Source organism: Manis pentadactyla, chromosome 5 (assembly GCF_030020395.1).
Source record: "Manis pentadactyla isolate mManPen7 chromosome 5, mManPen7.hap1, whole genome shotgun sequence".
Taxonomy (NCBI): domain Eukaryota; kingdom Metazoa; phylum Chordata; class Mammalia; order Pholidota; family Manidae; genus Manis; species Manis pentadactyla.
In genome coordinates this window covers 84,464,496-84,608,674 of record NC_080023.1, presented here as the reverse complement: position 1 = coordinate 84,608,674, position 144,179 = coordinate 84,464,496, and the positions used below count along the sequence as shown (strand labels likewise).

At 36.8% G+C, this 144,179-nt stretch overlaps 1 protein-coding gene, 1 non-coding gene and 1 pseudogene across 3 annotated transcripts; 2 read left to right on the top strand and 1 right to left on the bottom strand.

Moving 5' to 3' along the window:
• The first annotated feature begins 22,744 nt into the window (after positions 1-22,744).
• EMCN (endomucin) lies at positions 22,745-127,036 on the top strand. 2 transcript variants are annotated; one of them, XM_036886902.2, is made up of 12 exons: positions 22,745-22,884; positions 60,303-60,419; positions 73,014-73,088; positions 76,354-76,464; positions 92,923-92,961; positions 102,549-102,641; positions 103,199-103,252; positions 104,800-104,895; positions 111,050-111,074; positions 112,182-112,243; positions 117,107-117,180; positions 121,916-127,036. In XM_036886902.2, exons 1-11 carry the CDS (start codon positions 22,821-22,823, stop codon positions 117,139-117,141), a joined length of 771 nt encoding a protein of 256 aa, XP_036742797.1. In that variant the 5' UTR covers positions 22,745-22,820; the 3' UTR covers positions 117,142-117,180; positions 121,916-127,036. The 2 variants fall into 2 exon arrangements, with proteins under 2 accessions (XP_036742797.1, XP_036742798.1); XM_036886903.2 differs by lacking the exons at positions 102,549-102,641; positions 103,199-103,252.
• On the top strand, positions 126,316-129,634 carry LOC118913137 (NADH dehydrogenase [ubiquinone] 1 beta subcomplex subunit 11, mitochondrial-like; annotated as a pseudogene).
• A 10,268-nt stretch (positions 129,635-139,902) lies between these two features.
• On the bottom strand, positions 139,903-140,009 carry LOC118913206 (U6 spliceosomal RNA). The gene has a single exon (XR_005025123.1). It is a non-coding gene; the product is annotated as a U6 spliceosomal RNA (small nuclear RNA).
• Between the last annotated feature and the right edge of the window lie 4,170 nt (positions 140,010-144,179).

Here is a 144,179-nt window from a genome sequence, read left to right as displayed (position 1 = left end):
TTCACTATGAACTCCGAGGCATGAAACAGGCTGTCCAACACACAGGACCGCTTAACACTTATGCTACCTCCATATGGGCCTCAGGAAGCAAAGGTGCTCCTAGTGGCCCTAGAGAGAAAGAAATATAAGGGAGTTCACTTAGCTAACTCCCTTCTATCTCTTGTTTTACACTGGGCAATCTGTGGCCCTTAAGAGGTTAACTTCTCTGATTTTTTTACTCTTATGGTCTGGTTCTCTTGGGTGGCAGATTCCACACTGGACTCTGTTAGTGTGGCTGTGATTCATTCAAGTTCAAAAATGACAGGAGAAGCCAGAAAACTCGGCAGTGCAATTGGGCAGCTTGTATTGAAAATATGACCTTATCATTGGTTTTCTCTCACAGGCTTTTCCAATTTATTTGTCACACTGCAGTAGATGTGATCTTTTCAAACACATTTCCTGGCTGCCACATGCACCTCCCACTAATTACTTCTCTCTCCTCTCTTCCCAGCTGAACAGAAAGATTTCTTATATGTCCTTGCAATCTACATTTCCTGTTTCCCATCTCCTAATCACAACTGGGCCATCACCAAGAGTTTTCATTTCTCAGTAATTCCTTTTCCCTTCTCCTGTTCTTCCCAGTTAAATTTCTCAAGAAGTTTCTCTTGTATTTGCAATCTACTTTTCCTCAGGATAGTGTCCAATCTTCTAATCGTTCATCAATCCGTTCAAGGTGGCTTCTAACCACATTACCTGTTAAGATGTTGCTAAGTTCAAAGGGCATTTGAAAGGCCTCATCTGACTTAACCTTGTAGCAGCACTCAATAGCACGGCTCTCTTCACTCTTCCTGAGATACTGCCCCTGTCTCTGTCAAGAGGTTTTGATTTTATCTTTTAGAAGTTACTTTTCTCTTTGTAGATTTCTCTTCCTTCATCCAACGATTAAATTGAGACTTACTGTAGGCCCTTCCTACCTTGGCAATTTTATCCATTATTATTACTTTAAAATATATATATATATATATGTAAATATACTTTTAAAATATGTATAACATACAGTAAATTCGTATCTCCAGCTCATGCTTTTCCTTTTTAGATAAATATATGCCTGTGACTACTTGCATCTCCTCTCAAATATCTCAAAAGAACCTGAAACTCAACACCTTCAAAACCAGACTTATGAGCTCCTTCTTGAAACCTTGTTGTTTTTCTCTATCCCTGTAAATTTCACCACTATTCTTTGAATTTTGCAAGTCAGAAATTTAGCATCAGTTGACTCTCCTTCAATTGTTAATTCAGTCTTTCCTCAAGTTCTCTCAATATGACCTTCTAAATATCTCCCTGAACAGTGTTTGCTCTCTCACAGCCTCAGCAACTCCCTCGCCTGCCTGGAATAATTCCCTACAAGCTTTTGGCCCTGAAGATAGAATTCATTACCCTTATCATGGTCTACAAGGTAGACTTTTCCATGACCTGGCTCCTCCTCGCCTTTCCAATCGCATATTGTGCTACCTCCCTCTTGCCCGCTTCTCTGTAGCCACGATGACCTTTTCTCCACTGGCTGGAATGCAGTGAGGTTTTTCTGTTTCTGTGCCTTCCCAGCACTCTCTCTCTTTGCCTATCTAACACTCACTCATCCTCTGGTTCTTGATTTAATATCTATTCCTCAGAGAATTCTAAATCATATTCTAATCTGGAATCAAATTCCTCTGTTATATATTCATTGTATAATTTATTTATCTCTTTTAATTCTCATCACTATAATTAAATAATTTTAATAATTAAATATTTATAATTATGTTTCCATGTTTTTAGCTAAATAAGTACTATTGACTGGGTGTTGTCCTCCCAGAATTCATATGTGGAAGTTCTAAGCCCTAATGTAATGGCATTTGGATATGGGGATTTGGGGAAATAATTAGGTTTAAATAAGGTCACAAGGTTGGTTCCTTATGATTAGATTGTTGCCTGAAGAAGAAGAGATGCCAACAAGCTCACTCTCTCTCTTCCGCCCTGTGAGGACAGGGTGAGAAGAACGCCCTCGGCAAGCTAGGTCCTCATTAGGAACCTAATCAGCTGGCACCTTGATCTTGGACTTCCAACCTCCAGAACTGTGAGAAATAGATTTCTATTGTTTACACCACCAGTCTGTGGTATATTGTTATGGCAGCTGAAGCAAACTAATATAATAAGTAGTTGAATATTATTAATTAAATACTTTTAGAATAATTAAGGTTTACCTTCACGCCATGGGCAACATGAAGGCAGGTACTATATTTGTCCTGTTCTTTGTTTTATACTTAGTTCCTACATCAGGGATGACTCATTAATAGGTACCTAATAGATAATTACTGAACAAATGATGATTTAATCTTTATAAATTGTTGCATTTTATTTGTTTAACTCCATTTTTCTGAGAACTCCCAAACTGTCCACATGTCTGAACTCCATCTTGTTTTTAAGCCCTGGGTTTATTTTGTGATGCTGGACCTTAACACATTGTTATTACAGTCCTTACTCTTGTTAGACTTCTGGACAGGGTATAGGAGTGTAATGAGAAAGGCACTGGGCCAAGAGAAGGAGACTGGTTCAGTCCTGAGACTCACCTCCTCAGCCTCGGAGATGCTGGTATGAGGGTTAGACTAACTGAGGGTTTTTCATGTTTCTTTTAGTGTAAATTCATCTAGCTGAATGATTTTCCTTTATTTCAAAGTCTGTATTAAAAAAATATCCAGCCATTAATTTTATAGATTTAGTTCTATGATCTATTCATCTGATCCAGGGGTATCTTCCTTGTGGTTTTCCCAGAGTGAACAGAACCTTTCTTCTGCATGGTTTTGAGTTGTATTCCTAGTCAGCATCTGCAGCACAAATAATCAGACAACTGCTCTGAAACATAAGAGGTGTTTAAAGAATGCTTTCAGAAACACAGAGACGATAAACATCATTTAGAGATATACAAGCTTGAGAAAAGTGAAATTTTCAAGTATCTTGGAGTCAATAAAGGGGAAGTATTATTTGGCCTTTTGTGGAGACAAGAAAACAAAGTTACTATAGAACTCCCTCAGTGGGGCTTAGTGATTTATGCAAATTACAACATTGACTATAGAGAATGTCTGTTCTGTTCTCTGAAGTTCAGAAGTCTAGACAGCCTCTGTGTGTGTGTGTGTGTGTAAGAGAGAGAGAGAGAAAAAAAATTGAGACTGAAAGATGGAGACCTGGTATAGTTTCATGCTACCTTATCCAGTTTCGCAGACATTTTGTTCAGAACAACATCATTTTTTAGTTGAACATTTTAGACATTCTGATATCCTCCAATTAGCTCCCCTAGGAAGGACAAGAAAAATATTTTGTGATGCCTGAAGTTTATAAAATGTGATAATCATTTTTATGGAAAAGATATAAGGTGTGAACTATTCATTTACAATGGGAGAAAAAAGCACATCAAATTATGCATTTTAAAAGACAACAAACGTAACAAAAAACATGCATCTACAATACGTTTCCAACATGTTTTGGCTTTTTATTGCTATATTTTATCGCTATGTAATATTTAATGGTATAAGAAAAATTTTGTAAAACCATGTTTTTACAGGGAGAAGAAAAAGATAGTCTTTCTCTAGCTGGGTTGAACAAAATTTGTTTCAGGTTGCGTAAAGTTGAGGTGCCTAAACATGTGACTGCACATATATATACTTGCTTTTTGTAGTAGTAGTCCAAGAAACATGGGCAAGCTAATAAATTCTAAATTCCATGATCCCTATTAAAAAAGAAATTATATTGCATTTACACTTGAAAATATGGCATTTATTAAGTATTTCCAGACAGTAGAGAACAAAGGGAACCACATGCTCAGCATAAGACTTGATACATTTAATGAAAAAAGAATTATCCACAAACAAGCATCAGACTCCTTACATTTCAAACATTGTTTTGCTTCCACAATCCACAAAACTCCAGTACCAGGAGCCATAAACACCTGCAAATCATAATCAGACAATGGGCCTTGTCCATTCTTATATAATACAAGGGCAATCAGTTCAGTGACCAGTAAAGACATTCCTGTTTAGTACCCTAAACAGTCATAATTTAGCACACCTTAAAAATGACTATAAATCACAAAATATATATACTACCACACTTAACAAATTTCCAACTCAATTTTCCCTTGAGCCATATTCCCATATCATCCATTCCAGTGTTATCCAGCAGGAGAGGAAGGGAGGCATGGAAAAAGAAACAATAATCTCAACTGATTTCAGTTAATCTTCCTTTTGCAAATTTTATAGCAAAAAACATAACAATACGAAAACATTGCTAGTTCCCAACCAGGTGACCTTGAAATTAGCATATGCAGGTGAAGAACTGAATTGTAAATTTCATTAGCTTTGTGGTAAATCTGCCTCTGCCCCCAGATCTACAAATCTGGCAGAATTCTCATCCACCAAACTATGGTTTTTCTTGCAGAATAAAGACTGGGGGAGTAAGACAGTGGGTGGAGAGGAAGTCTCCCCCCTTGTACAGTAGAGGCTCTGCATGACTTCTTTAAGAGCCATTAGTCCTCAGCCTCATACTTTGTCTTCTATATCTTTTGTCTCCTGGAACATCAAAATGAAAATGAATTTATATTGTAAAGCAAGTGTTTCTATTTTTAATCATTTTCATCATGAAGAAAATAAACAGAACAACCTCTGCTATTCCCTTTTGGAGATTTAGTTTGTTTTCTGTGCACAAAATGATAGCTACCATAGTAAGACCATGACTGAAAAAATAGAATACAGGAAATTTCAGTATTCTGTGAGTTCTTCTCACATCTCCAATAATATCATCCTAATGTTAATGTTTCTGCTCAGTGTGAAGTCCATGTCTTCCTAAAGTGCCAGATTATTGTAATCATCAAGCAAATAACAAATTTTCCAAAAAATGTGCTTTACTATACTACAGGTATGCCTTAACAAAATGTCTGAGTATATAGTTAATAAGGCTTTGTTTTCTCTATCAAATAAAATCATTAAACAGCATTTAAGTAAACAAAGTACTGTAGGACAGAGACATGGGACAAGCATCATGACTAACTTTTCATGCTTATGATGAAAAATGCTGAGACATAAACAGTATAGTAAGAACAGGAGGGACCCCATCTTAAGGCTAAGATACCATTTTAAAAGCAGAGTTGAGAAGTTAGATTCCTAGCATATTCTTTGGTAATCAGCCATCAACCTATCTTAAAGCAGGGCAAGCAGTCTTATCTGATATGTTCCTAGTGCTTGAGAGAGCCCACTATCTTGGAGAGGACCTGACTCAATAAATTCCTTGTGTTAAGTTTATCTTATAGAGTATCTAGAGGACTTACGTGGATAGTAATGTAATGTCTCTCACCAGAGAGAGACATCATGAGACCACATGTCAAGCCTATGCCCAACAACCCCCACTACCCTCCTTAGCCCCATTCTTGAAAACCTTAAAAGACAGAATCCTAAGCCCTTACGTACACCTCCTCTCTAAGGCTGCCCGCACTCCTGTTTCTTTGAGTGTGTACTTTTTGCCTTAAATAAAAATTTCTCAATGCTTAGCTTACTGTGTTTTGTCTCTATGCTCTTTCAGAGGTAAGCGTCTTTGTTAACTTTGTTATTTCATTCTGTTTTTCTAGACTTTAGCACAAGTTCTCACTCTCTCTCCTACTTCAGCTTCCTTGCTCTCTGCTGCCTGCAAGGCAGCTGCCATTCCCTGCTACTCCTGTTTTAATGAGTTCCTTCCTTACTCACACTCTTCCGATCTGCTTGAGAATTCTTTCTCATTCAGAGTCAAGAACCCTCCCCGTCCAGGTTGAGGTTTCACATCAGTGAATTCCTGATGCACAGGGAGAGACCTCTCCAGACACAGCTGCCTGGCAACAGAAGCATTCCCTTTCCTTCACTCTTCACTATCATTTCTACACTTACTAATGAGCTAGAATGGATGTGTGTGGGTAGGGAGTCCCAGGTATTGAAGGACCCTAATTTTGGACCTGATATAGAATGTCCAATATGGAAATATTTAGTAAACCCTATGGAAAACAAACAAAAATGAACATATACAAGAAAACTATAGTCATGCTCCCAAAACTTATGCTGGCATAAGAATTACCTAGGTAAGCCTTTCAGTAATACATTTTTTTAGTCCTATCCTTAAAGACTTTGTGTATGTAGTCCAGACAAATGTATGCTTTTTATTTTTTAACAAGCACCAGGTGATTTTTTGCTTGCCACCATCACCTTAGAGAAGTATTGTGCTATGGTTTTTCCAAACTCAGGTTGACAAACCAGGACTCTTGATGGCTATTACTTGGGTCAAAATCACAATGGGTTGAACCCAATAGGCAATCCTAATGTATAAGCATTAAGTATTTTCTCTTTTTTGTCTTTCTACATCTAAACATACTTTCTAGTTTTTGGAGGGTTTTTTGTTTAATTTTTTGTTCTTATAATCCGTTTAGGTATTTAAACATACCAAATTAAGGTATTATTTTAGAAGTTGACATTGGGCATTGGAATAAGGAATTGTTGTGGATAAAACTTATTATTTTTAATGACTGTCAGATATCCTTCAAATATCACTCCCTTATAATTTTCCCATTTTCTTGGCTTCTTCTCAATATGCAACAAATGTCTTCCAAAAAATTACACTCAAAAGAAAGCAGTCTGGATATCCAGTGAGACAAAGTAGCCACTAAGATCAATTGTGTCTTGCCTACTGTGGAAATTTGGCATAAGTTATAAAAAAGAAACATCAGATCAGTTTTGGAAATTCAAGTCTGCTCTGTTCAAGACCTGTAGAAGCTATGGAGTTTCGAGGGCCTTCTTGTTCTTAAAGTGCAGAAGGAAGAGGCTACAAAGAGAAACATCTGAATAAAGCACCAGATTGTAATGCAGGAAGTGCTTATCCACTGCAGAGGGCTGCTTGTCATGAGAATGGTGTGCTTGCTATTTAGCTTTCTTCACAAAATGCAACAAGGTTCCACCAAATGTATTTGTAGATGTTAACAAAAGCATAAAACAAAAACCATCTTTCTTTAGTGATGAATGATTTAACAAATCAGTTTTAATGAAATGGTTCTTAAGTAAACCAAATAAACTACCATCAGAGTAGTACAAACAGGAAAGCAATTTTAAAGTAAACTGTGAAATTTTCATTACATTCCAGAATTCCAGCTTAGAGAGCTATCCTTCAAATGTAAAATAATTACTTGGGAAAAATGAAGACAAGAAAGCAATATGTTTATATAGTACAGTGGATAATGAAATTCAGGAATTCATTGATGTGACAGGAGCAACAACAATAATAAAAATATAGATGTCATATAATAACCCTCAGGCAGGGCTTGCATAGAGGTGTGACATGGTTGGGTTGTAAATGAAACAGCACTTAGCTTGCAGTTCCATAGACCTAGAAACTTTAATCTGTAGAAAACAAAACACAAATGCTAATTTATCAATTTAAACAGAAACAATTACTGCTAAGTCACTGAGATACTTGCCTAATGGGTCAGTGTTTTTTTTCCAAGAGGAGAACTCTGCTTAAAATTACTCAGTTATTTTAACTTATAATTTTAACAATTTTGTTAAATTGGAAGCATTTCTACATCAAAACATTGGAAGATTATTGGAATCTTATTGGATTCCAATAATTGGAAGATTATTGGAACAGCAAGAAGATTGTTGGGGCAGAATGCCACTCTCATGGACTCACACCTTGGTCACCATCTCTCAAATCTGAATATACACCAAAACACCTCAGCCAAATAGAAAGGAAAAAAAATATCCAAAGCCCCCTAAAATATGATCATTACTTCAAGAGTTGGAGATATTTTATTCTTGTTCTATAAACCAAGATGCAAAAACAATGAGATTCAAAAGGGGATTCATAAATGATTATTCAAAGCAGTTTGGATTGTTTGGGATTAAGGACCCCAAATCATAAAACCAATTATGTTTGTCCATAAACTTGACTTACTGCCACTTGAAAAGAGCAGGCCAGGTTCATTTAGCTGTAAGTCTGATAATATAAATTGAATTTATACTTTAATTTAAAGCAGTAAAAATTCTGTAATAGTGGTTTCTGAAATTTTGTTGCTCTTTTTAAGATTTCATTGTACTGATGTTGAAAAGGCTACATAGGAGTCAATTAAAAACACTTATAGAATCCTAAAGTGAAGACTTTTGAAGTGGATTCAGACTAAGGACCAAGAAATGCAGCTACTTCCTTTTAAATAGTAGCAAGCACACGTTTTTTAAAAAGTCTTTTTTATAATGATCTAAATCAGTAATTTTAACTGACGGTGACCATCAGAATGACTGGTATATATATTTTTTCTCAGATACATGCCTGGTGCCCCATCCTGGCCTTCCCAAATAGAAATTTTATGGGTGAGATCTAAACATAAATGTTTCTGAAACACTCCATAGAGTGATTCTGATATTAAGATTCGTGGATAAAAATGGGCAAAACTGTGTCAGGCCAGCCCAGGTTACCAGAAAACCATACCTCCTGACACAGGAATTCTATGGTTGGAAATGTGCTCAGACACAGCACTTTTCTGCTTGTGAAAGCCATTACTATGTCATTTCTCTGACCAAAGTCTGGATTTGGTAGGATGGATTGAATTTGGTCCCAGCTTTGTTGTTCATCCAAGATATTTTTATGTTTAGTATGCAGGATGGGAAAATACTGAGGCAGTGCTAGTTTAATGAAGTTGAAAGCATTTATAGACAATTCTATTTGGTGATGAAATGGAAATGATTTATTTGGAGAAGGTTGGTGCAAAAACCATTAGCATTTTGCTAAAACTGTTTACTTTGTGGGAAGGCAAGGCATTTAATAATGGCCATGTTCTTAATTATTAATACCCTATTCTTAAAATATTTGTATTACTTTATGAAACCTTTTCTTAATCTTCAGAAAACTTAAAAATCTTTTTTTATATAGAAACTAATTTAGAATGCTTTCATTAAATCATATTTAAATTTTGAAACAGTATTATCAGCTAGATAGTTTCAGAACTCAGAGCCGTCATTGCCATTTTATAGATGAATAAACTAAGACTCAAAGAAAAAGCTATTTCTATCCTAGTGTCTTGTAACTGGACTAGAATGTGAAGAGTACCAACTGCTGTAGGTAATTTATGTACATGATTCTCATGTATTATTTCAACAACCTCATGAGAAGTTATTTTTTTCTCCATTTTGCAGATGAGAATTGAGGATTAGTAGACTTTATTAATTTGCCCATAGTCATATAGCAAAAATGACAGAGCTAAGACTGCTCCCAAAGTCCATACTCTCATGAGATACTAATAAACTAAGGAAACCTACATGATCTTGAGGAACCTGTTTGGACATCCTCCCTCCCCCACCCATCCACCTCCTTGGGCCAGTCAATGAGCCTTCAATTGTATCAATAAGGCTTCCATTTCATTTTTATTGCTGAAGGAAAAATGGAGCAGGTTAATGTGGCGAGGAAATAGGACTCAGTATAAAACCTTCGTAAGAGGTTAGGATCAGACTAGAGAGATCAATCTACCTGATATATAAATGTAATTATTTTGTGTCAGGCACTAAACAAAGCTGTACCACGGAGATAGATAGGGCCAAGAAAAAAGCTTTGCCGCTGAGGAGTTAACATATGCAGTGTGAAAGGCTGATGATGTATAAAAAGTGTGACCAATTTGGTCTTAATTCTATCAAATTAAGAGGTTCAAGAGAAGGTAATAAATAGGATCTTCTCCTAGTCAGGCTTCAGTAACAAAATAAACTTGAAATCTCAGTGGCTTAATACAATAAATGTTTATGTGTTGCTCAAGCAGATTCAGAACAGATCTGTAGTGCTGAAGGTGGAAGATTCTGTTCCACAAAGTCACTCAGGAACCTAGGCTGCACCATCAGGAATATATGGTCTCAAGTTTGCCATGGAAGGAAATAGAACACATAGAGAACTCATACCTGCATCTATGCGTTGTCCTGGAAGTGACACATGTTACATGTTTAAAGCCTCTGGCCAGAACCAGCCACATGAACCTGCCTAATACATGGAATTGAACTTTCAGTAAGCAGTAAAAGTTTTGGCTACAGATCTCATCTGGCTTCAACAAGATCCAGGGTGGAGGGTAGAGAATATCATCATCTAGGAAATCTCCGCAGATTAGTAGAATGTTCATTTGACTTACAGCATCCACGGGAAAGCCAAACTAAAACATCAGTAGGTATAGGCCATTCTGAGGGGATAGACTAGTCTGCAAGTCAAAATCCTGGGAGGGAATGGCCAGAGAAGATTGGGGGTGAAGTACAGACAAAGAGCAAGCAGCAGTTTCTGGAATCCCTGGGGAATAGCCCAGGAGCCATTAACAAGGTAACTTTTGCACTGAGTTACATGTAGAGAGTGCCTTTTTAAGAGGAATGCACCAGTACAGACACTCCATTTCTAACTTTAACTTTATATGTTTCTATGAAGACTAGAAATCTGTGCCTGAAGTTTGCTTTCTTTATTTGGAAAAAAGGAGAAAAACAACACAGTTCTTAGAGAATTAGAGTCAACCTCAATTTGGGAGTTTGGAAGGGAGAAGTAAATATATCACTTCATCACGCTTTTAAATTGGTTCAGGTCTGATCCTATGAAAGATTCCTCTGAGTATTATGAAATGGCTACAGAGATGGACAATGCAAAAAGGGATTTGGGAAACAAGAAGAAGTGAAATGGGTGAAAAGAATGGAGTAAAATGTGAATAGGTAAATTAGTAAAGCTGAATGGAGACTATATAGAGTGTAAAGTGAAGGGGCTTAGTTACCATTCACTTTTTTTTTAATTTTTAGAGATTTTATTTGTTTTTAAGCAGTTTTAGGTTTACAAGAGAATTGAGAGGAAGGTACAGAGATTTCCCATACAGCCCCTGCCATACACATGCACAGCCTCCCCCACTGCCAACATCTCACCAGACTTCTATGTTTTTACTGAAGATGAACCTACACTGACATCATAATCATCCAAAGTCCATATTTTACTGTGCAGTTTGCTCTCAGTTTACATCAGTCCATCTGATGAGGTCTTTTTTAGTGTTTACTTTATATTTCTTTTCTTTTTCTTTTTTTTTGTTTTGGTATCATTAATCAACAATTACACGAAGAACATTATGTTTAGTAGGCTCCCCCCTTCACCAAGTCGCCCCCACAAACCCCGTTACAGTCACTGTCTATCAGTGTAGTAAGATGCTATAGAATCACTACTTTGTCTTCTCTGGGTTGCACATCCCTCCCTATGCCCCTCCCCACATTATACATGCTAATCGTATGGCCCCCTTTCTTTTTCCCCGCCCTTATCCCTCCCTTCTCACCCATCATCCCCAGTCCCTTTCCCTTTGGTAACTGTTAGTCCATTCTTGGGTTCTGTGAGTCTGCTGCTGTTTTGTTCCTTCAGTTTTCCTTTGTTCTTATACTCCACATATGAGTAAAATCATTTGGTACTTGTCTTTCTCCACTTGGCTTATTTCACTGAACATAATACCCTCTAGCTCCAGCCATGTTCTTGCGAATGGTAGGATTTGTTTTCTTCTTATGGCTGAATAATATTCCATTGTGTATATGTACCACATCTTCTTTATCCATTCATCTACTGATGGACACTTAGGTTGCTTTCATTTCTTGGTTATTGTAAATAGTGCTGTGATAAACATAGGGGTGCATCTGTCTTTTTCAAACTGGAATGCTGCATTCTTAGGGTAAATTCCTAGAAGTGGAATTCCTGGGTCAAATGGTATTTCTATTTTGAGTATTTTGAGGAACCTCCATACTGCTTTCCACAATGGTTGAACTAATTTACATTCCCACCAGCAGTGTAGGAGGGTTCCCCTTTCTCCACACCCTCGCCAACATTTGTTGTAGTTTGTCTTTTCGATGATGGCGATCCTTACTGGTGTGATGTGATAGCTCATTGTGGTTTTAATTTGCGTTTCTCTGATGATTAGCGATGTGGAGCATCTATCTGGATTTCTTCTTTAGAGAACTGTCTATTCAGCTCCTCTGACCATTTCTTAATTGGATTATTTGCTTTTTGTTTGTTAAGGTGCGTGAGCTCTTTATATATTTTGGATGTCAATCCTTTATTGGATCTGTCATTTAAGAATATGTTCTCCCATACTGTAGGATACTTTTTTGTTCATTGATGGTGTCATTTGCTGTACAGAAGCTTTTTAGCTTGATATAGTCCCACTTGTTCATTTTTGCCTTCGTGTCCCTTGGCCACAGAGATATGTTCATGAAGAAGTCACTCATGTTTATGTCCATGAGATTTTTGCCTATGTTTTTTTCTAAGAGTTTTATGGTTTCATGACTTACATTCAGGTCTTTGATCCATTTGGAGTTTACTTTTGTGTATGGGTTAGACAGTGATCCAGCATGTAGCTGTCCAGTTTTGCCAGCACCATCTGTTGAAGAGACTGTCATTTCCCCATTGTATGTCCATGGCTCCTTTATCATATATTAATTGGCCGTATATGTTGGGGTTAATGTCTGGAGTCTCTATTCTGTTCCACTGGTCTGTGGCTCTGTTCTTGTACCATTACCAAATTGTCTTGATTACTGTGGCTTTGCAGAAGAGCTTGAAGTTGGGGAGAGAGATACCCCCAGTTTATTCTTCCTTCTCAGGATTTTTTTGGCTATTCGGGGTCTTTGACAGTTCCATATGAATTTTTGAACTACTTGTTCCAGTTCATTGAAGAATGCTGTTGGTAATTTGATAGGGATTGTATCGAATCTGTACATTGGGCAGGATGGCCAATTACTGTGGCTTTGCAGAAGAGCTTGAAGTTGGGGAGAGAGATACCCCCACTTTATTCTTCCTTCTCAGGATTTTTTTGGCTATTCGGGGTCTTTGACGGTTCCATATGAATTTTTGAACTACTTGTTCCAGTTCATTGAAGAATGCTTTTGGTAATTTGATAGGGATTGTATCGAATCTGGCTTTGGGCAGGATGGCCATTTTGATGATATTAATTCTTCCTAGCCAGGAGAATGGGATGAGTTTCCATTTGTTAGTGACCTCTTTAATTTCTCTTATGAGTGTCTTGTAGTTTTCAGGGTATAGGTCTTTCACTTCCTTGGTTAGGTTTATTCCTAGGTATTTTATTTTTTTTGATGCTATTGTGAATGGAATTGTTTCCTGATTTCTCTTTCTATTAGTTCACTGTTAGTGTATAGGAAAGCCACAGATTTCTGTGTGTTAATTTTGTATCCTATAACTTTCCTGAATTCTGATATTAGTTCTAGTAGTTTTGCAGTGGAGTCTTTAGGGTTTTTTATGTACAATATCATGTCATCTGCAAATAGTGACAGTTTGACTTCTTCTTTACCAGTCTGGATTCTTTGTATTTCTTTGTTTTGTCTGATTGCCTTGGCTAGGACCTCCAGTAACACGTTGAATAACACTGGGGAGAATGGGCATCCTTGTCTTGTTCCCGATCTCAGAGGAAAAGCTTTCAGCCTCTTGCTGTTCAGTATGATGTTACCTGTGGGTTCATCATATATGGCCTTTATTATGTTGATGTACTTGCCCTCTATGCCCATTTTGTTGAGAGTTTTTATCATGAATGGCTGTTGAATTTTTTTCAAATGCTTTTTTAGCATCTATGGAGATGATCATGTGGTTTTTGTCCTTCTTTTTGTTGATGTGGTGGATAACGTTGATGGATTTTCTAATGTTGTACCATCCTTGAATCCCTGGGATGAATCCCACTTGGTCATAGTGTATGATCCTCTTGATGTATTTTTGAATTCAGTTTGCTAATATTTTGTCGCATCTACATTCATCAGGGATTTTGGTCTGTAGTTTTCTTTTTTGGTGGGGTCTTTGCCTGGTTTTGGTATTAGGGTGATGTTGGCTTCATAGAATGAGTTTGGGAGTATTCTCTCCTCTTCTATTTTTTGGAAAACTTTAAGGAGAATGGATGTTATGTCTTCTCTGTATGTCTGATAAAATTCCGAGGTAAATCCATCTGGCCCGGAGGTTTTGCTCTTGGGTAGTTTTTTGATTACCGCTTCAATTTCGTTACTGGTAATTAGTCTGTTTAGATTTTCTTTTTCTTTCTGGGTCAGTCTTGGAAGGTTGTATTTTTCTAAGAAGTTGTCCATTTCTCCTAGGTTTTCCAGCTTGTTAGCATATAGGTTTTCATAGTATTCTCTAATAATTCTTTGTATATCTGTGGGGTCTGTCATGATTTTTCCTTTCTCATTTCTGATTCTGTTGATGTGTGTTGACTCTCTTTTTCTCTTAGTAAGTCTGGCTAGAGGATTATCTATTTTGTTTATTTTCTCGAAGAACCAGCTCTTGGTTTCATTGATTCTTTCTATTGTTTTATTCTCCTCAATTTTATTTATTTCTTCTCTGATCGTTATTATGTCCCTCCGTCTGCTGACCTTAGGCCTCATTTGTTCTTCTTTTTCCAATTTTGTTAATTGTGGCATTAGACTATTCTTTTGGGATTGTTCTTCCTTCTTTAAATATGCCTGGATTGTTATATACTTTCCTCTTAAGACTGCTTTTGCTGCATCCCACAGAAGTTGGGGCTTTGTGTTGTTGTTGTCATTTGTTTCCGTATATTCCTTGATCTCTATTTTAATTTGTTCATTGATTCATTGATTATTTAGGAGCATGTTGTTAAGCCTCCATGTGTTTGTGAGCCTTTTTGTTTTCTTTGTTTCCATTTTTTTTCTAGTTTTATACCTTTGTGGTCTGAAAAGTTGATTGGTAGAATTTCAATCTTTTGGAATTTACTGAGGCTCTTTTGTGACCTAGCATGTGGTCTATTCTGGAGAATGTTCCATGTGCACTTGAAAAGAATGTGTATCCCATTGCTTTTGGATGTAGAGTTCTGTAGATGTCTATTAGGTCCATCTATTCTAGCATGTTGTTCAGTGCCTCCGTGTCCTTACATATTTTCTGTCCAGTGGATCAATCCTTTGGGGTGAGTGGCATGTTGAAGTCTCCTAAAATGAATGCACTGCATTCTATTTCCTCCTTTAGTTCTGTAAGTATTTGTTTCACATATATTGGTGCCCCTGTATTGGGTGCATATATGTTTATAATGGTTATATTCTCTTGTTGGACTGAGCCCTTTATCATTATGTAATGTCCTTCTCTATCTCTTGTTACTTTCTTTATTTTGAAGTCTATTTTGTCTGATACTAGTATTGCAACACCTGCTTTTTTCTCTCTGTTTTTTGCATGAAATATCTTTCTCCATCCCTTGACTTTTAATCTGTGCATGTCTTTGGGTTTGAGGTGAGTCTCTTGTAAGCAGCATATGGATGGGTCTTGCTTTTTTATCCATTCTATTCCTCTGTGTCTTTTGATTGGTGCATTCAGTCCATTTACATTTAGGGTGATTATTGAAAGATATGTACTTATTGCCATTGCAGGCTTTAGATTCGTGGTTACCAAAGGTTCAAGTTTAGCTTGTTTGCTACCTTACTGTCTGACTTAACTTGCTTATTGAGCTGTTATAAACACAGTCTGATGATTATTTCTTTCCCTTCTTTTTCCACCTCCTCCATTCTTCATATGTTCGGTGTTTTGTTCTGTGCTCTTTTTAGGAGTGCTCCCATCTAGAGCAGTCCCTCTAAGATACCCTGTAGAGGTGGTTTGTGGGAGGCAAATTCCCTCAACTTTTGCTTGTCTGGGAATTGGTTAATCCTTCCTTCATATTTAAATGATAATCATGCTGGATACAGTATCCTTGGTTCAAGGCTCTTCTGTTTCATTGCATTATATCATGCCATTCTCTTCTGGCCTGTAAAGTTTCTTTTGAGAAGTTTGATGATAGCCTGATGGGTTTTCCTTTGTAAGTGACCTTTTTTCTCTCTCTGGCTGCCTTTAGTACTCTGTCCTTGTCCTTGATCTTTGCCATTTTAACTATGATGTGTCTTGGTGTTGTCCTCTTTGGGTCCCATCTCTTGAGAGTTCTGTGTGCCTCCGTAGTCTGAGCAACTATTTCCTCCCCCGGTTTGGGGAAGTTCTCAGCAATTATTTCTTGAAAGACACTTTCTATCCTTTTTTCTCTCTCTTCCTCTGGTACCCTTATAATGCGGATATTGTTCCTTTTGGATTGGTCACACGGTTCTCTTAATATTGTTTCATTCCTGGAGATCCTTTTATCTCTCTCTGCATCAGCTTCTATGCATTCCTGTTCTCTGGTTTCTATTCCATCAATGGCCTCTTGCTTCTCATCCATTCTGCTTATAAATACTTCCAGAGTTTGTTTCACTTCTGTAATCTCCCTCCGGACATCTGTAATCTCTCTGCAGACTTCATCCCTTAGCTCTTGCATATTTCTCTGCAGCTCTGTCAGCATGTTTATGGTTTTTATTTTGAATTCTTTTTCAGGGAGACTGGTTAGGTGTGCCTCTGCAGATTCTTTCTCAGGTGTTGTTTGAACTATCTTGGACTGGACTAAATTTTTTTGCCTTTTCATGGTGATAGCAGTGGCTGTAGGCAGGTTGCGGGTGTGTCAGCTGGGAGAAGAAAGTCCTTTCCTGTTTGCTGGATGCCTTGCCCTTCTCTGCTGCCTGTGATGGTTACTCGCACTCCTGGAGCAGCCACTGGGTCATTCCTCTAAGCTGCTGTGGACAGGGTCTCCATCAGAACAGCACGGAGCCCTACAGGGAGTGGCAGGCATGCCAGGTGCACTCCTCCATGCTAGCAGTGCCCCTGCCAGGCAGCTCTGTGCCAGCAGTGGCCTTTGGGTCTGGCCCAGGCAGCTGTGCCTTGGGATTCCAGTTGGCTGCTTGGAGTGCACCTGCTCCCTCTTGCTCCACTGCAGGTGTGAGCAGGCCTCTACTGGGCTCCTCTGGCTCCACTGCCTCCGGTAAGCACGAGCCACACCCGGGCTTTTCAGTTGTGCCTCTGTGGGCTCGCACAAGCCTGTCCTGGTCTCTGGTGCTGTTGGTGCATGTATCTACCTCTGGTCCCTTCCAGCACCGCTGTCCCCGGCACGACCTGCCACTCTCCCATTACTGGGCTGGTGTGTCGGGGTCTGTGCCAGTTGGAGGAACTACTGGCAGGCTGCTTAGTGCTGTGAGGGGCTTCAGAGCTGCACTACCTCCCTGGGGTTTAGGGCGCCTAAGTTTCCCTGGTATTCCCAGCTGCCGGGACAACTTCATCCAGCTATGGGGTCCTTGTCTCTTTAAGACTTGCAGAAAGCACTCGCTTTTCTTTTCTCAGGGGTGCCGGTTGTGGGGAACTGCCCACAGGTTTTGCTTTTCCATTTCTCTAATATCCAGCACCCCGTGCACCTTGTGTCTGCATTCTGGGTGCAGATTTCTAGAGCTGGTTGTTTAGCAGTCCTGGGCTTTCACTCCCTCCCCGTTCCAACTCCTTTCTTCCTGCCGGGTTTTGGGATGGGGGAGTGTTTGTGTCCTGCCTGGCCACAGCTTGTATCTTACCCCCTTCGTGTGATGCTGAGTTCTCACAGATGTAGATGTATCCTGGCTGCTGTACTGCATCCACTGGTGTGTCTTTTAGGAATAGTTGTATTTATTGTATTTTCATAAACATATATTTTTGGGGAGGAGATTTCCTCTGAAGTACTCACACTGCCATCTTCCTGTGATCTACCATTCCCTTTTTTCACACTTTTGAACAGACATATCTTTTTAAAACCCTGGCATGTGTTACACACTAATAATGTTTAATAGGTGTCATTTGACATGAGAAGAGAATATTTCCCTAAGATACTCTATGTCTGGCCCACTAAAACTGAGACATCTGAGCAGAAATCCTGGACATGGGGTATATGGCAACAGCCGAGCTGAATGAAAAGTTGTGTAAAGTGTGGAAGAGCTTTATACCTGCCTGCTTATTTCTGAGTTCATTCACATATTTCAGAATCCCAAGAAAATAATCATACCCTGCTTCATTAGATCTAATTCAATGAATTATATTCTATCCTATTCCCCAAAACTTCCTGTGAATTTTTCATTCCTTTTTTATTAATATGATCTACATAACTAATGGAAAAAATACTCTTCATCTCAGTTTTGCACATGAAAATTCAAATTATGACAGTGATTTCCAGAGATTTTTAAGTCAGATAAGGGTGAAGAAATGGTGATTGAACTTCTTAACAGAGTGGTGCAACTGGAGAATGGACTGCCCTCCAATCATTTCAACAGTGGCACGCAGGCTCATTCATCATTTGTCAACAGGATTCCTGACAAATGATGAAGCTAGAATTTATACTAAATTTAGTGTTACAATTTATACTAAATATAAGAATTTATTCTAAAGGACCTTCTGGTATATTTCATTTCTGAGCTATTGTGCTTTTATGATTCTCCCATATTCATGCCCTTATGTATCAAGAGACTGGAGAGATTAATCCCTATCAAGTTAGGGAGGTGGTTGTGAGGTGAGAGGACCATATTCATGTGTTGAGGAGTTAAACTGCAATGGACCTTTGAGGCATCTGAAAGATGAGCTCTCTGGAAGCTTCAAGAATAACGTTGCCATGTCTTTTCATCTGAACAATAATGAAATGGCACTGGCCCTGGGCCTTTGGAAGTTGATTAATAGAAATATAATGGGGGAGATATTTTACTGGCCTAAATTTGGCCAGTGGTTGGGTCCACCCACTACTGATGTTCATTATCCATTTTGGCTCTGCAGGAGGGGGACTTAATATCTCTAGTACCACAGGCTCTAAAAACAGATGTTTTTCTTCAGCTCTGCTCCCAATATTTTCAGGAGATTCCCAGATTTCTATTTCAGAGAGACAAGTAACAAAAATAAACTGTTAGGTTCTATCTCCACTGAAAAAATTACCTGGTATTTAAAGTACCTCAAAGTGGAAGATGGAATAAACTCCTGAAAATAAGAGTTGGGGGTCTGTTTACTCTGTTCTCAAGAGTATTTTGGAACTCTTACCATCTGAATATTTCTTAGGAAATTGGTTAATCACTCTGGAATGAGATGGTTTATATAAAATCCTAACAAATAACCCAAAAATATACCACTGAACTAAGACAGTTTCTTTTGGCCTAAAGATTCTGAAAGTTTAGAATTAGTTATTGTTTGTTTTAATATAGACTTTTAGAAGATTTTCTGGAATCTCATTTAATTCTTTAAACAGCAACTGAAGTTGCTATGGTGATTTTTCCATTCTTCATGGGGAAACGAAGGCATAAAGAGGCCAACTAACTCAGTCCAGTTACACAGAAATAAGGGAGGGAGTTAGGATCTGAACCCAGAACTCATGCTCTTTGCCAGTTATTGAGATCTCCTTTTTGGCATTCCATTCATTTTAGATGACTTTATTCAATGACAAGCTGGCAGAGAAAAAGGCAAGTGGAAAGAAAGTTTAATTTGGTGTCTTAATAATGGTGCCAGCCTAATAAATCTCAGCACCACATGAGTTAACATACTGATCAGTATTGGAGTCTTCACTATATAATTTCTTCAGTAACAAAGATGTTGATTACAAACTTTGGTATGTGCTTGGAAAGAATTCTGAGACTGTGTATGCATACCTCACAACAGCTTATCTTTCAGATTAGACTAGGAATACAGAAGACAAAAGGTGGAAAAACAAAAGCAAAACATCATTTCACCTCATATGTCAGAGTGGTTAGTTCTCTTCTCATGTTTTCTTCCTTTAAAATGCTCTTAAATCACACACTTCCTAATCATCAAACATTCCAGTAGGTTAGAATGCAAATTGTTTTTATAACCATTTCTTCAAAATATTATATTCAATAAAAATATATCAGGTCAAATGAAAGCTTTGTTTCTTCTTTTTAAGATAGAAATAGTACGTGTTTACTCTGGAAATCTTCTTAATAAATATATACAAATACAATATTAAAACCATCCATAATTCACTGCTGGGAGAAAAGCGCTGTTAACCATCTCTATTTCTCTCTCTCTCCCCATATGTATATATGTACATGTACATACACATATATGTATATACTCATATATATATTATATGAATAGGTACACATAAAACATATGTACATGCAGCAAAATATCATGAATATATTTCCAAATCTATAAAAATTTCTCTAATGCCATTTCGAGGCAGAATAATATTCCATCTTATTCCTCAGTAATTAATGTTATAAAAAAAGTTTGTAATAACATGAACTTTATTGAGTATCTTTAATTTGAAAATAAATACCTAAACATATAAATACAAGTTCAAAGACTATGATTCTTTAAGAGCTTTGATGTAGATTGCCAAGTCACACTCCAGAAAGGTCATACCCAGAGAATAAGAGCAACTTTCCTTAAGCATTCATTAAAAGTGGGTATTATCAGAAAATATACTTAATTATATTTGAAAAGCAAAAAAATGTAATCTAAATTCTTGAATATTCATACCTTTGTTTTCTAGTGAAGTGAATATATTTTTCTATTTTGCTGGTTTTGTGTTTCTTCTTTGTGGCATTGTTTTGACCTTTTTTCAGTTAGAGTCATTTAATGGTTGATTATTCAGCTTTTAGAAATTAAGGATATTAAATCTTTATTATAGATTATTTTTTGCAAGTTTTTTGTCTTTTTTATCTTACAGGGTGTTGAGCCAAAAATCTTTTAATTTTTATGTAAGGTATAGATCGAGAGAACAGATTTCTCTTATGTGCTTTACTTTTCATGTCATGCATAAAATGTCCTCTCCATCTCAGTTATATGCAAATAGTTGACCCATATTCTCTCTTAGAATTTTGTGATTTTGCTTCCTATGTTTAAATCTTAAATACATAAGAAATTAATTTTGGTGTTTAAAGCAAAATAAAGACTTCAATTTTTTCAAGATGGTTAACAACTTGTCAAAAATCATTTATTAAATAATATATCCTACTCATTATATTTACTATATGTTAAATGTGCCTATGTCTAATTTCTTTCTATACACATATATGCACATGTACACATCTGCAAATATATCTGTGGATATATACATACAAAATATATATATTAGATATTATATATATATATTTTTTGTACTTTCTTTTTTATGTCACTGATCTGTCTGTCTCTTCTGACAATCACCACTCTATTGATGAATTATTTTATCTTAAAAATACATTCTGATCTATTAAGACAAAGTTGACCCACCATATTACTCCTATTTTTCCCATTTTTTTTTTGCATAGTCATTTATAAATGCATTTTCTTAGTTTTACTTTTAGCTTAGTTTTTTATTTTCATCTACAGGTTCTGTTTTTTAAATGGAGATAGTATGTTATTGCAAACCATTCTTGGAACAGGTATCTAATCTTTTTCATGGAAATGCCTTTGCAGTCCAGATTAAGAATCAAAACGCAACTGGATCACTGTAGCTATGATTGTGACCAACAACAGTCATGCACTTGTACGCTGGAAACTCCAGAGTCAGAACCAAGTATGGACCAGGAAGTGAAGCAATGTGAGTGTTTGACTGCGAGTTCACGGCCACACCCAATTTATTTCAGGAAAGTGCACATGACAGCTATACACTTACATTGCTATCTTTATACTCCCAGGATATGCTAAATAAAGTAACAACTCCAAAGGAGGTCTCTTTTAGAAAATTAATTAGAAGAGAGGATAAAGCTAAGACTTGCTTATGCACAGAATAGAAACTTGGAGGCTCTTCTGAGACTTGGTACAATTTAGGATGAAACAAGCTAGTGTTTGGGGGTGTTGTGATCAGGTAACTTTCTCTAACCACTCATGTAATGAGTTTTTCCCAGCACACTGTACCAGTGAAATGTGTCCTCCTTATAAAAAGGTAAAAGTGTAATTTCAGAATAGTTTTCTCAGTGGAGCAGATGAATCCATACTGATCCATAGACACTCTTTTGCATAAGAGGCTTCAAGCCTAAAAGTATACATAAAGACAATTGGGTAAGATTAGAGGTACAGCCTCTGGCTGAGGAAAAGCATAGAATTACTTGGTACACACACGGACTGTAGCTTGGGCTATGGCTGTGTGTCACCATGTTTTGATCAATTGCTACTAAACTCAGAGACCCTAATATACAGTCTTCCCTGGTTGGCCTCTGGTATGAAGAATCCATCTTCTCCCAGCCTCACTGACTTGTTGCAAAACCATTGTGATTTTTTCCTTATTCACCATCAAATTCCACCAATGATAACCAGGAACAAACAGTGAACAATCACAGGCCTTTGTTTAAATCTACTAGAAATATCCTGAGAAAACTCCCTGGACATCTCTAAAAAGTCTCTCAGTTACCCAAGAGCAGAACATGACTTATTTAATAAGGTTTTGCACTTCTCTGCAGAAGATGGTCTTTGCTAATCTGGCTTTCAAGTGGGAAAGAGAGAAGGAAAGTTTATTTCTTGTGGATTTTGCTCTAAAAATTAACCTTCAGGCAGTTGAAACCTCTTTTTCCAAACTGAGTCGCTTTTAATGAGGCCGTTTATAACTACTCCAAAATGCACTTTCAAAACAAAAGTTAGAAAACTGTATGATCCTTCTCAAGAAAAATCTGTTTCTGTTCAAACCCCACCCTGACCTTTTGGTTGAAGAAGAACAAAATAATGTAGTAACAAAAACATAAGTGGCTGCCAAAGGAAGAGAGAAAAAAAAAAGTTCCTGTAAGGGACTGAAACAATAAATCTCCTCTCTGCTGAACTCCCAAAGGGAGTGTGTGCATTTCCTCCTGTTCTTTATCAGAGCCCCTGAAATAAGTAGGAATGGGCAGTGGCTGTTCACGGTCAGCACACCTTTTCCATTTGCTAACAAGGCCCTGTCAGGCTGGGAGGGAGCTATCCCTGCCTGACTCTGGAGAGAGCAGCCACTGAGGCGACCCACAGCCACCATGAAATTGCTTCAAGTAACCATCCTTTGTCTTCTGTCCTGTCTTTATAGCAGTGACGGCACAGGTACCATTTTCTCTTATTCCTCTGGTGGTGTGGATCAGAAATATCTAGTAGAGGGCTCTTAACAGCAGTTTATCTTCAGGAAGCTTCCCCTGTAACTAAGATTCAGCAAATTAATTTGCTGAGTTGAGTGTGTGGAGTAGACTGGGAGTGCACGGAGAAGGCTCCATGAAAGGATATTTGCGTTCACTGATGGGAAATGTCTGCTGGCAGAGCGGCCTTGAAGTGTGCTTAATGGAATCATCAGAGTACTGGGAATATACAATGCCTTTGTTGAGAGTAAAAATCTGGGAATAAAATGCTGCTTAAATTGTACTATTTCTAAAAATACATGCTCTTTTCAGCTATATGTCTAGAAATAACAAGATTGTCATGTAGGGTGAAAGGCTATAATAAAAATACTGTGTTGTAGATGTTGCCCTGTATTTGTCCCATCTTCCTGCTCTAATAAATTGAGAGGTTGAATAAAGCTGCCTAGGGAAGTGAATCTTCATATCTTGAGGGCTAGGGTGGGTAAAGAGGAGAGACACTAGATTAAAGTTTATAGATGTTTGCTACAGAAATAAGCACATGTCTACACATACACACACCATATTTTGTATAACATGTTGGGGAACTTCTAGACATAAAAACCCTGCCAACTGCAGTTTCAGAAATTCAGATAAAGGACATATATGTACTTACCTAAGCCCTGACTATATTAATGATCAGTTGCAAGAAATGACTGTTTGATCTTTAACCCTTCCTGAGGGATTCACCATAAACAATTACATTCAATCAATATTTATTAGGCTTCTACCATGTGCTTAGCAGTGCAAGAAACACAAAAGTAACTGAGACATTGTCCTTCCCCACTGTGGTAAATGTACTATTGGGAGAAATAAACATATAACTCTAATACAAGGCAGATTTAATAAGTGTGAAAACCAAAGTACAAACTAGCATAAAAGAACATGGTTAGGAAACATTAATTCTGACTTGGGAGCCCTAAAAAAAAATTTAGTTCTAATTTTATTTTGCACATGCTTTTTTCAAAAGTTTGCTGCCTACAAAAGTTTGATATCACTACAATTTGCCATGATAATGTAGGAAAAAGCTCACTTCTTCTTGAACAATATGATTAATTTTTCAAAATATGTATATAAATTTAAACAAATTTCCAAACACTTTAAAACAACATATGATTACTTACCATGCATCTTGGAGTTTTCCAGAGCAAATTGCAATGGTTACTAAGGCCAGAAAAATTAACTTGCAAGAGTTACTAAGAAACTGATTTTTTTTAAATAAAGAGGTGCCACAAAAATCAGTGCACTAGCTTGTAAGTGACTGTTCAATATGCTCGGGAAAGATTGATGGGACGCTTGATGCCATGAAAATCACTGCCAACAAACACACGTCAGGTCAATATAAATTCTCAGAGTCTGACTTGGGCTGCTCACCCTTCCAAGTCCACAAGCATCAGTGAGGGTACTATTTCCTAGGCATCATTAAACTCTGAATGGTTTATATGTCCTCCTGAAAGCAAAGTAGAATAGGATCAATAGAAGCAGCCTGCAAAACCTGGCTGGAAGAAAGATGGAGAGGTGAAGGACAACCCAGAGATGACCTGGCAGATTTTTCAATTATGACCATTTGAAAAAAATACTAAGTTCCTTTAGCTCACTGTTAACCTAACCTCTCTGTCAACAGTGTCCTTTTTCTAATGAACTATTAAGCCATGTAATATAATTTCTCATTTGAGCAGAGAGAACAGTTACATAATGACTATCTCCATCAACCTCTGCCAACAACTTATCTGTTAACTTACAGCAAATTTCTGTAAAAACTACCCTATTGATCCTAGAAAAGGACACTTAAGCTCAGGAGCATAAATGGACCATCTGGGGGGTGCCTAGAAAGAACTGGAAGTGATTTTTCCATGCAGGTGTATGATTTAGTTTCACCTGGCTCTGCCCATTTTATATTTTCCTTCCCAGATACAGTGCAGGGAAATGAAGCATTTCCTAAGCTGATTTATTAAGTTCTTTCCCTAACCCTCTGTACCGGAAACACATGATTTCAAAGCTTTATGTGTTCCCCAAACTTAGAATGCTTAACATATTTCATCAGCAGAGTTGATTATTGGGGGCGAGGACATTTCATCTGTCTTAAATCACAAGTTGTCAAGAAGATTTGTGCTTTTTTGTGTAGTAATTTATTCCTAAATAATGATCTTTTAGAAAAATTGACTACTTTTCCTTTTCTTTCTGACGTTTTTGTCATTCTCAGATTTAAAGAAATACAATATAATCTTTTGTGCTCTTTGTGAAAATCAAGGGAATCTTTCTACATGGCAGTGAGTGACTTTCTATACTTGGTCGGTGGTATAATATTTTACAATCTCCAATTTGAAAAGCTGTTCAGTTCAATATGTATGGGAGTTTCCTGAAAAGGAACTGCCATTCTTTCCCTCGGATTTTGTAAATTGTATTTAAAACTGAACAGACCCCTACAGTGGCTTTTAAGTCCCTTTAGCTTCTAAGTCTAGGTGGATGAGCTTTTTACTATCAAGACTGAGAGAAGGTAAATGAAGAGGGATTCCAAAAAAAAGGAGGCCCTAGAAACAATTTACTCATCGAATGCCATTAGCTTTTTGAACTTTACATTAATTTGGGAAATATTAAAATGTTTTAAGTATTTGCAAGCAGAAACAAGTATAACTTAATTGGTATCTGAAGAATTTAGTTGCTTGGAGAAATCCATTTGTTAGTGATTAAACATTCAATTTCATGGGAAAAAATGGACTGAACACACTATAAGACAGTCACTATGTTGAAAGCTGTAGGTTTATAGAGATCAGTAAGAGTAAGCTCTTGCCCTAGAAGTGGAGGAGAGAGGAGGCTGAACCAGGTAATTAAAAGTTTGATTATATTGTAGGCCTTAAGTGGGAAATAAAGAATAATATGGATAATTCACAAGTTTAGTTTTGGGTGTGGGGACATCATAAAGCACTTCATATAAAAGTGGAAATTATGATGAACTTAGAAACTTGAAAAACAGTAGGTTATATGTGGCTGGAATTTCTTTAGTAAGAACATTAAATATATTCCAGTCTAAAAATGTAAGGAGGTCACAGGTTGGACATAGGTAAGTTTTGGGAAAGAGGTTGGAAATATAGTCTTAGGATATATTGAAAACCAGGATAAGAAATATTGACTCATATACTTAATTAGTTTAGAGCTTCTAAATGTGTTTGAGTATAGGAATTACATGACCAGAGTCATAAATTAGGAAGATCAATCCATCAGCAGGATATAGATCAGGCTATTGCAGACTGGGGAGATAAAAGTTAAAGAAAATAGGTCAAATGTTATTGCAAGTCTGAAAGTATGCCAATAAAATGGAAAGAAGGGTCTGAGGAATTGCTTCTTGTGATTTGACATATTATTGACTGACAATGAGGGACAAAGTGACTAAGATGTACAGAGAGGGTTATTTAAATACCTGAAAGTAGGGAAATAACTTGGGAACTTGAGTAGGGAAAGACAAGGAGGGAAGAAAATGATATAGTTTGTTTTGGATATGGTAAGTTTGAAATCCTAATAAGATACTCAAATAGAGACACTAATAGTGAATTGAAATCTTCCAATGGTAAATTGAAAATTCCCCTGGCTGGAGGTGATGGTGAGGGGATAAATGTTCTTTACTCTTGAATCCTAGGAATTCTTAGTCCTGCCTATATTGATTAACATAGAGAAGCACCCTCAATGGGAAGGAAGATGACAGAACAGGAGGGCAGGCAGAACCTTCTCCTGCATACACACCAAGTAGGCAACTATAGCAAATACAGCTCACCTTGAAAAGGACCTGAAGACTGAACAGACCGTTTGCACCTGGAAAAGAAGAGAAAACCACATTGAAAAGGGTAAAGGGGAAGAGCCACAATCAATGGGGATCCAAACCTTCCCCTATCCCAGCCCCCAAGTAGGAGGGAAAGGAAAGGAACAGGGAGGGGATGAATGTTAAGGAATCCAGCACACCTAGCTCTGGAGAGCTGCTCTGGGAATAGGAGCCCACAGTGCACTGGGCTTTGATGGTTAATGGAGCTGGACACCAGGAAGAGCTGGAGCACTGTGGGAGGCTGAGGCTCCTGCTGTCTGGGGGAACCAGCACACTCTGTTGGTTCTGCTAAGACCCAACACCAAAGTGGCAGGTTTAAAGATACGTCTTCAGCAATAAGTGTGCCAAAGTGGTGGGGGTTGGAAAGAATTCTCTCAGGAAAAGAATGGAAAAGCAAATGACACATTCCCAGCCCTCCCCCAATGGAACTGGTCAGATGTTTATGACAGCCAGCTCTGAAACTCTCCACCTACACAGCTGCAGTGCCCTCCTGTGCACCTGTCCCACCTGGAATGGTGTACCCAGTAGCAGTCCAACATTGCTGACTTGCCCCACCCACAATGAATCCTAGCAGAAGTACCTCACATCACAGAAAGGACATTCAGAGGCCAGCTGTGGGGATCAGCCACTGCTGGCAGACATGTAGAAAGTTTGGCTCTCCCCACATCCCAACAACAGCAACTGCAGCTCAACTACAACAGAGAACCAGGCTTTGGTGATCAGAGGGTCTGGGTCTTGAGCTTCTAGGGCTTAAAGAGAGTATCAATGAAGAGATGGAAAATATACAAAAGAGTCAATCATAGCTGAATAATAAAATAACTGAAATAAAAAAATACAATAGAGGTAATGAGTAGCAGAATACAGGAAGCAGAGGAATGAATCAGCATGATGGAAGATAAAGAACTGCAGAGTAACCAAGCTTAGGAACAGAGAGAAAAAAGAATTTCTGAAAATGAGAGGATACTAAGAGAGCTATGTAACAACTCCAAATGAAGCATCATTTGTATAAAACTCCCAGTGAAGAAAAGAGAGACAATGGGGTAGAAAGTCTATTTGAATAAATAATAGCTGAAAACTTCCCCAGTTTTGGGAAAGAAATAGAAGTCCAGATCCTGGAAGCACAAAAGGCCTTAATAAGATGAACCCCAGGAAGAAAATACCAAGACACATAATAATTAAAATGGCAAAGATTAAAGATAATGGGAGGGTCTTTAAAGCAACAAAAGAAAGGCAGTTACCTATAAGGTAAACCCCATAAGGCTGTCAGCAGATTTCTCAGCAAAAACTTTACAGGTCAGAAGGGAATGGCATGAAATACCCATAGTATTGAAAGGGGAAATAAACCTAACCAAGAATTCTTTACTCAACATAGTTATCATTCAGAATTGAAGGACAGATTAAAAGGTTCCCACATAAACAAAGATTAAAAGAATTGATCCCTACTAAACCAGTCTTACAGGGTATGTTAAAAAACTTCTTTAGAAGGAAATGTTCTTAAGTCTAAATATTTTTCACAAGTGAATATAGGCCCACAATAAAGGTAGTAGGCCAATTACAAAGCAAGTATGAAGTTCAAAAAACAAAAGTAGTAAAATCAACTACATGCAAAAATTAGTCAAGGGATACAGAAAAGATGTAAATTATGTCGTAAACATAAAGTGGAGGAGGAAGAGAATAAAAAGCAGTACTTTTAGACTGTGTTTGAAATCAAGTGACCATCAACTCAGTATAGACTGTTGTATTTAGAAAATTATCTTTGAACCTTATGGTAACCACAAAACTAAAGCCTATAATAGATGCATAAAAAATAAAAAGAAAGGAATCCAAGCATCACACTAAAGAGAGCCAACAAATCACAAAAGTATAAGAGAGGAACTGCAGAAACAATGATAAAGCAGTTATTAAAATGGCAATAAGTATATACCTATCAATAATCACCTTAAGTGTAAATGGACTGGATGCACCAATCAAAAGACATAGGGTGGTAGAATGGATGAAAAAACAATACCCTTCTATATGCTGCCTATAAGAGACTCATTTCAGACCTAAAGACACACATAAACTGAAAGTGAAGGGATAGAAAAAGATATTTCACATAAATAAAAAGTAGAACAAAGCAGGAGTAGCAATATTTATATCAGACAAAATAAACTTCAAAACAAAGAAAGTAATAAGAGATAAAAAAGGACATTATATAATGATAAAGGGATAAGTCCAACAAGAGTATATAACAATTGTAAATATATATGCACCCAACATAGGAGCACCTAAATAAATAAACCAAATACTAATAGACCTAAAGAGAGAAATAGACAGAAACGCAATAATATCAGGAGATTTTTAACACTCCATTTACATCAATGGATAGATCATCAAGACAGAAAATAAGGAAACAGTGGTATTAAGTGACACATTATTTCAGATGGACTTAACAGATAAATACAGAACACTGCACCCATAAGCAGGAAAATATACATTCTTCTCAAGTGCACATGGAAGTTTCTCCAGAATAGATTACATATTAGGGCACAAAAAAGTCTTAATAAATTCAAATACATTGAAATAGCATCAAGCATCTTTTCAGACCAAAATGGTATGAAATTAGAAATTAATTACATGAAGAAAACAAAACCCACAGACACATGGAGGCTAAACCTGTTTCTAAATAATCAATTGATCAATGAACAAATCAAAGAGGAAATAAAAACATGGAGACAAATGAAAACAGAAACACAATGGTTCCAAATATGTGGGATTCAGCAAAAGTGCTTCTAAGAGGGATGTACATAGCAATACAGGCCTACCTCAAGAAACAAGAACAATCCCAAATAAACAATCTAACCTTGCAACTAAAGGAACTAGAAGAAGAATAGAAAAGGCCAAAGTTAGTAGAAGATAGATAACAAAGATCAGAGCAGAAATAAAGAAGATGAAAACAATAGAAAAATATCAATGAAACCAAGAGCTGGTTTTTCAAGAGGATAAAAGAAATAGAAAAAGCACTAGCCAGACTTACCAAGAAAAATAAGAAAGGACACAAATAAACAACATCAGAAACAAAAAAATGAGAAATTACAAATGACCCTATACAAATTCAAAGAATATAAAAGAACTCTATGCCATGATATGCCAATAAATTATACAACCTAGAAGAAATGGACAAATTCCTAGAAACATACAGTCTTCCAAGACTGACCCAGGAAGAAAGAGAAAAATCTGAATAGACACCAATAGCAAAATTGAATTGGTAATCCCAAAACTCCTAACAAACAAAATTATAGAACCAGATGGCTTCACAGGTCAATTCTACCAAACATTTAAAGAAGAACTAATACCCATCCTTCTTAGAGTATTCAAAAAAAGTAGAAAAGGAGGGAATATTTCCAAACTCATTCTATGGATTTATTCCAAGGATACAAGGATGGTACAACATTCATAAATCAATGAATGTGGTATACCACATTAACAAAAATGAAGGATAAGAACAGTATGATCATCTCCATAGATGCTCAAAAAGCATTTGACAAAATTCAGTATCCAAAATTCAGATTACTGTCTAACACCATACAAAAAAGTAAACCCAAAATGTATTAAAAACCTAAATATAAGACATGAAACCATAAATCTCCTAGAAGAAAATATAGGCAAAAATCTCTTGAACATAAGAATGAGCGATTTTTTTCTGAATACATCTCCTCAGGGAAGGGAAACAAAAACAAAAATAAACAAGTGGGACTACATAAAATTAATAAGCTTTTGTACAAGAAAACCATCAACAACACAAAAAGGCAACCCAAGGTATGGGAGAATATATTTGCAAATGGTGTATCTGACAGGGGCTAACATCCAAAATACATAAAGAACTCATACGACTCAACACTAAAAAAAACAAAGAACCCAATTAAAAAATGGGCAGAGGACCTGAATAAACATTTTTCCAAATAAGACATGCAAATTGTCAACAGGCAAATTAAAAGGTGCTCCAAATCACTAATCATTATGGAAATGAAAATCAAAACCACAGTGAGGTATCATTTCACAACAGATAGAATGGCCACTATCCAAAAGACAAGAAATAACAAATATTGGGGAGGATATGGAGAAAAGGAAACCCTCCTATACTGTTGGTGAGAATATAAATTGGTATAGCCCCTATGGAAAACATTATGGAAAAATTCAAAGTAGAAATACCATTCTACCCAGTAATTCCACTTCTAGGAATTTACGCAAAGTAAAAAAAATATTTGATTTGAAAAATATATGCTCTCCTGTTTATTGGGGCATTATTTACAGTAGTCAAGATATAGAAGCTACCAAAGTATTCATGATGGAAAAAGAAGACTTGGTACATATATGTGGTGGAATATTATTCAGCCATAAAAAAGAAAAGAATTCTTGCCATTTGTGACAATACGGATGGACCTAGAGAATAATATGCTAAGTGAAATAAGCCAGGCAGAGAAAGAAAAATACCATATGATTTCATTTATTTGTAGAATCTTAAAACAAAACAAAGCAAACAAAATAACAATAGACTCATAGACACTGAGAAGTGACTGGTAGGTACAATGGAGGAGGGGTTAGGGTGGGTGAGTGGAGAGGGGTAGGTGGATAAAGGGGCACAAAATTCTCATCAGAATACAAGTTGGTCCTGGGGATAGTAGTAGAGCATGGAGAATATAGCCAATGATTCAGTAACATCTCTCTCTCTGTTGACAGATAGTAACTGCACTAGTTGGGATGAGGGTTTAATAATGTGCTTAACTGTTAAACCACTGTGCTGTATTCTTGAAAGCGATATAATACTGTGTGTCAACTATACTTAAAAAAAAAACATAACATAGAGAAGCAATTTCTTTCTTTTCTGGATGCCCATATATCTAACTTTCTTATGACACTTATTTTCCAGTTCTATCATAGTTATTTACGTGCATATCTTATCTCCTCTACCAGATTATAAACACCTTGAAAGTAAAGGCCATATGTATCACAATTTGTTTGTCCAATAACAGGTCAAAACATATGACATAATTAGCTAAATTAATGCATAAATGAATAACCCAGTGGCTTTCTTATATTTTTCATTTTTCATTTCTTCCTATGACAATCACTTATCAGTTTACTACCTTGTCCTTGTGAAAAAGTTATGGTCTGGTATGAATCACAAAATATAATACAGAGACAAGTGGACTACTTTGATTTGTGGCTGTGGAGAAGGGCACCAAATATGAAGAAAGGGCTTCTTATTAAATGTAAGACAATACCCAAACTCCAGCAACAGAGAAGATGATAGGGATAGACAGACAACCTAGTACCAGGTCACAGCAATTTTCTACAAATGTGGAAGAAAAAACTGCTGTTACTATCATCATTGTGTGGAGGAACAGCTAAATAGAATGGACTCAACTCTTTTTTGGGTATCAAGTACTTTATGTAATACCTTCTTATAGTTAGAAATATTCAAGGAGAAACCTCATTCTCAACCAATTTCTCAAAAATACAAAACAGCTTTTTTAAAAAACAAAGTCACAAAAAGAGAAGTTGGAAAAGTTAAATAAATAACACACATCATTAATTCATATGTTATTTTAAATAACATGTGAGTTGCTTCAGAACAAATTATTTTACTTTTTCATTCTGTTTAACTTAATCACTATCAATAGAGTTCCCTGAAATGGGTGATTTGTTATAGGAAGAGTACAGGAATGAGTAGGAAAGCAAATCCGATAGGAAAAGTATTTGGTCTCCATTTGTTTAGCTGTCTTTCTTCACTACTCATTTTTTTTAAATGATCTCTATCTAAAAGAAGAAGTAATCATTCCATAATTCTTGTTTTCAACAGATTCCTAACAGTTGTCCCTAGCAACTTCTCTGACAATTTTTTCATGTTAATTGTATATACTTAGATAATTGAAAAAAAAATGATGCACACTTGAGGGTTTCAGAAAGCTTTTATTTTACTGGGTAATTGCCCATCCTTTACTTTTCATAGATGAAATTACATTTCAGGTAAATATTTTAACATGTGAATAGTTATCTAACCCACGTAATATATTTATTTTTCTTAGTCATCCCTTTCCAACTTCCTCTTCATCTTTGACAACAATTTGAGATGCACATTTCTAAACATTGAATGTCAAAGCAGGAATTTACTCTTAAGCGACATTCAATTCCTGTTAGTAAGTGTCTGCTTTCCTGTTACTGTATTCCTGTGGGTCATTATAGCTCTATCAGGTTAAAATAATGATGCCTTTTGGGTGTTAGAAGAACCTCTTTTAGTTAGCAAACAAGATCTTTTTGTACTGTTGCACACAAGATCAGCATCAACATCGGGAACATTGGTGATGTCAATTACATCTAGCTAGGCCACTATACGGTTCCCAAAATTTGGTCAACCATAAGAAAAATATTTTTCTAAACTTGAATAGAGGTTTTATGTCTTGTAGAAAAATGTATCAGTGGAGATAATCATAACTAGTTTCCAAATAAAAGCATTAGACTCTGAGTCTTTCCTATATCCTCTCTGTCCCCATTTAGTGCAGCCATTGCTATGGCAACATGTTTTGCATGTGGGTAACCTGACCGCACCCTGTGTCATGTGAATGTGTATCTTTTGCTTTCCTGTCTGCTCTTATTCTGACCCCAAATCACATTTGACAGCAGAACCCCTTCTGGCACTGTTGTGTATCTGAACATGACATGCAGGATCACTTGCCCTCCGAGACAGTTCTTGCCCAAAAGGGCAAAAGAGCCAGTGAATAAATGCTTCCCTTCCCCATATCTGCTCCGGTGTCGTTGCTTTAGTCCTCTGCTCCTTCCCTGAGATGACTCTCCTTTACAGACTGTCTGTCCACAAGCCCTCATTTCAGGCTCTGCTTTCTGGAGAAACCCAGGATTTATTTTCTTTTTTGATGGGAACATTTTGGCTTGGATGACAGGGTATATTCTGGTATAGATTAGTTACAGTCTCTCTACTGCTCCAGTTATTATTCACTCCTTTCTTCCTCTTCACTTGTTGAAAAAGTTAAACAATATTCTAAGCAGGTCCTGTTCTAAAGCAATCATTTGCCTGTTTATGTAGTCAGTAATGAATTATATTTTGAGGTTAGTTATCCAAAATGTCAATGTCATTGATTTTATTCTTGGTGTACTGTCCATCTGAAATGTGAACTGGTTTTTGATCTGTTTAATTAGTCATATAAGGGCTTAAATCTAAATTACTTGTGTCAAAACCAGGGAATGGAGATCATAATTGGGCAGGTCCAAGTTAATCCTAGTAAGTATTGTCACATCTACTGACGTCTACCGTGTGTTGTGGCTGGCTCTTGACACACATTACTTCTGACATAACATTTTAAGGTCAGCTTTATCATTCCCATCTTACTGATTGGGAAACTGAGGCTTGGAGATACTATAAATCTATACCAGGGTTATGTGGCTTAAAATCAAGCCAGAGAATGTGGTTCTTCAAAACCTTCCCTTATAGCTTGCTACCTTCCAGTGTAATGAAACTGTAAGTTGAGCTTTTCTGATCAAAAAGAGTAGGATAGAACCTTGACACTTGAGTAATTCAGAAACACCTTACGCACCTCTAAATTGAAAACTAAGACCATGGTGTCATGAATAAACTTCTGCTTACGGATAATGATCCTCTTAATACCCTGGATTCAATTAATTATTAGAGGATGAGTTGAAAGGAGCTGTAGACATTAGCCTACCTACCCATTGTTATGTTGGTTGAATAGAAACATGCTTGACTCCCGTGCAAATGTCAGTGCAGCTACCGTGGGGCTTGAAAAAGAAGGAAAGAAGCTAAGAGGAAATAATTATTAGTGAACTAATCACTTAGTGTTAGATTTATAATTGCTCGGGAGCCAAGGCTGTCTGGGTTCAAATTCCACCTCTGCCACTTGCTCTGTGTGAACTTGAGAAAGTCACTGAACCTTCACCTAATCAGCTCTAAAATGGGATGTATAGTCCCTACCTCATAGGGTTAGTGGGAAGATCACACAAATATTATACTTAAAGTTCCTAGAATACTGCCCTGCATGTGGTAACTCATAACTTTTGCAGAGTTTGGAACTCAGAGTCCCACAGTTTATTACATCCCCTACCTTAGAAAAAAATACTTTATTTCCAAGTTGATTCCAATCCAGAATCAGCAAATATTTAAATAATTAAATGTTAGTTATTGTTAAAATTCTCACAAAATGAACTAACACTTTGTGTCAATTCTCTCAAAGTGAAAAACCAGCACAGGAAAATATTTTACAATAGGATTGACATAGACTACTAGAAATATAATTGCCAAGTTATATTTTCAATCACAATACATACAGGCACAATTTCATAAACACAGGCTGATGTATTCTCTAGGATGCCTTGTGAATTTGTAAGCTATTTCACTCATTGGGTAAACTAATCACTAAATTAAAAATTATGCTCCCCTTAATGAGGATTCTAACTTTTTGTTCTGAGAATTGTCAACATCCTCAAATATTATTGCCTATCTCAAGGTATTCAACATTACTTAATCTGAGAGGTGAATGGATCAGTGGAAGGAACTTGTTCTTATTTTTTAGTATGAACTGTGAAATGGTCCTCCTAGGGTGCTCAGCAAGCATGAGGACATACATGCTGAACTCTTGGACCGCCTCCTTTGAGTACAGGGCCACCCCTGCATTTGTCACTTCAAGGCTGTTGTGACAACTCCAACAACGAGACATCCTCCATTTATCTCTTTCCCTGAAAATGCAGTTATGAAAAGTGAGAATCTCCTTTTTAAATGCACAAAATTAACTAATTTAAATATTATAATAGTAATTGCATTATTGGGATAAAAATAATTAAATTATGTGAGTCAATAAGCTTTTATTTTTTATTAACAGAACTGCTTTTTTAAACTGAAGTATAGTTGATATATAATATACTGGTTTCAGGTGTATGAAACAGTGATTCAACAAATTATATACATTACTAGATGATGACTAGGATAAACATAGTTACTATCTGTTATCATATGAAGATATTACAATATTATTGACTCCCTATGCTGTACTTTCATTCCTGTGACTGATAATAAAAAATAATTTTATAATTGGAATTTTGTACCTCTTTATCCAGTTTACCTGTTTTGCCCATTCCCCCAACCCACTTCATTAAGCTTTTTATTACTTTTCTTTCTTTCTTTCTTTTTCATTTTCTGACAACCTGATTTGGTGGGTACAAGTTTTATATCGTTAAGTTTAAAACTCTATAGATTTACAAGGTGGAAGAAAGAAAAATGACAATGTTGCCAATGATTTAAAAAGCTGTTATTAGGGCCCATTACAACCTAACTGAATATGAACCTCTTGAGAGTAAGGACAATGTCTAATTGGTTCTCATTTTTCCCAGGACCTATCTTTGGACATTTAAGTGATGCTTGCTAACTAGCTTTTGGTTTAATTTGATGAACTGCATTTCTTCAGAAGTCAGTGGAGTTGAAACTTCCCAAGGCATTCCTTGACTTGTTTTCAGTTACTTGAGGACAATATTTATTTTTATCCCTGGCCTGTGTAGTGGACAAGCTGTGAGTATCATTTTGGGATACTCTCTTGGCTGGCTGAACTTATTTGATTTGCTTTATGAAGTTGACCTGCAGTCTTAGTGTTGTATAAATAGCAGAAAATGCTTGCCTTTCATTTATACATATTGATTGTTCAAATTACACATGGATAAACCAAAGGCAGGCATTTTCTGCTATTTATACAACACTGAGACTGCAGGTTCATTTCATAAAGCAAATATATATATATATTTTTGGTAATATAGAACAATGCTCTTACATGTTTTTTGCACTGGGCTGTGACTAGTGTCACCAGCCAGCACTGTGCAGAGTGGAGAGTGTACTGTCCTCAGAGACAAGAGCCCATGGTTTTAGTTATCAGAAGCCACAGGCTTGCTGACTGACTGAGCCAAGCACATTTTTTAACCTCTCAAGGTTTTGATTTCCCCAACTATAAAATGAGTGTGGTTTTACTACACGATCTTAAAATTTCTTCCAGATAAAATTACTTGATCTTACTGTGACAAATAATCTCTGTATGTTTTGCCTCAAGTTATCCTGCATTGCTGACCTCCTGTTATTCCTCGATAGGGTTATTCTGGAGCATGGTGTTCAAGTCTATACCCTACTGCTTAGTTACTTTGGGAATTTTCAGATAGGGCTGTTGAAAAGTATCTGCTTCACATGTAACAGGCCAGTCCTCTGCCGGGAAAGACTTTTCTCAGAGTACATGCCAAAAAAAGACATTTTTTTCCATTTTCCATGTGGTATTATTCGCATATAATTTGGAGAGATGGGTGGCAGGAGGGATAGGAAAAAAGGTTCTGAGAGAAACAGAAAGAGAGAGAGAGAGAGAAATTCATTGACATCCAGAAAAAGACTGAGAGGATAGATGAGGTTAAAAGTGTCTGAAAAAGTGATGGAGTCTGTGAGGAAGAGCAAGAGCCTCTGCAAGGATTGGAAAGGGGAAACATCAAGAAGAATGGGAGGGAGCCTGCCTGATAGAGAGATGGGGAGATGTAATAAATGCTCGAATAATTTGGAAAGAGCACTCCCATAGGCTCTTTCAGCTGCTCTTAAGGCCCCAGTCCCCGTAGAGTTCTTTCTTCTTATCATTAAATCTCTTGCTAGGCCTTCATCCCCCAGCCATTCCATTTGCAGAAGCTGAACAACTTTCAAAGCACTTTTATTGATCAACGGCCTCATTTTATCCTTGCCACTGTCCACAGGATTGGACAGGCTGATGTTATTTGTGCTCATTATCAGAGGAGGAAAACCCAGGAACATACACTTTGACTCAGACCTATAGCCCTCAATATTTATTGCTCATAAGAATCACCTAAGGTTTCTGCTAAAAATGTATTTTTCTAGGGCTTACTGCTGGTGATCCCAGGAAGACTTTCAGTAAAACCCAGGAAACTTCCAGAAATTACTGCAGATAATTTTTACGTACTAATACATCAGCATACTCCAAAAGATCCTGGACTAGACCCAAATTTCCTGATGAGTCATCTGAGTTTTTTCACTGTCCTATACCTACAAGACAACCAGAGTATTTACCTTTCAGGAGAGAGTAAGTGTCTGAATAAACACTAGGGTCTAGTGCTTTGAAGGGGAATTTGGTGTTAATTCAGTGTAATCTATTTCTTTGTTTTTGCTTGTACTACTTCAGTATAATAGGAAACTAGGTTTGGCCAAGACAAATAGTAGGTGAAGCACTGAAGTCTCCGTGGGCACATAGGCCTAAAGTTCCAGCCTTTTATTTTTTACCTTTTCATCAGGAGATGCCTTTCACTCTCTACTTATTATGAGATCTTACTGATTGCTTTTCATTCTACTATTAATCTCCCTCCTGCTTTCATTAACACCCAAAGACCCTGGGTCTCTGCCCTATAGGCTGGTCAACAAGATTAGCCACCTTGAATCATAGTTTAATGAAGGAAACAGTTGCAGTGTTCCCATCGAATTTAGAGATGTGTTTGATAATGGGGTCAGGATGTGTTTGATAATCCAAATACAAGTATTTCTGATTCCCAGAGGTCAGGAGACAGGTGTTTGAGAAAGAATGGAAGATTGAATGATCAGTGGTAACAAATGTCTTGCGAGCATGAAACAAAATGGAGAAGCTGGGATGTTATGAATCTGGGCTAGACATGCAGGAAAACTTGCAGTATCAGGAAATGATAAAGTCATCAGCTGGTTCATTCTCCTGTCATTATTTAATAAACTGGGTAAGTAACATGAAGAATTAATAGCCTCTCTTCCAGAGTTCACAAACTAGTACCATCTCACAGGTAACCTGCCAGATACATGCTTTTGGCCACACAGTGTTTTATGACTACAGGCAAAAAATTAAAAATAAGAAAATGTCACAAAACAACAGCAGCTAAGAAAGAAAGAAACAGTCTTATTTTCAGCTCTTCTGGCAGCTCTGGGCTCACGTTCCCTCGTGGCAATGTTCTGGTGGACCTTAACAATGAGTACCCCTTTAAATAGGGGGATGTTCTCTCCTGCGAAGACAGGTGCACTTATACCCTATTGAGTCTCTCATTTACCTCTCTGGCCAGCCCCTTTGGAAACTGGGGTTAAACCCTTCACCTATTTCATAGACTCTGTAGGATTTCTTCTTAGAATTAGGTAGGCAATTTGCAAAGCTATCGCCCTATTTGTCGTGGTTCAATGGATTTTGAAAGGACAGGATTCTGAGGCAATTTCCTACAGCTGAGTTGGTTTGCCAGCTCAATCCCAGAATTTGAAGGACATATTCTAGTCACTAATTTTTCTCATTATTCATAAAGAATGCTCTTATTAAAATATTATTATAACTGATTAACTTAACACTGATTACTACTCTTGTTTCATAGTCTTAAGAAAACATAAAATTAGAAATTAAACTAAAAGAAGGTAGAAACCACAAACAAAATGTGATTAACATCCTACTTTATTTTTGTTTCCTGCTATCTCTTTACAATTTATTTGGTGAACAATAACTTCCTGCCCTTGATGAAAATGTTGAAGGCCCATGGCTTTTGGCTCACTCTTAAGGGGTGGACAGTTCTCTGGACAAATAAATGTGCGGGGTATATCAACTCATAATTAGTGTACAATCCAAAATAATAATTGAAGACTTTTTCTTGGAGCTCATGCCAGTGTGGGATGGAATTTATAAAGTGGCTTCTTTACAGGTTCTGTTTTGCTTCCCTGTTTCATCTCCTGCCCAGTCCTGACCACTCCATGTTGGGAGCAGGGTGAGGGAGGAGTGAGAAGGTTGAATGGAAGATATTACCGGACATGACACCATGCATAAGGTGTGCCAGAGCCTGGCAATGGTTAAAGCCAACTGCGCGATGGTGCATTTTCATGGTTCCTTGAAGGTGTGTTTCAGTCCTATCTCCCTTGTAGCTCCTTGGCTCATGAGGATGGAACCCTGTTCTGGGAGTTCACTGGTTACTCTTCCCAGAGTACTGGTAATCTGATCTTAACCGAGAGCTCCAGTGTGCTAAAGTGCCTAGCACTCTACATAGCCTTGGGAGCAGAACCCAAAACAGCTCAAGTCCACTCTCTCGTTCTTTCTTCATTTGATCCACAGGGAAGAGTCATATATTTCCTTGTCTAACAATCCCCGCCAGGGTGGACTTATTCTCAATATAGTAATAACTCTCCTGGTCCTACACCAGAGCAGGTGGTCTGCAACCATTCAGTCTCTTGATTTCCCACATGTAAGTCAGACCAAGGACACTGTGCTTTTCACATCTAAGGACCACATATTAAGGTAGGTTTGAATTGCAGAGGCAACAAGCCTTGCTCCTTGGTGGTGGAGGAAATGGGAATGTGATTCAAAAGAAGGAAAGGCGTACCTCATTTTATTGTGCTTCACTTTCTTGTGCTTCACAGATACTGAATTTTTTACAAATTGAAGGTTTATGGCAACACTATCAGCACCATTTTTCCAACAGCATTTCCTCACTTTGTATCTCTGTAACACATTTTGGTAATTCTCACAATATTTCAACCTTTTTCATTGTTATTACAGTGTTTTGGTGATCTGTGATTAGTGATTATGACTTACTGAAATCTCAGAGGATAATTAACATCATTTTTAGTAATAAAGTATTTTTTAATTAAGGTGTACACATTGTTTGTTTAGACATAATGCTAGCTACACTTAATAGACTATAGTATAGTGTAAACACAGCTTGTTATACTAACTGGGAAACCCAAAATCCATCTGACTCACTTTATTGAGATCTTTACCCTATTGTAGTTGTGTGGAATTGAACCTGGACTTTCTCCAAGTATGTCCATACTCTGTAAAGACAATGTCCCCTCAAATCTCATCTCTCTCCACATTTTGATTGTTTTTATGTTATAGAGTGGGTATAGGAATTCAAGAGTCCACAGAACAGGTTTTTTTTTTGGATTTTAGGTAAAAATCTGCATATGATTATTTGTCCCAACCCTTTATAATTTTACATATGCTTAAAATGGTGCCCAATTAAAACTTTATTGTTCACATACTGTGCCAGATATCTTATACCAACCTTTCCTTTGAAACAAGTAAAGACCTGAAGGTGTATTTTCCTCTCAGGAGATGTAATTATACTGTAAATTAACATTACAGTTAGAACAATAAAAATCTCTGAATGTTTAGAAAGTAAGACATTCTCTTAAAAATAAGCTATAAATATATTCCCTTCTAAATATACCATAAATGGGTCATAGGAAGTTACAGATATGTTGAATATGAATAGAAATAAAATATTTTGTGACAAGATGTATATGATAACAGCTAAACCAGAGATTAGGGGGAACTTCATAGTCTTAAATGTACACACCAGAAAGGAAGAAATAAAAGAAGAACAAAATAAATCCAAACAAAGTAGTGGGAGAAAATAATAAAAGAGCAAAAATTAATGAAATGGAAAATGCATATAAAATGCAAAGAATTTCTGTGTGTAATAAGATTGCTAAACCTCTCCTGATATTAAAGAAAAAAGGGAGAAGAAACAAAAAAAATTAAAATAAAAAGGGAGACATCACACTTTAGATGCTGCTAAAAATTTAAGTTTATTAGGTGTATATTATAAAAAGGTTTATGTCAATAATTTTGGAAAGTTATATGAAATGAAAAAATTTCTAGAAAAATATGGCCTATCAAAACTAATTCAAGAAGAGATATAAACTTTGTTAGATCTTTAACTATTAAAGAAATTTAATACTCTTCCCACTGGAAAGTTCTCAGCCTAACTGGTGTCACCAGAAAATTATATTACACATTCAAAAAATAAACAAATCCAGTTTTACAAAAACCCTTCCAGAGAAGATAGAGATTTTATTTCCCAGTTTATTTTGTGAGGCTAGCATATGGCTGAAATCAAAACCTGATAGAAATATTGTAAGAGAGGAATACTGTAGGCCAATCTCAATATGAAAAAAAGATTTAAAATCCAGCAAAATATTTTTTAAAAGTACTTTTCAGTGCCCAAATTGGGATTATATTAGCAAGGTGAAGTTGGTTTAGCACTAAGTCAGTCAACATAAGAATAAAGAGAAAAATATATGTTCACCTGAACAGACATAGATAAAGCTCCTTTAACAATTCAATATTGATTCTTGATAAAAAATATTTAGGGCACAAAACTATAGGGCATTTTCCTAATCTGACAGGATAGTTTCAAAAATTATCATCATATATAATGAAGAAATGTAAGCTTTCCCTTAGAGAACGAGAACAAGGTAATCTTGCCCAGCAATGCTTTTATAAAATATTGTACTAATTATGCTAGCTAGTACCATAAAAGAAGAAAAATAAATGTTACAATAATTAGGAAGGAAAAAATAAAAACTGTTATTCTTGTGGCTGATGTGATATAACTGTATCAGTAGCCATAAGAATTTACTGAATAATTATTAGAATTAAAGAATTCATCAACTTTCTGGATATACAATTATAAATTAATTGTATTTTTGTTGATAAAACAAATCTTTGAAAAAGAATATTTAGCAACATGCCATTACAGAAATATCAAAACTCAAGCACCTGTAAATAATTCTAATAAAAGATATGCATGATTTCAATAATAAGAATAATAAAATTTTATTGAATGACATTCAAGAAAACCTTAAAAATTGGAAAAAAATATATCATGTTCATTGATTGGGCAACCTAATATTTTAATATTAACTTTCCTCAAATAGATCTATAGATTCAGTATAATTCCAACTAACATCCTAATAGATTTGATTGTGGAATATAAGCTTATTATAAATTCTATATGAAAATCCATAAAGTTAAGAAAATCTTAGTAATTTTTGAAGAAAAATAAGAAAGCAGAATTTTCTCTACCAGTTATCAAATCCCATAATAAAGACAAAGTAATTAAAACTGTTAAATTGGTGCACAGTAGATATTCCAAGTAATAGTGACATTATCACACATAGATCAGTGGATAGAATGGAGAGTACTCAAGCAGAGCTACAAATATATAGATCTTTGATGTAAAACAAATATGATACAACTCAGCATTGGGAAAGAATTGGCCTTTTCAATACATGGTGCAAGGACAGTCAGGTAGCTTTCAGGAAAATATTAAATTGGATTCCTATGTGATATAACATACAAAGCCAATTTCAGATTAATTACTTGCTGACTTAAATGCATAATGTAAACTTTAAAGTTTAAGAAGAAAATATAGGAGAATGTTTTTGTAACTTTAGAAAAACTCACATAAAGAAAAAGACAAGCATTTTATTATATTAGAATTAATTATTCTATTTATCAAAAGACTATAGCAAAAGTAAGGACAGTCACAAAATGGGAGATGGTCTTTGACATGGATATAACTGACAAAAAAAATGACTCATGTAGAATACATAGAAAAAAACTACAAGTCAGTAAGAAAAATAAAAACCTAATCCCAAAAAAGGTAGACTTAAATAAATGCTTCACTTTTGTGCAAGAACAGAAATGCTAATAATAGTATGCTAATAGCGCACTTTTTTATAATATACAAAAATTAGTGATAGCTCAAATGTCAATAAATTGCAAAATTAATAAGTAAATAATGGTTATTCATTCAGTGAACTATATACACCAATGATAATGAACATACTGTGATTTATAAACAATAAAATGAAAAAATATCTTAATGTAAAATATTGAGCAAATCACAAAAAATACCTGCAATATGTTGTCATTTACATAAAGTTAAAAACAATCAAATTTAAATTTTATTATATTCAGATGTTCACAAAGGCTAGGAATGATTGCTGTAAAGCAGATTAGTTATGGGTTACCTACAGAGCAGTGGGAAAGGGAAGTGATTCATAGAACATTCCCAAGGAGCTTCTCCACTGCTAATAATATTCTATTTCTTAACCTGGGTCATAATTACACCAGGTTCTGGCTAATATTTATTCATTATATGTATATTTATATTTTTGTACCTCTCTGTGTTACCTTTTTAACTGTAACAAAGGTTGGGAGAAATGAATAAAATTCAGATCTAAGCTTAAGTAACTTAAAATTAGAGTTGAGATCTATTAAAAAGGAAATGATCCTAATTTTTTAAGATATTACTACCCAGAATTATTTCAGAAGCCAGAATCATTAATCATATTTAATCTGATATGTACTGGTTGACTTGTAAGTGTGTCCCACGGAGACTGAAGGCAGACCCCCAGGACCTATGGCCAGCAGCAAACCTTAAAGCCCTTATCTCCCCCAGGTCCTTGTTAGGGGGCTGCACCTGTCTTCTGAAGTCCAAAATGAAGCTCATTTGCTGTGCTTCTTGCTGTTTAAGACAGATTGTCATAAGTTGCAACAATGTTTAGTCCAGGAAACTTCAATTTCACTTAAATTTCATTTTTTTCAATCTCCATCTAATTCAGGGTTAAAAGAAGTACTTACTTAAAAAAATCTTAACCATTTTAAGAAATGATAGATCATTTATTAAAAGCACTTAAGTGCAAAACTATTTGCTTTGTTTCTATAGAATCATTTCAGCATGGCAACACATCTGATTTTATAATTTAATAACAATAGTACCAAATCTATGTATTAATTAAGAGTTTATAAAATACTTTCAGGTACATTATCTCTACAAAACCTTAATAGGCAAACTGCTATATGTTAACTATTTTCATTTTATGAATAGAGTTTTAAATATTTAAGGGAGTTTAATTAACCAAACATAAATAGGATTAAAATGTACACTTGAAGATATTAAAGAAAACTTACACTTACCAACTTGAAGAATATACTTGCAAAATATATATTAAATTTTAGTATCATGAATATAAGATACATAAGTGAATCATTTGAATTGATAAGGCAAATAAATAATTGTATGCTATCACCTAGCACCGCCCTAGTACATAGTAGGCTTTCAGTTATTATCTGTGTTGAATGAGAATGAGACATTAAGTGTTCAATTATGTGGTTTAAGAATTGTATAAATGACAATTTGGAGGAAAGGACAGACACTGTAGATAAAACTAATAAGTGAGGCTTAATGCAGAAAGTACAACTTCAGTTGAGCTTTAAAGAAAGAAAAATTATCCATGTTCTCTAGTTGTTTTATTAAATAAAAATGGGAGAAAAAACATAAGCAAAACTACAGAGTAAAAATGCTGTATTCAAGGGATAGCAAGGAAACCAGCTTATCTGTGGGGGGCAATGGGAAATTTTAGTGAACAGATTCAGGTTATAAATAAAACTTTGAAGATATTTCTAGAACACAGAAATTCATTTTTTAAAATCTAGTAGTCTCTGTGCTTGAAAATAACCCAACAAATTCTGATGTGGCAAACGTCTCCAAGATGGCCTCCAGTGATCTTTGCCTCTTAGAATTCAAGCACTGAATGTGAGAACCATTCTCACACTTATTTAGGGCTGAATTGTGTGACTCAGAATACAGTGGAAGTGACGTGTGATTTCCAAGGTTAGGTAGTAAAAGACATGGTTTCTCTCCGATTTCATTCTCTGGGGAAGCAGCCATTGTGCTGTGGAAACAATCAGGCAGCTTTTGTGGAGAGACCCAGTGGCATAAAACTGATAACCAGCACAACTTGCCAGCAATGAGAGCGAGCCTCCTTGTAACAGGATCTTCCAGATTCATCAGACCTCGAGAGGACAGCAGCCCCAGCTGCAATCTCCAGAGACTGCTGTTTCCTGAGACTCCCAACCCAGAATTGCCCACAGCTACTTTCCAGTTACTGCTCCACAGAAACTGAAACGGATAAATAGCTCTAAGACACATGTTTAGGAATAATTCATTGGCAGCAATAGACAGCTGGTACAAGTGTCATCAAATAAAAATTGTAATACATTCAAGTTTTTGACACAAATTTGATTGATGTCTAGACGAACAGAAAGGATATCTTGTATCAAGGGTATTTTTCTAGAAGGCAAGGTAAATTCTTTCTCTCAAGCTACATCCATGGTAAGTGTTTGATTAATACCGTCCCAGTTTATTTAATTGATCCATTAGTAGTTGTTTGAGAGAGCCAAAAACATCTTTAGGATTATTATATGTCTTGCTTTAAAAATTTTTAAAGTTCAGTTTTAATTTACCATTGGAGAACTGGTGCAGATAGAATTCAAATGATGTTTTATTTCCTTTGTTATAATACCATGATAATACAACAGCAATACAATTTTATAAGCAATAGAGTTTTTTCTATTCTTCCAACATAATTAAAAATTTACACTGTAACTTTGGAAGTTATCATGTTATTCTCATGGCAGATGTAATTTATTAATAAATTTGGCTTACAGTTACCACCTGTATTTCTTGATGTGTTTACATAAGAATTACTTTGTTAATGAACTATATTTCTCCATTTATTTTCTCTAAATATTAGTAAAATAATTGATTTTTCTCATCTGGCAAAACATCAAAAACATTAAGGTAAATTCCTTTAACTTTTATTCACATACTGGGAAATTAAATTATGGAGACAAATGATAACATAAAAACTTAAATTTGGAAATAATTTCAGATATTGTTTCCTCATATTAAACAGTAAATCATTCTAACTCCTTTTTTGTCCTCCTGGAATCCAATTTACATCTTTGCTTGCATTAGTTCCTCTTCTTCGACAATTTTGCTCCTATTTGTTTAAAACACAGAGATCAGAATTGAATTCAGGTTGTAATGAGAATCTAACCACTACTGAAGAAAATAGCAATAGTTACTTCTTGTTTGTATAGCATGATCTCATCACAACAGTTCCATTGCCAGTAGGATTTTATGATAAAATATCATTAATTTTTATTTCTTGTTTAGAGTTTCCTTTGGCTTTATATTTTTTCCTAATGTTTTTATTCTTATATTATTTTTACTAAATTTGTATTTTTTTGTTTTTGTTATTCACTTTATTTTTATTCCTACTGAACTTTATCCTGTAAGTGCACAATAATTTACTTCATTGTTTTTACATGGTAAATTTCCTTATTACCCAAGATATTTAAAATGTAGTTCAATGTATTTATCCTTCAAAAGCTAGATTTGTATTATTTTTAAAAAGGTAAATGGCAGATTCATTTGAAATACTGTGCTAAATTTTTCCCTAAATTGATGATACTGTTAACTGACTTATAGTTCAGTCTAGTTTGTTGATGGCAATGTCATTTAAGACTAAAATCAAAAGCCTTACTCAAGCCTGACCAGACTATGGTAGTCCCTATGGTTCTTTTTTAAATATATTTTCTCCACATATTTGAGACATTAAGTGATTATTAATTAACTTGCTTTCTAAGTATATTATCAGTCCCTAAAAGTATGCTAAGTGCACTGGACTCCTTTGACCTTGGTTCTTAAAAGAAGGTGGAAAAAGTGCATGCTAATATGAGAAAAAAAAAAGGCAGAATAAAAAATAGAATCAGGGCTCACTTTCTGTCATATGGAGAAGCTATCATTTGGTGCATTTCAAGGTATCTTATGATTGATAGCATGAGCTTAAAAGGTTTTCACCTACAACAGCATTTCCAAGGTGTGTAATGGGGCAGCTGATGGTACTCAAGATTATTTTAGGCATTATGGTCATGGAATTAAATGACTCAAATTGCCTCAACTCTCTATTATACTTCTGGTTAACTAAGTGTATGTTTAGTGTTCTCATGTCTTGAAGTGCCCTAACACTCAACTAATTTCTCTTTTCAACATAGAGAACAGGACTCAAGGGTGGAGCCTTGTAGTTAATAGTATCTAGATAGAATGTGACTTTTTCAGAGTATCTGTTTTTATGGTTACTTCAAGTAATGGCCAGTGATCTTAATCTCCTTTTGTAGTCATATAACAATATTTCTTTTTTTTAAACTGCTTTGATTTCTTAAGAAAAAGAGTAAGGAGTTAATAATAGAGTAACGGCTATGGAAAAACTCATAAAAGTGTACAGAAATAGATGAAATTCTGGACACACTTTCCTGGAGATTAAACCTCAGGAGGCTGGTACAGCCAAATGGGGCATTTCCTTTTACCAGCTCTTTTTCTCACTAGGAAACTGTTAAAATGAACAGAAGTTTTGAGGACACTTTGATAGTTGGTAAGTAACTCTACTGAACTTAGCAGATGCATTTTACTTCATCCTTTGTCACCCTGGAGAATATAAAGTGTAGTACTTTCAAATGGTACACAAGTCTCACTAAAGATAAGAAAAATGCCAAAGAGCACAGGAAAGGCCCCAAAGATTATTCCCAGATTTTAAAGTGACTCTAGATCAGAAAAATAATCATGAATCCAAATTTATCCAGTGTCCAGCACCACTGAGGTCATAAAAGAGCACAGATATGTTTACAAATAGGGATAAAAATATAAGGAAAATGATTTACCAACAAATTTAAACTCGGAAATTTTATTTCAATATGAAGTTTCAATAGTAAACCATATGTTCAATATAAATTCAATCCAAGCTTTAACTTCCTATTTTTAGCCAGTAGTAATTCTACTTAAATGATAGTATAATTGCAATATTTTGAAGATTCTGGCTGATCAAGAAAAGCTTAAGTTTTACTTAGCATTAAATAAACATTTAATACAGGCCTACTGTCAAGTATTGTACTAGTAGTTGAAGAGACAAATAAATGTCAATGCTATCAGAATTGCTTGAAAAATGATCAGTCTTGTATGCTTTACATAATGATTCTAAACTAACAAAAATGTGTAATTATATAGGGCACCACAATTCTTAGGCATTCTGAATAAAATAAACTAATTATATATTGATAATAATGTGAGACTACATCTATTGATATTCTCTTGTTAATATTTCTGTTACTCTGGGAAGTAAACTTAATTGCATTGGCATGAATTCCTCATCAAAACCAGAAAAAAGTCAGTTTATAGATAAATGTCAACTGTGATCTAATGGCAGATTTCCCACTCAAAAATATTTTATTGCTTAATACTGGTGATATCTCAGATTTAAATAATTATTGCTGCTGCATTGAAGTGCTTATTTTAAAGTTTCAGAGTCTATTTGTGGGACTATCTATCCTGTCACATTTGTGAGACAAACAATTTATAGACAACACTGTCTGGAATAATTTGCCATAGACCAAATTTAAGATTATTCTTTGCTCAGCAAATGCACTGTCACAATTGTGACTCAGCAAATTTGAATATGAGTTAGTAAACAGCATTTAATAAAATGTGAAAATCATTTCATGTAACTCGGTTGTCACCTGGATATCTCCACCCTTTAGTATAAAAACATGTCAGACTGAAGACTTACTCTCTGCTCTGGGGGAAAGCTCAATGCCCCACATTTCTGCAAACCCTTTGTGGAGGAGGGAGGATTAAGTTCTCATGCTCCCCTTTCTTTCCAGCTTGCTGCATCCCTCAGATCTTGTCCTCCATTTAGTTTCTTGTGACATTTTCTTTAACTTCACTTTGGCAAAACCAAAATGTAATTCCCCTTCCCTTCATACACACCCAGAAAAATCCTCTTAACTAAAGCCTTGGGTATTTGCAGACCTTTGTGTGGTAGCTGACTTTACTGAAAGAAGAGAGATGCAAAAGTAAGGGCGACTTTAAATACCCTTGTCCTGAAAAGTCCTTTGAAGGTTGTACCTTCTTTCTTGGCCTTTTCTTTTTCCTTCCCTGCCACATCCTTTATTGGTTCTTTCACCCTCAGGAGTAGAGAATTGTTTCTGTTTTCTTGGGCAGAGATAGTCAGCTCTCTGTAGCTCTTTCTTATACATCTCTTATAATTCTGGACATCCTTTTGAATTTTCAAAATTACCTCTTGCAAGGGTACAGCTGATCCTCCGTTCTTTGATAAAAACAATTCACCATCCCAGTCTTTGTCCTGGCATTTAGGGAAGGGATCTTGGAGCGCTTCATTCTTCCATTTGAAATTGGACAGTATCATGCAATGGGGTACTTACTTCTAAATAATGAAGCAAACTGGAGTTGGTTGAGAAGTGAAAGTATACAGTTTGCTTCGCGTTTTCCTTCTCTTTAAATATGGATATCTTGATTTCTTCCATTGTCAGCAGAGCAAACATTTCCACCCGGGTTTGAGAACATATTTTGGAAAAGTGTCTGTCGCCTACTATTAAATACAAAAACCTGTTGAATGTTCAGTGTAGGCTCTTTCTTTTTCCTAAAGCTGCATCTGTCCCACAACATCAAGTTATTTTTAAATGTGTTAGGCTTAGTTAACCCACAACAAATGACTCCTTTGATGACCTCTTAATGGAATGTTCCCAATATTTTTAATTTGGAAAGTATACCATATAAAATCTAGTCTACAAAATTGGAAAGTAGACACCAGGACTGCTTCCCTGTTCTTGTATAAGTACATGATGGGCTTCTACTGAGTATCCTGCTCAGAGAAGTTTTTCCATCCCTAATGTGGAGAAAGGGTGAAGAAACAGATTCAGAGAAAGCACTTAGAACTGGTATATAGTGGAAACAAAGGGGCTGTAAACTCCCTGTTCTGTAGGTTTTTGCTCTGTATTTTTAATTAGTAAGTATAAGTCACAGACGTTTGAAGAGTGCCCCTATTAGTAGGGAGAATGGATGGACAAGATTTCAAATTCTGTTTTGTGGTGCTAGATGAAGCCTCCAGTTAAATGAACAGAATTGTACTGTTATTGCTATATTAAGATCCCCAAGGAAGTGGTCCCTAACTTTCTGAAGAGAAATACCACATTTACATAGAAAAAATTGTGAATTCCCCTCCCAGTAAGATAACAATTCCACCCATTAATTGAGGAAACAGATTGCTGCTAAAGATATAGCAATTATTTAAAATTTATATTTTATTAATCACAGTAGAATCCCTATTTTAAAATAGCAGCATATATACGTGAATTATTCTTTTCAGTACACAGACAGTATTTAGTGTGAGTTCAGATTCAACGATCCCAACAGAACCATATCCACCACATGGTAGCAGCCATGGGCCCAGGGGCAGCAATGTGTGAAAGCCCTTTCTTCTTCTACATGAAACCAACTTGCAAGTTTTCTGTTTTCTATCCTGAAATCCTTCTGTTTTGTTACTGTAATCATAATTTCTTGAAAGAAATGGTGTAAGGATATTAGGCAAAAAGAATAATGAAAATTAATTATAAAATTCAGCAAATTGGTTGTCAAAGTTAGGACATAAATGAGAGAGTCAGGTTATGATTTAGGGAGGAGCTTAAGTATTTTTCAGAAAGACTTCACTAGCTTGGACCTACTGACTGCATTGGACATGGCCCTGTAAGTATTTAACCAAGTATTAAGGAGTAGTATAAGCAAGACACATAAATTTAGCTGACCTAATCTTAGAACTTTAGAATATACTTCATTTCATTGAGTTTTAAATCAGGATAAAATCAATTGTAACCCAGATATTGGCTATAGCTCTCACTCTTTTATATGTATTAATCTTTTGACCTGTACAAAAAACCAGGAGGGTAGGTTTCTATAATACTGCAAACTGAAGTCAAAAGGCTTAAACAATTTGCATAAGGCCACATAGCTGGTAAGTGGTGGGCCCTGAATTGAACTGGACCTGAGTCCCAGACCCTAGAGGCCTGTTGTTACCCACTCCATGCACTACACTGCCTTCTGCTTTATTCCTTGATAAGAGATTTTCACGTATTTACTGTCTTTTCTTACATTCAAAGGACACTGGATATATATGTTAAATAATTTGGTGGAACAGAATTAAATAGGCAAAAATAGTTCTTTGGTATGGTCGAGGTAAAGGAATTGGTGATTTTACTGTAAAAGTAAGACCAAGCAATAATACATTTACCATACCACTGCTACTATATCCCAAAACAAGAAAGAAAATGTTTTTGCAACATTACCCTAAATCTAGGACAAATAATAAATAAAATGTAAAGGACACTAAAAAACTGTGTCTTAGAAATGCCCTTTTGTAAATTTTCTGTAAGTCATTTGATATTATAATAATTGGCTTTCTCACTTTTAAATTTTTAGTAAAATTGTTTCACACTAATGTTCTAAAGATGGACAAAACAAGGTGAAACTTTGAGCTAAGAGATTTTGTACCATTTTGACTTATTTAATAATCTCTGATGGATGAGGTGGTTGGTCAGTGAAAAACAAGAAAATTACCACTGATGATGAATGTTTTTTACTTCCAATACCTTACACACCACTTTACACCTTAATTAGTTACATTTATTTTCATAACAATTAGCCATAATATAATAGAAAAAAAATCGTACTCTAAAGTCATTAGAATACTAGAGTAGTAGTAGTACTAGCAATACTGCAACCATACACAGCACACAACATTATAGTTCTAAGAATCTAGTTAATGTAGTGGAAAGGAAAGTGAAAGTTGGGGTTAAAACATCCAAGTTTAAATAAGACTTTAATGCTTTCTAACTCTGCATCTTGAGTAGTCACAATCAGTTCCCATGGCCTCAGTTTCTTCATCTGTAAAATTGAGATACAGCAGTGTCTGTTCAACTGTTTCACAAAATTGTTCTTAAAGTCAAATGATGTAAGTGAAAGTAACTATTGTTACAAATGTATGCATTCTTGGAATGTCTTTTATTCAAAGGTTTGACCCTTCAAACAACTTTTTAGGGCAAAAAGATTTTCTTTGACTTTTCAGAAGATAGAACTTTTTTGTCCTTTCATTTTATCCCTTTATAAATTACAGTCTTTATGGATACAAATTAAAAAGCATTTTAAATTAGCCAGAGTTTTTCTTTACATTTAGAGAAGACAAAAATAATAGATGAAATGATAAATTTAAGATATCTCAAATTCACCCAAATATCATTTTCAAGCTTCAAATGCAATACTGTAGACTATTTATAGAAGCTCATTTGTCACTAATTAAATGTAGGTATGAACACACACACATGCACACAGACACACACACACACATATTGGTGAGAGGGAGTTGATTAACTTACTGGATAAGGGCTCTATTCATTCACACAGGAATTAATTTACCTGTATGAACTTGTTACACATGCTTGTCTATGTTGAAAAGAAAATTCCAAATCAAGGCATTCCAAATGTCTATTTCAAACTTTGTCTTTCACGTTTTCTCTTGTTCTAGTAGACCAACACTGTAAAGGGAAATACATTTAGTACAGTAACACTATCAGATTGCAAATGAATATAAATGTCCCTTGAAAAACAAAATTCCCTTTGGAGATCAGATTTTTCCCAGGTAACAAGTTAACAACTCCCTAGAGCAATTATGTATTATCACTAAAGTAGAAGCCTCCTCTTGACATATACAAATGTAATTTATGTTTTATTATTTGCCATAATGAATTTTTACACTGTAATTTAAGCTTAGAGGTAATATGATTTTTCACTTGAAGAGACATTCAACAGACACTTTATATAGAGAAGGAACTCCGGCTCAGAGAGGTAGAGTGGCTCATACAAAGCCACGTGGTTAGCTGCTGTTAGGACTGTTAGGTCTGTGACTTTCTCCCACCTCCCATCATGTCATTTCATATGCGCATGTCACTATTCTAAACTAAAATGATCTGCCAGTTAAAGGTGCCTAGTGAGACCTTCCCTGCTTCTGAAGAAGTGCTCAGGAGAGCTGATAGTTACGACCCAAACTTTCAAGTGGCTCTGCTGTACATTCATAGGAAGGTGCCATTAGAAAGGGAACAGGACTGCACTCTCCTCTATTCCCACTGCCTCTGCGTGGAGCCGGCGAAGGGCACAGAGGTGCTGTTCCTCCCATGACTTGGAGGACACCCACACTGACCCTCTTCTGAAAGTCATGATATGGGCCCAAGAGGCTTGCTTGTAAAGTTTGCTAGTGCCTACAAAAATGTACAAAGCTTAAACATGTTGTAACCTTGGAAAATACTTTTTCAGTGACAGAACAACAGTTCCTTTCTGAAATCAGAGCATAGTACAGCAGAAGAGACCATGAGATATTGTCTAAGAGCCCAGGGTATGCCCAGGTTGTTCCTTTTCCTCCTACTCCCAGTCCTATGAATATTAATATATATTTGTCTTTTTATATCTCAGTGATTTGGAAATTCTCAAACTTGGCAAAGTATATGAAAAATCCCCTTAAAATAGAGTCCACAGACTCAGATACCTCATTATTATGGAACACAATTTTTAAAGAGTCCCAGTTATCTTGTGGAGGAAGTGTAACTGCATAAGCCCCATGATTTCAAGCCTGACACCTGGGCGAGTGGAGGAGACGTGCCTTGCCCACCATCCATTTGTCAGCCAAGGCACCTCAGGTTCTCAGGTCCATTTTGCAGTTATTGTTGTTTTCTGCTTAAGAAACTCACCAACATAATGCTGCCTTCCTGTTCTCCCCAGAGGGCCCAGGTGGCTGGGACACCTGTCCACGCTCAGAGGCTGCCAACGCTGGCATTCCCTCCCCACCCCAGATGGCTGGCAACCTGGGGAGGTTCCTCTTTAGGCACAGCTTTCTCCACTTACCTGAATGTTTTCCTCACTGTGAGAGAGATTTCTTCTTACTTATCCCTCAAATTCATTCCACCTAGGAAATTTAAGCATTCTCAAAACTTTTATGTTTTCTCCAGTTTTTTGTTAGCCTTAATTGAAAATGTACTTTAAATTTAAAATCCTTTTCTCAGGAGTTGCCACTAGCTGATGTTTCCATTGAGAATGGAGTTTTCCTGTTTTCCTCTCCCAAAAGATTCTGCTTTTATCTAATGTCATCAAAGTTCCTATTCAGGCTGTGTTCTTACATGGCTTGTTTTACTCAGCACTGTTGACTTTCCCTTTCTATCTGAATAACCTTTCGTTTCCCCTGTGAATACATGTTTTTCTTTCCTTCTTGTGGTCAATTATCTGATTCCTCTTGAAATCTCTTCCTCTAAGAAAATGATTCTGATTATCCAAGACACAGAGACATCAATTTACTTTGATTTCACTTAACATTGTTTACAATCAGCTATGCATATTACTAATTATATAGCAGAATTTTTATATAGTGCCTGACCATAATCTTATAGTTGTTTCATATATGTACATTTGAGTGTCAATATTAACTCTAAGTTTCTCTAGGAAAACACTTTAAATTTTTGCTTAGCTTCTACTGAGATAGATGCTTAATGAAAGTTTACTGAAGTAATAACTCATTGACTAATGAGTTACTTATACATTTTATGTAGGACACTGTCAAATTTTTGGATCAATGCAAATAGAAGAAATCATCAAGGATTCATCATCACATAATAACTGAGAAAAAATTAACTGTATTTAATTTGGTTGGCAATGAACTAAAGTGGCCTTTTCTTTGTCAAAGAGAAAGATTACCATTAGTATGAAAATGTGTTGAAATGTGAACATTTCATGCAGGGGCTTTTCTGATAGAAATATAGAAAATGGTGTTTTTATTATTATTTTATAATATTATTAATAAACATACTATTATTTAATTATAAAATTTATTATATATTTTACTTATATATAAATTTATAATATGTTATGTTATATAGTTATGTAATCTAATATTTTTTAATGTACACTTTTAATGTATGAGGGAAAATTGAAATTTTCAATTTAAACTTCACTAATAATCATTTACCAACAAAGAAGATACAGGGTATTAACTGAACAATAATTATAATATTAACAATTACTGACAAAATACTATGAAAAAAGACCCTTCAACCATCTCTCATACCCTGATGTATGCATTTGCCATCATAGGCAAACTTGAGAAATGGACCTACCTTTATAATAAGCTGTACTAAATCAGGGATAAGCATCTGCAAATGATAATTGAACAACTGAAAATTACTTTATTTCAAAGCAAAATCTCTATAAAATTTCTGAAAGCCTGAGTGGATAGGGATATATAGAAGGAAGCACTGCATGAAGACAATATGAATTAGTGTAAATAATACATTATAAGTCATTGACATAAAATTATCTACTAGATCTTGGTTATTAAATTATTATCTAATAATGGTACTTTGAGCATTTATTAGTAATTAACATTTTATATATACTATAGTTGTATATTTCTAAAGATGTCACTCTTCTATTCCCTTAAAGAATTTAAAACTTTTTTCTGAAATCTCGTTTAGGTTAAAAATAGCAAAATAAATATTTTCCCAGAGATAGTTCATAGGGAAACTTCAGCACTGTCTCACCACAAGTCCATTCCTCATGCCCAAGTAGTAGAATTAGGGGGAAAAAGATGATTCTATATTACACAATAGAGAGCTGAATTGGGAATCAAAGGAACTTTGTTACTAATCGGTGCTATGATTTTTTCAAACTACCTTAAACTCATACATTTTCTAATTTATAAAATGTAGGGATTCTATTATACTAGGATATTAAAAAATAGTTATTTCAAGTTCTCAGGTTCTAGGATTCTAAGTTACTGTCATTCAGCATTTGTGTTGATCTAGAAGAAGCAAGATCTGCTCTCTGTGGTAGGATTTGCTGTGCATTTTAACATAGTTTGAGGAAAAGATAACTGCCGGACAGAGAGGCTCACTACGAGGATGAGTGAAATTCTAATGTTTGGAGGCTATTTGTGAGTTACCTAGAGGTGTAATTACAGAACATGTCTAAGAAGATTGGAGTAGATGACTTGATGCTTTGAAAACTGTAGAAAATATGATACTTTGTTTCCAGCTGTATACTAAATTTTTAACATTCTCATGTTTTTTATAATTAATATAGTGATTTTATTAAAATCCCAGTAATGCTTCATTCCTTCAGCATATAGGAAACTAGCGTCATGGTCTGGGTGTATGGGAATAGAGTGGAATCGGGACAAAATGCCATCTCTTTCTCTTACAACATCCCAAGGGCAGCGCTACCTGGTTTGGCACAGGCAGAGCAAGAAGCAAAGATATTCTTGTTAAATTTATCTTTAATCTCTGTGGAGATAAGCAGAGGAATACTGCTACCTTGCTATATCCTATAAAGAGAAAATACTTCAGAATAAACCATTTTCCTCGATAGTTTTTTATGAGGTCAGATCATACCTAGAAGAAATTAACAGATAATATGGTAAAAGCAGAACTGGTATTTACTTGAATCATGGCCAATAAAACCTTCAACAGTGGTAGTTAGAGGGGATAATTTTTTTCCACCCTGTCTTAAGAGAAAGTTTCTATTTGCGGAATTTTTCCAACCTAATAAATCTCTATTTTTATTTTTCAACTATAAATAGTTTTAGGAGATTGGAAGTTTCCTTTAAAGCTTTAAGACTAATATGGAAACATTTCATATGTATGTGTATGTATATGCATAGGACAGAAAGAATGCTACTTTTAAAGTAAAAAAAACAGTGCAATAGTTTGTCTGTTTCCTCATCCTAGGTTCATAGGGTCAAACATCTGTGTCTCCGTTCACTTCCACTCTTTAATAGCACACCCTGTCAAACACATAGAGCGTGTAGAGGCGGGGCTGTGTGTCTGTATGGAGCCACCTCCCCATGGCTGGATGTGTGATGGTTAAACATGTTTTCTCTAGAGTCAGAGGGTGTCTGGGTGAAAATTCCAACTGTATTTCTTTCCAGTCTGTAATGTGGACAAGCTGCTTGCCCTTTTTGAACCTCAGTTTCCCCTCAAATAGAAAACGGTGATTTTAAGAGTATGGATATCATAGTGTCTTTGTTAGGACTGGATGAGACAATCCCCAGAAAGTGCCCATGTGGAACCTGGCCCACAGCGACACACAATACTTTGAGAGGTGTTCATCAGTCCTTACCAAAAGAGGGAATACTCTCTGGTGAACAACCTAAAGAGCCAATAATGGAGACATGAGTGAGTGCTGATGAGTTATAAGGTTTTACTCAGGGGAAATCAGTGTGCAAGGATGTGCTGAAGGATGGTAAAGAGGAAGAGCCTTCCAGTACATCTCAATCTTACCACATCTGTGGTTAGAAATTTGCCTACTTGTAGTTTGCCTCAAGTCATTTTATGTGTGTGAACTCACTGATCTCACGTGATGGCTTCAAGAGGGCAGAGGACACTGTAAACATGAAAATGAGGGCTTTCAGTATGGTTTAACTAGTTTCTTCTCATTCTCTACCCCACGCATCTCCCCACTGTTTTTCCTACAGAATTTCCACGGTCACTTTCCATAGCTCCCCACTGACTTGATAAAATCCCAAGTGTCTGGTTTGGTGTTCATAGTCCTTTAAAATTTGGCCTCCAGAACTACACCAGCAATGTCTGCTATGTCCTTTCACAGCATACAGCAATACAGCCAAATAGAACTGGTTGCAGTCACCTCAATCTCACTTCCCTACTCCAGGCTTTTCCTCATCATGCCCTTTCCTCTTCATGTGTACGTACTACTTAACTCTTCAAGCTCTAGCTCCTATGTCAACCCTTTTATTAAGTAGTCCTTGCATTCCAGCAAGGTGGTCATCTTTTGTCTTACATACTTTTGTCCCCTTTTTTCTTTTTGATCCAGTAGCTTTCAAACTTTTAGCTGCAGTCACAGTAAGAAATGTATTTTGCATTGATACACATTTCATTCAAACACACACACACACACACACACACACACAAATAAGACCTTCATGAAACAATACCTATCCTCATTATTTGCAATATCATTCTAATATTGTCTCTTTTCTTTCATTTTAGCAAAAGCTCTGACTGCAATCCACTAAATAGATTTTAATTACTCTTTAACTGTATCATAACCTGCAGTTTGAAAAACACTTGTCTACATACAGAATATCCTTTATTATTTTCTGTGTAGGCACCATGTTTCCTACCAGATTGAGAGCTACTCAAGGGGCACACTTTGTGGTACAGTATAAAGTCTTTTATTTTATCTAATCATGGCTTTCATATTAGTTACCCAGTAGATGGTGCACTGTGGGGAGAGAATAAGGGAGGGAGGAAAGAAATAGGTAAAACATCTCTGGAGATGTTGACTATACTCAGAAATTAAAGTAGTTTCTATTTAGCAAGTCAACAGATGGAGATACTTCACTTCACATGCAGGTGAATTTTCCAGTCAGAGTGGTATGGGCTTTGAATAACTTCTTCAACTTCAGTTTAAACTTAGAAATTACTGCTGTATCACAGGCAATAGGACAGAAAAGAAAGGTAGCAAGAACAAAATGACTAATGGAGAAAAGATCACCTCATACATGCTGTTTTCCTTCTTCCTGCTCAATATGGGCTGGGGTGGGGGTTGGAGTCAGGGGGAGACCAGGGTGCGAAGTTTATCTCCAGAGGTGAAAAAAGCTTTTACGTTGATTTCTGTAAAGCCTGTGAAAAGGCAGGTCTGTGGTTCCTCTATGTGCTGAACACATCTATCCATGCCGAATACATCAAGCAACTTCTGTGTGTTGTCTATAAGCAAAGTCAGTGCAAAGTGAGAGCACTTCTGAGCACCTCAAGTCCATAAAATGAAACAGGAAGTGTACACAATCCCATGGCATCTGAAATATTTTTTTTACTAACGTGGAAGATTATTGGTATTTTTCAGATTCAAAGAGAAAAATTTTGGATGACATTTAAACTTGAGAAGTCATAATAATAACCTGCATTGACTGGAATGACGTATCCAGTTTGGGATTTGAACATAAGTTATTGTTACTAAAAGACCATCCTCTTAACTAACGCTGTCCTATACTCTATTTACTCTATACAGATGAAGTACTAACATAAAAATAATGCCTTTCATGGACATGAATACTTTTTCCAAGTTGTTTGTAGACATCAGCTTGCTGGGTTTTGATCCTCAACATAACAATGAGTGTACAGAGAAAAGACCAACAGATCAAAAAGATTAACAAATTTTAAAGGATTAAAAAGATTGTATAAATGCTAATGAATTGCAATATTATGTATGATATCTTTCAATAGAGCACTGAGAATTAAGTCTTACATACTTCACTCTGAAAAATAATGTTTCAGTGGAAACTTCAAGAATTGTTAAATATTGACATTCTATTGCAAAAATTTATTAAAAATATATAATATACATGACAAAATATTGCCTTCATTTCTGTGCTTTTGATTTTTACAATTTATAGAACTGTTGAATTGTTGAATTCCTTTAAAATGTATTGTCTTTCTTTGAAAAAAAATAGAGAGGAGAATGCTTTGTATAAAGAAGAGGGCTTTTAATACTGACATTTTCTACTTCATAACATTAATGTACTATAAAAATATTTATAAAACATTCACTTCCCAGAGTGTTTATTTAATTATTTCATCTGACAGTGTTGGGTTAATTGGGTTAAAATTATTAAATTTCAAATTGACACATTTATTCCTTACTACTTTTGTTAGATATTCTGTTGTAGAACTGCAGACTGTTCCTGCCAGCCATGTAGAAAATTCATCCCATTAGTGAGAAGCAGGTGGAGTTAATGAATGAATACTGAATTCAAAGCTGAATTCATTACAATTAGAAAATCAATTCCAAATCCACATCCTATTGCCGGGGTTATCAGCAGTATATATACAATTTACGTTGTTTAAATATACTAGTCTGTTGTCTGGCAAAATAAATCTAAATTTTAATGCAACTATTTTAACACAATTTATTTTTTTCAGCAAACCTTTCTTCATCTTCAACAACAGTTAATGCAGCAAACACATCTGAATTGACACCAAAGACAACATTCTTCCCAAGTCCTGTTATGACATCAGTAGTTGGAATATCTCCTAAAGGTAGGATTAATTATTAGTGAAATATACTCTAACAAATAAAATTAATAACACCTATGTAATTTGATCACAGAAAAATGATTTGAGGTCTTTATCTATATTCTGAATCTGTTATTTAACCAGTTTGAAACTCATGTTTTATTTTGGATTGGATACAGAACCCTGAGATCACAGTGGGCTTGTTTGACAGTATCTGTTTGGACCGCTTCCTGTTTGAAAATGATTCTATCGTGCATGTTACATACACAAAGTTAACTTTTAGAGAAGAAAATAATAACCATTTCCTAAGTCATAAAAATCCTTCTAGATATTCCACTTCTCCACTTAAGTAGCATAACTAACAAGGTGAAGTTATATTAATAACAGACCAATTCTGTTGGACTCCTAATAGATTTAATTTGTAGGTTTCATCAGCAGCATCACCATTATTGTTACTGGGCTGAATGACAACAGCATCATGGTTTATGGCTCTAGATATTAAAGGGGATTACCTTACTACCCATAAAAAGAAAAATGAGCCATATCATTCAATTAGAGCCCAAGAGGCTATCAGGCCAATGCATCTTGCAACACACATAAAATGTGTCATATTATACAAGTCCAGTAATCAATGGAGAGGAAAAATAGAATTGTTTCTTGATCACCTATGTGCAGAAACTCTGATTAGAATGTTAAGATCACAGAAAGACCTGAAGATTGTATACCTAATGAACAAGGTATGAACTGAAGTCCCCACCGCTATCTTTCTTACCTCTCTATTTCTCATTTAACTTTCATTCTAAGACCAAGTTCAAATACATGCAGAAGACGAAGAAGGGCTAGCTAGTTAATTCACTGGACTTGAACATGGTGGTAATTCTCAGAGGAAAAAGGTATTATGAATATAGTCCATTATTTCTGATACTGTTTAATTCTAAGGCAAAACCAAACCAGTTCTAGAACTTTACCAAACAGGGGAAAGCATTATACAATGAGGGCAGCACAAGGGATTTTATTCCCAGAATGTGGTATGACCTTACTGCCAACCAACAGAAACTCTAGATGACACAATCAGGAAGCCAGGGACCCTGAGGCCTCCAGCCAACTCTTGCACACTGTATTCTTTACTTAAAAAAAATTTTGTTTTCAGCCCTATGTTTCCAGTTTTAAGGAGAGGTATTCTAGCATTTTTACAAAATATAGCAATTTGCTGCTTGCTCACTCTCTCTCTCTTTCTCTCTTACTCTGTTTTTGGTGGAGTTACCAGCTAAGTCCTTGGCATAGAATTGCACTAATTTGGTAAAAGTAAATTATTTTTGCAATCAATAATATGCCTTCCAAAGTACCAACATTGAGGAGGTAGGAGCATGCAGACCCAAAGGGTTTAATTTTTATGCTAACTACTTAGGACTTAATGCTTTCTCAGTGGCAAGATTCTAACCCCTGCCTGTAATGTTGTATGGTGAATAACGCTGTCCAAATAATAACACGCAGACCCTAACCACTATGTCAAGTGGGCATGAAAGGGCAGAGGTGAGGGTTCAGTGAAGGAATTCAGGCAGAATGGTTACTTGTGATACCAGAAATGCACTTGCCTTTCTATTTAGAAGGCAAACTCCATACCTACTCAGAGAGAGCATTAACTGGGGAGACTTTTCTAGCAACTTGACCATTGGTGGCTCCTGTAGTGCAGCTTTGAAGTACCCTTCTTTGAAGAATTGAACTTGATAGAACACTTGAAAACATGTGCACATACACACACACACACATATGCAGTCCTCTTAATTCCTTCTCAGGGGCACTTTTACTGCTTTATATTACCCAATTAATAAAAACTAAATTCTAATCTATATTCTTCAAAAATTCTCCAGTTTAGTTTTAGATTATTCACATTCAATTGTACTATTTGTAACAGGCCAGAGCAATTTTTCATTTTATTATTTTTTTATTATGAAAGTGTTCAGATGTACCCACACATGGAGAGTACTGTAATTAGTCATCATGTGCCCATCTCCCAGAATCAATAATTATCAAGGTTTTACCACATTTGCTTCATTTTCCCTTTTATTTCTCCTTCTTCCCTCCCTCCCTCCCTCCCTCCCTCCTTCCCTCCCTCCCTCCCTCCCTTCCTTCCTTCCTTCCTTCCTTCCTTCCTTCCTTCCTTCCTTCCTTCCTTCCTTCCTTCCTTCCTTCCTTCCTTCCTTCCTTCCTTCCTTCCTTCCTTCCTTCCTTCCTTCCTTCCTTCCTTCCTTCCCTCCTCTTTTCTTTTCCTTTCTTCTCTCTCTCTATTTGGTTGTCAATGCATTTAAAGGGAATCCAGATTTTATACCGTTTTACATTTTACTAAATGTTCATCTCAAAAACTATGGACAATTTATTACAAAACTGTAGTCATTATCAAATGCCCCACGTTAATAATAATGCCTTAGTATTACTAGCATCCATTTAGAGGAGTTTATGGGTTAAAATCTAGTAACCATGACAATAGCAGTGGGAGAGGGATTAAGGGAAGGGAGTAAGTCTATTCTGGAGTTTTTCAGAAAAACCAGCTGAGAGAGTCATGGGGGAGGAGAGACAAAGAAAGAAAGGCAGACTTTGAGGTCCACAACTGACTCTTACCCTTTCTGAGACACAGGGTCAGGCGTGGTGGTAGGGATGGGTGGAGCCATCACACAGCTGGGGGTCCATTATTCTGGTGGGAAAATGAGAGCAGAACTGCGGAGAAGAAAGGCAGAGAAAAGAACCTCTTTTTGTCCGGCCTACCTGACCACCATTTGTATATTAAGGGCATAGGTGAGTTGGATATGTACATTTGATATTATGCTCCTAAAGGCAATAGAATTAATGCACAGATAAGGAAGATGATGGAAAATTTGTCTCAAATTCTCATTTCCTAAGCACTGTGTCAGTATATATGGCTTCCTGACTTCAGCCTTTTGAGTTATTTAAATTTAGGGGTGTTTTATACATTCTCCAAAATAACTGCTCATATGTTACACAATAAAACCATAAAAATTATCTCTAATGAAATGACTCCTTCTTCCCCCTTCCTCAAGGTCACCATGGTCATTTTGCACACCAAACATGGGTTTACAGAAAAATACACACACACACAGTTTCTTTATTTTTATTTTAAGGCTTCCAAATCTGATTATTGTTTAAACAGTAAAATCAGTCAAAAAATAGTTAATTTAATAGTGCTTGTCTGTCTAACGCACATAAATTTTCTTCTGTTGACAATGGCAGAAATTCTATCATCAGAAAAATGGAAAACTTTCAACTGAGACAGGAATTCTCTTGCAGCGACATAGTCACAGTGGCAGAGGTGATGGGTAGAACTTTGCCCAGAGCAGGGCTTGCTTTCCGAGGTTTACCCAGTCAGAGAGGGGACTTGAGTTCCTCCTAGGTGCATTTGAAGGGCACTGCCCATTCCCAGGTCCAAGTGGCCAGGGTTAAAGTCAATATTTGGCAGACACTGAATGTCGTCACCACAAAATGAACTTCTAGGATACAAAAGTAAACCTGAAGTTCACTCTTAAAATGTCATTATTATTCAGCTTGATTTTTAAAACATTTAATTTTTTAATGAGCTGAATTATAATACAGGAATAAAAATTTCTCAGCACTGATACTTCATTTCCAATACTAGGTAGACATTCAATTTCAAGTAAGATCAGCAGAGGAGTCACAAAATTTTGGCTATCTTTTCCTTAAAGAGTGCCAGGTATGATGATATTGAAAATGTACACTTTCTTTCCAGAAACAAGATAAAACTATAAAGAATAAACTTCTAAAAACATTCTTGTTAATTTTCTTGTATGATTAGTGGGGAAAAAATAGGTTTGGGTTCCTTGTCTTCCTTTCTCCATTGTTTTTATATAACTTGTTAAGTTTGAATTACAACTGAACTACCTGAGATATGTTTGTGCATGATCTTTTGGATTTTCCTTTGCATAGAATTTTTAAGTGATAAAGTTGGCATTTTCCTTTTAGTTTATCCTCACAAGAAATAAAATATTTACAAATTGGATAACTTCTTGAACCCCTTGGATCCTAAGTGGAATTAAACACATTTCTAAAAGGTTATTTGGGAAAATCTTTTTTTATTTATTTTATTTTTCATTAAGATATCATTGATATACACTCTTATGAAGGTTTCACATGAAAAACATTGTGTTTACTACATTCACCCATATTATCAAGTCCCCTCTACAGCCCACTGAAGTCACTGCCCATCAGTGTAGTAAAATGCCACAAAGCCATTACTTATCTTCTCTGTGTTACACTGTCTTCCCTGTGAACCCCCCTACACACTATGTGTACTAATCATAACACTCCTCAATCCCCTTCTCCCTCCCTCCACACCCACCCTACCTCACCCTTCCCCTTTGGTAACCGCTAGTCCCTTCTTGGAGTTTGTGAGTCTGCTGCTGTTTTATTCCTTCAGTTTTGCTTTGTTGTTATACTCCATAAATGAGGGAAATAATTTGATACTTGTCTTTCTCTGCCTGGCTTATTTCACTGAGCATAATACCTTCTAGTGCCATCCATGTTGTTACAAATGGTACGATTTGTTTTTTTTTCCTTATGCCTGAATAGTATTCCACTGTGTATATGTATCACATCTTCTTTATCCATTCATCTACTGTATGGACACTTAGGTTGCTTCCATATCTTGGCTATTGTAAATAGTGCTGTGATAAACATATGGGTGCATATATCTTTTTGAATCAGAGAAGCTGTTTTGTTTGGGTAAATTCCTAGGAGTAGAATTCCTGGGTCAAATGGTATTTCTATTTTTAGTTTTTTGAGGAACCTTCCATATTGCTTTCTACAATGGTTGAACTAGTTTACATTCACACCAGCAGTGTAGGAGGGTTCCCCTTTGTCTGCATCCTTGCCAGCATTTGTTCCTAGTCTTTTGGATGTTGGCCATCCTAACTGGTGTGAGGTGATGTATCATTTGATTTTAATTTGCAATTCTCTGATGATTAGTGATGTGGAACATCTTTTCATGTGTCTGTTGGCCATACAAATTTATTCTTTGGAGAACTGTCTATTCATATCCTCTGCCCATTTTAATAGGGTTATTTGCTTTTTGGGTGTTGAGGCATGTGAGTTCTTTATATATTTTCGATGTTAACCCATGTTGGATACATTGTTTACAAATATATTCTCCCATACTGTAGGATGCCTTTTTGTTCTACTGATGGTGTCCTTTGCTGTACAGAAACTTTTTAGCTTGATGTGGTCCCATTTGTTGGTTTTTGCTTTTGTTCCCTTACCTAAGGAGATGCATTCAGGAAAAAGTTGCTCATGTTTATGTCCAAGAGATTTTTGCCTATGTTTTCTTCTAAGAGTTTTATGGTCTCATGACTTACATTCAGGTCTTTGATCCATTTACTTTTGTGTATGACACAACACACACAATAGTCTAGTTTAATTCTCTTACATGTAGCTGTTGAGTTTTGCCAACACTGGTTGTTGAAGATGCTGTCATTTCCCCATTGTATGTGCATGGTTCCTTTATCATATATTAATTTACCATATGTGCTTGGGTTTATATCTGGGCTCTCTATTCTGTTCCATTGATCTATGGGTCTGTTCTTGTGTCAGTACCAAATTATCTTGATTACTGTGGCTTTGTAGTAGATCTTGAAGTTGGGGGCATAATCCCCCCAGCTTTATTCTTCCTTCTCAGGATTGCCTTGGCTATTTGGTGTCTTTTGTGGTTCCATACGAATTTTAGAACTACTTGCTCTAGTTCATGGAAGAATGCCGTTGGTGTTTTGATAGAGATTGCATTGAATCTGTAGATTGCTTTAGGCAGCATGGCCATTTTGACAATATTATTCCTCCTATCCATGAGCACAGGATGTATTTCCATTTATTGATATTTTCTTTAATTTCTCTCATGATTGTCTTATAGTTTTCAGGGTATAGGTCTTTCACTTCCTTGGTTCGGTTTATTCCTAGGTATTTTATTCTTTTTGATGCTATTGTGAATGAAATTGTTTTCTTGATCTCGTTCTGCTATTTCATCATTAGTATATAGGAATATCACAGATTTCTGTGCATTGATTATGTATCCTGCAATAACTTTGCTGAATTCAGTTATTAGTTTTAGTAGTTTTGGGGTGGATTCTTTAGGAATTTTATGTACAATATCATGTCATCTGCAAACAGGGACACTTCCTTACCAATCTGGATGCCTTTTATTTCTTTGTGTTGTCTGATTGCTGTGGCAAAGACCTCCACAATTATGTTGAATAAAAGTGGGGAGAGTGGGCATCCTTGTCTTGTTCCCAATCTTTAAGGAAAGGTTTTCAGCTTCTCACTGTTTAGTATGATGTTGGCTGTGGGTTTGCCATATATGGCCTATATTATGTTGAGGTACTTGCCCTCTATACCCATTTTGTTGAGAGATTTTATCATGAGTGGATGTTGAATTTTGTTGAATGCTTTTTCAGCATCTATGGAGATGATCATGTGGTTTTTGTCTTTCTTTTCATTGATGGGATGTATGATGTTGATGGATTTTCAAATATTCTACCATTCTTGCATCCCTGGAATAAATCCTACTTGATCATGATGGATGATCTTTTTGATGTATTTTTTAATTCAATTTGCTAATATTTTGTTGAGTAGTTTTGCATCTATATTCATCAGTGATGTTGGCCTGTAATTTTCTTTTTTGTGGTGTCTTTGCCTGGTTTTGGTAATAGAGTAATGCAGGCCTCGTAGAATGAGTTTGGATGTATTTCCTCCTCTTCCACTTTTTGGAAAACTTTAAGGAGGATAGGTATTAGTTCTTCACTAAATGTCTGATAAATTTCAGAGGTGAAGTCATCTGGTCCAGGAGTTTTGTTCTTAGGTAGTTTTTGAGTGCCAGTTCAATTTCATTGCTGGTAATTGGTCTGTTCAGATTTTCTGTTTCTTCCTTGCTCAGCCTTGGAAGGTTGCATTTTTGTAGAAAGTTGTTCATTTCTTCTAGGTTATGCAGTTTGTTAGCATGTAATTTTTCATATTATTCTCTCATAATTCTTTGTATTTCTTTGGTATCTGTAGTGATTTTTCCTTTCACATTTCTGATTCTGTTTATGTGTGTAGACTCTCTTTTTTTTCTTGGTAAGTCTGGCTAGGGGTTTATCTGTTTTGTTTATATTCTAAAAGAACCAGTTCCTGCTTTCATTGATTCTATTTTTTTAGTCTTGATTTTATTTATTTCTTCTCTTATCATTATGTCCCTCTTTCTACTTACTTTGAGCCTCATTTGTTCTTCTTTCTCTAGTTTCATTGATTGTGAGTTTGGACTGTTCATATGGTATTGTTCTTTCCTGAGATAAGCCTGTAATGCAATATACTTTCCTCTTAGCATGGCCTTCACTGTGTCCCACAGATTTTGCACTGCTTGGTTGTTGTTATTTTTTCTCCATATATTGCTCGATCTCTGTTTTTATTTGGTCATTGAACAATTGATTATGTAGGAATATATTGTTAAGCATCTATGTGTTTGTGGGCTTTTTCGTTTTCTCTGCATAATTTATTTCTAGTTTCATTCCTCTGTGGTCTGAGAAGCTGGTCGGTACAATTTCAATCTTTTTGAAGTTGCTGAGGCTCTTTTGGTGGCCTAGTATATGATCTATTCTTGAAAATGTTCCATGTACACTTGAGAAGAATGTGTATCCTATTTCTTTTGGGTGTAGAGTTATGTAGATGTCTGTTAGCTCCATCTGTTCTAATGTGCTGTTCAGTGCCTCTGTGTCCTTACTTATCTTCTGTCTGGCTGATCTGTCCTTCAGAATGAGTGGAGTGTTGAAGTCTCCTAGAATGAATACATTGCATTCTATTTCCCCTTTTAATTCTGTTAGTATTTGTTTCACATTTGTAGGTGCTCCTGTGTTGGGTGCATAGATATTTATAATGGGTGCATAGATACCATTATAAATATCTTGTTTGATTGACCCCTTTATCATTATGTAATGTCCTTCTTTGTCTCTTGTGACTTTCTTTGTTTTGAAGTCTATTTTGTCTGATACAAGTACTGCAACTGCTGCTTTTTTCTCCTTATTAGTTGCATGAAATATCTTTTCCCATCCCTTTACTTTCAATCTGTGTATGTCCTTGGGTTTGAAGTGAGTCTCTTGTAGGCAGCACATAGATGGGTCTTGTTTTTTTATCCATTCAGTAACTCTATGTCTTTTGATTGGTGCATTCAGACCACTGACGTTTATGGTGATTAATGGTACTTATTGCCATTGCAGGCCTTAGATTCGTGGTTACCAAAGGTTCAAGGGTAACTTTCTTACTATCTAACAGTCTAATTTAACTCAGTATGCTATTACAAACACAACCTAAAGGTTCTTTTTTTTCTTTTCCTCCTTTTTCTTCCTCCTCCATTCTTCATATATTAGGTATCATATTCTGTACTATTTGTCTATCCTTTGACTGACTTTGGTGGTAGTTGATTCCATTTTGCACCTGCTTAGAAATTAATTGTTTAGTGTGATTTTATTTCCTCTGGTGGCAGCTATTTAGCCTTAGGAACCCTTCCATCTATAGCAGTCTCTCTAAAATACACTGTAGAGATTGTCTGTGGGAGGTAAATTCTCTCAGCTTTTGCTTATCTGGAATTTGTTTAATCCCTCCTTCAAATTTAAATAATAATCTTTCCAGGTAGAGTATTCTTGTTTTGAGGCCCTTCTGCTTCATTATATTAAATATATCATGCCACTCCCTTCTGGCCTGTAAGGTTTCTGTTGAGTAAAGTCTTGTGATAGCCTAATGGGTTTTCCTTTGTATGTGATCTTTCCTCTCTCTTTGGCTGCTTTTAATGCTCTGTTTTTATGCTTGATCTTTGCCATTTTAATTATTATATGTCTTGGTGTTGTCTTCCTTGTGTCCCTTGTGCTGGAAGATTTGTGTACCTCCATGGCCTGAGTGACTATCTCCTTCCCAAGATTGGGGAAGTTTTCAGCAATAACCTCCTCAAAGACACTTTCTATCTCATTTTCTCTCTCTTATTCTGGTACCCTATAATGTGAATATTGTTCTGTTTGGATTGATCTCACAATTCTTTCAATATTCTTTCATTCCTAGATATTCTGTTTTCTCTCTGTGCCTCAGCTTCTTTGTTTTCCTCTTCTCTCATTTCTGTTCCATTTACTGTCTCCTCTACTTCATCTGATCTGCTTTTAAATCCTACCATTATGTATTTCACTTCAGATACTGTATTTTTCAATATTTGTATCTCATTCCTGAATTCCTCCCTGAGTTCTTGAATGTTTTTCTGTAGCTCTGTATGCATGTTTATGATTTTTATTTTGAAATCTTTTATAGGAAGATTGATGAGTTCAGTTTCACTTGGCCCTCTTTCTGGTGTTTGTGGGATTTTTGTTTGAACCAGGTTCCTTTGAAGTTTTGTATTTGTAGGTGGCACCCTCTAGTGCCCAGAAGCTCTACTCTCTGGAGCTTCTCAGCCCCTGGAGCAATGGTGGGGGTTGCAGGCAAGCAGCTGCGGTGCCTATCAGGAGAAAAGAACTGTTTTCTGGTTCCTGGCTGCAGTGCCTGTCACCACTGCTAGGACCAGTGGGCCAAGCATGCAGGGAGAAGCCTCTATGATTTGCACTTATAGCTGCCATAGACAGGCCACCCTTTGGCTGGCCTGAAGCAATGGCTGTGGCTATTGGTTTGCAAGCTGGCACCAGCTGGGAGGAAGGCCCCACAGGCTGCGTATATCCTGGTGGGGGGCCTCATAGCTGCATTGCCAGCCATGGGGATGGAGGACCTGAAGCTCTTGAAGGTTCCCAACCTGCTGGGCAGAGTGCACCCAGACAATTTTGTCCACCTGCCATTTCTCCTGAGCAGCAAGCTCTGTGCAATCCTTGCCCCTTTAGCAGCCCTCTCAGTGTTAAGAAGTCTCTCAGACTGCCCACCTTTCTATTATTCCAGAACAACTGGATGTGGATCCCTGTTTTCCACAAGCAGCTGGAATCTCAGTCTGTCCAAGTATTCCAGTGTCTTAGCTTTCCAACCCCTCTGATCTCCAGAGCACCATGTAATGTAGGTTTATGCTCCCAGAGCAGATCTCCAGGGCTGGGTGTTCAACAGTCATAGGCCTCCATTCCCCCACTGCTCCATTTCTCTTCCTCCCTCTGGTGAACTGTGGTAGGGGAAGGACTTGGGTCCCTCCATATCACAACTTTGGTACTTTACTCTTTTACCTGAGGTCTGTTGGTTTTACTATGTGTAGACAGTCTGCCACAGCTTTCTTTCCTTTTGCTCTTCCAGGATTTGATGTATTTGCTGTATTTTCATATTATATGTGGTTTTGTGAAGAGGTTTCTGTCTCACCTCTCATGCTTCCTTCTTTAATCCTCTCTGTGATTGGAAAATCTTATGAATAACAGTTTACTAGAAAATTTTACAGAGAGTAGGATTGTGGTAGTCTAATAATTTAGTCTTTTATAAATATTTTTTGACTCAAATGATATAATATCCCTAAAGATATATCATTATAATATTCTCTTAATTTTCATATTAAATTCAATCTATTTATTTTATTAACTACTACAAAGTATTAATCAATATTTTGTACATAAAATTAACAAATCACCATCCTCATTATAACAAACACAATCCTCATTAGTTAAATGCAATGTTTTATTTTGCAGTAATAGAGATGCATTTTACTTCAGAATTTTAACATATTTAGCATTTAAGAATTTCACTGAAAGTTATATATAGAAGGCTTTTCCATACTTGAAACTGAATATTCATACATTAATAATAATATAAAATAAATTGTCCTTTTAATGTCTTAGATATTGTTATATTGACTAGATATAATGATCACAAGTGTAATCACAAGATCACTGTTAAACACAAGTTCAAGAACATGAGAAATGGATAGCCACTTAGCTCTTCAGTTTTCCAAGACCAAGAGTGCAACTGAAGCCAAATAGTTTGGGCTAAATCCTCAGGCCAAAGCTCAACTTTGTTACGACTCTTCCCTCTATCAAGCATGAAGTCAAGATAGGTATAAAAGAAAAGGGTCAAGGGCCTCAGGAACTCATAAATTATTTGGTACTTTTTCTATTTATATTCATTATTACCACCATATGTGTCCTAATTGTTTCCTGTAGGCATACCTATGTCTTGAATTTTCAAGCAATATATGAGGCATATGCTGGGGAAACGTAATGAGAAAGTGATTGTTAACATTCAGTTCAGCCTTTTTCTGTCACCAAGAATCCCAAGAATAGTGATGAAGGGAAAAAGGCAGCACATCAGGCTGAACAGGACACTTCATTTGTATTGTTACATCTTTACCTTAGGCTGTTGGCATCATGGGTGTGCACAATGAAAAATCTCAAGCACAGCTTTAGAAATAACGTTTCCTTTGTTGGTTTCTTCTTTTAAAATATAGCCACATATGGGTGTAGAAGACTTTTAGAAAGCCTTCTTCATTGCTTCAGTGCCATCCACTTATAATTAACAGAATCTATTACAGGCACTTTCCATTTCTATAATAGACTATATCCCTCATAAGCAGTGAAGACAGAGGACTGAAACCTTCACCATCTGCTTAGAGGTGTTTGTCCTCAATGATGCTCCAAATGTCTTCCTCTGGTGATTCCTTAGCATTTTATGATACACAGCTCCAGCCAGCTTACCCTTAAAAAGTTTCCTCTGGATTAGGGTTTAAAGCATTAAGTTGTACAGGGACAAATAGTTCCTTTCCAAAATATATCATGCATACATATAACAATCGATATTTTATGCATATCACACAGTAAAAATGCAATCTGTGCCCTATCCATGAAAGGACATTCTAAAATGTTTTAAGAAAGAAGGGATTGCTGACTATGGGTATCAAACTGGTAAGTCTTGTTCACTTGTTAAACCAAATCTTTGACCTTTTGTGGTCCCCAGGTCCTATATGAGGACCTTATATGAAACTTCACTATTATAATGCAGGAATTATTCTTCATACTACTCAGGTTAAAAAAGATGACCAAGAGTTGGATCTTGCCCTCCAGAATCTAGGAGAGGGCCTTGCACAGAGTGAGAACTCAATGAAAGTTTCATAAATGAACAAATTAATTAATTCAAGAGTTTGCAAGTTCCTTTATGATATATGTAATTTTGGATATTTCAATGTCATAATTAAATCAACAAAATGAAACTTAATTCTGAAAAGTTTTCTAGGCATGTTACTCCTAAGTCCTACTGACCAAATTATTTTTCCCAGAGGGAAAAATAAAATGATTCAAAGTCATTCATTTTTACAATAATTTTTTTGCATGTTTAAAGATCCTCAAGTAACAATCTATAGTGAAAATTTTGTTTTGGGCTCTATCATGCAAAAATGTGTATGTGTGTGTGTGTGTGTGTGTGTGTGTGTGTGTTTTGGGCCATCCAAGTGTTCAATACGTATATTCCACACTTTGGACAAAAGGAGATGGAATATGAAAAAATCAAAGATAGACAAAGGTTTCCCAGTATCTCTGTAGAGGAATCCCAGTTCATCTCTAGATTTGACTTGCTTTTATTTATTTCTCAACAGGTGAGATGAAATTGTGATTAATAATAATGTCATCTATCTTATCAAACTAGGAACAACCACCAAGGAATCCTTAAAAACACCTCCACTGCCAACAGTTCTTTCATTAACAACAGTTATAGGTGAAGGTGAGTGATGACGCATTTTGCTATCATTTTTCTTTTATATATATAATTATAATCGTCACCCTTTTAAATCAATGGTTTTTAATAACATCACAAAATTGTGCACCCATTACCACATTCTAATTCTGGAACATTTTTACCACCCCCAAAAGAAACCCTATATCTATTATAAAAAAGTCCCCATTGTCCTCTTTCCCGAGCCTCTGGAAATCACTAATCTACTTCTGACCATATAAATACAAATGGAATGATATGATAAGTGATTTTTTGTGTCTGACTTCTTTCACTTAGCATAATGTTCTACAGTTCATCCATGCTGCAGCACTTATCTATAGCTCATTCTTTTTTATGTGTGAATAGTATTTCATTGTATGGATATACCTCATTCTGTTTTTTATCAGTTGATAGACACTTGGGTTGTTTCTACTTTCTGGTTATTATAAATAATACTACTATGAACATTCATGTACAAGTTTTTGTGTGACAGTTTTTTTTCATTTCTCTCTGGGTATATATACATTGAGGAGAAAATGCTGAGTCCCATGGTAATTCTAAGTTTAACTTTTAAGGAACTTATTTCAAAGCACCTGCATACCCATCAGAAATATATGAGGGGCCCAATGCTCCATTTTTTAGTCAATACTTATTGTTATCTGTATTTTTCATCATAATCATTCTGGTGGATATGATATGGTATTTCATTGTGGTTTTTATTTACATTTTCCTAATGACTAATGATATTGAGCATCTTTTCATGTACTTTTGGCCATTTTTAAATTTTCTTTGGAGAAATGTCTATTCAAATCCTTGTCTATTTCTTAAAAATTGGGTTATTTGTCTTTTTATTGTTGAGTTGTAAGAGTTTCTTTATATGTTTTGGAGATTAGACCCTTATCAGGTATATAATTGAACATATTTTTCCCATTCTATAGGTTGTCTTCATTCCCTTGATGGTATCTTTTGAAGGACTAAAGTCTCTAATTTGATGAAGTAAAATTTATCTATATTTTATCCTGTCATGTAGAGGGGCAAAATCTTGCTTCTATTCATCTTAAGTTTTCAGCTGGATTCTACTAAAAAGACAGTCTAACAAGAGGAAAACAGTTTATTAATGTGGATTGTGCACATAACATGAGAAACCTAAAATGAAGAGTAACTTAAAGCAGTGGCTTAGAACTTTGGTTTATACAGCATCCTCAACAAAGAATAAATTTGTAGAGAAATGACAGGAAATAGGAAGGCAGAGTTTAGGTTTCCAAGGGCTGCAAACTGAGGGAATGGTAAATATATGGAAGGAAACTAATGGAGTAAGTTGTCTGCAGATTCCTCTGATGCCTTCTATGGGCTGGTGAGTCTGTTTCCAATAAAAGAAGAATTTATAACCTGCTTTTAGGCAGAAGTGGGGATCTGCCAGATGAAACTTAATAAATATCAGTCACCCATTTTCTTTGTCTTGAAACTAGGTTTTGAAACATTTCATGATAGTAGTAAAATTTGAAAATTTATGGCTGTGGCAGCATTAGTCTCCACATTTTTCATTCTATGCCTTTTAGGTCCACCATACATAATTTTTAAATATTTTGGTTACCTTCAAAGCATTCAAGATTCCTTCCATTGCCTAATTAATAATGTGTAATTGACAACCTGTCCTGAATCAAGTGTAGGCTCTAATGCCACTTTCATTTGTATAGTATATTCCACATTAATAATAGGCAATTCTCTAAGCAAAAACTTTGGCATTTTGTCCCCAACTATTCTATTATTCTACTCCGTATGTGTTTCATCTGGCAGATCCCCACTTCTTTCTTAGATATCTATTCCCTTTTCCACCACTAAGACTGCTGGGTCTGCTTTTTACTACAGAATTCTTTAAGCCATGAATATAGCTTTTTCATGGTTTTCCATTTCAGCTCAGCAGAAGAATTTTTGTCCAAAAATTTCTGAAAATGTACTCCTGTTCTGGTATTTTCCAAGCATGTGTTCTTTGAGTGCCAGTGAGTGGAAATCTTTAAAGCAAAATCTTTACCCTAATATGTTCATCTAACATCAACTGTTGGGTGAACTTTCATATGTCCGTGCTATCACAACATTAATTTCTGCTTTCTTGTTACAATATTTGTTTACTTCTAATATGTTTTCCTTTCAATTTAACACTTCCAGATTTTCTGAAGTTTGTGCCCATTTCCATTCTTTCTTTCTCACATGCAGTGTTAATGCTGTAGCTTATATTTGAGTGTATGTCATATTTTGTTTGTATACCAATTCCTGAAAACTTTTGCTTAAAGACATATTACCCATTGTCTATGAGATCTTCTTACAACTATCAGTTTCTCCAGCATGCATCTCTCAGCTGCACTAAGACTCTGGATCATTATAGATGTTTGCTGTGATAAAATGGTAGCCGACTGGTACTTCATCAAGTCACCAGCAATTCAGGCTTTCAACCTACTTTATGGTAGGATCATATTACAATGACTTCCCCTCATCTCTGCCAACATCATATCTAGTTAACACTATGCACGCACTACCTGGCATGCCTGTATTTTCTTTACTAACCCAGTGTTCCCCATACCAGACTTTAAAAAGACTGAAGGGCATTAATGATTCTGTTTGCATAATATTTGTGCAAATACAAATTGTTTCAAGTCATCTTATTCCCATGTCATTTTTCAAAGTTTTGCTTATTGCTATTTTGTTAATTTTCCTTCTCCCCCCCAAAAAATAAATGAACTAAGTATATTTGAAAGTTTATTCTAGTTACTTCTTATTATCCCTCTCCTGATGGCTGTTCCACATACCTGAAAATTCTCTCCCAAACAGCATGGGAACCATGGTACCATCTTCAACTACTACCACTTCTTTACCTCTTTCCAGGATAGCTGATGATTAACTTTTGCATCAGAAAGGCTTGGATTCAGATTCTGGCTCCCTCCTGTTACAAGTTATGTGACTGTGGGGAAATTATTTAACTTTCTGATCTTTATATATAAAATTATCATAAATATTATTTAATTCATAGGATTACTGTTATGATCAAATAAGATAGCCTACAGGCATACAGGAAAATGTAATGCCCCTCTAATTTCTTTGATGTAATTTACTTGATCACCAAAAGGAAAATATCAAAAAACTGGATTTCTAAATCTTGATCAGAAGACTTTTAGTAACTGATCGTCAAGCTGTAACTTGATGTTAATATTAATACTAATCATGCTATCTAGTGACTGGTTACACTCCTGATGGCTGCTCATTCTTTGTATATAATTAGGAACCACAACCAATGGTGTTATGAAGGAGGAGTTCACCAACACAGGTGCAACAGTGATAAATCTTTCACTTCCAAATGCTGTTTCAACATTTCAAAGTTCCCAACACAAGAGTAAGTATAAGGATTTGTGCTGAAACATTAAACTTTGTGCTGGATAGATCAGATTCAGAATGTTTTTTAGTACACAGCAAAGATTTGTGCGCCACCTATATTGTCTCCTAGTCTCTACCAATTGGGATGATCATGTGGTAACTTTGCTTTGTACAGGGATGGTTTCTCCTTCTATAGCCAAAAAGGGTGGGTGCCAAGGAAGATTAATCCCAGGCTGGGCAGTAACCTATGGTATCACCTGGTACAAAAAGAAATAAATTTAGAAAACAGATTAGACAGCTTTGATGAAATAGGAAAATTATTAGTAAGAAACAAATAGCAAAAACTGACTCTAGAAGATAGGAAGTCTGAGAAGAACTAAAACAATTAAAGATATGGCAGTAGAAATTTTAAATGGTCCAATGAAGAAAGCTCCAAGCAAGATGGCTTCAATTGGGATTTATATAAAGTATTTTCAAAAGAAAAGATGCCAATTTTTCTCAAGCCCTTTCAGGAAGTAGAGGATAAGGGGCTGCTGCACCAAAAATTATCTGAGGCCAGTATTACCCTGATACCAATGCTAAAAATTATGAAAAGAAAAAGCAATTAAGGAAAATAGACACCAATATTTTTCATGGACATAGATGTAAATATCCTTAATAAAATATTAGCAAGCCAAATTCAGTAACATATAAAAAGGAATAGAAAACATGCACAAGTGAGGTTATCCAAGAATGCAAGTTTGGCTTAAGATGAAAATCAAGTAGTAATACACCTATTGAATCACTAGATGCAGAAAAAGAATTTGACAAAAGTTAATGTCCATTTCATATTAAAACCCTCAATGAACTAGAAATAAAATGTAACTTCTTCAAATTGATAAAGGGGCATCTATGAAAAACATACATCAGACATACTTAGTAGTGAAAGACTTCATGCTTTCCCCTTAAGACTGGGAACACAGCAAAGTTGTCCATTCTTACCACTTCTATTCAAAATTATAACCAAAGATTCTAGATATACAATAAGATGATAGATATAGATAGATAGGTAGACAAGCAGATCCATTTATCCAGATTAGAGAGGAAGAAATAGAAAAATTTTGTAGTAGACTACATGATTACCTATGTAGAAACTCCAAAGAATCCACAATAAAAATACTAGAACTAATAGAACATTTCATATCCCAGGATATAAGACATATAAAAATAAATCATATTTCTGTATGTTAGCAATGACAATCCAAGAATAAAATACAGGATATAATGCCATTCACAATACATCAGAAAAATAAAACATTTAGGAATAAGTTTAGCAGTAGACTTGCAAGCTTTGTATTCTAAACTACAAAATATTCTTGTGAGAAATTAAATGTCTAAATAAATGGAGAGACATTATATATTAATGGATTGAAAGAGTCAATACTTACTATGTCAATTTTCCTCAAGTTGATAAATAACTGATTAATAGATTCACGGCAATCCCTGTCAGAATCACCCCCAAGTTCATTTTTTGTATTTTTTAGCAATTGGTAAGCTGATCCTAAAACATATAGAAATGGAAAGGACCTAGACTAGCCAAAATATTTTTGACAAATAATTTTAAAAATTGGAGGACTTACACAAGCTGATTTCAAAACTTACTCTAAAGCTAGAATAATCAAGATAGGGTGTATTGAGATAATGAATACTAATAGTAACATTCTTTATAACAGTCACACTGGAAACATCCAAATGTTCGTGAAGTGGTGAACTGGAATATCCCATTGGATTTTCCATTTGGAATGGATATGGGATATTGCAAAACTTGGGATATCCATACAATGGAATACTATTCAGTAATTTAGAGGAATAAAATATTGATACATGCTATAACACTATAAACCTGAAAAACATTACACTCAATGAAAGAGGCCTTTGATAAAACACAACATGATGATTCCATTTATATGAAATATCCAGCAAGAACATTTTTATAAGGACAGAAAGCAGGTAAGTACTTGCCTAGGGCTTGAGGTGGCACTGGGGATTGGCTGCAAAAAGGCTCAAGGGAGTTTTCTTGTTATTGATGATAATGTTCTAAAATTAGATCACAGTGATGGTTGCAGAACTTCTTAAATTTACTGAAAATGTTAAGCTGTAACTTAAAATAAGTGAATTTTATTTGAATTTCTTTATGAAGCTTTGTTTCATAAAGCTTCAAAAAATGGAAGGAAAAAAATATTGAGTTAGGCCAATCAAATTTCCTTCCTGGATAAGTGGAACTAGGTAACCCAAACAAACAAAACAGTGACCAGCTGTGAGAACTGAAGCAGCAAGGTGGTAGTAGAGTAAGTCAGGGACAGCCATGATGTTTCCAAAAGAAGGCATATGAAGCAGGTTTTGTGATTAACAGAGTTAATAGGAAGAAGAGCAAAAAAGTATGTGGGGAGATGAGAGACCATATGAGCAAGATGAAGTTATTCCTGAGAGAAAGAGTCGCAGGACCTAGGCTCCCTGGTTTCTGACAACATCCCAGTTCCTGTCCACATATATCTTTTTTTTTTTCAGAGGGCATCTCTCATATTTATTGATCAAATGGTTGTTAACAACAATAAAATTCTGTATAGGGGACTCAGTGCTCAATGTACAATCATTAATCCACCCCAAGCCTAATTCTCGTCAGTCTCCAATCTTCTGAAGCATAATGAACAAGTTCTTACGTGGTGAACAAATTCTTACATAGTGAATAAGTTCTCACATGGGGAACAGTACAAGGACAGTCATCACAGAAACTTTCAGTTTTGATCGCGCATTATGAACTATACACAATCAGGTCAAATATGATTATTCGTTTGATTTTTATACTTGATTTAAATGTGAACCCCACATTTCTCCCTTATTATTATTATTTTTAATGAAATGCTGAAGTGGTAGGTAGATGCAAGATAAAGGTAGAAAACATAGTTTAGTGCTGTAAGAGAGCAAATGTAGATGATCAGGTGTGTGCCTGTAGACTAACTGTTGATCCAAGCTAGACAAGGGCAATAAAATATGCACGGATGCAGAAGATTTCTCTCAAAATGGGGGGGTGAGGTTCTAAGCCTCACCTCTGTTGATCCCCAATTTCTCACCTGATGGCCCCCCTGCGACTGTGCCTGTCTTAGGTTGTTCCTCCCTTGAGGAATCTTACCCGTCTCTGGCTAACCAGTCCTCTTCCGGGGCCATACAGGGAAATGTAAAGTTGGTAAGTGAGAGAGAGGCAATATTGTTTGAAAAGGTTAGCTTTTTACTTCTTTGCAGATATATGCCCTGTGGCTTTTATGCCCAGTATTTGTCTTGAGGTATCTTTATCACTTGGAAGAATTATGATACTCAGTAAATTCGATTTGAGGCATGAATTCTATTTAAGGGTTGTAATTAAGAAGGAAGAAGAAAAGCTATAGGAGTAGAAGATGGAAGAAAACATGGGACGATTGATTATTTCTTTGACATATCTTCTTGTAGAGTAACTTAAGCAAGTATAGGTTTTAAACTACTAATTAAATTGCGCACACACATTAACATAATAGGGATACAGTTACATAACCAAAGCAGACCTATAATTACCAGCCATCTTTAGTGAAACCAAGAAAACCAGTTAGGCACCCTAGGCATTTGTGAAAACTTATCTATGATATGGTGGATATTGTCCAACTGAACTTGAACAGTCTGAGAGAAATCAGACAATTAAAACAACCCATTCCTGGGGACTGTTCACATCCCATATGTTCTTTTAACAGTAGATAGTCTGTAGTCGTAAGATTTTGGAGCACTACAACTTGCACTTCTCCTAATTCTTGGTTGAGTTCCAACAGTATAGATCCAGTCAAATTTGTTGTTTTACTGTATGCACAGGCCAGCTTAGATATCTCCTTCTTCATTCCAATGGCAAGTCCAGGAACAGGTGGGATGAATGCAGCTACAACTGCAGCATCGCCTGGATCTTTGTTGAGGTTTTTTGATGATCATCTTCTGGTATGACTCTTCCAGAGAGTGCTGATGTTGGAAGTTCTTCTTCATATCATATCGTAGTTCATTTTCTGGGTAGCCAAATTAGGCTTTGATCCTCTGTATAAACACAAACAGACCCTTTGCTCACACTTTGATATGCCCTATATAACATTGTGTAGAACTCATTGGAGGTCACCACACAGGAACTGCTTTTTTTTTTTCAAAGAAAGGAATATTATCAGAAAAATGTACCTCCATAGCCAATCATCTGACACCCTTTAAGTGATCAAAATTAAGATATTTAAGGCATGCATTAATTGTTGATTTACAGTTACTTTTATACTATCAGGGAGTAATCCCCCTTTCTTTATTTCTTTTTTTTTTCGTTATCATTAATCTACACTTACATGAAGAATATTATGTTTACTAGGCTCTCCCCTATACCAGGTCTCCCCTATAAACCCCTTTACAGTCATTGTCCATCAGCATAGCAAAAGGTTGTAGAATCACTACTTGTCTTCTCTGTGTTGTACAGCCCTCCCCTTTCTCTCGCCCCCCCATGCATGCAAATCTTAATACCACCCTTCTTCTTCCCATCCCTTATCCCTCCCTACCCACCCATCCTCCCCAGTCCCTTTCCCTTTGGTACATGTTAGTCCATTTTTGGGTTCTGTGATTCTGCTGCTGTTTTGTTCCTTCAGTTTTTCCTTTGTTCTTATACTCCACAGATGAGTGAAATCATTTGGTACTTGTCTTTCTCCACTTGGCTTATTTCACTGAGCATAATACCCTCCAGCTCCAACCATGTTGCTGCAAATGGTAGGATTTGCCCTCTTCTTATGGCTGAGTAGTATTCCATTGTGTATATGTACCACATCTTCTTTATCCATTCATCAACCAATGGACATTTAGGTTGCTTCCAATTCTTGGCTATTGTAAATAGTGCTGCGATAAACATAGGGGTGCATCTGTCTTTCTCAAACTTGATTGCTGCGTTCTTAAGGTAAATTCCTAGGAGTGGAATTCCTGGGTCAAATGGTAAGTCTGTTTTGAGCATTTTGAGGAACCTCCATACTGGTTTCCACAATAGTTGAACTAATTTACATTCCCACCAGCAGTGTAGGAGGGTTCCCATTTCTCCACAGCCTAGCCAACATTTGTTGTTGTTTGTCTTTTGGATGGCAGCCATCCTTACTGGTGTGCGGTGATACCTCATTGTAGTTTTAATTTGCATTTCTCTGATAATTAGCAATGTGGAGCATCTTTTCATGTGTCTGTTGGCCATCTGTATTTCTTTTATGGAGAACTGTCTGTTCAGTTCCTCTGCCCATTTTTTAATTGGATTATTTGTTTTTTGTTGAGGCGTGTGAGCTCTTTATATATTCTGGACATCAAGCCTTTATCGGATCTGTCATTTGCAAATATATTCTCCCATACCGTAGGATACCTTTTTGTTCTATTGATGGTGTCTTTTGCTGTACAGAAGCTTTTCAGCTTAATATAGTCCCACTTATTCATTTTTGCTGTTGTTTTCCTTGCCGGAGAAGATATGCTCAAGAAGAGGTCACTCATGTTTATGTCTAAGAGGATTTTGCCTATGTTTTCTTCCAAGAGTTTAATGGTTTCATGACTTACATTCAGGTCTTTGATCCATTTTGAATTTACTTTTGTATATGGGGTTAGACAATGGTCCAGTTTCATTCTCCTACATGTAGCTGCCCAGTTTTGCCAGCACCATCTGCTGAAGAGACTGTCATTTCGCCACTGTATGTCCGTGGCTCCTTTATCAAATATTAATTGACCATATGTAATTGGGTTAATGTCTGGAGTCTCTAGTCTGTTCCACTGGTCTGTGCCTCTGTTCTTGTGCCAGTACCAAATTGTCTTGATTACTATGGCTTTATAGTAGAGCTTGAAGTTGGGGAGTGAGGTTCCCCCTACTTTATTCTTCTTTCTCAGGATTGCTTTGGCTATTCGGGGTCTTTGGTGTTTCCATATGAATTTTTGAATTATTTGTTCCAGTTCATTGAAGAATGTTGCTGGTATTTTGATAGGGATTGCATCAAATCTGTATATTGCTTTGGGCAGGATGGCCATTTTGACGATATTAATTCTTCCTAGCCACAAGCATGGGATGAGTTTCCATTTGTTAGTGTCCTCTTTAATTTCTCTTAAGAGTGACTTGTAGTTTTCAGGGTATAGGTCTTTCACTTCTTTGGTTAGATTTATTCCTAGGTATTTTATTCACTTTGATGCAATTGTGAATGGAATTGTTTTCCTGATTTCTCTTTCTATTGGTTCATTGTTAATATATAGGAAAGCTACAGATTTCTGTGTGTTAATTTTGTATCCTGCAACTTTGCTGTATTCCGATATCAGTTCTAGTAATTTTGGGGTGGAGTCTTAAGGGTTTTTTATGTACAGTATCATGTCATCTGCAAATAGTGACAATTTAACTTCTTCTTTACCAATCTGGATTCCTTGTATTTCTTTGTTTTGTCTGATTGCCGTGGCTAGGATCTCCACTACTATGTTAAATAGCAGTGGGGAGAGTGGGCATCCCTGTCTAGTTCCCGATCTCAGAGGAAAAGCATTCAGCTTCTCGCTGTTCAGTATAATGTTGGCTGTGGGTTTATGATATATGGCCTTTATTATGTAGAGGTACTTGCCCTCTATTCCCATTTTGCTGAGAGTTTTTATCATGAATGGATGTTGAATTTTGTCGAATGCTTTTTCAGCATCTATGGAGATGATCATGTGGTTTTTGTCTTTCTTTTTGTTGATGTGGTGGATGATGTTGATGGATTTTCGAATGTTGTACCATCCTTGCATCCCTGGGATGAATTCCACTTGGTCATGGTGTATGATCCCTTTGATATACTTTTGAATTCAGTTTGCTAATATTTTATTAAGTATTTTTGCATCTACATTCATCAGGGATATTGGTCTGTCATTTTCTTTTTTGGTGGGGTCTTTGCCTGGTTTTGGTATTAGGGTGATGTTGGCTTCATAGAATGAGTTTGGGAGTGTTCCCTCCTCTTCTAGTTTTTGGAAAACTTTAAGGGAATGGGTATTATGTCTTCTCTGTGTTTCTGATAAAATTCCAAAGTAAATCCGTCCTGCCTGGGGGTTTTGTTCTTGGGTAGTTTTTTGATTGCCGTTTCAATTTCTTTGTTTGTAACTGGTTTGTTTAACTTTTATGTTTCTTCCTTGGTCAGTCTTGGAAGGTTGTATTTTTCTAGGAAGTTGTCCATTTCTTCTAGGTTTTCCAGCTTGTTGGAATATAGGTTTCCATAGCAGTCTTTAATAATTCTTTGTATTTCTGTGGAGTCTGTCGTGATTTTTCCATTCTCATTTCTGGTTCTGTTGATGTGTGTTGATTCCCTTTTTCTCTTAATAAGTTTGGCTAGAGGATTATCTATTTTGTTTATTTTCTCAAAGAACCAGCTCTTGGTTTCACTGATTTTTGCTATTGTTTTATTCTCCTCAATTTTGTTTACTTCTTCTCTGATCTTTATGTCCCTCCTTCTGCTGACTTTAGGCCTCATTTGTTCTTCTTTTTCCAATTTCAAAAATTGTGATGTTAGACTATTCATTTGGGATTGTTCTTCCTTCTTCAAGTGTGCCTGGATCGCTATATACTTTTCCTCTTAAGACTGCTTTCACTGTGTCCCACAGAAGTTGGGGCTTTGTGTTGTTGTTGTCATTTGTTTCTATATATTCCTTGATCTCTATTTTAATTTGTTCGTTCATCCATTGATTATTTAGGAGCATGTTGTTAAGCCTCCATGTGTTTGTGAGCCTTTTTGTTTTCTTTGTAGAATCTATTTCTAGTTTTATACCTTTGTTGTCTGAAAAATTGGTTATTTGAATTTCAATATTTTGGATTTTGCTGAGGCTCTTTTTGTAGGCTAGTATGTGGTCTATTCTGGAGAATGTTCCATGTGCACTTGAGAAGGATGTATATACTGTTGCTTTTGGATGTAGCGTTCTATATATGTCTATTAGGTCCATCTGCTCTACTATGTTGTTCAGTGCTTCCGTGTCTTTACTTATTTTCTGCCCGGTGGATCTATCCTTTGGGGTGAGTGGTGTGTTGAAATCTCCTAAAATGAATGCATTGCAGTCTATTTCCCCCTTTAGTTCTGTTAGTATTTGTTTCACATATGCTGGTGCTCCTGTGTTGAGTGTATATATATTTAGAATGGTTATATCCTCTTGTTGGACTGAGCCCATTATCATTATGTAGTGTCCTTCTTTATCTCTTGTTACTTTCTTTGTTTTGAAGTCTATTTTGTCTGATATTAGTACTGCAACCCCTGCTTTCTTCTTGCTGTTGTTTTCCTGAAATATGTTTTTCCATCCCTTGACTTTTAGTCTGTACATGTCTTTGGGTTTGAGGTGAGTTTCTTGTAAGCAGCATATAGATGGGTCTTGCTTTTTTATCCATTCTGTGTCTTTTGATTGGTGCATTAAGTCCATTTACATTTAAGGTGACTACTGAAAGATATATACTTATTGCCATTGCAGGCTTTAAATTCGTGGTTACCAAAGGTTCAAGGTTAGCCTCTTTAGTATCTTACTGCCTAACTTAGCTCGCTTATTGAGCTATTATATACACTGTCTGGAGATTCTTTTCTTCTCTCCCTTCTTATTCCTCCTCCTCCATTCTTCATATGTTGGGTGTTTGGTCTGTGCTCTTTCTAGGAGTTCTCCCACCTAGAGCAGTCCCTGTAAGATGTCCTGTAGAGGTGGTTTGTGGGAAGCAAATTCCCTCAGCTTTTTCTTGTCTGGGAATTGTTTAATCCCACCATTGTGTTTAAATAGTCGTGCTGGATACAGTATCCTTGGTTCAAGGCTCTTCTGTTTCATTGCATTAAATATATCATGCCATTCTCTTCTGGACTGTAGGGTTTCTGTTGAGAAGTCTGATGTTAGCCTGATGGGTTTTCCTTTATAGGTGACCTTTTTCTCTCTAGCTGCCTTTAAAACTCTTTCCTTGTCCTTGATCCTTGCCATTTTAATTATTATGTGTCTTTCTGTTGTCCTCCTTGGATCCTTTCTGTTGGGGGTTCTGTGTATTTCCATGGTCTGTTCAATTATTTCCTCCCCCAGTTTGGGGAAGTTTTCAGCAATTATTTCTTCCAAGATACTTTCCATCCCTTTTCCTCTCTCTTCTTCTTCTGGTACCCCTATAATACGGATATTGTTCCTTTTGGATTGGTCACACAGTTCTCTTAATATTGTTTCATTCCTGGAGATCCTTTTCTCTCTCTCCATGTCAGCTTCTATGCGTTCCTGTTCTCTGGTTTCTATTCCATCAATGTCCTCTTGCATCTTATCCATTCTTCTTATAAATCCTTCCAGAGTTTGTTTCATTTCTGTAATCTCCTTCCTAGCGTCTGTGATCTCCCTCCGGACTTCATGCCATTTCTCTTGCATATTTCTCTGCATCTCTGTCAGCATGTTTATGATTTTTATTTTGAATTCTTTGTCAGGAAGACTGGTTAGGTCTGTCTCCTTTTGTGGTGTTGCCTCTGTGATCTTGGTTTGCCTGTAATTTTGTCTTTTCATGGTGATAGGAATAGTTTGCAGAGCTGGGATGCGTGATGGCTGGAAGAACTTCCCTTCTTGTTGGTTTGTGGCCTTCCTCTCCTGGGAGAACAGCGACCTCTAGTGGCTTGTGCTGGGTAGCTGCGCGCAGACAGGGTTTCTGCTTCCTGCCCGGCTGCTATCGAGTTTATCTCTGCTGTTGCTGTGGGCGTGGCCTGGCTCGGGCAGCTACTCCAAAATGGTGGAGTCGCGTTAGAGGGGGAGCGGCCAGGAGGCTATTTGTCTCCTTAAGGGGCCTCCATGATCCCTGCTGCCCAAGGGATTAGAGTGCCCAGAGATCCCTGGATTCCCTACCTCTGGACTAAGTGTCCCACCCTACCCCTTTAAGACTTCCAAAAAGCACTCGCCAAAACAAAACAACAACAACAACAACAAAAAATGGCCGCTCACTTTTCTTTTGTCCTCTGGTGCCAGCCTCCAGTATCTGCTCACCAGTCTTGCTGCCCTGTTTCCCTAGTATCCAGGACCCCATGCATGCACTGTGTCTGTGCTCTGATCCGGATGGCTTTGGCTGGTTGTTCAGTAGTCCTGGGCTCCCTCTCCCTCTCCGCTCCGGCTCCTCTCCTCCCGCCGGGAGCTGTGGGGAGGGGCGCTCAGGTCCCGCCAGTCCGGGGCTTGTATCTTACCCCCTTTGCAAGGCGCTGGGTCCTTGCAGGTGTGGATGTGGTCTGGATGTTGTCCTGTGTCCTCTGGTCTTTATTCTAGGAAGAGTTGTCTTTGTTATAATTTCATAGATATATGTGGTTTTGGGAGGAGATTTCTGCTGCTCTACTCATGCCACCATCTTGGCTCTGCCCCTCCATATATCTTTACAACAAGCACTTCCCACATCCTGGCCTCCATGATATGAAGCAATCAATACTTTTAGTCAAAATAGCCTAAGTAGAAAAAATTATAACCAACTGATGCAATCTTGGCAAATCCACTGTCCTTGTCCTTAAGAAGCAGTTCCAGATAACTCACAGTCTCTGTCTCTTCTTGGGAGACCTGAACGGTAGATGGAGGTGGCAAGTGAGAACTGAGGATATCCAGAGCCCACTCTTGCCTAGAAACAGATTACGAACATCCACTTTGCCCTTTTTATTGTACCATTTTAAGCACAGCATAAAGGCTATGTAGAAGGAGTCTAATCTCATACAATAACTGTAAACTAATAATTTTGTTTAATGAGATAATCACCAAATAGAGGCATTTGAAGAACAGGGTCATTTCTCCTTCACATGAAGAACATTTCCTTGTAGTGGTGTTTTGGTTTCTATACTTAGAACTTATTTTGTAGATACATGTCTGAAAGTTACCTTTAGCACATCAAAACTCCCTCCATCTCATAATACAATTGCCCCAATTATAGAGAATAAAAGTATGCATCTGCAAAATGTGTAGCATGTGAGAATTAAGTTCAAATGATCTGTACTCTGCACTAGTACCCACCCATTCAGTGACTGATGACAAAAAGGTCATTAAGGGACCATGGTTTATTAAAATCAGCACTTAATACCAAAGTGGGTGGTCAGCCCCATGAGTCACTTAAGACTACTGATTTTGCTTTGATTCATATAGTAAAATAGCCTCTGAATCTCAGTTCTGGGGACTATTATATTTATTTAGCTTCTAATCACAGTTTGAAGTGGCTTTCTTCCAAGTAGTTTTTAAAACATACACCTGCAAAGCCATTTCTTGAAAAATGAAACACCCTGGAAAGCAAGAGAATGGAATGAGGGTATTTACTGCTCCCTTTGTATTTGCCTTTTGATTAACTAGTTCTGTACTAAGTCCTCTAGATAATTTTATTATAAAACTCATTCTTTGGGCAGCCATTTCTCCCTAGACCTCTCATTCCTCAAGGTGCTTCCTGCTCGGCATGGAGTCCTTTCGACAGGATGAGTGTGCACACATTCCCACAGGGCATGATGAAATCAAGAGCCTTCCCAGACTACTGGGCAGCAGATCAATGCTCTCCCTTTCCATGTCCACCCCCACACACAGAAACATTCAGAATCAGCAGAGCCACAGCAGAGAGACAGAGAGCAAAACAAGCTACTGACAGGGGAGGGTTAATCAGTCATTCATCTCCCTCTTAAATATGTGGGCCGTGGGTCCTTGTAGAGTGACTACCAGATGAAGGCATTGTGGGTACATCATCTCAAGAGCAGGTTTGATTTAGAGTAGAGAGGAGTTAGTGAGGTTTATTGCTTTACTCCTTAGAAAGAGGAAACGTAGATCAAAAGAGAAGCATGTCCTTAAAATATTTCTTTCTAATCATTTCTCATTCTCTTGAAGTTGTGTGTATTTCTGCTATTTTTATTCTGCCTATAGAAGACACATTCCTAGAATTCTAGAGTTTTTGAGATAGAAATCATCATTAACTCAGCATTCTGATTTTATAATTAAAGAAACGAGGGCACTTAGAATTAATTAAGTTACTTATTTATTCACCAAAAATGTTTTGGAGGGCATCTGTGTGCCTCCTAGATTCTGGGGCTGGCCAGCAATCCTAGCACTTCTTGCTCTGTAGATGCACCGCTGTGATCCCTGCCTCCCTTTTCACAGCACCTTTTCCTGTGTGTCTCCTCTTCTTATAAAAACACTTGAATTTAGGGTCCACCCTGATCTTGGATGATCTATTCTGAAGATCCTTAACTTAATTACATCTGCAAAGACCTTTTTTCTAATAAGGAATGAAAACACAACTAACTTTTAATTGGGTGTATCATATGCTTGACAAGTTGGTGTTCAGTAATTATAACACTAGAGACTGACTGACTGAATGTAAACCTGTGATTCTGTGTGGTTCTCTCGCTGTTGCCCACCATGCCAGATTTATTCTTGACTGTGTTTTTTTTTTTCCTGCCTTTCTTATTTGTATACCCTTATTCCTTCTTCTCCTCTTCCTTCCTCTAATTGTTTATTCAAATTCTACACATCCATCAAGGGCCTTTTCAAGATTTTGCCTCAAGTATTTCCCCAGTTTAATAACTGTTGCCTGACATGTATATAACCTGCACTATTATTTATCTGGTAATTCCTTTAAATTGATGCACTTTTTATTCTCAATTTGTTTGAAAAGGAAACCATCATAAATGAAGAATCTGTTTCACTTGGCATAAATTAACAGGAGCTATCAAATAACTATCATGCAAACAGAATATAATTAAATTCTAGCTAGATTGTGTTGCTTGCCAAAGGCTCTGAGTTTCAGGCTTGCTCATTGTTTAAAAATAAATCAAGATAAGCACTTGCTAGGCATTAGTAACATACTTGCATCAAATAGAAATTTTCAAAAACTTCCTCATTGAAATAGTCAAATAAACTGGAGAAAGCTGAAAAGAAAAAAACTTTCTCATGGAGAGTTTTAATCTTATTTAATGCCAATTTCTAGTGCTGCCTTATAGACTCTTTCATACAATGCTATGAATCTCATCCTTTGGAAAACATTAGTTTACCCGATCACCCAACTTCAATATCTTTTTTGTGAATTGCACCATTTATCTATGACACTTGTTTGAGAACTTAATCATAATGTTTCTTACATGATATTTAATTTCATAGGGGAAGATACAAGAAGAATCTCAGGATAACAAAGTCTTGGTCCTAAATCGTGGTTTAGTCAAATCAAAAGTAATGTCATATATAATGACTCAGTCAATGCTGTGTACAGGATAATGATAAGGAAAACTTGCACTGGTCAGAGTAAATTGTTTTTAAGCAAATCTGTTAAGAGTCACTTATGGGAATGGATGCATATATTCCTTCTGCTAGAAATTATTAATGATATATCATGTTCTATGTGTAATTATATTCAGATATATATATAGCTGGGAGCACAATATCTTTAATAAGAAGAATATTTAGCAAAGTTATTTGTTGTTTTGTTGTTAAGCTCTCTGTTTTAAAAGCTAATTGAGTAAAATTTGGCTTTAGATTAATGTGGATTAAAGCTCAGCAATTTAGAATTTTTTATGTAATAAGACATCCTTTTCATAGAGAATTAAACTCAATAAACAAATTTTTAGTTGCCAATGATCCTGAGTAAGGTTTCAGCCCTTACTAAACATCTAAGTTTGAGACTAGGTTAACAGAATGCTCTACACTCATTGGCTGTTTGAATTTACTCACTGTATAGGTCAGAGCTTGGACTTTCCTCAAAATGTACATGTAATATGAAAGTTATAAGTAAAATCAAGGAATAATTGTCAGTTTCTTCACATTTCATTAATTCTCACAACTTTAGCCATATCCTGTAGCAGTCATTTCTATTAAGCTTTTATATCAACAGAACTAAGTACAAATTTGAAAGTGGCATACCATATGAAAACATTACTACCTGTCAAATAGTATCTCCTTGATTTCAGGAATAAAGGTATATATTTCAGTTTTGATTAAATATGTAAGACTTGCAGAATTTTGTCATCAGACTAACAATACATTCATTCATACATAAAAGTCAGGACTTCTCATGACACTGAATATAAGGATTTTGAATTGTTGTATTTATATATTTTTAAAGATGCAGCCAAGTCTTAGGGCACAGTTATTTTTCTTTTATATATGTCCTCCTACAATTATTATGCAATTTTGAATGCTGAATAAAAGAAGTCAAATAAAAAATAATCAGATTTTGTCTGGTACAAGTTTAAATTTTTTTCATTCTCATTGTAGTCTACCAGCAAGAAAGGTTATGACTAATATTAACAGCAAGAGGAACAAAAGGTTTTGATTTTCTTATTATTCTAATCCTCTAAAAGCTGATAAATATTTTAACTACACTTTCCTAACACAGCATTATGACATATTCACAGGCATTTTAACTAGTTATCAAAAATAGAAATTAACTACGTAAACTTTCCATTCTAAAGGAAAATCTGGAAAAGTGGGAGGAAAACTATTTTATTAAAAAGGGTTGGCATTAGAACCAACAGACCTGAATGAGAATCCTGCCGCCCTTGAGAAGATAACTTCATTTTTTTCATCTAATATTTGCAGGTCAGCAGAATGGGAATAATAACATAATCCCTTGTAGACATCAACAAATACTAAGTGGGACTTATCATAAGAGTTACTTTAAAAATGGTAACTATCATTATTATAACTTTCATATTACATGTGCATTTTGAGAAAAGTCCAAGCTCTGACCTATAGAGTGAGTAAATTCAAATAGCCAATGAGTGTAGAGCATTCTGTTAACCTAGTCTCAAACTTAGATGTTTAGTAAAGACCGAAACCTTACTCAGGATGATTGGCAACTAAAATTTAGCTAGCAATTTTAAATGAAGTATTCATTTTTTTCCTGAAAAAATGAGTTCAGGTAGGTAGAATCAGTTTTACTTATCATTATTTTCTTTTTCATTAATTAATTCCATATGCTTTTACTAGAGACCTGGTGGAGGCCCTAGAATTGTAGCTGAGTAAAACAAGAACTCTCTGTCCTCATGGACTTACATTTTAACTGACAAGAAACACATTTTCTTAAAAATAAAGTAAAAATCTCTGTAGTAATAATGGTACTGCTAGCAAACGAAGCTGAGAGGTAGGCTGGTATGATGGGAAATGAGGAAGCAACTTTAGATCAGGTAATTGGAAAAGACGTCTCTGTGTGGTGGCATCTGAGCAGAGCTGTGAGAGGTGGAAGGGAGCCAGACAGCCTGGGGAACAGCAGTGAGGCACAGGGAAGAGCACACAGAAATGCCTGAGGAGGGAAGAGCCCCACAACGTCTCTACCATGGCGAGGCCACGCCGGGCAAAAAGGGGCTGAACTGTTAGAGATGAATTGAGGAGCAAGGCTAAGGCCACATCCTCTAAAGATTTGCCAGCCATAGTAGAAAGAATAAGGAGCAATGCGAGCAGCCAAGCTTAAATTTTAAAAGTTTTTCTATGTGGCTATTGCTGGTACTGAGGGGAGAGATGTGGGTGCTGGACAAACAGTAGCCAAGAAAGTGGTGAGACATATTTGGAATATATTTTACATCTTCAGCTCATAGCAGTGAAAGAAAGAGGAGAATCAAGAAGGCCACTACTTGTTGGCTTGGACAGTTGGGGAACAATGGTACCATGCATTGAGCCAAGAGGCAGATTTAAGGATACCAGTGAGTCAAGAGTTCTGTTTTGAGCATATTAAATTTGAGATACTGATAGACAGTCAAATGAAGATTCAAAGGGAGCAAATGCATATTTTATCCTATCATTACTGGGCTTCTGTTTGTTTCAAAATTATTTTCTACATTGTTTACTTGACAAATCTTGTTCGTGGTGCATATACTTAGAGTTGTTGAACCAATCTTTTCCTGTAATTCTTTCTAGCAATTTGACTTGTAGAAAGGTCTTCTGGACTATATTTATTCTAAAGGAATTCCCTAAGATGCAAAAGTACCTGTCTGAACCATCCTGAATCTTTCTTATGTCAGAAGTTGCATCCTATCTTAGTAGGAATACAACACAATATCAGCACCCCTCATGAAACTCCTACTGCAGGATCTGTGGTTGTCTGTGTTACCTTGGCAAATTCAAGATGGAAAGTTGTACCCAGCAAACTGTGGCACACAGGCCAAATCCAATCCCCTACAACTGTTTTTCTAAGTGAGGTTTCATTACATATACCTATTCTTTAGGTATTATGTATGGTTGTATTCACATTACAAGAACAAAGTTGAAGTGTTGCTACAGAGACTTAAGATCCACACAACTGAAAATACTTACTATTTGGCTCTTAAAGAAAATGTTGGCTGCCCTCCTCTAAAGTTTCTTCTAATCCTGAAGCCTCATGATTTTATGATTTGAGAAAAAGTGAATAAGAAATGATTTAAAAATCTGTATCCATCCACCACCTGTAATCATTGTGAGAGATCTGTTATTCAATGTTTAATTTTAGTTATTTCCTTTTCTTTTCTTTCCTCTAAAGCTGAGAATCAGAGTTTAACCAAAACAACAGAAAGACCAGGTAAGTTGATTTTCTTTTCTGTGAAGTTATTCATGTGTAAAATCTCAAGAATGAGACAAATTACATCATTTTGAGGAAAGGATGAAATAGTTCAGAGGAAAACATTGCATAACAACTAAAGTGTTAAGGAGAACTTGCATTAAAAAAACAACATGTAGGAACAACAAATCCTAGTGAGGATGTGGAGAAAGAGGAACCCTCCTACACTGCTGGTGGGAATGTAAACTAGTTCAACCCCTGTGAAAAACAGTATGGAGGTTCCTCAAAAAACTCAAAATAGAAATACCATTTGACCCGGGAATTCCACTCCTAGGAATTTACCCTAAAAATGCAGGATTACAGTTTCAAAAAGACATATGCACCCCTATGTTTATCACAGCACTATTTACAATAGCCAAGAAACGGAAGCAACCTAAGTGTCTATTAGTAGATGAATGGATAAAAAGAGGTGGTACACATACACAATGGAATATTATTCAGCCATAAGAAGAAAACAAATCCTACCATCTGCAACAACATGGATGGAGCTAGAGGGTATTTTGCTCAGTGAAATAAGCCAGGCAGAGAAAGACAAGTACCAAATGATTTCACTCATCTGTGGAACATAAGAACAAAGCAAAAACTGAAGGAACAAAACAGCAGCAGACTCACAGAACCCAAGAATGGACTAACAATTGTCAAAGGAAAAGGGACTGGGAAGGGTGGGTGGGAAGGGAGAGAGAAGGGGAGTGGGGGGCATTACGATTGGGACATATAACATGGGGGGGCACGGGGAAGGCAGTATAGCACAGAGAAGACAAGTAGTGACTCTATAGCATCCTACTACACTGACGGACAGTGACTAATGGGATATGTGCTGGGGACTTAATAATGGGGGGAATCTGGTAACCACAATGTTGCTCATGTGACTGTATATCAATGATACCAAAGAAAAAAAAACAACCCACCAAAGTGCATTTTGTAAATGGAATTTATGCTAGCCTTGTTACTAAAATATGCAGTCATTGTTAATAATCTGAAAATTAAACCAAACATATCATTAAAAAAAGAAAAAAAACATGCAGACCAGGAGAATTGAAGTATGTGACTGCATGCGCTGTGGCTGGAGTTAGTGGAACCAGCCGTGGTAAATGAATGAAGCCTGTGGAGTTGTACTCTGCTCACAGTTGACTGTTCCTATATTGACATGCTTCTCCCTGAGGTACGGTGTGTCTGTGAACTGTCTGCTCTGTACTTCCTAACAAACCCTGATCCCGTCATCCATAGAGATGACATTATAAATCGTGGTTAACAGCCTGAAATGTTATCACTACAAGTGCTCATGTTTTGCCATCCTTAGTTTTAAACTGAATAAATTTCAGATGGGCCAATAGGAATTGAAAAAGATTAGTTGTGCAGGGAAGATGGTGATGTTGAATCTTCTTGTTGTTTTTAATCACAGTTATTTGGGGGATTTTTATTTTCCTGCATTCCACCTTATACTTGTATAAATGACATATCTCTTAGGTTTTCAATCTTAGTCACTTCTGGTAATATAAAATGAGAAATATGTGAAATAAACCTAGAATATTGGGTAACTTTTAAAAACTTAGGAAAATAAAACCATGATAATTATGAGTGTCTCTAATGCCATTTTCACAGCAAATGTTCTAAACAATCATCATAGTATCTTCTACCTGTTGTTTGAGAAATTTGAAACAAATAATTATGCTTTTAACTTTTAATCATTTATCTTCTGCATAATAAATCCCCTGACTAAAGAAGTTTATTTTATACTGCTCTCTTATTTCACCTAATCACCCTATTTTTTATTCTTATTTCCATCAGCATAGTCTAGAAATGCCCTAGAAAAAGTACTGGAAAAAACAAAGCAAAGCAAAACACACAAATGGTGCAAACAGGCAGAGGGCAGCTACGCACTTCTGGAGAAGCCCTTCCCCTCTTCTTCATGAATTGGCATCTAGGAAAGGTTACAGGTGGCCGGAATAGTCAGTTCCTTTTAAGGAAGGACTGAAGCAAAGGCTGTATGCAGTGGACAGCTATGTTTCACCACGCTAAGCGTTCTTTCATGAACCCTTTCCTCACCTTTCCTAACTTCTTTTCTTTTTCCTTTTGTTTAAAAGATCTATATTTACATAATGACAACTTTAACTGTAATTGATGTTTAATTAAATGAGAAGGCCATTTAGACTCTTTTAAACGGAAAAAAAATGTTAAGAAAGGTGAGGAAAGGGTTCATGAAAGAAGTGCCTCTTTGACCTCTGGACTACTCTGCCTACTCTTTTTTCTAATCCTGAGTTCAAAGCTAATGAGGAGATGAAAAGACCCACTAAAAAGTAATACAGGGCTGTTTATTCCCTAGAGATGTATGCAGGCATTATGTGGCCATCACAATAATTTTTATCAATTATGAAATTCAGTTTTCTTTACTTTGTCATTTTCCCACAGACAGGCACAGCTAATAACTTTTCCTTGAAAATGAACTCCTTGATTTCTTTGATAAGAGACCTCAGCTCTGAAGAAAAACAGATGGACATGTCTCAGTACACTAGGAAAGGAATAACCATTTGCCTTTAATTTTCTGGAAAATACAACCATATTACTCAGGATTCTCCAAAGAAACTACATATATGTGTGTGTGTGTATACATATATGTATACACACACACACACACACACATGAGATTTATAGACAAGGAATTAGCTTAAGTGTTATGAGGGCTGAAAAGTCCCAAGATTTGCCATCCACATGCTGGAAGCCTGGAGGCCCAGGAGAGTAGATGGGTGATTCCAACCCAAAGCCAGAGAATTAGGAGTCAATTGTACAAGTTCCAGTCTGAAAGCCAGCACGTACAGGACGCAAGAAGAGGCAATATTTCAGCTTGAGTCCAGAAGCGGGGACAGACAGATGTCCCAGCCCAAGGCTGTTAGGCAGGAGGAGTTCCTTCTTACTCCTTACTTCTTACTGAAGAAGGGCAGGCTTTTTACTCCAGTCAAGGCTTCAATTGACTGGATGAGAGACACCCACATTGGAGAACAATATGCTTTACTCAGCGACTCATTCAAATGCTAATATCATCCAAAACAGACTCACAGACAAGCCCAGAATAATGCTTGAACAAATATTTAGACACCTCATGGTCAAATCATGTTGACGCATAAAATGAATCATTACAACAATATTCCCGTAGTGACCAGCACAACCTGTGAAAGATCTCATTGTATACATCTCCCTCACTTCCCTTAACTGTGTTGCAGAACTTTAACTGCATTGTAGACATTAATTTTGATGTAGAATTAGGAGCCAGAAAAGACATTACAAGTCCCACCAAACCAACCATGGGCCTTTGGAAAGGAGGATGCTCTGTGCTGGTATATTCACTGTGCTTGACATAATGTGTAATGCCTGGGAATTGGTTCTCTAGGAACTCATGTAACATGAAGCATGAATTATTCTGTACAGAATGTTGCTTCTCTGAGTATTCTAACTTTGACAGAATTTTGACAGTATTGTTCAGTTAGGATCCACTCAAGCTGGATTCTATATTCCATTTACAGCAAAGGAATATTCAGAGGTTTTGTCCTGTTCTTTTTAACTTGGAAGTTTTATGATGTTTAAAGATTAGTGGAGAATAAAAGAATTCACTTATGGAAGGAGAAATATATCAATACTTACATGGTAGTGGTGAGAACATTCTAAACCTTCCAGAAAGCTATGAACAAATTTCATTGATCTCACTGATAATGATGTCATTCCAAAAATAAGATTAACTCAACTCACTTAAACTCTGTTGGTTACATGGCTTGATGGAAAGGAAAGAGAAAGGGTTTTGAGTCACACTCAATTTATGTCTTAATTATTCTACCTACTGTCAGATGTGTTACCTTCTCTCTCTGAGCCACAATATCTCTCACCTTTAAAACACAGGATTAAAAGTTTTTAAGAATAAGGTGAATTAGCACTTATGAAGTAATTAGCACAGTACCTCATTCATTCTTTGTGTACTGTATATAATTTTCTGAAAGTAATAACTACTTATATTCAAATGATTAAAGAAAAATACATCTTATTTCTTCAAAATATATTTCTACAAAGTCAGCAAATATAAATAAATTTCCATTCACAGTTACTGGGTTAGAAGATGCTATTACCTTAGGTCAGTCACAATGATGGCCTAAAGCAAAATGAAAGAAATTTAAGATAAAACTTTTTTTTTTTGCATTGCTTTAAGAATATAACTAGGTCAGAAAGGTAAGGTCTAATGAAAACAGAGATTAATTTTCATCATGTGAAAGCAGAAAACTTCATCTTATAGGTGACAATGTATACTAGCTATCACAAAATGTTGATTGAAAGGAACCCTGACAACAATCTAAAAATCTTAGAGCTAGAAGAGACTTCAGGGATCCTCAGCACATTTAAAACACAAAATAGTACCAACCGTCCTCATAGCATTCATTGTCTACACCACATACATCTCCCTTGCGTATAAAATAGACCATTTTCTCCAGTAATGAAAGGATTGTGCTTCCTTTCCTTCAGTGAGGATGCTCAGAGTCAATTCTCATGGCAACACCAGAAACTGAATTGATGCTTGGTCTTAACTCTTAGGAAGAGTCTGTTTCTTTTATTTACATTTGTTCTTATTTCCTGTTTCCATTTTATTCACTTTATGGTATATATCATTGCATATGCTCCTGTAATCCTTTATGTTGAGTCAATTTATAAGTAAAATTGAATTAATAATAACCTTGCCTTATTTTGATCCCCGACATACCATTTTGTCTTATTCTTTATCTCTTGTTTTACATCTATCACCTTGGGGCTGTGTTTCTCACATCCTAACTTAAAATGTAAACTCCTTAAAGCAATAACTACCTCTTGTAATCTGCTGCACTTCTTTCAACGTCTACTGTTGGACTCAGAGTAGGTATCTATTTTTTCGGTTATTGCAGAATGAATGAAAAATTTTATGCTACAGTGATTTTAAATATGTACCAGTCCTAATATTACAATAAAAGAGGTAAGCTCATTCACTGACTTTATCCTTAACAGTAGTCACTTCTGTTGTCAACAAGTTTGTTTATCCATAAAGACTTAGGGACCCTAAGTGTGGACACTGTTCTAGGATTTGGGAAACATTGGTGAGCAATGCAGTTCTTTGTCCTTGAGGATCTTAGAATGCAGTGAGAGCCAGGAGAAAGAGAAAGTGCAGAGCAGTGTAGGAATGGGGGATCAGGAGCACTCTAGAGTTTGGGACCAGTCTGCGGTATTGAAAAAGTGGTTGAGGTATACCTCCCTGAAACAATTTTAGGAAGACAAGAAGGAAGTGAGCCACCAATACATGGCGAAGAGCATGCAGGAAGAACTAGAATTTGAGGAGAGGCCCAGTGCAAGAAACTGCATCATGTAAGTGGGTGGGGAACACAGGGACTTGCAGGCAAATTACCTAGGGTGGGTGAGCTACTGCAAGGACTTTGACTTTTTCTATAAGTGGAGTGGGGAAACACTGGGTGTTTTGAGCAAAGGAGTAGCATGATCTGATGCTACTCTTTAAAACTCTTTAAAAGTTTTGTAAGTATAACTGAGAGCCAAGGAAAGACTGTCAGAGGAAGTGAGGATACCTTTGGAACTTTTCTAGGAGAGGGATGATGGTAACTTGAGCCAGGGTAGTCACAGGCAAGTGCATCAAATCTTCAATTTCTGGATATATTTTGGAGGTGGAGCCAATAGATAATCCTAATGATTGCATGTAGGGTAGGACTGAAAAAGAAAAGTCAAGAATACCTCTTCCAATTGGCCTGAGCAATTGGAAGGAATGATTGCCATCAACTAGGAAGGTTGCAGATAAAGTTCAAGTTTGGACATGTTGAATTTAAAATGTTTGTTGTTTATTGAGTAGGCATCTGGCTTTATGAATCTGGAGATTCATGAATTTAGGAGAAAGGTCTGGGCTGGACATGTAAATTCAGGGGTCATTGGCATTGTCATATTTAAACCTTGAAATTACCAAATTGAATGAGATCACCACTGGTATAACCAAAGATAAGGGCCAACGACTAAGCCCTGCAGCCTCCAAGACTGTGAATCAGAGACAAGAGGAAGAAACAGCCAGAGACCAAGAATAACCCTTTAGGCAGGAGTAAAGCTACTAGAGTGTGCTCTACTGGTAGCCACAGGAAGAAAATGTGTTAAGGAGGAATGAATGATTTCTTGGGTTAAATGCTAGTAAGTTCTCTTTAAAAAATGGGACATGAATCCATCAAACAGCAATTAAAGACCAGTTCTAACTATTTGCTTAATAATCATTCAATTCAATTGAATTTAGCCCCTCAGGCACATATTAAGTGACCACATATCACAAAAAAAGTATAGGCAACAGAAGAGAAATAAAAATGGAGCATATCTGTATAGTTTCTTTCTTATACTAAAACGTTGTATCCTCTGCTGCCACTTATGCTCATCTTCCATTAATATCTATGTATCTTACATGCCTTTCTCTAAGGAAGGTTCAAGAAGGTCATCAGAGACCCTTCCAGCCCACATCCTTCCTCAGGGGAGCTCATGGCTCCCAGGAACAGGTCTGCTGCCATATGCTTGCCAGGTTCAGTCATTGGCTGGGAGCAGCCTGGAGGAGGCATGGCATCCTCCAAACAAGTAGTCATATGTCAGAGAGCAGGGGGGAGCACCTTGGTCAGTTATGCTGTCTGTAGTTGGAGTTTTGAGAGGTGCATTCTCCTCACCTCAAAGGTGCCCTGGAACATCAACAAGATCTGTCCCAAAACTCCCAGGGATTTTCAAGTCATTGGTTCACAGCAAGGGCCAAATATGTACCACTGTCAAATGCCAACGGGGTAAATTTGGATACACGTCATTACAACAGACTTGGCTCTGAGTGTCTTTACCTCAATCAACCTGCTCCAAGGTTTGTCTTAAGTTTGAAAACTGGATTTAAACCATGACACAACATATCTGTAATTAAATAATCACTAGACTCACCAGAAGTCAGTGTCCAAGAGCAAACCTATGTCACTGAAGAACATCATGTATACTCCAGTTTTTCCAGTTCCTGACTAGAGAAAGAAGGATTTGAAAACATGGAGGTGTCTGATAAATCTGTTGCATATATTTTTACACTTGTAATTTTTGAGAAAATTAGATAAATTAGCTTTGATTGAAAGGTACAACTCTCTAGGAGGCCTAAACACAATATAATAATAGAATATTATAAAATAATATAATGAAATTACATTATATTTTAACAATAGTATATAAAATATAAATATATTAGCATTAAATACTCCTCTAAACAATTTAAACTTTACTCATTTAACTTTCATAACAGCACTATGATGTACAACTATTATTATAATCACTATCAGTAGATGTAGAAATTCAAGCACGAAAAGATTAAGTGACTTGTCCAAGATTCTGCAGCAAATAAGTGCTAGAATCAGATTTGAACCCAGGTACTCTGACTTTAGAATCATGCTTTTAAACTACTCCACTAAGCCTCTCCTGTACCTCCTCAGCCAATGCTATTTGAATAGTAATATAGAATAATAGAGTCTCAACAAAATCCATAGAGATCATCAGTTCTGAACAGATCATGGATCACTCTATCTTAGGGGAAGAATCATATTAGGCCCACAATTTATGAATTCAGCTAAGAGCCATCATTTCTTCAATAAAATCATGCTAATGGACAGGTTTCCTCAAACTGTAAGTTAATCCAATAAGTGGGTCACGACCAGTATTTTTAGAAATGAAATAAAAGAGAATATAAAAGAAAACACCAGAAGGCATTACACATAATAAATGTAAACTCTGTGTGTGTGGATGGGGAAAGGGGTGTGTGTACTGGATTCAGAAATTTTAATAACTGAAAGTTGGGGTTAAAAGAAAACATACACAAAAATTGTAAAGTCTTTGTTCAAGGAGCCAATAAGTCCTTTTTAAAGAAGGATTAGCTTTATTGCCTACCTATGAACCATTAGCACTATAACAGTTAGCACTGGGCAATCATTGTTTTAAGTTAGTTTTATTTGAACTTGAAAGATTATACTCCGAACTGTAGCTGCCAGTGAGCCTATGATGAGAAAGTAATAAGGTAGGATGTGGAGTCTTAACCCTTGGGAAATTAACCCTTGGGAAATCCCAGGTAGATGAATGCCATTGATTATTTAATCATCCATCTTGTTCTCTACCAACACAACGAAGAGAGTAAAACACTTGCCACTGGAAAATGCAAAGAAAGGTACCAGGGTTTCAGCTGATTCCCACTCTTTCATTTCATGTTCCTTTTTCTGCCTGCTTTGTGCACTAGCCTGACATTTGTCTTTGTTCTTACGGGCATGTATCTAGCTTCCTCCCACAGAACTCTTGCATGGGAAGAACAGTACAGACTCCAAACATTATTCTTCCCCCACAGATGTCAAAAATTCATAAGCATGCAGTGTGTGCTGGGCTGTGGGTGGCAAAGAGGGAAAGATCCAAGGCAGTCTTGGGCAATACCAATTTTCTGATGCAATAACACATGGCCTCAATACTCCTAAGGGGACTATAATTATAAGAGATGCCTTTTAGTTCATCCAAGCAGTCAGCGGCATTTTATGGTGCACCCACTGTGGCCAGTGCTCCATGTGGAGCACAGTGGGAGTTAAGGCCTTCACACTCCAGGAACCTGAAACTCAGTGGAGTGACAAGACAAATAGGTGTGATTCAAAGAGATCACTTTATATTACAAGAGAAACAGAATGATTTTTTAAAGAATTTTCTAAAAACTAATTATATTTTGTCCCAAATGCACAAGATTAAATCCTATAAATGTTGTAAAATGTTTACTTACTTATACTTTTTGGAGCTTACTGAGACCTGTGGATTTTGAATAATACATTTTTATTTATAATTTTTGTTTCAGTCCTTCAGTTTGCATGTGGCAAATGTTGACCTAAACAAATATTAATAATACATTTTAAATTAACATTTTTCTTGGAAGACAAGAACGTGGACAGGGATGGAAATGCAATCAGGCAGCAGGGACTCTAGATAAGTGTAAACAACTACTGAGGTTTAAAGATGAAAATGAAGGAATCTTTGATTTTACTCTAATCCTTCTAACCAAAGCTTGAATTGCAATATTTTTCTTCAGCCACTAAGAAACATTATACAATCAGAAGTCCTGTGGATTTATGTCCATTTTAGGTATGTGGGATGGGGGAAAAAAGTCAGTATCACCCAAAGTGATAATGTGAATTCTGCTTTTGCATAGATTTGCAACCCACAAGAAGTTCATACAGTAGGTGATACGGGTTATAGCCTAGAATAAGAGACTGTGTAAAATAATTTAAGTTCTTTTGGCCAGTTTTTGAAGATATGACACTGATACCCAGGTTTTGTGATTCCAAATTTAATCATCTTTACAGGAGTAATAGATGAATTTATGATTTAGTGTATGATTGTATGTATCCTATTATTCAATGAAGCAGTTTTCATAGATCTTCAGAGGTACTGTTTGATTCCACAAAGGAGTCTAAGAAGAAGACTTAATACTGTGCTATGACTTTGGATTTGTGATTTTCTTGCAGTTAACACTCTGCCACCAAATGCATCACCTTCTAACACCAGTATATTACCCTCAAAAACAATATCAATTCCAGAAAACATCTCACAGTCTCAAGGTATGACTTTCATGTGCATGAGTCTGCTTTGTGTGACCTCTTCTTCACCAAGAAAACCCTACCAATCTTTTTTTAAAATAGCTTTATTGAGTAATTGTATAATTGATATACAAAAATACCCTGCATATCCACAATAAAGGGGGATATTTCTATATATCTTATATGCTTTCATCTAAAGAAGGTTCAGAAAGGCTGTCAGGGACTCCTTAAGCCCAAGTCCCTCTGCAGAGGAGTTCATGGCTCCCAGGAACAGGCCTATTTCCATATCCTTGCCAGGCTCTGTAGAGGTGATGAATGTGTCTATTACATTGACTGTGGTAATGGCTTGACAGATATATGAATATGTCCAAACTCATCAAAATGTATACATTAACTCTCACTAGTCTTGTTTCATAAAACAGAGTTCTTTCAGAATGAGAATTTTTTTCACTAGAAGCATCATACCTATAGATCACAGTGATGTTTTACATAGCAAAGGGGGGTAGTGAAGGGAACACTGTGAAGACTGGCACACATTAACCAAAGGTGACTTAAATTTTTCTTTTTTAAAATAATAGGCACTGAGAATGCAAAAAATGCAAGCTCTTCTTCAGCCAGCCCCTCTTATTCCAGTGAGTAACAGACATCTTTATTCATGGCAATAGATACTCAGGATGTTTGAATGTGACTGATAAGAGAGGGATTTGATAACAGATGGACTTGATCAACTTACTAAACCTGCAGTCCCATTGTGATCCTATCTAATTGCCTTGATTTGAGAATTTCCTAATGTGTCTGATTTTTATGAGCACACCTTTGGGATTTCTTTCTGACCTTAGTGCTAAGCAATTAAGAACCAAGGGTCAAGGCAAATTGATGGGCCTAGTCTCAGAGAGGCTGACGTGAACAGGCAGAGATGTCCATAAAAATGAATTGCTCACCCTTACAGAATTTTCTCTTAATTAAAAATGGCCTTTTACAAAATGTACCAGCTTAGCAAAAATACAAATATGTCATATAATATATATGTATGGTAGGACTGAATAGAGGAAATCATTAATTTCCCTAGAAATTAAGAATAAAATGAATATATGTGAAGCTGGGATGATAAAAGATAATCTTTGATTTGGGTAAAGCCATTACATTCAGTAAGTCAGCCTTGCATTTATTGGCCATTAATGACATGACCTGCAAATTCATGTCATTTTCACCTGGGGAGGCCCTTAACTTAAGGTCTAACATGAAACAAATATTTAACCATAAAACTGGAAGTGTAAACCATAGAAATGAATTTGATAACTATTCTCACCCCCTAATAAATATGAGGAGCACATATGCAAGCATACCAGAACACTAACTAAAGAGTAACTATAACTTCTTCATTTCCAGTTATATCCCTGTAACAGCTTTTTCCTTTCATCACTGTTGTTTTAACCTGGGAAATAACTGACACAAAAGAAGGCAGATGCTAAAAAATGGCAAAACCGTCCTTGTAATAAAAACAGGAAAAACTCAACCTAATTTTTGCAGCAACACCACGCACCCAAACACATGCATGCATGCACACACACATACACACACACACACACACACACACACACACACACATGCATATCTTTTTTCAACCAAGTTGTTCATTTTTAGAAATTACATCCACTGTGATATCCATTTACACGCAGTTATGCCATTTTATGCTTTTTCTAGTTTTAAGGTATTATTATGGAAAGATATTTGTGAGATTTTAGGAAGCCCATATTATGACTAGAACAGTCCCATTATATTTTTTTTCTTTTCTTTTCTTTTTTTTTTTCCTATTAACTTCATTAAAAAACAGTAAAGAATATAATGTGTGAATGCAGATTTGACTATAGGTCTAGAGAACAACTTCTGCCCCTCCAGTCTTCCGGTCTCCAGGCTCCAGGAAGGTGAGGAACTGTCTTACTTAAATTTGGAGCTCTTTTTCAGAAAGGCTGCAAGACTGACATCAAGTGGATAGACCAGAAATGACAACTAGAGAAAAACCTTTATCAGATAAAATCTTCTTTGCAAAGCCGAAATATGTTTAATAGAATGCTGTCTAAAGAAGAAAGGAAGCATGTATGCTTTTGCTCAGTTAGTAAGCTATTTATTGTGAAATTCAATATCCAATCTAACTGACCATGTCTCTGATACTTTTTAGGTATTATTTTGCCAGTGGTTATTGTTCTGATTGTGATAACACTTTCAGTGTTTGTTCTTGTGGGTTTGTATCGAATGTGCTGGAAGACAGACCCAGGTAGGTAACAGTGTTTTGTTTCATTTTGTTTTACCGAAAGGTGAATATGTGTTCAATCTAAAGTTGAATTTAAAGTCCTATGGGGAAAGAAGGATTGCAGAAAGAAATAGGGGGAATGGGACAGAGAAATCCACAAGAATGGCCACGAATGTAAAGAGTAGGGATTAACAACTAGCCACAGATAATATCAAATATGGACAAATAGGGGTCAATTACTAGCCACAGATACTATCAAATATGGGCAAATTATTTTTAATGAAATAAGCCCAGCTTTGTGGTTCATCGGGGTAATATGGTAGTAAAGATGGCATAAAATGACATACCTTGTCTTTAAGGAAGATCTGTACCATGCCCATGTAACAGAGAATCAAGGTAAGTCTTGCTAAATATTAAGTTTAGGGTCCATCCTCTCAAAAAGAGTGTTCTGTGACTCAGTTCTCCCCCCACCTACCCAGGTACACCCTCCTTCAGTGAAGGTGTCTTCCACGGCTGTTTGTTCTGCTAATCCGTTTCTCAGGATTGAACATGATTGTAATTTTTAGTAGGATTTTAGTCTGACAATTCTTTATTATCCTCCTTAATCTCTCCAACAGCATTAAAAGTCTTTACTTTAAAATGCCACTGTTATCTTTTACATCCCCATTCTTTGCTTTTTTTTCTTTTTGCTATTTCTTCTTCTATCTGCCTCTTAAATATATCACATAGTTGCAGTATAGTGTTTATTCTTTTTTTAAATAATCTTTTTATTTTAAAATAGTTTTAGATTTATGGAAAACTTGAAAAATAGAGTTCACATATGTCTCACACCTTGTCTCCCTTATTATTAATATCCTACTTAGATATAGTATATTTGTCACAATTAATTAAATAATACTAATACATTGTTATTAGCTACAATCCCTATCTTGCTCAGATTCTTTCAGTCTTCATTCAGTCTTCTTTTCTGCTCCAGGGACTTGAGCTCTCTTTTCATTCAATGCCTCAGCTGCCCCCTTCAGGATCCATGGCTCATCACTGCCCTCTGTTATCCTTAACAACCTCTTTCCATCCCAGACCCCTGCCCTGGTTGTGTAATGGAGTATCATGATCCTTGCCTTTATCTATGCTATTCCTTCTCCTAGAATGTCCAGCCCATCAGTTAACCTGTATAACCTAAACTCCAATTTATCCATTCAGATCTAGCTCAAATACCAATTGAATGATCTTTTTTATAACACCATCTCTTTAAGCAGAATAGAATGTTATTTTCTAATTCAACAGAATTTTGTGATACTATTCATCACACTATAGTATAGTTACTTCTCTATGTGCCTGCTTCCCCTGTGAGTCTTATGTCTCCTAGTGTATTCAGGCTGCTTTAACCCAAATACTATAACCTGAGGGGCTTAAACAACAAACATTTATTTATCACTGGTCTGGAGGCTGAGAAGACCAATCAAGGCACCATCAGATTCAGTGTCTGATGAGGGCATTCTTCCTGGCTTGTAGACAGATGCCTTCTCACTGCATCTTCATGTAATGGATGGAACAAGAGAGCTCTGTGGGATCTCTTTTATAAAGTCACTAATGTCATAAGACTCTGCTTTCACAACCTGATCACCTTCCAAAGGCCCAACATGCAAATACCACCACAATGGGCATTAAAATCTAACATATGAATTTTAGGGGGCACAAACATTCAGTTGCTCACACTAGGCAACCTCTCCAAGCCACAAACCACATATTGTTTACATTGCATCATGCATAACATATTAGCAGAGCCTTAATATTTACTATATGCTTGTTGAGTTGAATTTTCAGTAAAATAGAACCTTCCTTTTCATCATTTTAATTCTAAATATTTTATTTACAGAACTCTACCTAAGTCTTATATGATGTTAAAAGTAAAAATCAATTATTTTTTTGTTTTGTTTTTGTTTTTAAATCTGCTTTTTTAAAGTATAATTTACATATAACAAAATTCATGCATTTGAAGTATACAGTTCAATTAATTAGTTCTGTCAACTGCATAGAATTGTATAATCACCTCCACAGTCAAAGAGAATATATCTGTCACTGATATCTGAAACATTTCTTCCTGTCCCTTTGCAGTCACTCCCCGCACTCCCTTCCAGGGCCCAGGCAAGTGCTGACCTACTTTGTGTCACTAGTTTTGCCTTTTCTAGAATTTTATAAGAATTTGGCCATACAGTATATAGTTTTTTGTATGTGGTATTCCCATAACAACTTTGAAATAAATCTATAATAGTTATATATATCAGTAGTTCTAATACATTTTTTTTGCTGGGAAGAATTCGATTGTATGTCTATACCATTAATTGTTTATCCATTCACTGTTGGATGGATATTTGGATGGCTTTTAACTATTGTGAGTAAAGCTTCTGGAAATATTTATATACAAGTCTTTATATAGACATATATTTTCATTTTTCTTGAATAAATACCTAAGAATGGGTTTTCCAGGTTATTAAAAAATTACCAAACTGGTTTTCAAAGTGACAGTACATTTTTCCATTACACCAGCAAATGTATGAGGGCTCCAGTCACTCTTTACTCTAAAAAATTGGTATTGTCAGTCTTTCAAATTTAAGTCATATTAGTGGATATATAGTGTTTATTAGCTCATGGTGGTTTTAATTTTCATTTCCTTGATGATTACTGATACTGAGCATGTATCATTGGTGCAAGATCTATTAAATATTTGTTGGCCATGTTTTTTTGAGAGATTTGTCTTACTGAGTTGTAAGAGTTCTTTATATATTCTTTTTCTTTTACCACTAAATTCTTTTTTTAATTTAAGTATCATTGATAGACAAACTTATACTAGTTTCAAATACACAACACAGTGGTTCAGTTATCCACATAATTAAATCCTCACTCCCCTCTAACGCAGTTACTATCTGTCAACACAGGAGGATGTTACAGAATCATTGGGTATGTTCTCTGTGTGGCACTATCATTCTTTTCTTTTTTTTCTTCGGTGGGACCACTTTTTTTTATTTTGTTATCATTAATCTACAATTACATGAAGAACATTATGTTTACTAGGCTCTCCCTTACCCCCAAGTCCCCCCCCGACAAACCCATTACAGTCACTGTCCATCAGCATAGTAAGATGTTGTAGAATCACTGCTTGTCTTCTCTGTGTTGCAAAGCCCTCCCCTTTTCCCCACCCCCCACATTATACATGCTAATCATAATACCCCCTTTCTTCTTCCCTGCCCTTATACCTCCCTATCCTCCCATTCTCCCCAGTCTCTTTCCCTTTGGTAACTGTTAGTCCATTCTTGGGTTCTGTGATTCTGCTGCTGTTTTGTTCCAAATCAATTATTTTTTAAGCTATATACTCTGAATTGTTCTCTACCCCAAGGACAACGTGTCCCCAGGATACGAACGCCTGTTGTTCCTGAGGCAGGTCTCTGATCATGCGCAGCATGGATGGTTTGGCACACAAGCCTGACAGTGAAGGGAAACAGCATTCATTTTAGCTCTTAGCGGAAAATAGAAAACAAATCAGTGCTTTTCCCTTTATGAGTTAGTGAATAAACTTCTTAATAATGTCTGAAATGTGTTTCTTTCCTCAGTTTCCATAGGGCAAATAACATTTTTATAAATCAGTTTAATTTCTCTAAGTTTCTGAACCACTAATCTCATCCTTTATGGGAAATCAATTGTCCAAGTTGAAGCCCATGTGTGGTGAGTATACACAATAGGTACAAAAATTAGTGAGCTAAATCCATTTATAAAAATGCCCTGCACTGGAAAACTGCTGTGCACAGGAAGATTTGCAAGTAAGTTATTTGAAAAGTCGACATTTTAGATTAAAAAGGACTATATGGATGAACTGGATCATTCAGAAAAAAAAACTGTATAGAATTCCTACCAGTATATAGAGTTATTCTGAAGACATGGGAATTTATAACCAAGTTTTGCAATTGTACAGTTAACCAAATCCATCTGTTTATTGTTAACCTTGTTTTCCAAACAGAATTGACAACATTTTTATCATTAAATCAGCACCATTAAACACATTAATTGCTCCTCAAGTATGTGGGTGAGACTTCATTAAGAAAATTCATAAACCCATACAGCTCTCTGGAAAGCAACATAAATCAGAGGTTTGGGTATGAAACTAAGCTTATCTGGATAATGTTGACAGCAGTCTGAGCTTTAGCTTGAATAAGAACAACATACATGTAGAGAGTATTCTGATATGCATCTATCTGCTAATAAACTAGTATTACAGTATTCTAAGGAAGAATAATAAAATGTGCTGTCTTGCCTGAGGGTTTCAGCAAGTTCACTATGGATTCAGTGAGACTGAACAATGACAACAGAACATTCTTGGGTTAAAAGGGTTTATACCTGGCTTTATTTTCCCAACAGTAGGTCGAGCACTAGAATCACATCTACATTCAACAGTCTGCAGGTCTGTAATCCTCCTTTGTCTCAGCCTCCTTCCCAATCACTGGACAGAGATCTTTACACAGTGACTCAGTCAATAATAGCTCATTGCCTACAGGTGTAGAAGCAGTAGCCTAGCAGTAGGCAAATTACATCATCAAGTACTTTAGGGTCAGGTGAGGATCCTGGCCATAGGAACTTCCACTTTTCCCACATGGGCATATAGAATAGCAACTGGTTTTGAAACAGGGCTATGAGCATTCCTAGCCATAGACACAACATTTACAAACAGGGATTTTTAAATGCTGTTCAAACCCTACTGATGATAGGGAAAATATGGTTAGATTTAGTTGGTGAACAGCATATGGTACCCTGAATTAAATCCTAGGGATTAAGAATTATGATGGGGTGTTTTAGCCCAAATGACAGAAATAAAGCAGCCAGTCTATTAGTGAAAATTAGGTCTTTATAAAAAATGATGGTCAAAGCCAGGAGAGTTATACTCAAAGGGCATGCCTCAATAACAAGTGCTAGATTAGAGATGAAAGGAAATCCAAGAAACAGGAGCTGAGTAGCAATGGAATAAAACCACAGCACAATGCCAAACAAAGGGGACCTGAAGTGATTATATTAGTTTGCCTAATAGGCCACAGATTAATGCAAGGTTTGACCACAACATCTGCTCCCTAGGCTATGCTCTTGTGCAGAGTGAATCATTCTGAGTTCTCATTCTAAGCCCATGTTGTTTTGTACCAGGCCCTTGCGGAGCAGCATGGCAAAGTGTACAAAAGATCAGGTGCAGTTAGTAGCCACAGTGACATTTCACAGGGCACTTTGAGAGGTTGAATCAGAAGGCTTCAGATGCAGTTAGAGGTAATACCTTGTCTTGCCAATGGGTTTCAGTCCTGGGCAAGTTCACTCTTGATTTGGTGAGACCAAAAAATGACAATGGAATATTCTTGAAGTGAAAGGGTTTATACCCAACTTTATTCACACGGTGGCAGGTCAAGTGCTAGAATCCTGTCCTCTCAGAGTGAGTCTGCATGCAGCAAGCCAGTCTCTGCCTCTAGGCCTCTTTGTCCCTACAGCTGTCTCAGTCTCTGTCCTTGGTGCTGCCACCACTCCTGCCTCTGCTCTCCTGCAGCCTTGCAGCCCAGAGCACTGGACAGGGCTCTTTATAGAGTCAGTAGTAACATACTGCCCACACATGTGCAGTGGGCAAGCCGACCAGGGCCAGGTGAGAATCCCGGCCACAGGAACTCTCATTTTCTCTACAATCTACATTGTAGATCACCACAAATATGATAATTTGTGTCCCCAGAAAAAGCAATGTATAAAGGAAAGCCAAAAATTCAATTCCCTAGCATAAAAATGTAATTCAATACTTTGGGAATTTTTTTCAGACATGCTGAAGTAAACTGAGACATTTGCTGGTGTCTGTGGGATGCACAATAATGGGTAGTAGTTCCACATAGTAATCTGAAAATATAAGATTAAAATTAGTCCAGAACTAAGTTCAGTGGAGTTGGCCTAGTTAGGACTATCCCATGAATTTATTTTCCATACCTGAGGCATCAGTAGTAACCATATCTGAGAAAATGGCCAGTGGGCTGCAGGGGAGATAAAAAACTTAAAAACTGTCTTAAGAAAGATCTCTGCGCAGAAGGTGGCAGGGGTCTTAGGTATGTGTTTTTGGTTTTTTTGTATCCAAGCTTCTTGCAACACTAATAACAATTCTCTTCCTTCCTAGGCACTCCAGAAAATGGAAATGACCAGTAAGTAATGCCACACTTTTTTCTAGAAGCTCTAACCCTACCTACCAAAAGTACTGATGCTTTACTTAAAAAAAAAAAAAAAGCATTATAAATCAAGTTTGACTAAATATTTGTCATAAGTCTCTCAACAGAGAAATTCCAACAACTAAAGAAGATTACTCTTAAGCTTGGATAAAGTAGTAAAATGTGAAATTAAAAGATGAAATGCAAAGATAGACTGAATATAACTACAAGGAAAAATGACAGAGATACATAGAGTTCTAAAATAGTTTTCCCAGTGAAATTGTCAGTATGTTTATCTCAATTAAGAAACAATCATGCCTCCACCTTGAGACAGCTCTGAGTGCCTTTACCTCAACAGTAGATGGTTATTCTGCTTTGACTTTATTAAAAACAAACAAAGCAGGTGTTACCAATCCAGCCAACTGCTAGAATTAAGGGGCTGCAAAAAGACTGATTGTTTTAATTTCAAAAACAAATCAGTGGTTAAGTTTTCTTTGTTGACCTGAATTTGCAGCCTGCCTTTGTGTTGATTTTTTTTATGTTCATCAGGCTATGAACTTTAGAAATAATAGGCTGAGATCATCTACCCTTCTTACTCAGAAGTAGAGGCTCTTGAGATGTCCAAGGAAAGAACTGGGGCTTAAAACTGTTCAGAATCTGAGAAAGGCTTGGTGGGGACTCCGTTAAAATAGACAGGACAGGCACTGGACTGCAATATCCAGGACCTCATGGAAGGACCATTAATTGAACCTTAGCATCAGCCCAAAAGGTTTGGAAACATTTCTACATTTTCCTCTTCATGGTTCAGGACTGCAAACCTGTGCAATATGGACCTTATGACAAGTGCTTCTTATGACACATCTTGATGTTTATCTGATGATCATTACTATAACAGAATGACAGAGATTGATGGGCTTGATTCCAGAAGATAGTGCTGTAAAAGTGTATGTGTTTCTGTAAAGAAACACAGGTTTTTCCATAGAAACACACAAAAATATATATGCTGTTTATCTTCTTCCTTCTGTTTATATCATGTTCACTTTTTTTCACAGACATACAATACTAATTACTGTGATGCTAATTCATGTTTTCTGTTCCAAATAGACCTCAATCTGATAAAGAGAGTGTGAAGCTTCTCACTGTTAAGACAATTTCTCATGAGCCCGGTAAGCTCCTAGATTGCTGATTAGATGAAACATGGTTATTTCAAAATCTAACATGGATTTTGTTCCTGTGACACATACTGAAAACTAACATCTTTAGAAAAAGTCAATTAGTAACTCCCCATAAACATAAAATTCCTATAAAGGAAAGATAAACCCTATAAATACTATTTTTGGTAAGATTGTTAGACTATCTGGCTTTTAGAAGTCGTTTTTTATAATGTGTAGATATATTCTAAAAAATAGGTGGTGGCTAGAGGAATTTTCTATTCTGCAGTAGTAACAGAAAAAACATTAAGCATACTATGGTTTTTTTTATCATTATTATTATTATTACTGTTATTTTGTTTCCTTTTCAGTAATGGCTATGTATAATGGACTGGAAACAGGATTCATCAGTTAAGATGTACATCATATTTTGTATCATTTCATATAGTTTTAATTGAGCTTCCCAGCAAGGACAAAACACAATTCCCTGTTTATAAAATTTACATTTCTTTTTCCAATTTCTTAGGTTTTTATTTTGATTTGATATTTAAAAACTTTCCAAAATATAGATACAATGTGTAGAAGTTATATTTGTATCAAGAGCAATGAAAAACAAGATGTGATGTAGTTTTTAAAAATAAGAAAGCACAGATTATTTTCTTGCTTTGAATAGACCAACTATTTAGCACATCAATATCACAAGACAGATAAATAAAAAGAAATTCTTAACTTTACAAATCAACCCCTGTGGTCTAATTTAAATATCAAGTAACATTAATACATTTATACTCTTGAGTCTTCTCAATTCTACCTATAGATCCAGAATACAGATGTTATGGAAAGTAAGAGCTATAGAATTATAAAGTATGTCATAAATACGTAGCAAAGAGACTACTTTGTAAAACAAAAGCTATAAATATCGTCCCAGTTTAAGAGCCAGAGACCGAAGACTGAATGTGGTCCTGATTTCAGGTAGGAGATTCTAACCAAAACCAACTAAAATGGGGAAGCATAGGACTTGAGGGCACCCATAATTGGCAGAGACATGCCCAAACCCCTCTTGCATCATTTTATTTTTAGAGAGACCTCCTTCATCCTTGTATCTCTACTATTCTTTGATATACATGTTTCCTGTATTCCCACACCTGTCCCTCAGAGGTAGTAGCCATGTGAATGGGGAAAGGAGTAAATTTCATTCCTAGGATTACTGGAAACCACTCAGATGTCTCCCCTGGCTACTCACTAGTCTTGACTAAGTAGCCAAGTCTATTCTGTTGGGTCAAGGGGAAAGCAACCTAAATGAGGTGTGATCTTGAATGAGCTCATCAAGAATCCTGAGCGCGACTACACATTTCTCAAGAAGAGTTCTCAGAATCTGCCTTGGCTTGTATGCAAGCATCACAATAGTTTCATGTACTCACCCTTCCTCCCTGGGAATGTCATAAAATGCTCCGCAGCCTCAGGCAGTTGAGGCCATGCGTTGGTGCACTAACCAGCCTTGGAAGGAGCCTCCAGGTAGGAGTCCCTGACTCTCCCTGTGGGAGGGGGCTGGGATCAGGACCACTGCTCTAACCCACAGTTCTACCAGGGAAATGACAACTGACACCAGAATTGAGGTTTCCAGAGGGGAACAGAACCTTGTGTCTCTTGGTTGCTAATTTAGTATCTGATGCTTCTTTTCAGCCCAAGGAAATTCTGCATTAACTGGTTACCTCCCACTCTCTTAGAACTGCAATATTAAGTGGAATAGACTATGGCGGGGTAGTTAAGAAGACCCTTAACTCTGAGCTTCTTTCTTTTTCCTAGGAGGAAAATTATCATGGAAATAACAAGATCTATCTTCTAGTACTTTTATTTCTGCCAACCTCATTTTAGGAATAACACCTCTTTTAATAAAATGACCTCTCAATAGTCAACCCAGCTGATTACCACGGAAAATATTTGGTGATAAGGCAAGACTGAAATTGGGGATTCAGAGTAGATTTCAATAACATAGAATTAATCATCTAAAACATAGCGATCTCTGAATGCTCTCTGTGCTACCACAATTTTTATTAGTCTGGATCCTGAAACACTCACAAATAAATCTCTTTCCATTGCCTTTTGAACTTATTCAAATGTACTTTCTTTATAAAACTATGTTCACTATACTCAACAGATATTACATTATTATATTTACTAAAATATCTTTTGCCCAATAGTGACATCTTCCCTATAACTAGAATAAAAGCTGAAATGATTAGGCTTGATATAAGTTCATGGGTTTAGCCCAATTTTCTATTATCATCTATATAAAAGTTTTTAGAAATTTTTTAAATACAGAAAAGAATTTGATGGAACAAATAACTGACTACTCACTGCTCAGAATTGATGATTGTTACATTTTATGTTATTTGCTTCAGGCCTAAGAACTACAGTGTTAATTAATGTGCCTAAGTGGAACCAAAATGAAAATTGAGTTTTAGTGGCCATAAGAATTCATTGGATTGGTCAGTACTTCAAGTTATAAACTCTGGTCTTATATCTCAAAAAAAACTGCACCATTCTAGAGGTCAGTAAATCATGTTTCCAAGAAAACAGAGTTTGGCAGCAACTTGCCTTCAAGGGAAATGCCAGTGGATGCTGCCTTGTCTGGGCTTCTAGAAGCCTCTGTGAACCATAGTTAGTATACTGGTCATTTTCTCCCTATATATAAGGCAGTTCCTTGCCCCAAAGCTTCCTCTCATTACTACATAGTGTTCATACAACCACACTCCCTACTCCTTTTAAATATGTCCTCTCTCAAGCAGGATTCTTCTGCTGATTAAAGTAGAGATTTCCTTTAATGTAATAGAGGAAGCCTACTAAAATATAACAACAGTATGCTTTCAAAAAAAAATTGAGTGTCAAACACAGCAGATCAAGGAGTCTTTGCTGAGAACATATAAGATACCACTCCTCTTTAGCAAGAGATCTTGACAAGTTAAACATCATCATGACTGACTGCAAATATACATGTGACACGATGCATTTTAAATGTGTTTCCCACTTACATCACATCTCAGAAAGTTAGTATACAGTATCTCATTTTATTACTGAAGACTTTCAGAATCATGAAGAAAACTGCTTAGTGAAAGAATACATAAATCCACACACTATCTCTGAATTTAGTTTCAAAGCATTTCTTAATTTTGAACCATTTGGAGGAAGAAAAATCAGATCTGAATTTATTATATTCCTCTGCTTAGAAAACCCCGCCACTGTGGTGGTTACACATTATTAGCATATGAATGCTATTTGTATTTTGGTAATTGCTCATTAATGTACAGTCACCTTTTTTTTCTAATTTGTATAAATAAAAGTTCATTAACGGCAAGAAATGACTAAAAGTGTAAAGAGCAATATGATCATGAATTTATAAAGCTGTACTCAGCCCTTCAATATTTGGCTCATTTCCTGCATTTCCTTGACTGGCCCAGCAACACATGGTTTTTCCCTCCTCTTAATTGGCAAATCAATACGTATTACTGTATTGTAGTATCTCTTTACAGCTTAAACTGCCATTTTAATATTTGACCACATTATGCATAATAGAGAATGGAGAGAAAGAGAGAATAGGAAAGAGTTACAAATTATTCATGAAGTGCAACCTTGATACAAACCACAATTAGCATTTCGAGTATTTCCTTCCAATTGTTTTTATCTATGTCTGTTGGTGTCTCACTGGCTTTTACCATAGATATCATTATTATAACTGTTATTGGAGTCATATTGTTGTTGAATCTTTCTCACATTTTCTATTCCCTATTAGACCATGGAGGGAGATACTAAGAATTGTAATGATTTTATGGTTTGATTTACATGACTTCTGGAAGACAGCAGTGGTTCAGTAAATGTTTATTTTATTCACTTTTCATTCCTGTACTTCGTAACCATGCACTCCAGGCTGTCCTTCTGCAAAATAAACAGTAGTGAGCAAAAGGTTGTGGTGGGACAGGGTAGTGAGGGCTGTTGCACTATGCCTGATATTTCTCAGAGCTCAATCCTAAGGCATTCTTGAAGGAGAGCCCCATGTTTGTTCTACTCATAGGTCCTTGGGAGTATTTCCTTTCGCCATAACCATGCAGGTAACAGGGGCCATCAGCAGAGTCCTCAGAAGACAGGTTTCGTAACTGGCAGAAAAAAGTCATAGCAAAACAATAACATTTATTTTCAAAGCTGGAGACTTTGACCCAATTGCTTTTATATAATGTGACTACTGTTGATACTTGAATCTCTCTGAAAGACACAGGTGATGGGAAATGTGTGACTACAAATCCAGGGGTAGGTAAAAATGCTTGGGGTCTCTCAGCTTCCACTCATCCTAGGTTAAGTTTATCTTTAGATTGGATGATAATGCAACACTGTTATTTTGAGTAACGTTCCCTTGTGCTGTTCTATAAGCCACCTAAGTATTCATATTGGCCTATAAATTCATTTTCACAAAACGTTCACAGAATTATTTAAACAGAGAACCCTAGAATGTTTCCCTGATAAAATGGCACTTTAAGTATATGACATAGTTTTGCTTTGGCAGATCCAGCTCGTGGAACATGCAAAAATAGTAACTCATTCGATAGGGTGCCTCTCTTGTTATCACCTCCCAGCTGACCCCACTCCCTACTCCCAGGGAGTTAGTTAGCATTACTCCTTTAGGGCAAAGGCAGAAGGTGGCCCAAAAGAGCTCATAAATCTTGGTGAAAATTTTCCAGACAATACCAAGAGGCAAATTGTAGCTCTAATGACATTCTTGCAGAGAAATAGGACTTTCCTTAAAAAACAAAACATAAGCTAAGAAACTTTATTTTCATTCATATTCACTCTCTGAGCTATGGATCAAAGCATTTCTTCTGTCTTTAGGTGAGCACTCTGCACAAGGGAAAACCAAGAACTGACAGATTGATGAATCCTCCCCACACCTGAGCAATAAATATGTGAGTTTCCTAATTTCATTCACTGAGATGCTCATTAATATCTGCTTTGTTAGCCAGCTGCAGCTTAGATTATTTTTAAGGACTTTTGTAAGCTGAAAAGTTAATGGTTTGTGTCAGGGAAGGCATCATTGCCTATTTGTCTAAAAACCAACAGATTTGCCAGAGAAATTAGTGTTTGAGGGGCTGTGGAAGATTCTTCCAGTCGCCCTGCCTATCCAGGAATGACACAATCCACTGCCTCCTGAGAATGTTTTCTTATATGTATGACTTGCCTGTGCCTGGGTCAGTATACACACACTAGCAGCAGTGGTTAGACATGGCTCTGTTACTAACAAAGACCCAAGTAACAATGCTTACAAATTTGAATTCACTGCAGCAAAAGTATGTGACACAGCAGGTGCACTAATGCCAGGATGTGCATCAAAGCCAAAGGCTGGCTCGGGGAAAGGGGCCAAAGAGGCCCGGAGGTCAATTGTCCTCCCACTGTAAGGATGTTACCAGGCCAGGTCATACTTTTTCCTCTGGGTACAGCAAGTATGGATGTGTGCACAAAGCACCTCAAACAAAGTGATTCAAATGCCGTCTCAGCTGAGGTTTCTATACTTAGCTGGTCATGCAGGCATATACAACGACAAGTTGCTATACAAATATATGCATGTAAGTATATTGCATATATAATTTGCTTATAACTGGCTGAGTGACAGAGCTCTCCAGGTATCTCAATGAGACTAGATATGAATGATCAATCTCATTACAGTAATTGTTAATTAATAAATGAAACCTCTCAAAACTATGGCTACAAGGAACATTGCTATTTTGCACGTTCTGTGCTTTGACCAGGTGTCCATGCAATTCAGGTACTTTCTTATTTCAGTAAAATAGCTTAGGCCAATTTCAGGCCTGCTGGAATTAATCCTCCAAGCTTAGCATGGGATTGTCTTTTCTTTCCTAGAATTGGGTAAGGAGATTTTCTTCTGACTTTAGTTTTCACAGAAGCATTAAATTAAGCATCATCACAACTACTGTTTGATTCTTTTAAGAATCTGCAGAATAATTTACCCTTTGGCAACAAATAGTAAAAAAGCCAAAGAAAACATAAATATATATATTCCTGATCACATTGGTAGTCACCCTGGGTAGTGTCCAGGGGGAGGAAATTATTGTGTCCACTATCCACATCTACTGCCCAGCCACTAGAGTGGTGCTGTTACAGACCCTCAGCAAGTGCTTGTTGAATAAATGTCTGTCATGCTTCTCTGGACAGAAGGAGACAGAGACAGAGGAGTGCCACCAAGACATATCTGGTTGGTATCAGAATTCCATCCCTCTCTAGCCAGCAGGGTGTGCATCAAGATGAGAGGAATCTGGGGTTTGCCTATCCTTTGGCAGTGGGCAGTTTCAGATGCAAAGTTTCAAAAGCGGACAGGTTTGAGAAGGTCATGGAGATGTGTAGTCCGATCCTAGCTAGTGCATGGAAAACCCCCTTCCATACCAGCTGTGGTTTCTTTACAACAATGTGGAGAGCAAAAGGATGCATTCTAGATTACCAAAGGGCTTCAATCTTAGTGACTAATTGTCCAATCTGGGTGAAGACAAAATCGTCTGTTCAGCTGGAAAGAAAAAGTAAAGGTATATAAGAGACAAGGCATAGTGCCGACCCAAACAAGCTCAACAAAATAAATGACTGTCCACCTGTGAGTCCTTTCAATTTGTACTTTAAAAATATTCCTAGCCTTGATTTCATGTCTTCAGATCTACAGAAACAGATAGCTTCTGTTGCTCTTCTGTGTAATTTTGGAATGATGTAATGCTGTTCTGAAGAATAATGATCAAAAAGTAATGGGAAGAAACAAGTTGATATCTGTCCATTCTACTGTCCATTTGTCTTACTTTTTTTCAATGTATTTCTCTGCGCTACCATTGTACTTTGGATGTAATAAACAATGAGTAATTACTGTCCAGGTTATTAACTAGAAATCAGATATGAACTCAGAGATTCTGAATAAATAGGAATATTTTAATAAATAGGAACTTGAAGATTCAGGAAAAGAAGTCTTTGGATCTGTATGCAACTGCAAACACTAATATAGAAGCATTCACCATGCAAAAAATGTTCGTCTCAAATTAAAAATCTAGATATATTTAATGCTTGCTACTTGCAGCATGTGGGTCATCTATTTTGTGCAGAGTATTGTTTTGTATGTGATCTGGTGGACAGTAATTCCAAAGTACTTACAATCTATGATTCTTGCCTCTGCAAAGCTTTGTCTAGTGGGAACATGAATTTATCCACAATAAAAAATAATTAGAGAAAAAAAGTAAAAGCTATATGGACATGATTGATACCAATTCATCAATTTATACTAGTTGTAAAATCTCTGAGACTCACATCAATAAGATGGAGATTGATAGGGGTTTCAAAAACATTATCCTTTCACTGCAGATTTATTGCTATGTTTAGGGACCATAATTTCTTGAGAATAAGAAAAGGATTATGTTGGTTTAAATTTTCCCTATATAAATTCACTTTGGCCCAAGCTATTAGCTGGTACCACCCTAGAAATTACTACTGGTGCAAAAATAGCTTGTGTTGTTCTGAAGGCCACTGGAATCAAAGATTAATGATATATTAGGTACATGAATTTCCATGCATATTTGTGCCTATTTATAATGCAAATGTCTGCTGTTATCTTCTTCTGAGATTAATTCTCTGATGACAAGGACTAATAAGGATAACACAGCTAAAGGAATTGATCTGCTGTTACATAGAACTTCTGCTAAGGCCAGAATCTCTACATAAAAATGTGGAGTAAGCAAAGCACATTTCTGAGAGAAGGTAGTATTTCAGCTGAGACTTACAAGATAAGAAAAAAGTGGTCTTAGGTTTTTCTAGGCACAGGGAACAGCATGTACAAATGCAAAGTATTGTGAAACTGTATGGTATAAAAGAAATTATAAATAATTCTTTAGCTGAGAGCTCTACTATGCATGTCTCTGGCTAGGTCAGTGAACCACTGATACTTCTTCACAGTGAGATTAAGTACAGAACAGAACGTAAGCATCTACAAATTGTTACAACAATCTGATGTTGTTACAGCATCCATTAATGTTATTATGTTTTTTAAGATATTAAAATGAAACTGATTAGAAATTTTTAAACAACCAACCTGGTCCTTCATTATAGACAGTTGAAAGCACTAGCTGAGAGGATATAGTTCAATGCCAGAAGGGCTGGGAAATGAATCTGAAGCAGTAGAAGGCATGAGATCATGGAGGTCTTGTCTCCCGTGGTGAATCACAAAGGACTTCAGATGGCGAGGATGACATTCTTTTTCTAAGCAGAATAAAATCAGATTCTCTCCTCTTTCATTAATGCCACCAAGAAGTCACTTTTTCATCTGGGAAGACCTTCTGACCTCAGATGTAGCACATCCAACAAACTAATTTAAAATTTGAGAGTGGGGCCTGTTCTGCAGTCCTCCCTGTAATCATTATGCTCCTTCTAGAGCTACATCATGCTCTGGCGTGTGGCTAGACCATCTGTCAGCCACAGATGCTCTGGGAGGACATCTGAAACACCCCACTCCACAGTCCTTTCCACAGACTAAGATGACATGGATCCTACGGCCATTCTCTGCAATTCAAACTGCCGTCCAAGCCTGGCAGCCATTGTCCAGCCCTGCCCCAGGCAAGGCAGCAGTGCAGCCATCCTTACCAAAGGCCCTGCCCCCACCAGGCATACCATAAAGGAGCAGAGTGTGGCTTTCCATGGCGTACTCCTGCCCACCCCTCTCCCACCATGCCATCCTCTTCTCAGACTCTAGCAAACTGCCAGCACCGCCATCGGCAGAATGTATCTAAGCCCTGCCAGGCAGGTCACCACCCTGTCCCACTTGAAGCACAGAAGCTTCCATCTCCTGCTCCTTTTTGGACCAACATAGAAAGTTGTTTCTGCACCTCAAATAAAACAACCCTAAAGAAATAAAGCAAAGCCCTGGCTCTCCTTCCTATGAAGAAGTAGAGAGTGGCTGTTCATTCTTCTCCCTGATAAGTGCAAAACAGCAAAGCATGAAAGTTACCGATAAACTTCTTAATTACTCACATAGTCACAATTAAGCAACAGACCTCGAATGGTGTCTCCTTAGTGACAGAGAATAGTAAAATAAAGGGCTTTAACTTGAAGGGGAATGTGATGAGATTCATGCTTGAGACACATCCACAGAGAGTCTAATGTGGGAGATGAATCCCAGAAGAATAAGACTGGAAGCAGAGAAGTCAGAAGACAGTTGCAATATTCCCTAGGAAAAGGACAAGGGTTTTACCAGGTCAGCAGGTATAGCAGAGATGGAGCAGAAGAGGCAGAATGGGGTAAGGAAATGCCTGAAAGATAAAATTCTCCAGAGGTGGTGACTGATTGAATATGAGCAGTGGGAAGGAGGAGGATTAGGAATCTAGAAGATGTCCATACTCCAGTGTGGGTGCCTGGATGAATCATGGGGGCATGAGCAAGACTGGAATGATGGAGTAAGAGGGAACAGGTTTGGGGTGGGAGGGTGAGACAGTGGTTTTCCTGTCACATAGGTTAAGTTTGAAGTGCTTTTGAGACATTCAAGTAACTACTGGGTGGGAAAAATGAAGCTAGTTACTAATATTTTTTATCAAGAAGTGGTCCCCCCAAGCATCTCTGCTTCTTTTTCACTTTCTTGGAATTTGAACTTTTTTTTCCTGCCCACAGGCTTAATCTTCAGCTTCTATGCTCCAGGGATAGAAAGAGAGAAAGCCCTGTGGGATATATCCTGACTTCCAATCCTGCTCGCCTGTCTGCACCAGTCACCTGTCCCAGTAAAGTGATGTCCAGATAACATGCAATAATTTGATAGAATCAAAAAGAATCCTGGACCTCTCCTGTCCTTTGAAACATAAAAAAGCACATTAGTACAGGTTATAGGAACATTCCCAGGAGAGAAAATTTTAGAATGGGCATTTTTAAGCAGGTAACCTGATGGCCCAGGCAGGTGGGTTCACTGATGACATGACTTTCCCTTGAGTTTGAAGTTTCCAGAGCTGATGGTTTTTATCCACGGGGACTTTTCTATTTTCTTGGTGTTCTTTTATTGCCTAATGTTTGTATTTATTATTTTCCACTACGTTAATGCAGGGAAATTTTGCAAGTGTATTATTAAATATTAGGTAGCAGTCATGCCATGCCACTTTATACATAAAGATATTTTATTCATATTTTCAAGTGTTACTTTTAATAAATAATTACTGTACTCAACACACTAAAAATATCACAATGTGACTGTGAAAATGGCAATGGTTTTGTCTTCCCATAATTATGAATATTTTGGGGTTGGTTTTTAGAATATGAGAACTCCCTAATGAAAGGCATCTGTAGTAACTGAGAAAGAGACAAAGGATTCACGAATCAGACCCTTTTAAAGGGAAGTCAATTTATGAGTTCTTTGGTCTTTCTATTTGTAATTCACACTATGTGACAAGGATGTAAGGACATTTATGACATGCTGTACTGCTTTCATTAAGAAGGTAAAGGAATTGAGATTATTTTCATAATCCATTTGGTTGATGGAATCTCTGCGTTTTTTATTTCTTTTAGAAATGTAATGATCTGTTCTAGCAATCATTGTTAAGTCTCCTGCTTGTAGAAACCAACACTTCAAAAATACATAATTGTGATACTGTTTTTCAGTGTATCACTTTGCTAAAAATACCATATGATTGTAACTGCCACTCCATCAGAAGCAAATTCTTCTGTGGAAAGCTGACTGATCAACCCTGACCACTCTGTGTATACATGTGATTAAAAGGTCATGTTCGTTAAAGTTCTGTGGAAAATTCTCAAACTAGTAAGCTGCCGATGGCAGCTTTTTAACTTTTATCATTACCTAAGCTGATTTTAATGCTAAATTATCTTAGTGTGGATAATGTAGTGGTGATGAAACAGTATATTTAAAACTGACTTTTTAATGTCTTTGTTGCAATGTATTTGAAAGCATTCAGCTTTGAGGGTTATATATATAATCATCTTGGTTTTAGCTCCCCGATATCTGGATCATTTATAAACAAGGACACCAAGCAAGCATGTCCATATTTCTGACTGGAATCTCTTTATGTTTCTTTGAGATGAAAGATGGGAAATAGGGAAAAGAGTAAAGCAGTAGGGCAGAGAAAGGGCACAGCTCTCCAATACATACACTTGCCATTGAAGGGTGCTTTGCCCAGGCTTACCTCTAATTTAGAAGTCTTTAAATGCTGTAACAGTGGCTGGAGCATGCCAACTATGGAGCATGTGTCTTCTTAAGGAAAATATTCCAACACCCCTAGAATGTCTTACTGAACTCCTCCTCAGAAGCCTTGTTACACAGAATGTACTGCAAAGATGCAAACCCTCCTGCAATGTCAATTACAACATGTGGTATGTTATATGTTATCTTGGGTTCGAAAGAGACCATGTTCTTCAGTTTTTGTAAATATTGTTGAAAGGGAGTTTACAAGGATCAGGAAGAAGGAAATCTTTTTAATGGTTGTGAAAAAACTAAATTCAGTCTAGTTCAAGAACTATACATAAAAATATATGTTGTCTAACAACTATAGCATTCAATCTTTAAAAAGTCAAAATGATAAAAACATTGAGGAATTTGCAGAGATATTCCTGACATTTTCAATATCAGTCTCAGAGGTAATGTCTGCATTTTTATAAATCAACTTAAAACTTCTGTTGATGTAAGGTATTTTGTTTTCAAGCCAAAAATATCACCAATCAGATTTTTTTAATTATCTGATTTTGATGAGCTACTTTTTATGCCTGACTTCTTGTAAGCTTTTCATTCTGACATACAGTTCAAATGTCACTGCAGCAAAGGAAAGACTGCATTTAGATTAAAGGCAAACCTTTCTGTGTGTTTGTTCTGCATGACAATATGAATATAATTTGTCTATCAATAGTCATAACATAAACAAGAGCTAATTAACTGGCACCATTGTCATCTGAGAATAAGTGGATATTGTTGGCTAACACACTCGCTGTGATCAGCCAGCAGAGAAAGACTTCTAAATTCCCCTTGCTGAGCTGAAATATTCCATTACATATTTGACAAATCTGTCTTATTTCTTGTCTATCTGCCTTGCTTACATTCATGAGGACCAAATTTGGACATCGATGAACCTTCAACAATGAACATTCTAGCTTTCCCTCATTTTTCTCTATTGAGCCTTATTTGTGATTATCAAGATATTTTATGGGCTTCTAAAAAGAAAACTGGATATGTCCTCTAAAAATTGTGTTTTGAGTGATGATACTCTCAAGATTATGAAACTGTTAATTATTGCCTAATATTAAAGACATCCATCATTGTGATTAACTAAATAACAGGTTCCATGAACAGAATTTGTGATGGATTATCCACAGATATTCCCTTAAAAATTTTCTCACAAATAAGACTTCTCATATTCCATTACATTAAATGAGTATACTTTGTCCTTGCTTCAAGGGGATTTGTCCTCTGGGACTGAATATACCTGTGTCCTGTTCTGAATACTTATTAAATGAAAAACAGTTTTGATAAATAATGGAAAAACATCTATCTTACCCATCAGTATTCAGTTCCTGAACTTGAAGTCAGAATTCTACCAAAGTGATCATGGGCAATGTCATTAGTCAGATGACACCATACCCAAGACTCACTGTGTGCCAGGCACTGTGATAAAAAATTTCATATTCATCATTTCAGTTATCATCACAATAATGGTAAGAGATAATTTCTAATATTATTATTTTTATTATTTTTGCTATCATCATCATTATAAGCATATTCATTTTAAAGACATGGAAACCAAGACATAAAGTTAAATAATTTACTCAAGATTGTACAAATAGCAGAAAACTGGATTCCAACCTAAATGTCAAGTCCCTGTTCTTCATCACTATAGTACTTGGTCTTTCTAGTCTGTTTACTTATCTATAAAAAAGGGTAAAAAGCATTATGCTCCTGGCCACAGTTAAGAGGAACCATATTTATCATCCCACTGTAAACAATTTAGAAACTGAACAACTGTTTCAGACTGCGGACAAAAGGCAGAGCTGGACTGTGAACCATGAAAAGAGAAAAACAAAATTATGAGCCCTATGAAAGTCTCCAGTTTGACACATTTCAGACCAGCTGCATAGAGGAGGAGGACCCCTAAATAGAACCTGATAGTCATACTGAGTTGAGGAGACATAAATTGCAAGGTGACTAAGGGACTTGGAAGTTGTGGGGCAGAGTACCAGAGAAGAGGGACCTACATAAAGACCTCAAAAAATCTGCATGTAAGTGACTCTGTATCTTTTGATAATGGAATATTAATCTGTGCAAACACGTGAGGCAAAACTCCCTGAAACCAAACAAAGAATTCCTGAGCAGCTATATGTTGAAAATTCCTGGATGTCGTACAGGGCAGAAAGACACTCGAGGTCTGACCAACCATGTTGGAAAATTCTCACTGGTCACCTTGATTAATGTTCCCCGGATAGTCATACCTTAATAGTTGTGCTGAAATACCCTCTAGAGTAAAGATGACTCTAGATACATCCTAATACAGTCTAAAGGTAAGCCCTAAAACAACGAAGCCACTAATCCACAACATACTCAAAGGCCTCCCAGAACAAAGTCTGAAAAATCTTTTATAGAGACAACAAAATACAGCAAAACAACAAATCAGCACACAAGTTCCAAATATTCCTCCTCCAATCTAAAATGGCATAGATGCCCCCAGAGAAGTAAATTGTGAACCATAATCATGAGATAAATTAGTTCAAAAAAATGGACTCAGAAATGCCAGAGGATGAATACCTCACAAGTAATTCCATAAGGCTCGTATTATCCTGGCAGCAAGACCAGCCAAAGACATTACAAGAAAGAAAAAGAAAAAAAAAAAGAAACAATCATATAGTCTAGTAGCCCTCATGCACCTACCAACACCATTAATTATGGCAAATAAAATTCAACAATATAAGTGAAACTAATCCCAAGAATCCAAGTTGTCTAACATTTGAAAATCAGTCATTGTAATTCAACATATTAAAAGAATAAAGGAGAGTCAGAAATTCCATAGCCTGATCCGGACGCCAAGAAAATGTTTGCTTTCATGAGGCTATGGAGGGCTATGCAGCGCCTCACTTCATCCGGAAACAAAATCCAGACTCGGGACATATTTAGTGACAAAGATCGCACCCGGGCCAAATGCAGCTGCGCACAGTCGCATTTCTGTCCTCGCCCCCGAAATCCTGCAGAACAAACGGTCGTGGCGGCCGCGACGTTAGGTTTGTGCACTCGCTGTCTTTTGGCAGCAGCAGCAAAGCGAAGGCTCCTGGCTGCGTATGTTCACTGGGAATCCAGCTCCTCCAGGGCTGTGATCACCCATCCGCTGTGGCAGAAAAGCGGACACGGGGACCGACTATATGCTGGCAGGAAGACCCAGATCTGGAGGATGAGAACCTGTACGAGAAGAATCCAGACTCCCACGGTTATGACAAGGACCCTGTTGTGGACCTCTGAAACATGCGGGGGTGCCTTCTTCTTTGGTGTCTCCATCGTCTTGGTCCTTGGCAGCACCTTTGTGGCTTATCTGCCTGACTACAGGATGCACGAGTGGGCCCGCAGGGAAGCTGAGAGGCTTGTGAAATACCGAGAGGCCAGCGGTCTCCCCATCATGAAATCCAACTGCTTTGACTCTAGCTGGATGAAGACTGACCAGTTTCTGAGTGGAGCTCAAGAAGCACCATCTTCTCCACACCCTGCCTGCTGTTCTGTCCTCTCCTCAAAGCACCTAATTAAAAGGACTGAAAGTCAAAAAATAAATAAAAGAACAAAGGAGAAAACCCATAGGCTTATCTCAATAAATACAAAAAAGCATCCGACAAAATTCAGTATGAATTAGTAATAAAATCTTTCATCAAACTAGGATTAAAAGGGAAGTTCCTCAATGTGATAAGCTACAGTGATGAAAAACTTACAGCTAACTCTTACATATATGGTGAAAAATTCAGTGCTCTTCTCTAAAACTAGAAGCAAAGTAAACATAGTCATTCTTACAACTTCTATCAATGTTGTCACGTTTGGAGTCGTGTGTGTTTGGAGCAGAGGAGTTCTAGCCAATGTAAAAGTGTAAGAAAAATATAAATGGCATATAAATTGGAAAGGAAGATGACAGAATCATGCATAAATCTTATGAAACCTACCAAAAAAAATCCTACTAGAATTAATATGTGAACTTGTTATGGTTGCAGACTATAAGGTCATATAAAATCCATATATAAAATAATATAATATTCATAATCAACTGATTTCTTTTGTTTAGTAACAAAAATAATGGAAATTGAAAAACTGTACCATTTACAACAATGCCAACAAGCATAATTCCTAGGGATAAATGTTACAAAATGTGTGTGCCCTCCTTGTACACTTTAAAACTGTCAAACTTCTGAGAGAAAGAACTATCAGATCATGGATTAAAAAATTTAATATTGTAAGTTCTACTTATGCTGATCTAAATATTTATTGCAATTCTAGTCCAAATACAGTTTTCCCCTTTGTATAAACTGATAAAGTGATTGAAATGTTTATATGGAAATAAAATGGAAGAGTTAAAACATTTTTTAAAGCATAAAGCTGGAGGGCTCACACTGCTTAACTTGGAAGACTTACTATAAAGCTGTAGTAATCAAAAAGTGTATATTGACTTCAGAATAGAATTTAATCAGTGGGACAAAATAAATATATCAGAAATCAATAAATGTATGCTTTTTCCCTATATACACATGCATATAGCCAACTTATTTTTGACAAAGGTGCTATTCAACAGGGAGTAGACAGTTATCAACAAATGGCTCTGAACAGTAAGATACTCATGTGCAGAAAAAACTAACCTCCACACTTACACCACACACAAAACAAATCAAAATGTGTCACAGACTTAAATATTAAATCCAGATCTATAACATTCGCCTTTTTTAGAGCCAGTTAAGATTTCCTAAATAGAACACAAAAGACCACGACTAAAGACAAAATAAGTTGAAACTTATCAAAACTAAAATTTCTGCTCTTCTAATGAATATTAATAAACTAAAATGCAAGCCAAAGAATAGAAGAAAATATTTACATTAAATATGTCTGACAAATGGCTTGTATCTAGGACATGTAGGGAACTAAAATAAAAAATAAAACTGAAAATAAAGTCAGTCCACTAAAAAACAGGAAAAATATTGAAAAGACAATTCACAAAAGAAAACATTATTTTCTAATGCACATGAAAAGATAAAATGATCTAGTCATCAGGCAAATACCAATTTAAAACTATAATGAGTTACCACCACATATCCACAGGAATAGTTAAAAGTCATAAAGGCTAATAATTCCAAGTGTTGATAGGAACATGGAAAAACTAGAATTCTCATACATTGCTAGAGGGAATGTAAAATGATACAAGCATTTGGAAAACAATTCAGCAGCTTCTTCTTGAAAAAAATGTTTAAAAAGGTAAATGCATGTTTCTCATATGACACAACATTTCTACTTAGGTATTTACCCAAAAGAAGTGAAAACACATGTCCTGGCTATAGAAAGACCTACAACCAAATGTTTTTATTAACTGTATTCATGATAGTAAAATGCTGTAAATAATAACCAAAGTGTGGTACAGTCATATAATGCAAGACCACTAAGCAATGAAATGGAACAAGCCACTGATACACCCAACAAAATGGATGAATTTCAAAAATATCATGCATTATGCCACACAAAGAAGCCAGCCATAATGGAGGGTACACTATGACTCCATTTACATGAAACAGTAGAAAAGAAATGAGACCAGTGGCTGTCTTGAGCCAGGGATGAAAGGGGAATGCCAAAAAGGAAGTGCAAGAGAATTTGGGGGCTGATAGAAAGTTCTGAAGTTTGATTATGCTGTTGGTTATGTGGGTGTACATATTTGCCTAATCTCAAGCTGTACACTTAAAGTAGATTTTTTATATGTGAAATATACCTTAATAAAACTAACTCATAATTATTCTATAAACCTTTGTGGCTAAAATAAAAGTTCCTGTGGCCAGGATTCTCACCTGGCCTTGGTTGGCTAGCTCACTACACATGTGTGGGCAATACTTTGCTATTGACTCTATAGAAAGAGCTCATCCGAGTTGTCTGGGTGACACGGTGGCACGGCTGCAAGGCTGCAGGAGAGCAGAGCAGAGGCTGGAGTGGTGGCAGCGCCGAGGACAGGGGCCCAGAAGACAGCTGTGTGGGACAGAGAGGCCCAGAGAAAGGCTGTGTGGGATGGCTGTGCGCGCAGAGAGGCCCAGAGGCAGAGATTAGCTTGCTGCAGACTCACTCTGAGTAAATGGGATTTCAGTGATTGACATGCCACTGTGGAAATAAAGTTGGTTATAACCCTTTCACCCCAAGAATGTTTTACTGTCATTTCCTTTGGTCACACTGAATCCATAGTGAACTTGCCTGGGGCTGAAACCCATTGGCAGGACAACCTTTTAAAAGGCAGAGTTATGTAACTAACTTTCTTTATAAGCTCAATTGTGTCCCCACCAAAACTCATATACTGAATTTCCAACCCCTAGTTCCTCAGAATGTGATGGTTTTTGGGAAGAGGGTCTTTAAAGTGACAATTAAGGTTAGATGAGAGGTCACTAAGGCAGACCTTAATCCAATATGACTGGTGTTCTTTTTTTTTCTTTAATTTTTTATTAAGGTATTACTGATATACACTCTAATGAAGGATTCACATGAAAAACAATGTGGATACTACATTTACCCATATTATCAAGTCCCCACCCATAACCCAATGCAGTCACTGTCCATCAGTGCAGCAAGGTGCCACAGATCCACTGTGTGCCTTCTCTGTGCTACACTGTTCTCCCCGTGATCCCCCACACGATGTGTACTAAACATAATACCCCTCAATCCCCTTCTCCCTCCCTCCTCACCCACCCTCCCAAAACCCTCCCCTTTGGTAAACATTAGTCCCTTCTTGGAGTCTCTGAGTCTGCTGCTATTTTGTTCCTTCAGTTTTGCTTCATTGTTATTCTCCACAAATGAGTGAAAACATTTGGCACTTGTCTTTCTTCACCTGGCTTATTTCACAAAGCATAATGTCCTCCAGCTCCATCCATTTTGTTGCAAATGGTAGGATTTGTTTTCTTCTTATGGATGAATAATATTCCATTGTGTATATGTACCACCTCTTCTTTATCCATTCATCTACTGATGGACACTTAGGTTGCTTCCATATCTTGGCTATTGTAAATAATGCTGTGATAAACATAGGGGTGAATATGTCTTTTTTAATCTGAGAAGTTGTATTCTTTGACTAAATTCCAAGAAGTGGGATTCCCGGGTCAAATGGTATTTCTCTTTTCAGTTTTTGAGGAACCTCCATATTGCTTTCCACAACAGTTGAACTAGCATACATTACCACCACCAGTGTAGGAGGATTCCTCTTTCTCCATATCCTCTCCAGCATTTGTTGTTCTTAGTCTTTTCAATGCTGGCCATCCTTACTGGTGTGAGATGATATCTCATTGTGGTTTTAATTTGCATTTCCCTGATGATTAGTGATGCGGAGCATCTTTTCATGTGTCTGTTGGCCACCTGAATTTCTTCTTTGGGGAACTGTCTCTTCATATCCTCTGCCCATTTTTTAATCAGGCTATCTACTTTTTGGGTGTTGAGCTGTGTGAGTTCTTTATGTATTTTGGATGCTAACCCCTTGTTGGATATGTCATTCACAAATATATTCTCCCATACTGTAGGATGCCTTTTTGCTCTCCTGATTGTGTCCTTTGCTGTGCAGAAGCTTTTTAGTTTGATGTAGTCCCATTTGTTCATTTTTAATTTTGTTTCCCTTGCCTGAGGAGATGGGTTCAGGAAAAAGTTGTCCATGTTTATATTTAAGAGATTTTTGCGATGTTGTCTTCCAATGGTTTCATGACTTACATTCAGGTCTTTGATCCATTTCAAGTTTACTTTTGTGTATGGGGTTAAACAATAGTCCAGTTTCATTCTCTTTCATGTAGCTGTCCAGTTTTGCCAACACCAGCTATTGAAGAGGCTGTCATTTCCCCATTGTAGGTCCATGGCTCCTTTATCATATATTAATTGACCATATATGGTTGGGTTTATATCAGGTCTCTCTAGTCTGTTCCATTGTTCTATGGGTCTGTTCTTGTGCCAGTACCAAATTCTCTTGATTACTGTGGCTTTGTAGTAGAGCTTCAAGTTGGGGAGAATAATCCCCCCACTTTATTCTTCCTTCTCAGGATTGCTTTGGCTATTCGAGGTCTTTTGTAGCTCCATGTGAATTTTAGAATGATTTTCTCTAGTTTGTTGTAGAATGTTGTTGGTATTTTGATAGAAATTGCATTGAATCCATTGATCACTTTAGGCAGGATGGCCATTTTTTTTTAAATTTCTTTATTTTTATTTTTTTGAACAACATTATGTTTACTAGGCTCTCCCCTATCCCAAGTCCCCCCCACAAACCCCATTACAGTCACTGTCCATCAGCATAGTAAGATGTTGTAGAATCACTACTTGTCTTCTCTGTGTTGCAAAGCCCTCCCCTTTCCCCCACCCCCCACATTACATATGCTAATCATAATACCCCCTTTCTTCTTCCCCACCCTTATCCCTCCCTACCCTCCCATTCTCCCCAGTCCCTTTCCCTTTGGTAACTGTCAGTCCATTCTTGGGTTCTAAGATTCTGCTGCTGTTTTGTAACTCCAGTTTTTCTTTTGTTCTTATACTCCACATATGAGTGAAATCCTTTGGTATTTGTCTTTCTCCACTTGGCTTATTTCACTGAGCATAATACCCTCTAGCCCCATCCATGTTGTTGCAAATGGTAGGATTTGTTTTCTTCTTATGGCTGAATAATATTCCATTGTGTATATGTACCACCTCTTCTGTATCCATTCATCTATGGATGGACACTTAGGTTGCTTCCATATCTTGGCTATTGTAAATAGTGCTGCGATAAACATAAAGGTGCATCTGTCTTTTTCAAACTGGAATGCTGCATTCTTAGGGTAAATTCCTAGAAGTGGAATTCCTGGGTCAAATGGTAAGTCTATTTTGAGCATTTTGAGGAACCTCCATACTGCTTTCCACAATGGTTGAACTAACTTACATTCCCACCAGCAGTGTAGGAGGGTTCCCCTTTCTCTGCAACTTTGCCAACATTTGTTGTTGTTTGTCTTTTGGATGGTGGCCATCCTTACTAGTGTGAGGTGATATCTCATTGTGGTTTTAATTTGCATTTCTCTGATAACTAGCGATGTGGAGCATCTTTTCATGTGTCTGTTGGCCATCTGTATTTCTTCTTTGGAGAACTGTCTGTTCAGCTCCTCTGCCCATTTTTTAATTGGATTATTTGCTTTTTGTTTGTTGAGGAGCGTGAGCTCTTTATATATTTTGGATGTCAAGCCTTTATTGGATCTGTCATTTATGAATATATTCTCCCATACTGTAGGGTACCTGTTTGTTCTATTTATGGTGTCCTTTGCTGTACAGAAGCTTTTCAGCTTAATATAGTCCCACTTGTTCATTTTTGCTTTTGTTTTCCTTGCCTGGGGAGATATATTCACGAAGAAGTCACTAATGTTCACATCCAAGAGATTTTCGCCTATGTTTTTTCCTAAGAGTTTAATGGTTTCATGACTTACATTCAGGTCTTTGATCCATTTTGAATTTACTTTTGTGTATGGGGATAGACAGTGATCCAGTTTCATTCTCTTACATGTAGCAGTCCAGTTCTGCCAGCACCATCTGTTGAAGAGACTGTCATTTCCCCATTGTATGTCCATGGCTCCTTTATCAAATATTAATTGACCATATATGTTTGGGTTAATGTCTGGAGTCTCTAATCTGTCCCACTGGTCTGTGGCTCTACTCTTGTGCCAGTACCAAATTGTCTTGATTACTATGGCTTTGTACTAGAGCTTGAAGTTGGGGAGTGAGATCCCCCCCACTTTATTCTTCCTTCTCAGGATTGCTTTGGCTATTCGGGGCCTTTGGTGTTTCCATATGAATTTTTGAACTATTTGTTCCAGTTAATTGAAGAATGTTGTTTGTAATTTGATAGGTATTGCATCAAATCTGTATATTACTTTGGGCAGGATGGCCATTTTGACTATATTAATTCTCCCTAGCCAAGAGCATGGGATGAGTTTCCATTTGTTAGAGTCCTCTTTAACTTCTCTTAAGAGTGTCTTATAGTTTTCAGGGTATAGGTCTTTCACTTCTTTGGTTAGGTTTATTCCTAGGTATTTTACTCTTTTTGATGCAGTTGTGAATGGAATTGTTTTCCTGATTTCTCTTTCTATTGGCTCTTTGTTAGTGTATAGGAAAGCCACAGATTTCTGTGTGTTAATTTTGTATCCTGCAACTTTGCTGTATTCTGATATCAGTTCTAGTAGTTTTGGGGTGGAGTCTTTAGCGTTTTTTATGTACAATATCATGTCATCTGCACATAGTGACAGTTTAACTTCTTCTTTACCAATCTGGATTCCTTGTATTTCTTTGTTTTGTCTAATTGCCATGGCTAGGACCTCCAGTACGATTTTAAGTAACAGTGGGGAGAGTGGGCATCCCTGTCTTGTTCCTGATCTCAGAGGAAAAGCTTTCAGCTTCTCGCTGTTCAGTATGATGTTGGCTGTGGGTTTATCATATATAGCCTTTATTATGTTGAGGTACTTGCCCTCTATACCCATTTTGCTGAGAGTTTTTATCATGAATGGATGTTGAATTTTGTCGAATGCTTTTTCAGCATCTATGGAGATGATCATGTGGTTTTTGTCTTTCTTTTTGTTGATGTGGTGGATGATGTTGATGGATTTTTTAATGTTGTACCATCCTTGCATCCCTGGGATGAATCCCACTTGGTCTTGGTGTATGATTCTTTTGATATATTTTTGAATTCGGTTTGCTAATATTTTATTGAGTATTTTTGCATCTACGTTCATCAGGGATATTAGTCTGTAATTTTCTTTTTTAATGGGGTCTTTGCCTGGTTTTGGTATTAGGGTGATGTTGGCTTCATAGAATGAGTTTGGGAGTATTCCCTCCTCTTCTATTTTTTGGAAAACTTTAAGGAGAATGGGTATTATATCTTCTCTGTATGTCTGCAAAATTCCGAGGTAAATCCATCTGGCCCAGGGGTTTTGTTCTTGGGTAGTTTTTTGATTACCACTTCAATTTCTTTGCTGGTAATTGGTTTGTTTAGATTTTGTGTTTCTTCCTTGGTCAGTCTTGGAAGGTTGTATTTTTCTAAGAAGTTGTCCATTTCTTCTAGGTTTTCCAGCTTCTTAGCATATAGGTTTTCATAGTAGTCTCTAATAATTCTTTTATTTCTGTTGGGTCTGTCGTGATGTTTCCTTTCTCACTTCTGATTCTGTTGATGTGTGTTGATTCTCTTTTTCTCTTAATAAGTCTGTCTAGAGGCTTATCTATTTTATTTAGTTTCTCAAAGAACCAGCTGTTGGTTTCATTGATTTTTTCTATTGTTTTATTCTTCTCAATTTTGTTTATTTCTTCTCTGATCTTTATTATGTCCCTCCTTCTGCTGACTTTAGGCCTCATTTGTTCTTCTTTTTCCAATTGTGATAAATGTGATGTTAGACTATTCATTTCGGTTTTTTCTTCCTTCTTTAAATATGCCTGAATTGCAATATACTTTCCTCTTAAGACTGCTTTCGCTGCGTCCCACAGAAGTTGGGGTTTTCTGTTGTTGTTGTCATTTATTTCCATATATTGCTGTATCTCCATTTTAATTTGGTCATTGATCCATTGACTATTTAGACGCGTGTTGTTAAGCCTCCATGTGTTTGTGAGCCATTTTGCTTTCTTTGTACAATTTATTTCTGGTTTTATATCTTTGGGCTCTGAAAAGTCAGTTGGTAGAATTTCAATCTTTTTGAATTTACTGAGGCTCTTTTTGTGGCCAGGTGTGTGGTCTATTCTGGAGAATGTTCCATGTGCACTTGAGAATAATGTGTATCCTGTTGTTTTTGGGTGTAGAGTTCTATAGATGTCTATTAGGTCCATCTGTTCTAGTGTGTTGTTCAGTGCCTCTGTGTCCTTACTTATTTTCTGTCTGGTGGATCTGTCCTTTGGAGTGAATGGTGTGTTGAAGTCTCCTAAATTGAATGCATTGCAGTCTATTTCCTCCTTTAGTTCTGTTAGTATTTGTTTCACATATGCTGGTGCTCCTGTGTTGGGTGCATATATATTTATAATGGTTATATCCTCTTGTTGGACTGAGTCCTTTATCCTTATGTAATGTCCTTCTTTATCTCTTGTTACTTTCTTTGTTTTGAAGTATATTTTGTCTGATACTAGTACTGCAACACCTGCTTTTCAGCCCAGACTTTTAGACTGTGCATGTCTTGGGTTTGAGGTGAGTCTCTTGTAAGCAGCATATTGATGGGTCTTGTTTTTTTATCCATTCAGTGATTCTGTGTCTTTTGATTGGTGCATTCAGTCCATTTACATTTAGGGTGATTATCGATAGGTATGTACTTATTGCCATTTCAGGCTTTAGATTCGTGGTTAGCAAAGGTTCCAGGTTACTTTCCTTACTATGTAAGAGTCTAACTTAACTCACTTAGTATGCTGTTACAAACACAATCTAAAGGTTCTTTTCTATTTCTCTCCCTTTTTCTTCCTCCTTCATTCTTTATATATTGGGTATCAGATTCTATACTTTTTCTCTATCCCTTGATTGGCTTTGGGGATAGTCAATATAATTTCGCATTTCCCTTGCAATCAGCTGCTCCACCCTCCCTACCATGATTTTACTACCTCTGGTGACAGCTATCCAACTCTAGGAACACTTCCATCTATAGCAGTCCCTCCAAAAAAGACTGCAGAGATGGTTTGTGGGAGGTAAACTCTCTCAGCTTTTGCTTATCTGGAAATTGTTTAATCCCCCTTCAAATTTAAATGAGAATCTCACCGGATAAAGTAATCTTGGTTCCATGCCCTTCTGCTTCATGGCATTAAATACATCATGCCACTCCTTTCTGGCCTGTAAGGTTTCTGCTGAGAAGTCTGATGTTAGCCTGATGGGCTTTCCTTTGTATGTGATCTTATTTCTGCCTCTGGCTGCTTTTAACAGTCTGTTCTTATCCTTGATCTTTCCCATTTTAATTACTATGTGTCTTGGTGTTGTCTGCCTTAGGTCCCTTGTGAAGGGGGATCTGTGGATCTCCATGGCCTGAGAGACTATCTCCTTTCCCAGATTGGGGAAGTTTTCAGCAACTATCTCCTCAGACACTTTCTATCCCTTTTTCTCATCCTTCTTCTGTTATCCCTATAATGCGAATATTGTTCCGCTTGGATTGGTCACACAGTTCTCTCAATATTCTTTCATTTTTAGAGATCCTTTTTTCTCTCTGTGCCTCAGCTTCTTTGTATTCCTCTTCTCTAGTTTCTATTTCATTCATTGTCTCCTCCACCGTATCCAACCTGCTTTTAATACCCTCCTTCATGTTCTTTAACGATTGGATCTCTGACCTGAATTCATTCCTGAGTTCTTGGATGTCTTTCTGTACCTCCATTAGGATGTTGAGTATTTTTATTTTGAACTCCCTTTCAGGAAGAGTCACAAGGTTCATATCATTTAAATCTTTCTCGGGAGTTGTATTAACAATTTTACTCTGGACAAGGTTCCTTTGGCGTTTCATGTTTGTATATGGTGCCCTCTAGTGTCCAGAAACTTTATTCTGGAGCTGCTGAGCCCCTGAAGCAATGTCAGGCATCACAGGGGAGCGGTACTGGTGCCTGGGGGTAGGAAAGAGCTGTTCACCCCCTCCTGGCTCCTGTGCCTTTCTCCACTGCCTGAGCCAGTGGGCCGGGCACACAGGTATAAGTTTTTGTCCCAGAGCAGCCAGATATGGATCCCTGCTTTCCACAAGCAGCCAGAATCCCAGTCTCCCCAGGAACTCTGCCTGTATTAACTTTCCAAACCGGTAGTAATGCAAGTCTCATGATAGCATCATGAAATGTATGTTTGTGCTCCCAGCGCAGATCTCCGGAGCTAGGTATTCAGCAGTCCCAAGCCTTTCACTCCCTCCCTGCTCTGTTTCTCTTCCTCCCACCTGTGAGCTGAGGTGGGGGAGGGGCTCGGGTCCCACGGAGCCACAGCTCTGGTACGGGTCGCTGAGGTCTGCTCTTTTCTCCAGGTGTGTACAGTCTGACACCATCCTCTTTCCTGTTGCTCTCTCAGGATTAGTTGCGCCAATTAAATTTTCTAATTGTATCCAGTTTTAGGAGGAAGCCTCTGTCTCTCCTCTCATGCCGCCATCTTTCTCAATACTTCTCAGGATGGCCATTTTGACAATATTAATTCTTCCTATCCATGAGCACAGGATGTGTTTCCATTTATTGGTATCTTCTTTAATTTCTCTCATGAGTGTCTTGTAGTTGTCAGAGTATAGGTCTTTCACTTCCTTGGTTAGGCTTATTTCTAGGTATTTTATTCTTTTTGATGCAACTGTGAATGGAATTGTTTTCCCGATTTCCCTTTCTGCTATTTCATTGGTAGTGTATAGGAATGCCATAGATTTCTGCATACTAATTTAATATCCCTCAAAAGTGGAGTGTTGATGTCTCCTAGAATTAATTCATTTGCTGAATTCAGATATTAGATCTAGTAGTTTGGGAGTGGATTCTTTAGGGTTTTTTATGTACAATATTACATCATCTGGAAACAGGGACAGTTTAACTTCTTCCTTGCTAATCTGGATGCCTTTTATTTCTTTGTGTTGTCTGGTTGCCTTGTCTAGGACCTCCAGTACTATGTTGAATAGAAGTGGGGAGAGTGGGCATCCTTGTCTTGTTTCCAATCTTAAAGGAAAAGCTTTCAGCTTCTCTCTGTTAAGTATAATGTTGGCTGTGGGTTTGTCATATATGGCCTTTATTATGTTGAGGTACTTGCCCTCTATACCCATTTTGTTGTGAGTTTTTATCATGAATGGATGTTGAATTTTGTCAAATGCTTTTTCAGCATCTATGGAAATGATTATGTGGGTTTTGTCCTTCTTTTTATTGATGTGGTGGATGATGTTGATGGATTTTCAAATGTTGTACCATCCTTGCTTCCCTGGCATAAATCCTATGTGATCATGATGGATGAGCTTTTTGATGTATCTTTGAATTTGGTTTGCTAATATTTTGTTGAGTATTTTTGCATCTCTGTTCATCAGGGATATTGGTCTGTAATTTTCTTTTTTTGTGGTGTCTTTGCCTGGTTTTGGTATTAAGGTGATGCTGGTCTCATAGAATGAGTTTGGAAATATTCCCTTTTCTTCTACTCTTTGGAAAACTTTAAGGAGGGTGGGTATTACATCTTCACTAAATGTTTGATAAAATTCAGCAGTGAAGCCATCTGGTCCAGGCATTTGTTCTTAGGTACATTTTTTATTACCAGTTCAATTTTGTTGCTGGTAATTGGTCTGTTTAGATTTTCTGTTTCTTTCTGGGTCAGCCTTGGAAGGTTGTATTTTTCTAGAAAGTTGTCCATTTCTTTGAGGTTATCCACTTTGTTTGCATATAATTTTTCATAGTATTCTCTAATAATTCTTTGGTTTCCTGTGGTGTCCATAGTGATTTTTCCTTTCTCATTTCTGATTCTGTGTATGTGAGTAGACTCTCTTTTTTTCTTGGTAACTCTGGCTAGGGGTTTATCTCTTTTGTTTACTTTATTGAAAACCAGCTCTTGCTTTCCTTGATTCTTTCTATTGTTTTATTCTTCTCTTCTTGAATTTATTTATTTCTGCTCTAATCTTTATTATGTCCCTCCCTCTACTGACTTTGGGACTCATTTGTTCTTCTTTTTCTAGTTTCATTAATTGTGAGTTTAGACTGCTCATATGCAATTTTTCTTCTTTCCTGAGGTAGACCTGTATTGAAATATTCTTTCCTCCTTGCACAGCCTTCGCTGTGTCCCACAGATTTTGCAGTGTTGAATTATTGTTGTCATTTTTCTCCATATATTGCTTGATCTCTATTTTTATTTGGTCATTGATCCATTGGCCATTTAGGAGCATGTTCTTAAGCCTCAATGTGTTTGTGAGATTTTTCATTTTCTTTGCTTAATTTATATCTAGTTTCATACCTTTGTGGTCTGAGAAGTTGGTTGGTACAATTTCTATCTTTTAGAATTTACTGAGGCTCTTTTTGTGGCCTAGTATATGATCTATTCTTGAAAATGTTCCATGTGCATTTGAGACGAATGTGTATTCTGCTGCTTTTGGTTGTAGAGTTCTGTAGATGTCTGTTAGGTCCATCTGTTCTACTGTGTTGTTCAGTGCCTCTGTCTCCTTACTTATTTTCTGTCTGGTTGATCTGTCCTTCAGAGTGAGTGGAGTGTTGAAGTCTCCTAGAATGAATGCATTGCATTCTATTTCCCCTTTTAATTCTATTAGTATTTGTTTCACATATGTATGTGCGCTTCTTTTGGGAGCATACATGTTTATAATGGTTATACCTTCTTGTTGGATTGACCCTTTTATAATTATGTAATGTCCTTCTTTGTCGATTGTGACTTTCTTTGTTTTGAAGTCTATTTTGTCTGATAGAAGTACTGCAACTCCTGCTTTTTTTCTCCTTATTAGTTGCATGAAATATCTTTATCCATCCCTTCACTTTTTTTAAAAATATGAAATGCTTCACCAATTTGCATGTCATCCTTGTGCAGGGGCCATGCTAATCTTCTCTGTATCCTTCCAATTTTAGTATATGTGCTGCCAAAGTGAGCACCATCCCTTCACTTTTAGTCTATGTATGTCCTTCGGTTTAAAGTGAGTCTCTTGTAGGCAGCACAAAGATGGGTCTTGTTTTTTTATCCATTCACTGACTCTATGTCTTTTGATTGGTGCATTCATATCATTTAAATTTAGGGTGATTATCAATAGGTATGTACTTATTGCCATTGCAGGCTTTAGATTCATGGTAACCAAAGGTTGAAGGTTAACTTCCTTACTATCTAAGAGTCTAATTTAACTCACTTAATATTCTATTAAAACACAATCTAAAGGTTGTTTTTTTCTCCTTTTACTTCCTCCTCCATTCTTTATATATCAGGCATCATATACCATACTCTTTGTCTGTTCCTTGATTGACTTTGTGGATAGTTAATTTAATTTTGCATTTGCTTAGTAATTAGCTGTTTCACTTTCTTTACTGTGGTTTTATTACCTCTGGTGACAGCTATTAAACCTTAGGAACACTTCCATCTATAGCAGTCCCTCCAAAATATACTGTAGAGACAGTTTGTGGGAGGTAAATTCTCTCAGCTTTTGCTTATCTGAAAATTATTTAATCCCTCCTTCAAATTTAAATAATAATCTTGCCGGATAAAGTAATCTTGGTTTGAGGCTCTTCTGCTTCATTGCATTAAATACATCATGTCACTCCCTTCTGGCCTGTAAGATTTCTTCTGAGAAGTCTGATGATAACCTGATGGGATTTCTTTTGTATGTGATCTTATTTCTCTCTCTGGCTGCTTTTAATAGTCTGTCCTTATCCTTGATCTTTACCATTTTAATTACTATATGTCTTGGTGTTGTCTTTCTTGAGTCTCTTGTGTTGGGAGATCTGTGGATCTCCATGGCCTCAGAGACTATCTCCTTCCCCAGATTGGGGAAGTTTCCAGCAATTACCTCTTCAAAGACACTTTCTATCCCTTTTTCTCTCTTCTTCTACTTCTGGTACCCCTATAATATGAATATTGTTCCATTCAGATTGGTCACACAGTTCTCTCAATATTCTTTCATTCTTAGAGATCCTTTTTTCTCTCTGTGCCTCAGCTTCTTCATAGTCCTCTTCTCTAATTTCTATTTCATTTATCATCTCCTCCACCATATATAATCTGCTTTTAATACCCTCCATTGTGCTCTTCAAGGATTGAATCTCTGACCAGAATTCATTCATGAGTTCTTGAATATTTTTCTGTAACTCCATGAACATATTAATGATTTTATTTTGAAATCCCTTTCAGGAAGATTCATGAGGTTGATGTCATTTAAATCTTTCTCAGGAGTTGTATTCATAACTTTACTTTGAACCAGGTTCCTTTGGCATTTCATATATGTATATGGCACCCTCCTGTGTCCAAAAGCTCTACTCTCTGGGGCTGCTCAGTCCCTGAAGCAATGTCAAGGGTTGCAGGAGAGTGGTATTGCTGCCTGGGGGAAGGAAAGAGCTGTTTCCTGCTTCCTGGCTGCTGTGCCTGTCTCCACTGCCTGAGCCAGTGGGCTGAGTACACATGTATAAGCCTCTATGCTTTGCATTTGTAGTTGCTGTAGGAAGGTCTTCCCTCTGGCTCGCCTAACACCAGGGTAGGGTTTGCCAGTTTGTGAGTCTGGTGGGGCTGGGTGGGAGAAAGGCGCAGTAGGCTGCCTATCATGGAGGGGGGTCCTTGGATCTGTGTAGCCAGCCAGAGTGCTGGGGCACCTGGAAATCGTGAAAGCTCCCAACCTGTTGGGCAGAGTGCACCTGGCAATTTTGTCTACTTGTCTTTCCTCCTGAGCAGTAAGCTCTGTGCAATCCTTGCTCCTTTAGCAGCCCTCTTGCTGTTAGGAAGTCTTTCAGACTTCCCACCTTTATTTTGTTCCAGAGCAGCTGGATATGGATCCCTGCTTTCCACAAGAGGCTGGAATCTCAGTGTCTCCAAGAATTCTGCCTATCTTAGCTTTCCAACCCCCTAATTATGACAGTACCATGCAAGCACCATGAAATGTGGGTTTGTCCTCCCAGAACAGATCTCCAGAGTTGGGTATTTAGCAGTCACAGGCCTCCACACCTTCCCCGTTCCATTTCTCTTCTTCCCACCAGTGAACTGGGGTGGGGAAAGGGCTTGGGTCCTTCCAGGCTATGGCTTTGGTACATTACCCTGTTCCGTGAGGTTTATTCTTTTCTCCAGGTGTACACAGTTTGGTGCAGTCCTCTCTCCTGTTGCTCTTTCAGGATTAGTTGTATTAATTATATTTTCGTATTATATGCGATTTTAGGAGGAAGCCTCTGTCTCACCTCTCACGCTGCCATCTTTAATCCTCTCCCTGCCTCCTCCTTCTTCTTTTCCTCTTTACTGGCATTCTTATAAGAAGAGTTTAGGACGTATACACATGCACACATACACAAACAGAGGGAAGTCCATGTGAAAACACAAGGAGAAGACCACCATCTACAAGCCAAGGAGAGAGGCCTCAGAATGAAACCAGCCCAGCTGACACCTTGACCTTGTGTTTCCTGCCTTCAGATTGTGAGAAAATAAATTTCTGTTATTTAAACCACTCAGCCTGTGATACTCTGTTATATAACACTAAGTAACTGATACATTTTCCTACAGGGTTATGGACATCATTGAATGCAATTATAATGTACAGGGATACAAGAAATATTAATTTTTCCCTCCTGGATTTTCCCAGTGACAGCCAGGGTTAGAACTACTCATATTTACATTCAAGATTAATTGGCAAGCCTGAGTTCCCTTCCCAACAGCTGGAAGAATGTCTAAGCACTATGATTCTAGTACCACCAATATTTTTTAAGCAAGTTTAACACTTGTCTGATAAGCTGTTAAAATATTGAAATGTTTCAATATACCATTGATTGATAGCTGCTATGCTGTGCCCACTCCTTCCCCATGTGTCCCTCAACCTCAGCCATCCTTGTCCCTCCACTGGACCTTAGATAGCTCTGGGATCCCACACCTACAGGATTAATGCCTGGCAAAAGTGAGTCCATCTGTTCTTACAAATCAATGCTTCACTGCGGGGAAAATGGAAGTTCCTATGGCCAGGATCCTCACCTGAACCTAAACTACTTGATGATGTAATTGGCCTACTGCTAAGCTACTGCTTTCACCCCGTACTCAATGAGCTATTACTGACTGAGTGCTCTTGGAGGAGGCAGAGATGAAGGAGGATTATAGACCTGCAGACTGTTGGATGCAGATGTGATTCAAGTGCTCAACTGACGCTGGGAAAGTAAAGCCAGGTATAAACCCTTTTACCCCAAGAACGTTCCATTGTCATTTCTCGGTCTCCCCAAATCCATAGTGAACTTGCCCAGGGCTGAAACCCTTAGGCAAGACACTCACACTACACCTCTGACTAGATATTTTGAATATCATTGGTTTTAGGGATGTGTTTTGATAATGAGGAGGAAGACAATAAGGATGAGTAATTTGAAAGAACTTTTTTTTAACATGGATTTGATTTCTGGGTAATGTTTAATTTCTTGACCAAATGTAAGCCTGGATCACCTGAATATCAGCACACTTTAAACAAGATAATGTTGCAGTGTTTTGAGGTATAAAACCTTACCTGTGCACTTACATTTTGGGCCTGTTCTTCATTGGTCTTCTCTAATATCAGGTGTTTCTGGTATTTGTGCACCTCCTTACTCACAAATATAAACCAAGCCTCATGTGTTTGTGTGTGCACAGGAGTGGCTCTGATAAAATACAAAACTTCATTGGGCTACTGGCTATATTAGCAGAGAGAGGACTTCGTCTGCTGGTGTCACAGCACAGTGTAATAATGCTGTGTGCATTTGAGTTATAAATGGAAGCACCATGCAGGATTAACAGCATTTTGCTTGGAACTAAAACTAAAGCAAATGGTAGCATTTAATACAAAAACTGCCAGCCACTACATTGCTGTTTCCATTGCAATGTCGTTTAATTATCTCAAAGAGCTTAGATGAGTTGATAGATTGGAAGAGGCACAGATGAGCATTGCTCTGACTTTGCAGTAAAGCCCACTTAGCTGCTGAGTGCAGTCCCACTTACAGCATGTGTGTGTGCTACGAGAGACAGGTTTTAAATAATTCATGTGCTATCCAAGAATTATAGCTCAGGAAAGTATTGAAATTTGGCATCCTAGAGAGACGGGCTCAGTCTCAGCTCCATTCTGTTACTGGGAT

Bases quoted from the DNA above. Each gene is read 5' to 3' on its own strand.
- EMCN (XM_036886902.2), top strand. From the start codon at position 22,821: ATGAAATTGCTTCAAGTAACCATCCTTTGTCTTCTGTCCTGTCTTTAT. The intron at 76,465-92,922 runs GTAAGTATAAGG...TTTCCTCTAAAG, and splicing joins TCAAAGTTCCCAACACAAGA to CTGAGAATCAGAGTTTAACC. The intron at 102,642-103,198 runs GTATGACTTTCA...TTAAAATAATAG, and splicing joins AAACATCTCACAGTCTCAAG to GCACTGAGAATGCAAAAAAT.